The sequence below is a fragment of the Cygnus olor genome, chromosome 6 (genome assembly GCF_009769625.2).
Source record: "Cygnus olor isolate bCygOlo1 chromosome 6, bCygOlo1.pri.v2, whole genome shotgun sequence".
Taxonomy (NCBI): Eukaryota; Metazoa; Chordata; class Aves; order Anseriformes; family Anatidae; genus Cygnus; species Cygnus olor.
The window spans coordinates 12,903,682-13,013,998 of NC_049174.1; the positions used below are offsets into that span (position 1 = coordinate 12,903,682).

The 110,317-nt window shown below is 43.0% G+C and overlaps 4 protein-coding genes and 1 long non-coding RNA gene across 11 annotated transcripts; 2 read left to right on the top strand and 3 right to left on the bottom strand.

Annotated features, from left to right (window-relative positions):
- The first annotated feature begins 13,774 nt into the window (after positions 1 to 13,774).
- FZD5 (frizzled class receptor 5) lies at positions 13,775 to 15,821 on the top strand. The gene has a single exon (XM_040562303.1). The coding sequence runs from the start codon at positions 13,781 to 13,783 to the stop codon at positions 15,509 to 15,511; it is 1,731 nt and encodes a 576-aa protein (XP_040418237.1). The 5' UTR covers positions 13,775 to 13,780; the 3' UTR covers positions 15,512 to 15,821.
- Positions 15,822 to 21,240: 5,419 nt separating this feature from the next.
- On the bottom strand, positions 21,241 to 56,623 carry CCNYL1 (cyclin Y like 1). 3 transcript variants are annotated; one of them, XM_040562305.1, is made up of 10 exons: positions 56,316 to 56,623; positions 42,788 to 42,862; positions 40,649 to 40,683; positions 39,063 to 39,163; positions 37,577 to 37,612; positions 36,795 to 36,861; positions 33,246 to 33,365; positions 30,953 to 31,119; positions 25,803 to 25,965; positions 21,241 to 22,965 (listed from the first exon to the last, which is right to left on the bottom strand). In XM_040562305.1, the coding sequence occupies exons 1-10, from the start codon at positions 56,551 to 56,553 to the stop codon at positions 22,849 to 22,851; spliced, it is 1,119 nt and encodes a 372-aa protein (XP_040418239.1). In that variant the 5' UTR covers positions 56,554 to 56,623; the 3' UTR covers positions 21,241 to 22,848. The 3 variants fall into 3 exon arrangements, with proteins under 3 accessions (XP_040418239.1, XP_040418241.1, XP_040418242.1); XM_040562307.1 differs by having other exon boundaries at positions 36,795 to 36,846; positions 56,316 to 56,621; XM_040562308.1 differs by lacking the exon at positions 56,316 to 56,623 and adding an exon at positions 55,732 to 55,888.
- A 697-nt stretch (positions 56,624 to 57,320) lies between these two features.
- Positions 57,321 to 63,479, bottom strand: LOC121071884. Its single transcript, XR_005820837.1, has 3 exons — positions 63,195 to 63,479; positions 62,980 to 63,110; positions 57,321 to 58,478 (listed from the first exon to the last, which is right to left on the bottom strand). It is a non-coding gene; the product is annotated as an uncharacterized LOC121071884 (long non-coding RNA).
- On the top strand, positions 63,473 to 65,433 carry METTL21A (methyltransferase like 21A). Of its 2 annotated transcripts, none has more exons than XM_040560723.1 (3): positions 63,473 to 63,700; positions 63,849 to 63,960; positions 64,959 to 65,433. In XM_040560723.1, exons 1-3 carry the CDS (start codon positions 63,560 to 63,562, stop codon positions 65,354 to 65,356), a joined length of 651 nt encoding a protein of 216 aa, XP_040416657.1. In that variant the 5' UTR covers positions 63,473 to 63,559; the 3' UTR covers positions 65,357 to 65,433. The 2 variants fall into 2 exon arrangements, with proteins under 2 accessions (XP_040416657.1, XP_040416658.1); XM_040560724.1 differs by having other exon boundaries at positions 63,478 to 63,700; positions 64,895 to 65,164.
- Positions 65,434 to 69,801: 4,368 nt separating this feature from the next.
- Positions 69,802 to 109,798, bottom strand: CREB1 (cAMP responsive element binding protein 1). 4 transcript variants are annotated; one of them, XM_040560718.1, is made up of 9 exons: positions 109,336 to 109,728; positions 91,355 to 91,490; positions 90,221 to 90,342; positions 86,765 to 86,911; positions 84,671 to 84,771; positions 81,732 to 81,874; positions 80,081 to 80,263; positions 78,643 to 78,793; positions 69,802 to 76,346 (listed from the first exon to the last, which is right to left on the bottom strand). In XM_040560718.1, the coding sequence occupies exons 3-9, from the start codon at positions 90,332 to 90,334 to the stop codon at positions 76,202 to 76,204; spliced, it is 984 nt and encodes a 327-aa protein (XP_040416652.1). In that variant the 5' UTR covers positions 90,335 to 90,342; positions 91,355 to 91,490; positions 109,336 to 109,728; the 3' UTR covers positions 69,802 to 76,201. The 4 variants fall into 4 exon arrangements, with proteins under 4 accessions (XP_040416652.1, XP_040416653.1, XP_040416654.1 ...); XM_040560719.1 differs by lacking the exon at positions 91,355 to 91,490 and having other exon boundaries at positions 109,336 to 109,798; XM_040560720.1 differs by lacking the exons at positions 90,221 to 90,342; positions 91,355 to 91,490 and having other exon boundaries at positions 109,336 to 109,687.
- Between the last annotated feature and the right edge of the window lie 519 nt (positions 109,799 to 110,317).

A 110,317-nucleotide genomic window follows, 5' to 3' on the forward strand; every position in this document is an offset into this window, starting at 1 on the left:
TTCAATGTATGAACCCATCACTGAAATGTGTTGCTGAAAGTACATACCCCAGTAGCTGTCACAGACAACTTGGGGCTGGAGTTACAAAAATCATTGCTTTTGGTTTTGGTCAGGAGCTGAAGTGATGGGATTTTTCTCCCTGTTATACATTGTCATTACATGAGAGCTGTGCCCTCCAGTGAACTGCAACTCTGCCAGTAAAACCTTACATTGACAGCCCTGTTCTTAACCCCTTCATGCTCCTCCTCCCCGCAAAAGCCAAGCTTTTTGGGTAGTTCTGTTAACCTTCTGTTAGACTTTTGTGTTAATTTATCAACTAGCCATTAGCTCAGCAGGACACAGAAAATACCAGTCAGACTGTGAATTGGAGCGTGCCCTCCAGGTCCTGTGGGAAGCAGTAGCAAAACTGGTGTTTGCTTCTGATGCTGAGCAGTCGGAACAAATTGGCACCCACAGAGTATCTACCCACTTTGTTTTCTTCCTGATTGACACCCCTTATGCTGGTGGGACAGTCAGTGTCTTGTATCAGCATATGTGCTTGGGAATATTAGATCATAGACAAATCTCATAACCCCTTAGGTCTAACAGTGAGTGTTTTGGATTTTGTTCTTTGTGTTCTCTTTGCACATTAAATGCATTGCAGTGAGTTGAGTCAGGAATATTCATTGTCTCGTAAGGCCAAGTCCCATGAGTGGTTCATATCACCTGAACATGCCAACCAAGCTCCAGCTCTTCCCTGAAAGGTCAGGACACTTCTTTTTTAAAAAGCTACCCTTCTAGCTCTTAGACCAAAATTAACAGTATTTGATTTTATATAGGAAACTTGTTTTCTAAAAGGTGGCAGAACTAGAATACAGCCCTTCTTTGGGGAATAGGTGGCCGTGGTAAGTCCACACATTTAAGAAGCCTTGAGGATAGTCTTCGAATTAAATAAAATGGTACAAGCTCCTTGTCCAGAACTGTGCTCCAGGCTCAAGAAAATACTTTTTTTTTTCATTCATCTTTTCAAATTCCCATAATGTGTATGATACAATCCCAATTACAATACAACAATAGATCAACCCAAATGGAACTAGCTTCCTCCTTCTTTCTTTAGGGACAGAGAGGGGCCTTCCAGGTCTAAGGGTCACCAGAGCTTTTCAGTGAAAGGCATGCTGAGGGCAAACGAAAATATTCTGGGAGTGTGTGTGCATAGCTCTGGTCTTTTTAAAATAGTTCTTGTTTAACTAAATACTCTCCAAAGCAGTGGTTCCATCTAAAGGTCTGAGTATTACCACTGTGAGAAGGTGATGAAAAGCATCTCAGATAACCAGGTGTCATAAGTAAAACCAGACAAAGTCTCCAAGGCAAGTAGGAGTAAATTCCAACCATTTAAAGCATTGACAAATATAAACTTTGGCATTGAGGCTGCAAACATGCTAAAAAGCTGGTCCACTGTTCATAGTAAGTGACTCTTGATTTTCTATAATTGAGTCTGAGGTGTTAGCCTCAGATATTAAAAATGAAGTTGTGAAGTTCATCTGGAAAGCAAGGAAGTCAGATAAGAGCTTGTGTTAAGGGCTGGACTTTACATTGACTTGAAAGTTTCAGGTGTTTATCATATAGATACGATATGTAGAGGTGAACAGGAAGGAATTGTTAGTAATGCTAAACGTTGTTTAAATGTAAGAAAGTGCAAATTACTGATTCTGTGTAGGAAAATAATAGATGCAATCAGTGTGCATAGAACAGTTCAGTCCAAACGGTATTCATAGCATGAAAGGTTATAAATAAGTCTCAGCAGTGACTTACACTACAGGCAGGTACTTGAAATACAGTGATGAAGGCATGAAACAAGACATGTGTCTCTCTACTGACTTGTGCCTTGCCCTGCAAGTAATCCCAGTGATTTTTGTGAATCCCTTGCTCACAGACACCTGTGGAAGCAAGGTTAGGGTGGAAGAACTGAGACCTCAGCACCATTCTGTCAGCAGACATTGGCATGCAATTGCTCGGGACACTGGTGGATGTTGTTTATTGTGTACTTATTGCAAAATGTCCTGTTCCAGCTTGGACTCTGCACTTTTGAAGAGCATTCATCTCTGATTTAACGAACAACATGATCGATCCTTTAAGCAGATACAAGTTCTGCTGATTTAAATGAAAGCTGCAGTTTATAAAAGAACCAGAGCTGGGCTCTCAATGTTCAGAGACATGAGCTGTAGCAGTTTATAAAATTGGCAGATTCCTTGTAAAATGAAGTGACTGCACATGCATTCAGCACAGAGTTAACCCTGGGTGATAGCAGGTAAAAAAGGGTGAAAGTATAATAAAAGTATGAGTCTCTACTGCAGGTATTTACACAGTATTGACATTGTTAGCCATGCTTAGAGATTTATGTCAAGTGTTACTGCACTGTCATAAAATAATAAAGTACTTCTGTGAAGGGCTTCAGGCAAAGGGGAGGCAAAAAAGTCTCACTATGTAAGGCCCTTCTCCAGCTCCAGTGGTAATCCATGGGAATGTTTCCATAGCTGTCAGCAGAAGCTGCATGGAGGCCTGCTAGGGGAAGGTGAGCAGAAGTGGCATATTTGCTATGTTTAGAGCAGGTAACCAGGGTTTTTTTCTCAGGGAGGATATTACCACCACCCAGTTTCAGGAGGCAGCTAATGAGTCTGCCTTGCAGTCAGTGGAGACGAGGGTTCCTCCTGGAAGCAGGGATGTATCTGAACTAAATTATCTTTTCGTGTTTATAGAAGTGCTGACAAGGACCCACAAAAGCTGAAAGATGACATTTAAGAAAAATGCTGTGCTCAATGTGGCTGGGAGGCCAAAAGGGCAAGAAGAGTCCAGTGTTTCAGGGTTTCTGCACCATGCATCCTGGACTCAGCACACTTTCAGCTTTGGGCTCTTGCAGCTTCATTTCTCACACTAGGCTCACAGTAGGCATTCCCTCAACATTTTGGCTGCAGGACCAGATTTTGCAGCTGAACTCAGTGTTTATATGTAGTGGAAAACTGAAATGTCAGTGCCAATCAGTCAGAGCACTGGGGAGTTTGGATCCAGGCACGATGCCTGCCTGTCCTTGGGTCCGTATGTCCAGTTTGTATGCCCTACTCCAGTTTGTATGCCCTACTCATTGTCTCTGTCCTTCGTGAGGTTGTGGTACCATTTATTCTGCAAGCCATGCTGATACATGGGACCTGGTAGCCTTGCTGCAGAAAATTACTGCTGCAGAGAAGTATTGCTCGTCTACTAGGGGTGGATTCCTGGTTAGACGCTACTGCATGGGAAGGCGTTTTGCTGCCTCTTTCTAAATAAAGGAAATAATTCTTTTCCACCAAATCATTTAGCAGAATTGTTCCCCCCATAGCAGTCTCATAGCTGTCCTGCCAAGGGTTGGGAAAGCCTGCATCCTGACTCTGCTCTGGACAATGCTTCTCAAAAATGAGGCAGCTATTAAAAAAATAAACGTTTCTGTTGAAAAGGGAGCTTTCAGAGCCCTTCATAAACTTGCTTTCCATGCTGAGAACCAGAGTGCTGCACTGTTCTGTGGGACAGCTGGCACAGGCTGTTTGTAAAACATGGGTTGGTAGGTGTTGAGCCCTTCCACATCTGACCCCATGTGTCTCGCCTGGCTGAGCTAATTTTCTGCCTAGGCAACTAGATGAATGAGCTTTCCTCTCCATGACCATTACTTCTTGTCATGGCCTCTGTCAGAAGCCTGACACATGCCATTTCCTGTCCCAGATGGTGTCTCAAAAGCTCGTAAGTAGGGCTGAAATTTGTCTCTCATACATCAGTTATATCAGCCTCCAAACTCTAGGGCTGACCACACACTGGAGCAGCTCTGAAAGTGCTCACTCCATGGGCTCACCCCAGCTGAATCTGTGAGACTGGAGCTGGTCTTTCCTTAGAGTCCTGGAATGTGTCACTGTGGCAATAAATAGCCTCAGTCCCATGACACGTGGTGTCCCTTTCAGTCCTCCAGCTCTCAGCTCAGCTGGTGCCGAAGATGTGGCCCAGGTGCATTTCCTTACTCCCAACAATACTGTAGGTTCCCACTCCACAGGTCTGCCACACAGCCTGGCAGAGAATCATAGGACCTGTCCTTGCTTCCCACTGGCCGTGGGCAGCAGTGAGGGATTTTAAGCTCAGTTTGTTCAGAAGTGAACGCTCCCTCGCACATGTGCCCAGAGGAGAGGGCTGTGGCACCAGCATCCCCCTGGCTTTGTGTGTGATCTTTTCCCATGAATATCTCAGTGGTGTCCTCATCACATGAACACTTCAGCCTCTGGGATGGTGAGAAGGCCTCGGAGATTGAGAAGACCCTTTTAGTTTGTACATCTCTTGCTCTGCATAGCCACCCATTAAAATTATTAGCTTCACTTGTCTCCGTAGGAATTTGTGGGGGACCTTGGACCGAAGTGCTGGGGACTAGTAGGGGCGTGCATGCGGGAGAGGCAGAGAGCAGAGCGTGTCTCGCACTCCTGACACTCCTTCTCTTCTTTTTATTGACCCAGCTCACTGATTGGAAAAGACCCATGTCCCCTCCACGGCCCCCTCTTCCTCCCCGGCCGCACAATTGTCACCGCCAATTAGTGCATTGTTAGGGCACACAATGGCGCTGTGGCCACTGGAATGGGACGCTTTTGTGCGTCTCCAGTCGGCCGTAGGGGCAGTCAAGATTCATTTAGGGCCTTACACAACATGGACAGAAAATACTATCAGAAAAGCAAAAGGGGGAAAGAAAAAGAGAGAGGTAGCAAGAAGGGGGGGGGGGTGAAGTCTGCTATTCAGGGGTTAGCCCAGCCGCATGAAAGGCCCAAGAAGCAGTGCCACATTGAAGACGCCCCTTGGAACACAAAAAGGAACCAGGGCTTAATAGTAATTAGTGGGCAAACTGCAAAGAGCACCGTGGCTCTCCAGCGAACTGCTTACTGCCACCGCTTCCCCTTCCCCCTTCCCTGCGGATCCAGCCGGGAGGGGAACAGCTCAGGGATGGGAACTGGCCGTCCTCCTCTACCCACCACATTCTGGGGAGGCCCCAGCCAGCACTTCTTTGTGGCAGGTAAATCGAGTGTCATTCTCTAAAGCTCACAGCCAAATGCAGGAGGTGTTTTGCAGCCAGAGCAGGATGTAGGGTATGGTTTCAGAATCACAACTGTTTCAAGGACCTTTAAAGCAGCCCTGTTCCCTTTTGCTGCCTGGCACCAATGCACCTTGCAGCTGGGCTGCATTTGTCCACAGCCTGGTCCTCTTCCCCCAGCAGAGCCTCGGAGATCACCACTGTTCTTCTCATCTGTGTCCATTATTATCCTCTTTACTCGTAAAATAATAATCTGTATATGATTTTATGATATGTATATATATTTTTTTTCTAAAGAAAATCCATGGAAGAACGCTGCAGGACAGTGATTAGTTTATTGGCTGTTCTCAGCTAATGGATGTGCATATATATTTAGGCAAAGCAGCTATGTAGGCTTAGTAGCTATGAAGAATCTGTTCAGGCTGAGCACCAGACCTCACCCTCTCTTCTCCATGAAAGCCTGCACAGTGTGAACAACACCCGCATCCATCCTTTTCCCCTCATTTCTGTGCCAGATCTCAGTCACTGTAAGGTCTGCATTGGTTCAGAATTTCTTCAAGCACATTTTGGCCCAGCATGGCTTGGACTTGTCTTGGGTAGCTGCATTAGTGCACAGCTAAATACATTTAATCTCTACTTTTGTAGAGATCAGCTTGTTGCTGTTGTCATTCTCAGCTCATCCCCTGAACTGCTCGTGCTAGCTTTAGTCAAGAGCTTACACGCCTCACACTTAGCTGCATCTCAGGAATATTCCAAGTTAAAAGATCCATAAGGCAGGTTTGACCTCACATAAATATGCTTAAGTATTGAGGAGGAATTCAGGGCATCCTAGCCTAAATTGAGACACAAAATTAGGAATGATTCCTTTTATGTTCTAAAGAAAATGCATGGAGGAAAGCTGCAGGGCACAGTGCTTAGTTTAGCTAATGGCTGTGCATCTCATTTTTCCTTGGATGTAGGAGTGCTGGAGCAGGTTCTGATCTTGAGCACAACGTCACGCAACCCCATAAAACTTAGCTGTGCTCTTGTGGATGCAGCTCAGTATAAATTAGACAAGACACCAACCAACCAAGTTTAGCCGTCTCTACTGGAAATGTTCCCGAACTGCAGTGCATGAGGGTGATACGCACACATGTACAATTCTGGTCCACTGCTTTTCTTCACGTAGAGGCTGGAAATAACTTCCGGTTTCCTCTGTTATCTGCAGCAACTGCAGCTAACTGTCTTCTCACCTTGTCCTGCCCCTTGCTCAAGGGGAAATGTTTAGTCCTGGAGGGATGCAGCCAGGCAGGCCCTCTCTTCTCTCTAAGATACCCAAGCATGCCTGGGAAATGCAGCTGCTGCTTCAGTACCAGTCTTTTTTTTCCACAGGCTGGAAGCCATAGCTACTCTGTATGTCTATACCAAATCAGTTTGATTGTATCAAGACAGTGCAAACAGGATTCACAACCAAGACTCCCTGTCCATCCAAAATCCCATCACAGGTTTCACAGGAAGCTGAGGGTAGCACAGCAGGCATCAAGGACTTGGCTGGCATTGCTGGGATGGCTCCTGAAAGGCAAACATGATCGGGGAGCTCACAGTGTATGTGTCTCACAGATAGGGCTGGTTGAAGGCACTGTCTCACAATGCAGAACGTGTCTGTCTCACACCAGCCACAACACATCCTCACTCTGCTAATTAGCAACATCCCTGGCAGAGTCTCAGCTGAAAGGATTAAGCTGTCTTCTCACCTTGTCCTGCCCCTTCCTTGCCCAAGGGGGGATGTTTAGTCCTGGAGAGATGCAGCCAGGCAGGCCCAGGTAAGGAGGTGATCTCGTTCCCCTCCAGAATGCAATTCTTTCAGAAAGGGATTTTTGTCTCCAGGACAGTCTGTCCTGACCGAATGGACACCCAGCCTCACAGCCCTGTGGTGCGGTGCCGGAGGTTGTCAGCATAACGTGCTCTAGGGAAAGGGAAACAGAGAGCAGTGCCTGCAGCGGGAGCCAGAGTTGTCTTTTTCCAGCGTAGGCCCAAACAGCTGATTTCCCAGCTCTGTGTGGTAAATCACAGATTTTTTCTGTCTGTAAAAGCAGGAGAATTGTCTGTCCTTTCTCTTGTTTTTTGTTCCTTGTCAGCTCAGCCTGCAAGCTGCTTGTACTGCAGGTACATTGAGCACCTGGCACTGCAAGGGGCAAATAATGAAGTTGTGTGATGGAAGCTTGCACAGTAACTTCTCCGTGTGCACCCAGCGGGGTCCTGTCTGCCTCGTGGTGGCATAACTGCGGGGGGTCAGTGCCAGCCTGTGGCAGGCATGGACAAGGGCTCAGCCACTGCCTTGCCCCATATAGCAGAATAGTTAATTTCACCAGCGTAAGAGAAATACACACAGACAGACTGAATTTTGCTGCAGACACACAGACCTCTCCGAGCAAAAAGCTGAACCAAGCTACTCCACTGTTTTTATGCCATAAGGAAGGTGCTGGTCTGTGTGGACCAAACCCCGTCTTTGTAGATGTTGTGCTACCTTTTTTGTCAGGATGTCACTTACATAAAATCAGTTTGACTGCATCAGTTCAGTAAAAAAAGCCTGTAAGAGGACTAGACAACCTGGTCATCAAAGATTTTTGGCAACACTTTTACACCACTCGGGTAAGGATTTAAAATGTGTTGGCGCACTTTTTCGTATCACCAGTATATATCCCAAGCAGTACTGCACATTGCAGAGAGGTACAGGATTTAGATAACACATGCCTTTTTTTGCCCTGCAAATCTCTTGATGTGCTCCAATTCCATAACACTAGTCCCTGCTGAAGCTGTTGCTTTTTAAGATCAGCATCTGTGGATCACTTATGTTTGTTAATTCTTCCTATCTGCCTAATGCCTGAATATGAAGGTTGCTAGCAACATCCTTTCCAAAATCATTTTGACCCGTGTATTATGTTATCCTATGAATAACTCGTAGAAGGAAGTAATCAAAACGTGTATAGTTCCAGCTAGTGCTAATTGCCTTTTCATCTCGGTTTCAGTCTCTTTTTACTTCTGTCCTTAATAAATGTTGATTATGCAGGGATTTAAATCTGTATCTCAACATAATTTGGTTCATTCAATGTGAATGACATGACTCACTAAGCCTTAACTTCAGATATTCCTCCAGCCCTCTCTCAAGCACTTCAAGGATGTCAAAAGCACATACTGGGAATCCAAAGTGCCTGGTCTTTGCGAGAATGCCTAAAAGGTCAGAGAAAGGACATTGTTTCAGAAGGTCTCTGACCTTGGTGTTTACTCACTGATTTGTGGAAACCTGAAAACACAGCACATGTGTATTGCACACATGGTTTTATCCTTCTAGGGAACTACAGATGAGTGCACATACAGGATAAAATTTTCAAATGATACGTGATTTTGGTTGCCTCTAATCATGGGTGGCCAATATGGCACATCATGGAGGTGCCCAATCTTCAGAGGACAAGTGTGCAACAATTTCTGAAAATGCAGTCCAAGTGGATGAGGTGTTTGAAATGTATTCTGATGTATGACACTTCGTATTTTCATGAAAGGCCAGACTGAATTCACTCTTAACCGCAGCAGTTGCTACCGTACATTTTTCACCCATTCATAGATTTTTAAGGCCAGGAGAGACCACCCATATCCACAGGTGATCATACCAACAGCAGTTTCTTTGTAAAGGGACAGTTCTCTTGGAAACATTTCTGTTCTGACTTTCTTTGAAAGCGTGCAGGACCGCGCTGCCTCCTGGCTGAAGTCTGCCTCTTTCCCAGCAAGCTTTTGGCACCCCAGGATTTCCGTGTCCCCCGCTCCAGGATCTCCTCCAGTCCTGTCCTCACAAGGCCTCCCAGGCAGGGGCCTTTTAGACCTTTTCCATGTTGGGACAGGAAACCTCCTAGCTCTCCCTGATGCTGCAGGATTTCTCAGAAGTACGGGCAGCTTGCCCTATTTGGCACAAACTAGTGTGTTTTGCATTGTTTTTTAATGTTGGAATTTTCCACAAAACAGAAATTGCAAGTTTTAGCCAGCTTCAGTGCATGCTGCTTGAGCATTTTCTCTGGGGGATTTTCACCTTGGCCATTACAAACTTGTATTCCAGCTCTGAAGTATTTGCTACATTTTCAGCCACAGGTTCCTCCTATAACCTGTCCATCTCTTACAGATTAGAGAACTGATTAGTAATACTTTTGCCCCCAGAATAAAGGTCTGTAACTGTAATGGATTTTATTTAACTTTGAGTATAGAGCAAGCAAATAGAAAAGGGTTTTGAAGGTTGTGACCTGAGGCAGGGTACAGAAAGCATTATGCCAAAGCTGAACTGCTCTGAGCAGTTTCACACTGAAGGTATCTCACAGCAAAGGAGAGGGCAGGAAAATGAAACGTTCAAAGATGGCAATGATCAAAACAGCACTAGTCTGAAGATAAAGTAAGCAATAATTAGTCTATATTGTTACTTAACAAAAGCGTTTAATAACTCCCACATATGAGTTGAGGTTTTGTGTTACTCCTGTGGCCAGAGCTGAAGCTGGTGTAAGCCAGTGCTGATCTTTGCCGGGGGTGAAGCCCTGCTCCTGCTTGCCTGCCAGGGAGCAGCTCCTCAAATCTGCACCAGTGCTTAGGAGCCAGCATTTGCATGTTAGCGTGCCAGTCCCCAGCAGGCTACAGGACAGTGTTGACGGTCCCACCTCACATGCAAGTAGAGGGTTAGACGTGCCACAGTAGAAACCACACCTTCATGGCTGTTAAAGTCACCTTTGGTGGACATTCAGATCAGACAGGGCAAACTTCTGGTGGTCTGCAGGAAATGCACAGCTCTCAGCTGGGAAACAGCCTGAGCTGCTCAGACCACTAGAGGGGCCATTGCTGGCCTCTTGGTCAAGAAAAAAATCTCAGATTTCATGCTTCAGGGTTGCTCTTTTGGCGGCTTTCCTGAGAGCTTGATGCATTTATAGCTATAAGCATGCAAATGGTGTGCAGTCCAATCACCCTGCTTGGAAATTCCAGCAGAGCAGATTATTTAACTCTGAAAAAATACTTGGAGTAACTGCTTTGCAATATATAGAGCGGCGAGCATTTCAGAAACAGTCTAACTATGTATTTAAACAGTCATTACTGCCTTCTGGGTAAATAACACGTTTTTAAAATGGTCTCTATACACAATAGACACTAACACAATAAATCCTAATTGCTCTGAAGGACCCATTAGGCACTATGAGGTCAATAAATGGTAGAGGTTTTTTGAAAGTCACTCACCATGTTGTTACATACGGCACAATTTGAAAGTCCATAAATAAGTATTTGCCCAATGAAGAGTGAGGGCTTTGCCAGGGCCATACTAATTTATCATGTCAACTTCACTATGGGGACTGTTTTCTTTTCAAAGGCCAATGTTAAAAAAAAAGAAAAAAAATAAAGCAGGGCGGGGGGAGGGCAGAGGACGGTGCGATGTGTTTCAAAAAGTCTGTATCTGAGAAGTTTCAGGCGACAAGATGCCCCCCAGGAAAATCAAGCATAAAGTTCACTGCCTCTTCCTCTTCTTGGCATTGTGTGAAGCGCCGTGAGATTTGAAGAGCAGCGTGGTTGTGGTGCTGGAGGCTGGGCTGCAGGGTGGCAGGGACCTTTCCTTGCCCCCCCCAACCCTTTGAGCCATGGCCCCAGTCCTGCCTCTGCCTTCCGTGCGCCGTGGTGGTGGCACCTTGGGACAGGAACACCCCTTCTCTGCGCCAACCACGCCTCACAGACCCCGGTCCCAGTCCCTGTGGAGACCAACAGAAGCTAATCATGTGCTTCTTATGTGCTCACATAAATAATATTAAGTAATAGTTGACAAGTCCAGCAAGATGAGCTTCAAGTACAGCTGCTCTTGCCAATTTTACATTAATCTTCCTTTTCTGAAGTTTTGGTTGTGTTTTACAAACCAGAGCACTCACATCGGCTGTTGGTACAGTCTGTGTCACTGTTAAAAACCAGGTTTCGCATTAATTCACTCAGAAAGTGTCCAGTTCCATGTAGCTTTTTGAGTATGACTACAATTTGGCATGGGTTTGTTTTCTCACAGTATTTTACAATGTGTAATCGCACAGGTAGATATAAAAACAAACAGTAGTGATGCAGGTTAGGGTTTTCAAGTTTAGCAAGGCTCTCATGGTGAAAAGCATTCAAGTGATTTAAATCTGAATTCCTGTCCCCAGCCGACAGCTTTCAAATCATTTGAGCTCATGAGAAAATGCTGCCCCCCCCGCTGCTGCTGCGCTTCAGTAGGATTCAGGTGCCAGGGTCCTGCTGCACGTGCTGGCAGCAATTCTCCGCCTGCCCTGCCCGCTCTCAGGGCATCACCCTGCGCCTCTGCCTGCCAGGTCTCTCCAGCAGGCAGGGACTTTGGTCCCTTGTAGGACCCCCGCTCTGGGTTTGAGGCCAGCAGGTCGGTCTCGGTGCCAGGGCTTGCAGTGCTGGCAGCCCAAGGCCTTGTGTCTCAGGTGGGAGTGCAAAGGGGTGGAAGCCGACAGCCTTCCCTAAGCCGTGGTTATCAGGGGTCACTGCTAATTCGAGCAGCGCCTGAACTAGCACGGCCTCCAGCTGGGGTGAGTGACAGGCTGCCTGCCAGCACCAGGAGCCCCGAGTCACCTCCCTCCTGGCAGCCTGGGACTTGGCAGCAGCGCAGGCAAAACCGGGATTTGCTGCTCCAAGCAAGAGGGGTCGAGGGCTGGGGCCGGCTCGCGGGTCCTGCAGCAGAGCCGTGGTTCCAGCCCGGCTTGGGTACAGCGAGGTCGCTGCTTCTGGCTTTGTCCCTGCCCGCAGCCTGAGCTGAAAAGTTCTTTGCAGATGTCTGCTGGGTTCTCCAACAAGGGCAAGAGCAACAGCTGGTCTTTGCCAAGGAAGCTCGCTCAGCCCTTCCCTAAAGTGTTTTAAAAGTCACGGTACCCTTCACAAAAGTAGTTGGTAAACTGTGAATGCTGACAATACAGCAGGGAAAGAACCAAAAGCAGAAGTATTTACCACCTTCTTATTCTCTGTTCCTACCAGAAACCACTGCATCCCAGCTGGAAATGCACCAGTGAGTGAAAGGGGCGTCCATGAGGACATGCGCTGCCAGCCCCTGCCCCTGTCCTTCAGGCTGGAGCCATGAGCAGGGCCGGGCCAGGTTTCCGAGCAGACCTGTCTGGCATGGTGGAGCTTCATATAACCGCCTCTGCACAGGGATTAAAGGTAAAGCAATTTCCTAATAATTTGTAGAGTTTATTAACAATGGCAGAAAGGTCTTAGGGGTGAGAAACACTTTTTCTTTTGTCTCCAGGATTTGGCACGGTAGGTTTCGTGCAGGCGCAGCTTCTGTCACTAATGGTGCTGTATGCACGTACAGCACTGTACTCTCGCACCACACTGTAGAGATGAATAACAAGCCTATCAACTGTACTTGCACTTACACCATATTTAATCCTGTTCTGGTTGCTCTGCTACATATTCATAAAACCAAAAAGGAAACAGAAGCACAGAGCAAGCCAACAGATGTCTACCTGTCTCTTAATTGGATTTTATGTGTCCCCAGTGTAGCAAATGCAGCATTATTTACAGCCAGGCTCTGAGAATTAGATACATCTGGAGGAGAGGCAAAACCTCAACCAGGCTACAAGAGCTGGTAGATTAACTGAAATGAAGAGCTGCCCCATTTTCCCCTTCTTCTTATCTGCTCCCTTCCCCCCTACGTACCTGTTCCTCATTGTGTGTCAAATCAAACCAAGATATTGCCCAAGGGAATGATTATAGAAATGAAAAATACCAGCAAAAATGAGAATTTCTGCTCTTGCAGAGCTTCATCAGCATTTTCTAATTGTACAGCAATGATGATAATAAAAAGGCTGCCCTCTGCTCTCAGCTGTAATTTGGATAATCAACTGAAAGCCATAATGAAACTGTCTGTGATTGCTTTCTGCTGGGCTGCTAGTTCACAGAAACTCATTGTCGAGGGGAATTAAAAGTTATGACTCCTGCTACAGGGATATGCTATTGTGTTTCAGAGGAGCACGTGACTGGTAATGCTGTGCCGTACAGCTTCAGCGCTGGCAAAACTTGCAGCGTAAAGCGAAGTGGTACGGGGACTCACCACAGCTTTGGCTTGCCTTTTTTAAAAATAAAGTTGTTCAGCTTCAAGGTTGCCAGTGCCAATCGCTGCACACGCCAAGGCCGGGTGCACGTGTAGACACGGAGTGTTTCGGAGGCGGCAGTGAGGTGCGCGGCCTTAAAGTCGCTGAGGGCCTCGGCGTGTGGCAGCCGGGGCTGGCGCTGTGCCGGCCGGCGGCCACACCGCGTCCTGCCCGCGGGACGAGCGGCCGGGGAGAAGCCGCCCGGCGGGGGCTGCCCTGCCCCGCTGCCCCCGCCCGCCGCCCGCCGCCCGGCCCGAGCAGCACCGGCCGCCCCGCGGGCTGGGCTCGGGCGGCGGGGCCGGGGCCCGCCGGGGGGCGCTGCCGCGGCGGGGCGGGGGCGGCGGCGGGGCCGGGGGCGGCCCGGGGAGCCCGGCGGGGCGGGCCGGGGCGGGGCCGGGGCGGGGCCGGCGGCGCGGCGCGGCGCGGGGGCTCGCGGCCGCCCCAGAGCGCAGGTGGCGGCGGCGGCGGCGGCGGTCCCGGTCTCGGTCCCGCGGGGCCCCGCTCCCGGCCCCGCTCTCGGCGCGGCGGCGGCGGCAGGGGCAGGCGCCCGGGGCATGCGGCGGCGGTAGGGCGCGGGGCGGCGATGGGCGGCCGGGCTCTGCCGGCGCCGCTGCTGCTGGGGCTGCCGCTGCTGCTGGGGCTGCCGGCGGCGGGGCGCGCCGCTTCCAAGGGGCTGGTGTGCCAGGAGATCACGGTGCCGATGTGCAAGGGCATCGGCTACAACCTCACCTACATGCCCAACCAGTTCAACCACGACACGCAGGACGAGGCCGGGCTGGAGGTGCACCAGTTCTGGCCGCTGGTGGAGATCCAGTGCTCCCCGGACCTGCGCTTCTTCCTCTGCAGCATGTACACCCCCATCTGCCTGCCTGACTACACCAAGCCGCTGCCCCCCTGCCGCTCCGTCTGCGAGCGGGCCAAGGCCGGCTGCTCGCCCATCATGCAGCAGTACGGCTTTGCCTGGCCCGAGAGGATGAGCTGCGACAGCCTGCCGGTGCTGGGGGACACCGAGGTGCTCTGCATGGGCTACAACCACACGGAGGCCACCACCTTGCCGCCTTTCTTCGGGAAGCCCACGCGCCCGGCCAAAGACACAGCCAAAAACCTGACGCCGCTCGGTGGGCAGCGCCCCGCGGGGACGGAGTGTGGGCAGACTTGCAAGTGCAAAGCGCCGCTGATCCCCATCTCCAAGGAGTCCCATCCGCTGTACAACCGTGTAAGGACCGGGCAGGTGGCCAACTGCGCCATGCCCTGCTACCAGCCCTACTTCACCCAGGACGAGAAGACCTTCGCCACCTTCTGGATTGGCCTCTGGTCCATCCTCTGCTTCCTGTCCACCTCCACCACCGTGGCCACCTTCCTCATTGACATGGAGCGTTTCAAGTACCCCGAGCGCCCCATCATCTTCCTCTCTGCGTGCTACCTCTTTGTCTCTGTGGGCTACATCGTGCGGCTGGTGGCAGGGCATGCCAACGTGGCTTGCAATCCTGAGCACCACCACATCCACTACGAGACCACAGGCCCCGCGCTCTGCACTGTGGTCTTCCTTCTCCTCTACTTCTTTGGCATGGCCAGCTCCATCTGGTGGGTCATCCTGTCCCTCACCTGGTTCCTGGCTGCCGGCATGAAGTGGGGCAACGAGGCCATCGCTAGCTATGCGCAGTACTTCCACCTGGCCGCCTGGCTCATCCCCAGCGCCAAGTCCATAGCTGTGCTGGCACTCAGCTCTGTGGATGGTGATCCAGTGGCTGGGGTTTGCTATGTGGGCAACCAGAGCCTGGAGAACCTGCGGGGCTTCGTGCTGGCACCACTGGTGGTTTATCTGTTCACTGGCAGCCTCTTCCTGCTAGCCGGCTTCGTCTCGCTGTTCCGCATCCGCAGCGTGATCAAGCAGGGTGGCACCAAGACCGACAAGCTGGAGAAGCTGATGATCCGCATTGGCATCTTCACTGTACTCTACACCGTGCCTGCCACCATCGTCATCGCCTGCTACATCTATGAGCAGCACAACCGGGAGGCGTGGGAGCAGGCACAGAACTGCTCCTGCCCAGGGGACCCCCACCGCCCCAAGCCCGACTACGCTGTCTTCATGCTCAAGTACTTCATGTGCCTTGTGGTGGGCATCACCTCTGGCGTCTGGATCTGGTCTGGCAAAACGCTCGACTCTTGGAGGCGCTTCACAGCCCGCTGCTGCCGGCCCAGGAAGCCCGTGGGTGCTGCTGCATACGGCGAGGCCAGCCCGGCGCTGGCAGGCAGGACGGTGCTGCCCAGCATGGCCTCCTACCACAAGCAGGTCCCACTGTCCCATGTGTGACCGGAGGGAGCCTCGGTGATCCCAGCCACAGAGGGTTGCAAAGACCCCGTGCCGCAGAAGAGGGAGTGGTGGCACAGCCACCCCTGTGTCCCCAGCCCCGCCGCAGTGGAGCTGCCCAGGACCGAGTGCGTGTGCCCACGGGGCACGGAGCAGCCACAGCCCCGGGCAGGGGCAGGTGGCCCTGCGGCCTCAGGGCAGGTTGTGCTGGTACCAGGGCGCGGGGCAGAGCTGGAGCGGACAGGGCTGGCGGTGGCCCCTATGCCCAGGCGATGACTTGCACCGGCACTGAGCCACTTGCTGGAGCTGGCTGGGGGGGGGGGTGGGGGGTGGGGGGGGTGGGGGGGGTGCTGACCCCCACCCTGCTGCGCCTGCATCCCCGGGCACAGCTGTGTGTCATGGCAGAGAGGGCTGGGGGCCCCTGGTGCGGGGCTCGGGCAGCAGGATGGGAGCAGAGCTCCGTCCCAGGAGGAGAGGGAGGGAGGGCACTGCACAGGCTGGGGGCTACACAGGTGGTGGTAGAACAGGGCTCGGCAAGGACCTGCCACCTGGCCTCGAGGATGGGCAGGGACAGGGCCCGGCTTGCTGCCATGCAGCCAGGGGCAAGGTGACGCCAGGGTCCCTTTCCCTGCACGAGTGCGTGCCGGCTCCACGGGCAGGGCTGGTGCTGGGGCCACGCCGGCTCCGGTGCTGTGGGAAGGGTGGGCGCTGCTCCGCGCCTCTGTGTTGGGGCGAGCTTCTGGCATCTCCCTGGCACTGTGCAGGCTGCCTGGGCTGAGGCGGGGGCCCCAGCACTCTGCCTGCCCGCCCGGGCACGCAGCGCAGCGGCTGCGTGTGGCAGAGCCGGCCATGCTGGGGTGGATGCGTTTCTGAACCAGGTTGTACGTGCATGGGGGTTTGCCGAGGCAGACAGTCGTCTGTCTGTCTTGGGAAACAGCTGGGTCTTCTAGCAGCCAGACAGTTTCACGTCTTGCTGCTTTTTTGAAAGCTATATCTCTGTCAGAGACAGCACCAGGTTCAGGAGTTACCAGTTAATTTAGGAAAGCTCAGCAGAGCACTCATACTCCTTTCCCCCCAGCTCCACAAGCCTTTTTCGCTTCCCTGGTGTTTGGCAGGAGCAGGGCACTGACAGAAGCAGTGCGTGGCATTAAGCCACCGTGACGGCAGGGCTTCAATAAGCAGGACGCTGAGGGGCCCTGTGTCAACCTCACCGAACAGCGGCAAGGCTGGGGGAGCTCCAGTGGTAGCAGGGGATGAGAGGTGGCTGCAGCTGGCTTCAGCTCTCCTGTGAAAGTACCCCCAGGGATTGTTAATTCTTTTCCCCCTGCCCTGAACAGCGGTCATGTACGTAACCTCCCAGTGATTACTCGGGTTCTTTTTGCCCTCCTTCAAGCATGGCACTGTGACCCGGCCGCTTGAGCACGGGAAAAAAGCAGCCGGCTTTGCTCCTGTGGGACAGCATGGGTCTGAGGTTGTTCCTGACACCCTCGGACCACTTTGGTCAAGGAGGTTTCCGCCTCATTTTAAAACCAAAGCCCGGGAAGTGAGGGGCCACTCAAATGGCACATCTACTGATAAAGGCACTGCCAGGACACTGCGTGCGTGTCCCTGCGGCACTGCAGAGAGCAGCTGGTGGCACAGGGCTGGAGCACTCTGCGGAAACTTTTTAGATGCAGGTATCAGCACTCTTGCGACAGAGGGCTGGCTCGCTCCAGCGTGTTGCAGTACTTCAGCTTGGACAGAATTGCACCATGTTCTGTTACAAACTGTAAATAGTTGTATTATAGCCTGCTTTGTACATATAGGAGCCGTAGTGAACTTTGATACGGGTTTGGGACAGGTGTGTTCTCAGCAGCGGGGCAGGTCAGGTGCAGAGATGCTGTGGGTAGGCTCATGTTGTAATCCCAGGCATTAAATAATTCTAACCTGATCCAATCCACACCTCACTGGACTTGTCTCTTTCTATAGTGCCTTTTGTAGATACAGCTAAACACACACCATGCAATACAATGAACAAAAACATGTCAAAGGTTGTGTTTTGTTTTTTTAAAGTGTAACTGACTATGTAAATCTTTTTTTTTTTCTTAAGAGAAAAATTCAAGGTTAGCTGCAAACTGTTGCCTGTTGAAAAATGCAAGACTAATGGCAGGTTAATATAGTCAACTTGTATTTGAACCTGGCTTCTCAGCAACAAATTGCAGGCAGGAGGGAAGGAACATTGTCTTATGCCCTAAATGCTGTACATAATTTACATCTTGGTTTTGCATCTTCAGTTACTGATGTTGTTCAACTTTGTTAAAATACCTGTATTATATTTTGTGAAAAGCTGAAGAAATTTTATTCAAAGAGAAGTATAGAGATTAGTTATTTATGAGGAAAAAAAAAAAAAAAGTGTGTTGTTTTCTTTGCTTCTGGTAGACTGATAATTACCACAAAACCTTACTGTGGGGAAGGAGGAGGAGTGTGCCGGAGGGCTGTGTCGGTCTCCTATCAGCAGGGATCGTGTGGGACTTGTGAGGCAACTGCACTGGCACGGTGCAAGACTCACTTGCTAGGTGTGCTGAACCCCACGCAGCTCTGCCCTTGGCATGGGGCTGTCACACACCAGCAGTGCTGGAGTGGAGGCACCCATAAAGGTGCGGTGAGTCCCAACCCGGCAGCAGCAGCCCAGCTCTGCTCTGGGCCTCAGGGCTGCTGTGCTGGCAGCAGGTGCCCACAGCCTCACTGACAGTGTTTCCCTGACGGTCCAAGGTCACACCTCACCAGTGGCAGAGGGTTAACGATCAACTTTTATTGGTGTTCTGCAGTTTGCTCAGTATCAGTCCCTCACACCGCACTGAGATCAGGTGCTGAAGAGTTGCCCTTTGGTACATACCAGGCCAAACGGATGAGAGCTCTTAACCAAGTAGGATGTTGCGTGCTGATTTAAGTGCCCATGTTGCCATCTGCTGTACACTCTCCTGTGTTGGGAAGAGCACTCCATGAGGAGAGCAAGGGGTTAAGCTGGCTGCGCTGTGACTAATCGTGCAGGACTCTGCTATCTAGTTAGGTGTGTAGGCACACACGGGTCCCACCAGATAGGATCTCTTACCTGGAAGCAGCATTCCAGCGCCCAGCGATAAAACTGACGGAGAGCCGACAGCACAGGCTGACTCACCAGATTCTGCCCTGCTGGTGATCTGCTCCCCACCCTGCACTCAGGTACAGCCAGAACAGTCAGAGGCTGACTGAGCGAGGAGCTGAAGACACCCATCACCTGCCTCTGGAAATAACACCCCGGTGGCAGCAGTGTTACCACCTTCGCATCCCAGGAAGCCTCCATGTCCTCAGCTCTTCAGTAAATAGACGTTTGGCAGAGCTGCCATCCACTGCCACCTTGAGACAGTGTTTTCAAGCAAGGGAAGGGCCATTACTGCAGGCAGCTGTTCGTGAGCCACCTGCAGGACTCTGCTCCTGCATGGCAGCACACAGTCCACCCTGACAGTGCTGTGTCACACGTGCATGCTCCATGCCCCATTTGGAAAACTCAGGCTACCCTTGAGGCAGTCGCTGGCTTCCTTTGGAGCTGAACAGTGCAAATGCAGCAAAAGTTCACTTACTTCGTGGTATGGGGAATGACAGTATCTGACAGCATAGGGAGCATGTGTCCTCACAAATGAGGTTCTTATATCACAGGAGCAGTAGGCAACGTGGTGGTTTCTTCTAGAAATGCCTGTCCACAAAGGCGGCCTCAGACTTCTATGGCAAACAAACCTATGTTCAGCCATGTGCATTCCTTAGCTATTAAACTCGGGGGTGGGGGGTGGGGGTGTATTGGTACAGCAGTGCACTTATATTCACTTCTGTAGTGTCACACAGTGCATTTGGTGTGATTGCCTTTTTCCCAGAGAAGGTTATGGGAAAGTCAGGCCTAGGCAATGCTGCTGCACTATTGCACTGCAGGAAACAGCAGCTCAGGACAGGGCAGCAGCCCTCCCAGTGCTGAGCTTTGAACAGGGCAGGCTGCCCACACACGGCTGCCAGCCCCACTGCACAAGCTCTCACCTCAGTTGCTCTTGTGGCCTCTTCTGCTTGCTCAGGTTAGTCTTGATGCCTATATTCTTATCCAGAAGCAATGTTCTTGACGTTTATTCCATCCCTGAAGTGCCTGTCCTCTTAACTGCCAAACCCACACTGAAGTAGTTCTCATAAAATTCCCTTAGAAACAAAATACACAGTCTCCATACACAAAGGTAGAGGCCTGCTGAATCCCAAGGGCCAGATGTAGCCCAGGAACAGTGATTTGCTCCCCATATGGACAACAAACACACAATGCTCATATTATTCTTGATGGGCCATGATGTAGCTACTGTCTAAGCAAACTATTTTCCTACCATTTGAGGAGTACTACCCTGGAACTGAATGCAGCCAGAGGTTAGCTCACCACAGATTAAATGTTATTAAATATTATTCAGCTGCTGGGTAGCAAGAAACAAGCATTCCTGTCACAAGATATATCATTCCTGTAGCTGAACAGAGGGAGCAGAGGTAGGTAACATTCACTTTAATTCTACTATGATTCCAATTTTTATTTTGCCTTTGTAAGAACAGAACTGCCAACATACTAAGAATAGCGGAAGTTACAGGGTGTCTCCCCATGCCAGTTCAGCTCACAGCAGACCCACCTAAATAGAACTCTCTCTGAAACAGTATCACTGTTCTTCCCCTCAAATGTGCTCTGTTAGTTTTACTTCTTACTGGTTACTTAAGAAATGCTGTAGGTTTGTTTTCCAGGCTCTCTTTCAGGTAGACCAGAATGTTAAATGTTAAAGGGAAATGCTGTTCTCCCTCTCTTAAGAGGTCATGTTGTAGTTGAGCTCTATTTAGCATCTGCCGAACAGATCAAAATCCTATTGACTAAGTGCTCTGGGCTAAGCTACAAAAAACTGGAGCCAGTTAAGGCTCTAGACAAAATTAAGTTATGAGCAGCAGTCTCCTGGAAGACAGAACGCAGAAGCAGCTGTCAGCTTGAGTTGTCATTTACCTGCCAGCCAGATCAGCAGGAAGAGCCTTCATCTCCTTTCGCAAATAGGTAAAGGCCTGCCACGAGTCACTGCTGCGCACCTTGGAGCTGAATGGCTGTATCTGCAGAAACCATGTGCCAGCCCACAGTGAAGTGAATCCAGACTGACCTTACAAAGTTGAAGGCACCTGGCAGTGCTAAGGAAAGAAAAGCTCATTAGCAATTAGGTCACAAGTCAATCCAGGAGTTGGTCACTCGTAGCTTCCAATTTAGCACTCCTCAAGGGAGGCCTTAAAAACATAAAATCACCTCCAGACAGATTCGCCCTACTTAAAGGTCATTTATGTGCAAAGAAACTGTCAGTGATTAGTTACTGGAGCAGCCTGAGCCCAATTCCAAGTGGAAGCGACACAGGGGAATAGCTCGGCAGCTACATAAGGCTTCTGCCACTCCTTCAGCTGAAGCCGGCTGCCAGGGCCCTGCCCGATGCTGCAGACCGAGCAGCTCGAAGTTGCCAAATGACCTCTGCTGCCAGCTCCAGAGACGTTCACAAGTAACTGCAGTAAAATGAATGCAAGGTGCTGGTATGGCGAAAGGGGAAGGCCCTAATGCACACCACTGATTTCCACCCCCCTCTTTTTCCATAACTTGAAAGAAACTGCACAGCACCAAATACTTGTGAGGGGAATGAAATCAGACAACTGTACAGAAAACACAATTTACCTTTAACTTTAATTAAAATAGAGTTTATTAGCTTTTCTTTTAATACAAACATGAGAAAGGAAAACCACCTGAAGATGTAGCATTATTTTCAAAATTGAATTGTGATCAATACCTGAAGTGCCAAGTTCCATGGATTTGAGAGCCAGGGGCTGGCATATTTGCATACCACAAAAGACTTTATGCATCATTTTAACAGTTGAGTGCAGCCAAACTGATTATTGCACTCAGACACCCCCACTCTCAAAAGCGTATGGACTTGCTATTCAGTGTAAGTTTCTGGACCTTGGCTAGAAGAGGAAGTGCACAGAAACCATGCCATTTGGAGGGAGATCTGCTCCTAGGACAAACTGCCTAGAATCTATTTGGATCCAAGAAGGGAAGATATTACAAAGACTTGTAACAGGAAGAGTCTAATAATACTTATCCTGTTTAGAGTTCAGGTTCAGAGCCTGAAAGTGAGGTCCCATTCCAAAGTCTCAGAAGGAACAAAACCCAAGCCTCAAGAGCAGTTGCGCAAGATAAAATTCACTTTGGGGAAACAATTATCAGTTGAACACTTTTTTTTAATCTACCCTGTTAGGTAGTCTAGGATTCTCAAACTCATTACTGTCTCATTATGAATGTAAATCCCTCCCAAGAAACAAATACTCAAGGAGAGCCAGATGGATGCACAATATCAGCTTTAGGAACTCCACTGTATATAGCACAAGAGATCTGCAGTAGAACTCGAGAAGCAGTGCTGCACACATGCCATTCACCACTGGATTGCTACACTGTTTGGGATGGTGATGATGTTTCCAGACCAACTTTCTCATTCAATGCCTCAGAAAAATATACAGATTGCGTCTCTTCCGGAGCAATAATAAGTATTAGAAAATGAGAGAAGCACCATAATTCACAAGAAATGCAGCATGGACCCTATATATTTTAACAATACATAAAACCATCTCTCTGCCCCCAGTCTAAACATTCAAAGTCTTCTGACAATCTCTACTGGAGTGAAGTTGGTGCAGAGCTGGGATTCCTTCCTGCTGTGCAGCTTCTTGGTTACGAACAGATCACCAATAATAGCAGCTTTTAGTAGCCAAACCAGGGAAAAACCATCAACACATGTCTATGCTATTGTTTTCAGCTCCAGAGTGGCTTTATACTTTAAAGAGTCCCATGTTCTGTTTTGTTTTTGTTAACACTGCATTGACCTGAAATACAAATGCAGTGAGACTCTGGATAACAGGGGAGAGGAGAGAAGAACATTGTAACTATAGTCATGTCGTTAGTGTTTAAATTCTAAAATTTAAAACTACTTATTATTAAAAACCTCAAGAGTTCACAGCTATAGGCCTACATAGTAAGCAAACATCTGTGGGGAAAAGATGGAGACAAGTTTGTTTTTGCACCTCTGGATAAATTAAAAGGAGGAGAGAGTTGATTTGATAAAGGTCTTGTCTTTTGCACCAAGTATGCTCCTCAAGCTCTGGGCTCCCTTGGCTAATTTTACCCCTCCTCTCCTCCTTTTGCTGGAAGACACCATCACCGCTGGCTTGTGTGCATGGAGTGGTGGTATTCCTCCGACTGATATGGATGCTGGTTCATGGTGCTGCACCTTTCTCTCTCCTCAGGAGAGGATGGCATTAGAACGGCGGATACCAACTAAATTATCAGCACTGAAAGATCGTCTCATAGCAGCTTTTGACAAGTCTTTGTATTTATCTTCACACAGCCGGGAGATAGCCTGGGTATCATGTTCAGAAACAAAAAGAAAAGTACACATTAGAAAAACTGGAACATTTCAAGGAAGCTTTTACAAGTGTCATACCAACACAGCAGGCACCCTGTAGCTGTGACACTACTAGTTTTTTTTTTTTAAACCAAGAATGACAGTAAATAAGAACTACTTTGGAGGGAAAATATTAAGGGGGTCCCTTCCCATGCTAACAAGAATCCTATCCATCTGGAATTAAGACATTAAAAAGTTGAGTGGTTTCCATATCTGAGTATCTTAATTCATCTGCCAGTCTCATTACCTAATGGCAAACTTGGATTCATTTCAGACTTACAAGTTTGTGCAAGTTATGTACAGAAGTGCACCCAGTAGCTAGGTCTGGTGTTTAGGTTTTTAACAGCACAAAAATGCATATAGCAAAATTTTCTCATTTATGACAGAAAAGGCTCAAGCTAAAATGGTTTCTGCACTTCCTCAAGTACCTTGCCCTTGGCCACTCAGTGAAAAAGCTGTGTTAGGACCTCTAGTTTTGCCTTTACTTTCTCTACGCCTTCTTCCCCAAGCTGCTCTTCCCAAGAGCACTCACGTGATCAAGTCAAGAAGGGAGGGCAGCCCACTGCTCAATGGCACAGCAATAGCCATGGCACTAACACAGCTATTAAATATCAGCACGTGTGGACAACTTAATATTTAATGGCTTTTCCAGCCATTTACTGGCTTACCTCTGCTTTGCTATTTAGCTAGTCAAGCAGCTTTTATTCAGATGCAGCTTTTCTAGTATCAAGCCAAATTATTTCAATTCTAGTAACACAATTGTTCAGAAAATAATGTGTATCCTCCCCATAAAGTCTATTTCTGATTGAAGCTTTCAGACATGATCAATACAAACAAGTAAGGATACCAGTAATAAAAGGCTGAACTGAATTTCAGTCCTGAACATTTACTTCCATTAATTATTTACCACCTATCACCAGATGGACTTTCAGAGTCCTGCAATAAGCTACAAGCCTACACCTTCCCTTTAAGGCAGAACCCATTCAGCACAGCCAAGTGTTCTGGAAGTTCAAAAGGTGAAAAGCACTCTGAGCATGAATAAACTCTTAAGTGTATTTTAAAATAATTATTTACATTTATTTCTGCCGACCTTCTGGAGGCATGCATTTGGCTCAAGAGTGGCATTCTTTGAGACACTGGCTGTATGAGCTCCCAGTGCAAGACCAGACAGACTCTCCATCCTGTTCTAATGCTAGCACATCAATCATAAGGCAACCTGTGTTGACATATTTAGCCCCAGTCACCCACATGTTGTAAATCAGTTTTCAGTCCCTGGAATACTAATTCACGGCTCCATAAGGGCTCCTATCAGCTTCTCATGTGCTTCTAACAGAAAGGTAGAATTAAAAAGAAGTTTAGCAAATGGTTTAAATATTTATCACGTTTCAGAATTAGAAATCAAAATGCCCTATGTAGGTGTGTTATGGCAAACCACACACCATACTGAAAATTACTCTGGTTTTAAATACCAAGCTCCCAAACGCTAGCAAAGAAGAAACAAAACAGGCTCACAATCTGTAAATCATCCACTTATGCCATAGGCACTGAGCAGTTCAGTAAACAATTTCCTGTGGAATATGAACTGCCCTACAACCACATTTACAATTAGTGACAGTGTTAGCTTAAAGTGCAAGTAACAAGGGTGAGACAAAGCAGAAGAGCTGCATTGCTTAACTTTAAATAGAGGAATTTGTAGACATATCATACCTGTCATTCCAAAGGACCAGGAGGGATCACATTTATTCCCAAAGTTCAACCACTTTGGGATGAAATAAAAAAACTGGCACTTGGCAGAATTATTGGAGGTGGACAATAAAACAATATAAGCCAAGAATACCATAGCACACCCCTTTTTGAAAGGGGTTATGGTATCAGTGTACACAGGGCCTGCATTAATGCCTTTGTTGAAAGGTCAACAAAACAACATGCGCAGTCATCAATTAAACCTGTACAGATGAAAGGCTGCACTGATCCAACAAGAAATTTTGCCTGGGAACCCAGGTAGTTTAGATATTTTCAAAGTATCTTATATATATATATATTCACCAACAAGGAATAAAGTCTGACACTGCAAAAGGTCTTTAAAACAAGCCTTCATATGAAGGAATGCTGTGGGGACTTGCAGCAGGGCAGCCTTCTCCATTTAGCAAAAAGGGTCAGTAATCTATATTTATACTCCTCTGGACATGCTGAAGTATTCCTAAGAAGCAGCTATTCCAAAAGTTTGTCTTAAAGCAACATTTCTTTGAAAGTGTGAGGTTCTAAAGATTGCGAAAAGAAACATACTATTTCTGCAGCTGTCCCCCTAACAAATGGTTTATTAAACCATGAGAGCAGTAAGAGCACTCCCTCTAAATCTAAAAGCAGCTGTGCAGTGGGATGCAGTGGGAAACCTTCAGCTGGTAGTATTTAGAAAGGTCCAAGTGTGACTGTCTCTAGGTGCTTGGAATACTGACTGTGACCAGGGAAGGACAGACAATCCATTACATATGACACTAATCCTTTCAATCTTCAGTAGCCTAGCTGAACTATGGTTCCAAAAATCCATTTTATTTAGTGATCTGCTAGACTTCCATGATCTCTGTTCCCTTCCCTTCCTCAGAATACTAGTTTAGCCTAGGCATGGTTTTAAAAGCGCTAACTGTAGTTATAAAGGGGTTAAATTAGCCTGTAATACACTAATCTAAAAGCTTTTTAGTTTTTCTAACCGCCACTTAATATGATTAGCAACAGATGCTCTTACTACACACACACACCCACAGTCCCCTGCTCAGCCAACCTCAGACCATTACCTCCAGTTTCTGTGCTCTCTCTTTACTAAGAGGCTCCAGCAGAAAGCTCAGGTTATTGTCATCTGCTAGGGAGCGGAGATCAAAGTAGTATTTGGCGTAAACACTGGCAGGAACATTGATATTAAACTGCAGTAGCTCCAAGAAGTGTCTTTCCATCTCATTCCTAGGAGGCAGAAAACAAAGGAAAAAAAAGATTGTTTCAGCTGGCAGAAAATTCTGAAGAGACCTCAAGCTAGTTTTTAAAACCAGTAACTTTGAAATAGTCATTGAGAGGCCTGCATTATTAGTTTCAAGAGACAGTTCATTCACTGGTGCTCAAAACAAGGTGCAGCTTTTGAGTCCTGGCACCTTCAGCTAAGAGAGAAAGGTAGTGCCCTGTCGTGCACTCACTCGGCTGACCAGGAGGCTCATTCTTCGGAGTTCCATTAGTGCAGCTGTACAATTCATGCGCCATTCTCACTCTCTTGTACGGCCCCACACTATAGTGATCAGATGAAAGGAATGATGTATGCTGTTTATTAGCTCTGAAGAACTTGCAGACATTTTCACCAGGCTGATAACAGGAAGGGGGTTTATTGAAGTAGAGGCGGACTAACAAAAGGAGTAGGCAGATCACCACGGCAACAAATGGATCTATGAAGAGCTGCTGCTATTATCTCACAGAAAAAAGCCTCTTGAAGCAACATGGATTCATCTCCAATAAATAAATAAATAAGCAGCATTAGGTGGGAGAAGGAATTTTCTCCTCAATAGCATTAGGCAGGATAACAAAGTACTGTGTCAAAGGGCACTGTCCAGTTTTTACTCACTCGTCTATTTTCACTGGGCAAAATATTTGGAGGAAAGTGGGAAAAGAGCTGTGACACAAAAAAGGCTGTTTCAGCTACTGTACTGTGGTCAAGTAAATCAGAGATGTTCTACAGAAGAAAAACTTTTTTTTTTTTAAATAAACAAATCAACCTGGGCGAACAGGGTGGTACCCAAACCAAGCAATTCAGTTCAACACTAAGTCACAGCGACTGTTCCTACTGGTAACAGACCTTTATCTATAGGATGTAGCAACTGTGTAAGTCAAGTGTAAATACACTGGGAGATACGTTGCACAAATTCAGTGCCAAGGCTGTTCTTGCTTTTTGGGAGCTTTTAAAATTGATGTTTTACCTGTCAGGGAAGAAATAAATGAAGGAATCATCCAGGTTGCGTCCTGTATTGGATGGTGGGTCTCAATATCAATAGCAGCTTTGTGCTTGTTTTTAGCACAGTGGACTTGAGCACCATTGAACCTAGTGCCAAAATTAATTTCCTGTTCATATGGTCATAAGCCTATAGAAATGTAAATCAGATAATGTTTTGATGATCAGCTGATCAGAGCTTGATTTACCCTGTGAATAAATGCTCTTCACTGCCCCTTTTGTACTCACTACACTAATACATTGTAATTGTATAAAAATACAATTCTTCATTGGATTAACAAGACTATTAATAGTGGTTTAAAACCTGGGAAAGCATAATGCCCATGTGTTTTCTGTGCCTTATTTACAAATATATGTAGCCGAAAGAATGAACAGCATGTGTCCCCTTAACAAGTAATCACAGCAAGATCAGCAGCTGCACAGTTAATTTTTCAGTGATTATGGATTCACTCTCATCAAAGCAAGCAAGTTTTGACAAAGGATGACTTCCAAATATCAGTTTAATTTCCTTTGATTTTTTCCATTAGAAGTAAGCAAGCAAAACCAAAACAAGCCAAACCAAAAACAACAACAACAAAAAAAAAACTAACAAACAAAAAACACTACAACCAAAAAGACATTTTAAGTTAAAAACAAACAAAAACTTTGCTTTGGTCAAAGGAGAAATGGCTTGTGGTAGGAAAAAAAGAAGATGAGCACTTTATCTATCTTGAGTGGAAGGAAGCTAAGGCAAATTAATTCATCTGTGACTCACGAGGCCAGCAGCACACATTCTTTAGCAAATCACAGAATCATGAATGGTTTTGGTTGAAAGGTACCTTAAAGATCATCCAATTCCAGTCCCACTGCCATGGGCAGGGACACCTCCTACCAGACCAAGTTGCCCAAAGCCCCATCCAGCCTGGCCTTGAATGCTTTCAGGGATGGGGCATCCACAGCTTCTCTGGGCAACCTGCGCCAGTGCCTCACCACCCTTTGAGTGAAGAATTTCTTTGTAACGTCTAATCTAAATCTCTCCTCTTTTAGTTTAAAACCATTCCCCCTTGCCCAATCACTCCACTCCCTGACAAAGCATCTTCCTCCAGCTTTCCTGTAGGCCCCCTTTAGGTACTAGAAGGCCGCTGCTATAAGGTCTGATTGAAAGCTTCTTTTCTGTTGGGGCTGAACATCCCCAGCTCCCTCAGCCTGTCTCCATACGAGAGGTGCTCCAGCCCTCTGATGATCCTTGTGGCCCTCCTCTGGACTCATTCCAATATGTCCCTGTCCTTGTGCTGAAGGCCTCAGAGCTGAATGCAGGGCTCCAGATCTGCTCTCACGAGAGCAAACTTTAATACCCACGTAGTTTCTCTGACAGCCACACAGCTTGCTGCTAGCAGAGTTGTGAGATGAGGCTGCAGAACGAGTGCCTTTAAGCAGCAAGGGGTGTTTGGTGAGGATGAGCTGCACCTACCCTGCCTTTAGAAGAGGTGTCTGCCTATGGTCCCATGGCTTGTGTGTATGTACAGATGTGTACATACACAGACACACATGCATGCAAGTTGGTTGACCTGAAACTGATATAAATCCTTTTGCCAGTTTCAGACTGGTGTAAATCACAGGCTTGACTTGCAGTGGCTAAACAAGAGTATGCATTAAGTTAGTAAGATCATTCTAGATATTTCAAGCAAAGAGGAAAATTCACAGATAAAACTTGATACCAGTCCCTGTAAACAGACCTTTACTGCAACAGGAATGACCCACCTAGTAGAGTCTACAAGTGACCTGTAATTCAGGAGCTGCTGGGGCTTGGGGCGATTCTCCCACCGCCACACACACACCCCTGACAGCATCATCAACCACCTCCAACATTAGAATGCAACCATGCCTGAAATCTTCTGCCAACTTTTCTCTCAGAAATGCTTGTACTCAAAATAACTACTGCTCACCATCAGGTGGCTAGTTTAAAGAAGGTAGTGTTATAAGCTTAAGACTCAGTTTTGCTGACTAGTCTAAGCACTTTTCCAAGGTCCTGATTGTGGTGATGTTGCCCAATCCAGGAGCAGTGAACTCTGCCCAGCTGCATCAGCACAGAGCCTAGTTGGACACCCCTGGCCACTATCAGAAAGGGGTTGTACAGTTTCTGCCCATACCTAAATTCAAAGGTATGAATCATTTCAAATGAGATTACAAAATTCCCATCTTCAAATTGGGGAGGAAAAAAAAAGCCTAAGTTCTGTCTCTTTTTTTCCCCTAGCACCATCACTGCTTTGAAAATGTAAGTACTGAGAATTTCAGGAGACCCAGCACTGGCTATAGAGAATAAGCATCCTGCTTGTTACAGATATTTTCAGTGCTATCAATTTGATTTGTCCCAAATAGGGCTAGAAGAAGGGACATCAAAAAGAGCAAGATGTATACTCCAGCACTCCTAGCATCGCTGACCCCACTTCAGCCATCTCAGAGTTATTTGCAGCAATGCTTCAAGTATGTTCCTCAGATAGATGAGCACTCTGATCCAGGTTGAGTGAAGATGTACATGGTATAAAATCACTAATTATGCTTTCCAGAAAGCAGGCTGGCACAGCCCTGCTTTTGGAGACAAAGAACTCTCAGGCAAGGGGTATGAATAAAACAAGATACTACGTTTGCTGTTGATACTTGCAAAACAAAATAATTTGAAACACAAGAACTGTTTTGTTGAAGAAAACTCCCCTATTTTTAGATATTTCCTACCCTCCTCCCCCCAAAAAAGCAACAAAACTGGATATTCCTCCTACTAAAGGAATTTATCCTAGATAGATATTTACTTACGGTATTTTAAACATTAGCTCTATGCTGAATCTAGGGAAGAAAGCTTTGGACGAGAACAGAGTATCTAACTTAAGTAGCCTACCAGTGCTGCGTACGAACTGCTACCACCTTAGTCTTCTCTTGTACTAGAACTGAATTTACTACATAGGCCTGGACACAGTCACAGCACAACAGCACGATGAAACTCAAAAATGGACGGAGCATTTCACAAAGTTTATTAAAGCCAGAAAGCGTGATATTAAGCTAGTTTTCTAGGATTTCTACCACCACAATAAAGAAAATGCAGGAGGAGGTTGGCTAGAAGAATTAAAAGTGTTGACATCTCAAAGCTCTCAGAGAGAGCTTCACAAGAAGGAATTTAACAAAATCTTATGGGCCAAATCCACTCCACATAAACACACCTCCAGCCTGTAGTGTGGGCCCACAGCCACAAGAATGAACATCCTCTGAAACTGCAGGGCTTAAAGCTGAATACGGCAGGAAAAGAGAGTGGATTCAAAATTTTTGAAAAAATGATTCAGTATCTGAGACAAGAACATATACAAGAAACTATACAAGAAACAGCTTTACATAAACAAGGAGTAGTAAGACTGAGAAATTTGTTCTCAGCAATGTGATCAAGTTTATGAATTCACCCAAAGAGGAAGACCTGTAGCAGCAGCTGGATGCAACACATGCAACCATAGATACCAACAGAAACGACACCTGTCTGCCACCTTGAAATACTTAAATGTTTGCTCCTACATCTAGCCAATGCTTACGTCACAAGTGACAACTTACCTTGCAATTTTTCAAATTCTAAAACAGAAAACGCAAGGAACAAGTTTAGTTCTAACATTTTTTTTTTTTTTTCCAAAAAGACTATCGGTAAGAATAAAAATAGGGCACTTTAAAGTTACACCAATGCAAAGCAGCCAGTCCCATGGCTCACCACTGGAGGAAAAAGGTTAAAAGAAAACTAATTTTGAAGTTACTCAGCCTAGTAGTCAGAAATAATAAAACAGATTTGTCTCAAAGTAAGGTTAATCCAAGTTTCCTAGGTTAAAAAAGGGAATGAGGCCTGACACCAGTTATGCATCATAGCACCAGAGAGACATTTTTTCAGTAAGGCATGATCACAAAAATTACCATTCTGAAAGCACAGATTAGTCAAACCTTGCAACTTACATGTCCTCAACAGTAATGTCCTTCAATATTTGGCAATAATCCACATTCCAAACAGCCTGATCATCCCAGACTTTAGAAGCCAGCAGAATAGCTCCTAAGACTATCCTCTTCCAGTTACTAGGGCAGATGTCAATCTCTGCATAGGTTAAAAGCCTTTCCAAATAAACCTATAAAAAAAAAGTTTTACATGTGTAATTAAGATCTAGAGCTGAGTTCTGACTAGCATGCTTGACTGATCAAATACACAAGTATATTTTATCCCATTACAAATGAGTGTATAAAAGTAAGTATTGGTGGGTAACTACTTACACTTTAGAATCCCAGCTTTCAAGAGTTACAAGTTCGTTTCTTTATTTATTGAAAAAATGTGGACTGGACCACCAAGGTATAAAATAAAGATACTGAAGAATCAGTTCTGAGCAGCGAGTACTGCTGTTATAGTGAAACACTACTAAGAGTTCTTTCAGTCAGTCACTGACAGGGCCCATTAGGGCCTACCTGGGATAGTAAATCAACGCCACTCTAGCCGTTATCATGGTTAAGGTTCAGCACTCGCAGCTTAACAGGAAGTACTAAAACCTGCAGTGTGATCTATAGTCATTGGACAAAGATGCATTAATTGATAACTCTCCACAACGAAAGACATCATAGTACTATTTTTACTTCATCCTCTAAGGAACAGACTTAATTCCTTCACATACAACGTCATCCTCCACTTTCATCTACATCACCAACTGCTAGATAGTGAGATATCCAAGTTCAAAGGTATGTTAACGTATTTTACTCATTGTTCCCATGCAATCTCAAATTAGCCCAAAGATATTGGAGCAATGCCTTCCTTAGAAGTTTTCTACTATTTAACACTCCTGTAATGGTCTATGTACTAAATAACCAGCACTTTGAAATTTGAATATTACATTATATATAATAATATATATATATACACACACACACACTATAATTTGAATATAGATTGTTTTTGATGTTGCATTCCCTAAACCTGGTGGGTGCAGGAAGCTGTTGTATAGGTCCTATGACAGGGTCAATACCTATTACCAGGGTCTCCTTATGCTTTCTTCCCATCCTTTGCTTGTAGCCTTCAAGCGGACTAAAAGTGTTCCTATAATAACAGAGCCATCTAGTGGTAAAGTCCACTTTACAAAACAACTCTATTTTTTGTTAAATATTTCAGCTGGCTAGATTGCCTGGGGTTATTTATCATCTTATTCTGTCAAATTGTTTGTATATCTTTGGAAAAGCAAAAACCTCAAACTACTCTCAGAGTTTCAATAGCTCTAACTATATAGCCCTTTTAATTAGCTTATTTACTTAATAAAGAGTCCTTCAAGCTGAGTCTACTTAGTTGTCACATTGTCTTTTGGTGACGGTTCTTTTCTGTTCTCCTTTCAAATTGTTTAGCAGTCAGAAGCCACAATGAAGACTGAAGCCTAGTATGCAACAAAGTGCAGAGTTTAAGAGATCTTCTAATGCTGTGATTATATAGGTTGTGTTTTTTTTTTCCCTTTACGTACTTATATGTATACACCTGCATGTGTGTGCACGTGTATTCACGCATGTATACATGCGGACAAACATAAATGTGTGCGCATAAAGAAAATCATCACTATCATCATTTTTCTTAATCCCATCTCTCTTTTGGAAAGCAAACACCTGTAGTGAAATTACTTTCTTTTACAAGTATTCTTAAGTTCCAAGTATGTCCACATCACCTGGGCAAAAAGGTCCAAAAAAAAAAAAAAAAAGAGAAAAAGGGGGCAGATAGAGAGGTGGCAATGACTGAAGGACATAATAATGAGAAAGTTCATCTTATGGAATTCCTGCGGTATTGATCCTTAACCCCTTAGGGCGTGTTATTTGTGCACTGTTCTTGTTAATATGAAGTCAAATCTCCTGCTCCTGCCTCCATACCACTGAAATAAAAGATGTCTTTGCATCTGATCTTGGTATACCCTGCTGTTTATATTATCCCATTTTATCTGCCCTTTTCAAGCTTCTTCACTGAGTTATGTATTATGAAATAAACAAATGTTTGATTGGACAAGTAATTAAGCATTACATATTTATAAACAGGAAAGGTAAGTTCCTTTTAAGTTAACCACTTCTGTGACTACTTAGAAATCTTTCCCAATGAACTCGTTTGTATAGTGTCTTCATAATTAACATGGTTTCTTGAGGTACTGTAACTATTTAAATCGTGGTTCAGCCCAGTTCACTCACTGACAGGACAAAAGTATTCTAAAAGCTTTAATTTCAGTAATCAGGCATCTCTTACCAATGTCACTATTGCACATTCAGCTGTCAGTTGTGCAGCACTGAAAAGTGTCCGAACAAACCGGTAGATGTGCTTGTGATCAGGGTCATGCTTGTAGTAGTCATCTGGAACTTCTTCCCGCTGAAATAAAGTCCTTTGAATTACTGAAAGTTTGTTTTACAAACTGTAAAGAACAGCCACACACAGTTATTTCTTCTCACCAAGTAGAAGCTTATACAACCACGCTCATGTCACAAAGAGCTAGAAAAAGATCATATATTGAAAGAAATACATAGACTTGCAATAATATGAGTGTTACAATCAAAGCAAACAAAACAAAAAAAACAGCAATAGCTTTAGCTGATAAGATCTATGTTGTCAACACTTTTTTTAATCTGTAAGACTAACGGGAAAGAACATGAACTAGTGTCATTATTACAGGAGCTTACTATTGTACATGGAACTTTTTTACAGACTAAAAAAAGGTTAAAAAGAAAACCCTGAAGGTTTCTCCCAGTAAGAAAATCACAGGTGTATACACACGAGGGAAACACTGCCTTTTCAAAAAGCAAGATTAAGTTCACAAGATTCCCCTTCCAGCTGAGGAAAAGCTTAGGAACACATTTCAATAATTCCATCACAGGCAGAACTGTATGGTAGCTTACATTGTCTTCAGACTTGTTCTTGAGAAATTTCAGAAAGACAAAGCTAATGAACAGCTAGATTTAACTGCAACACGATGCTAAGTGGTTTCTAAACACAGCAGAGAAGAAAAGCTTATAAGTAATTAAGTCTGTGAAAACAATCCTAAAACGAGTGTTGAAGGACTCCAACTTTGCACATTTATTCTGCAAGACTGGTACCTGTAGTCCAAATTAGATGTATAGTGCAATACAGAACCAGGTGAGAACAGGACAGCTGCTTTATGTTATACAAGTAGTCATAAGCAAAGAAGCAAGTATTTTCATGTGGCTTTGTAGTTTAAAATAGCCAGGTAACAGTGTTAAGTAAAACGAAGAGGTAAGTTAGTGTTATAATGTCTACACAATCTTCTAATACACCACTAACCAACATTATGAATAACATGGGCAGAATCCCCCTTGCATAGTTTCCTGTGTGGCTGAGGCTGAGCTCAAGTTCACATGTATTAAAACTTTTTGCTCCTATCATTTGTCTATAGAACCAACAACCAGCATAGAGGCTTTTTGTCAGGGAGCAAAGAGATAGAAAGACATGCTATCCATATAACTGAGCATTACTCTGAAAAACTAACCAGCATGCAGCAATAGATCCTGGCACTACCATTGGGGCTTACTATTCACAAAAACATACAGTTGACCACAGACAAGTTCTCACGGACAGAAGAGAACCACAAGTGTTCAGCGCATATTTCCCTCTTTTGCCTCTGAGAGGATCCAAAGTGGTGCAATAAATTGTCTGCTCTCTCTCCCTTCACCAGCAAAGAGAAAGAGGCAACAAGTAGACAAGATCTCATAAGCCAGTGCTTAAGTAGTAAGAAGATTCTTTTTCCTACATCCAGCCAAACTTCTAAGCCAATTCAAAGGGTCTGCACTATTAAAAAAAAAAACAAGGATCTCACAAGAACACTAGTTCTCTCCAATGGGAATGTACTTGCAAGTATAGCCTTTAATTTACTCATACAGAAGTACCTATTCCCAGCTACACTCACAGTTCAGTAACTTGCATCTGTGCTCTTCTGCATTACCTTTCTGCTGGGGATGTTAAGGTCCTCCCAAATGAAGGATGCAACATGCTAAATAGTCAAGGAAATACTAGAAGCAAGTAGTTCCAAAGAACAAAGCTGTTCCTGAGCAACACCAGGTTCCCCAAAATAAAGATTTCTGAGGTGGGATCACAACAGTCAATTAGTGATCTTATACCTAAAAACTTGTGAAAAAAAGAGACAAGTGAAGATGATAGTAGAATTGACTGAAACGCAAAAGCACCATGCAGAATAGCAAATGGAGCCATCCAGAACCTGTCAGTATGTGCAGTACAAAACCACATGGAAACATGTTTTTGCTGACTGGAACCGAGGAGGAAAAGTCTAAGACCAGTATTAGTGATTGAGCCCCGTGATGCTGGTAACTTGCAGTTTGTTACTTTTGTAATGAAGGACAAGAGAGCCTGGACAGTTATCTGGATTTGGACTTCCTTGTAACTGAATCTTTAGAGGACAAGATGTGCAAAAATTTCTTCCAGTTAATCTTTAAAGGAACTGTAGATACTAGGCCCCAAACCCTATTGCTGAAGGCATTAAGAAGTAATTTATATCTTTCCCCTCAAAAGTATGACATAGAGCCTTTACACTACATTTCTGTGTACTGCACTAGGATAGAAGAAACCTTTAAGTGTTCCCTAAAGGATGCAATGATTTTCCTCTATTCCTACTCACTAATTAGGAGGTGAGCTATACAAGCGGATCAAAAGATGTCAGATTGCTAAAAAAAGAAAAATTGTCTGATGAAGTGGATGGAGTTCATCTTACATAGATAATTCTCAATACGAATCAACTGATTGAGGCACTTAAAACAGTTTTGGACCAGATATTTCTCTTGAAGTGCCACATTTCATACAAGAAATCTATATAGCTCTTCTCTGAAATTCATTATTTTGATTGAGTCAAGAGTTATGTTTATTAAAGTATACAATTCCCAGCACAATGGGTCCTGTTTATGGATGAACCTCTACCAAAACTTTAAACATTTAATTTTATTTTTTAAACAACTGATTGTTAACAAGCCAAAATATGTGAGCTAAATTAAGCTGCATTCACTCTGCTAAGTCACAGAGCAAACTGAATTTTTAAAGACACTACAGCTTTGCTAAATTTATTTCAGGTGAGAGAAAATAGAGTAAGCAGTTCTATAGGACAGTCAAAGCTAGTAGTGCTCAAACTGGACATGAAAAGCACACACACCAGTCTTGAGCTAGCCTGTACTATGAGGTTTTGCATCTTAAAGATTGTCTAAAGAGGTATACCAGAACCGTTTGTGTTGGAATCACATACTGAATGCTCCTAGATGTTAGTGTGAGCAGCATTAAACATACTGGCTTTAAATTTTTGCCTTTTAAGATGAGAATTACTGTCTCCTACTTTGTGTGATGCTTCATGCATTAAATACTCCTGTTCACAACCTTAAAAGGTTAGGCACATACCTACTATGTCTTCCCAAATAAATTGTTAAGACTTAACTAAAGTAGTGTTAAAAGAGGAAAAAGAAAGGAGTCAGACAAGACAGCTCTGATATGAAATATATATGAATCAGCATGTGCTTGCTTTATGTAAACAGATTCAGATAATGCAGAGAAAACCAAACATATATTGTAATATTCAGAAAGACTAGTTTCTGTTCATGATCTCGCTGATATCAGAAATCCAGCAGACACCATCTGCACTGTATTTTATGTATAAAGGTATAACTTAACATCAATTTGTTTCTGACCTGGTGCTAAGACATTTTTTTTTATATAAGTTCTATAGATCAAGATTTTTCAAAAAAATGTATATTAATACACATTCAGAGGATCAAAAAAAGCTACACTTACTGTGAGAGGATGAGATTTTTCATCAAAAATATCCAATGATCTGTCTGAATCTCTACAAAGTAAAAATCTGTTTTAACAACGAGACTTAATTGGTAATGCTATGCTCCACTGAAAAGTATTATTCATTAAAGAATAAAGGAACATATTTTGTAGTTCATCTTTTCCTAGAACAATGCATAAAGTTATACTGCATTTTTGCAAAGCATTTAATGGTAAGATCTTACAACTGAATATTTAACAAGCTAAACAGTGAATAGTTATCCATGTTCTCACCAGCAAGTCAAATTGAATTTCCACATACAGAAGCCATAGTTCATATTATGCTTAGTACACTTCTCCTTTAAAATGTGAAACCATGTCATTGATTAGCATTATTTCAAAAAAGACAGCTGCAATTTTGAAGCATATGCTGTAATTAGCTATAATGGCAAGGGTTATTTGTACATGGGACAGTGTGTTCCTTCACATATCAAAACTAATCTGTACCTCTGTATTCAGAAAAAGCTAACCCAAGTCCCAAGGCTGATGCGTGGTGAGTTAAGTGTATTTTCCTCACTCCCTCTGTTTTGACTTTTTATGCTTTGTTTGAAGCATGTGTCATTGGATAGGTGTATTATGGACCTTTCCATATCAGCTCAAAAAGGGGTACAAAGAGAAAGCAGATACATCATGAAGTTACCAGATTTTTTCAACTCTTATAACTAGCTGTTACTGAAATGACCAAGACCATATCCCCGGCTCAAAAAAAATAAAAAAAGGAAGAAAGAAAAGAGCACACTCACCTGTTCTTTATGTGGTAGAATATTGCTAATGTTACACTAAAAAAAAAAAGGAGAAAGAAAAATACAGTTTTAACAAAGCATACTGTAGCATATTCTGTGCAGATTATTCTGCTGCAAAAGTTGTTGTTCAGGGCAAAATGTTCAGAACCCGTTATCTATGAGCATCCTCCCACATTCCTGAATACCCGTTACCCCATTTCTGATCCTTACCTGCCTGAAGAGAAACTAGCCAAATCAGATTTGCTAGCCAAGCTACTTTTACATTTGATGTAGAGATATTTGTGCCTTGAAAGAAATATTATGCTGGATTTTAAACACATACCTTCATTGCCTGATTAGGTGACATTTATTGAAAATGTGGACTATTCATAACTAAAATATGACATGTTCTATTTGATGTTGCATATAATCTGCTTATGTTTCAACTTTGTATCTCTGGCTGTCTAATTTAGGATGTATTTTTTAAAAATAGCAAAATAAAGAATGCCAGTGTTGACACATCTACTCATCAGTGTTGACACATTTACTGCAACCAAATTTCAGATATTCACAGTGACAACAGGAATACTGCTGTCACAGGAAATCATCATGGACAAGCACTGATCTATTGCCAACTGTACACCACTTCAAAACTGCATGAACACTATCTTTTACATTTGTTCTTCTTTACAAAAAGATAAATAAAATGCTAGATACCATTGTTTGAAACCTAATTTGAAAGCAAAAAATCATCTTAGATATTTCCAAAGTCTACTAAACTGTTAAGACAGTAAAGCTTTCTGGGCCTGAAGCTGTTGTACCTTCCTTTCCCTTCAAGCACTTCTCATCTGGAATAGTCTATGTGAAAAGAACTGTCTCTGTGTTATCCAGAACAACAGCTAAAACAGCCATTTCCACTGGAGAACCAAGACAACTAAATAATTGTCAAACTCACCCATCTAAAGTAAGGAATATACCAGGAAAAAGTAGGCATTAGAACTAAAACCAAGGCCAGCAACATACTTTTATCCACGACTAGAGGGCAGACTAATACCACCGGGAAGCAGCAAACAGTTGTACAAACTTTTCCTGAAACTCCATACAAAACACATTTCAAGTTTTCCCAGATCTGCAGTTTATTGATTTGGCTTTCAATTCGAAGACTCTGAACTCACCCCAATGCACACTTTTAAAATCAAAATGCTTACACATTTCAACACTGGTTCAGTTTCTCAAGTGTATGACAACTACTCTGAAATACAATACATTAGCTCTGTAACAAAAGGAAAAAAATAAAGGGAAAGGAAAAAAAGAAAAAAGAAAGTCCACTTCAGCAGTCATATAATTAACTAGACCTCTACACCTCTTCCATGACCAACTTGAATAAGCAATGCCATGCTCCCATCATTGAAGTGTGTGACTACCTTTGGAACAGACACCACCACAAAAATCCCAAATAAACTTTGCAGTGTTACTAAGCCCGTTATTGATAACGAATGGCTCTTACCACTTTATTGTGCTTCTAAGATTAGGTTGACTGACCGTGCTGTCATCTATAAATATTGTTGAGCATGAGCTATATTTTTTTGTAAGCTGTCCTGGAGAAACCTTTGGAAGGAGGAAAAGAAAACAGGAAATAAAATCAAAAAGATTGATTCTGTAAGCTTTGGTTTACCACAGTGAATACCGGCTTTATAGCTAAAGTAGCTACTGAGAGGAGGTCTTTGTAGATGATTGCTCCTGGTGTGTAAGCTACCTCGTAGCCATCAAGTTGCTCAGAATAAGCCTTTGCGCAAAAGTGGCTTATAAGCCATCCCTTGTAATATACATATTTTTAGATGAGCAATTTTCAGCAGAATTAGCTGCAGCTAAAGCAGCCAAGTCCTCTGATTTTCTCAGTTCTTTCACTCCATTCTTGCCAGATATGGTCTCAGTCTTTCCCTTATAATATTTTCTTAGATTTTTTTTTTTATATCCATCATCATTTTCTCCCTTCCTTTACGCCATATCTTACACCTTTACATTTTCTGGTTATCCAATATCTCTCCCTGTATAAACAGTTTTGCTTTTAGAGTTTTATTATATTTTAGAAAAAAGTAAACCTCTCCCTAACATTTGCTCTTCAGTCATGTCTTTGTTAGCATCTGAAATCTGGAAATAAACGACTGTTCTATTTTGTCACCTGTCTTAATGCTGTAGGTTTTATACTTTAGAAATTTTCCTATCTTATTGTAATGCTAACTCAGGCTTCCCTGAGCGTTTTTAGAGAATTCCTTGAACTCAGATATATCATCATAACCGAGAGAAGAGTTTTAATCTAGCAATTCAAGATGCATTAGTTTCTGCGACCATATTTTTAAAAGCCATGTCTAAAACTACCCCCAAAAACAATCCAATCACAGTTCACCTTGGTGCTGGCAGACTAAAGCTGGTATTATAAGGAGGGAGGGATGGACAACCCCATAACTGTATTAAATACAACACATTTGAAATATTATCTTACTAGTAACTTATCAGTAGACACTTCTGCTAGGCATCATTTTTAAACTTTTAGTATGTTCCATTACTAGTCAAATTATTTTTATCCACTTATTAATAAAAAATAAAAGATGAAATGTTGTAAGTCACATCAAAGAAAAATATCTAATATGTGCAGAAGCAGCTTAGAGCATATTTTCAAATTTTAAAACTTATTATTTGTTCATGCTGATGATACTGTTTGTTCATCATTTTTTTTATGCTGAATGTTTGTTACAATAAGCCTTACAGTGATGTTCAAACAGTAAGTTGTTTAAGACTTGTCATCTCAGCTGAGAAATTAATCCAGTTTTATTTCTGTTTTAAATACCAACATAGGCAGTTTGACTTGCATTTTATTATTTACTGTTTTGAAACGCTTAAGACTGATAGAAGAGAAAGCCATTATTATTCTTTTGTCATCAGCCACTCTATGCTCTGTAATACTACACCTGCTTATTTTTTTTAAAGATGGGCAAAGATAATTCATTTTTATCTTGCTAAGAATGACTTAGAATGTATGCAGGGCCGTACACATAGAACTACCACAGTTGTTTCTCTAAGAATTTTACTTACATGGTTGATGTGGTTACTCTTCCTCTTCTCTCTCACTAGAAAAATGGAGAAAGAATGTGAACTTTTCTAAAATAGAATCCTGATTTACATTCAATCAAGTCATTCTATTTACCTAGTCTTCTGAAATATATGAGCATTAGAAGTTTCTAATTTGACTGTTAGGTCTCCAGAGAAGTAAATTTTGAGCAAAAATGCAAAGTTTTATCAACCTAGCAAACTACGTACTACTTCCAGCTTTCCACATGTACGTTGCGGAACAACTACTACCCATCACACTAACAGGAAAACGTCTCAGCATTGAATAGATGTTAGTCACTAAGAAAAGCTGGGTGATTTTAAGATAGTTTGAATAGATAATGTCTAATATCAAACAGCAACCACTTAGCAAAGAGAAGTAAAACCACCGCATATCCTATTTGCCAAAGACACACAAGAAGGAACTGAGGTGCCTTATATACATGTTCTCTCTCCTCCCATTAGACAGCAAAAGGTAAAAAGTTATTTCACTGCACAGAAGATGCTGGCGCAAACTACAAGTAGGTGTTTATCAGGTAACTGCAACCATTTTATTTAATCACCTTAGACCGTGTCAGACTTAAATAAATAAATGAAAATGTCAAGGGTTAGCTCCCAGCTGTAACAACAGCAGTGAAACAAAACAGTGCTGTTAGATGACAGCAAAGAGTTGCACATATGTAGCTTTAAAAGTGAAACAACCTATACAAATGTGACCAGCCTGGACAGGTAACTGTACCTCCTGCTCCAACCTTTTGACCTTAAATCGTTACCACTTGTAAGAAGGACACATTCTCTTACACATTTCAAAAAAAAAAAATAAAAAAATGAAGAGAATGTCCAAATTTAGTCTGTTTTTTAAAAATTAAAAAAAAACCTCACGATTATGATAACATCTCAGTGAGAGAGAACTTAAGGATATTAATTCTACTGATCCTATGGAAGTTTAACTAAAGAAGATCCAGTGAAATTAGAAAATCAACAAGGACATTCATGTAGTTTGAAAGTTAAAGACTACACAATGAAACCACACTACAATGTTCAAGAGCTACATCAACTTGTAGCTGCAACTTAAACAGAGCTTGCCTATAAGGAGCCTGAAATTTGCAGGTCAGATCCTTTTGTCTGTTTGAAGGCTGATATTAGAGACCTCTAGAAAAGAGGCCTAAATTTCCTTGGTATCATCTTTTCTGGTGAATCACGCTACTGCTTGTTTCCACTGCTCAGAGATTATCTGAACATTGTGAAGTTGATATAACTGACAATTTTACTACTTGCAATAACAGTATCAGCAGGACTGCAAATGACAGACCTGTCAAAACAATACTACTTTTCTGTGGCAAAGCTATGCCAAGGTAGAAGACACACTGTAGCTTTCCATCAACCCAAGCATAACACTAGCTTAGGAAAATGCTTCAAACAAGAACCAACTATAAAACAGTACAGAAGCATTCTTAAACTAGTATCTTAAACTCCTCTTCAGTTGCAACTTCAAATTTTAATACTGTAAAAAATATTTTTTATTTATGCAATATGAAAATGCCTCTACTTTTTAACATAGCTACAGTACAGTAGCTATAAATAGCTATAGTAATTGTTCAAAATTGGCTTTCTGATTTAAATAAAGAATCTGCGAAGAAACTGGAAATCCCAATACATCCATGTTATTAAAAACAGTAATCAAGAATAATTATGCTATGGAAACTATTCAAACAGTTTAAAACAACATATTCAAAAGTAACTGATGAAGACTGATGGTTTAGGTTTACTATTCCTTACAGATTTATTTTTTTTTTAAATTTTTAAGAAGTCTTTGGGTCAAAAAAAACCCCCACAAAACTACTTCTTGAAGCTTGAGTTACATTAGTGAAATGATAAAGCCTTGCTCCCTCAGATTACTGGAATCCAGCTTCTGAAATCTCCTGCTATTTGAAATAACAAGTGTTTTTAAGTGTTAGGTAAATAGCCTATGAACACATTTCTGTGTAAAAATCTAAGTTACTAAGCCTATGCTTTGAAAGAATTAAATTAATTCAGGTATTCTTGAGGTGTATAAGTAAAATAGGCATTTTTTTTTTTTTTTCAGTTTTCCTCCCCACTTTAATTGGAAAGAACTTAGCTTACCATCTGTTTGAGACTTGCTAAGGAAAATTGTGCTTGCTCTGGGATGATCAGATGGATTAGATTCCAATGCTAAATCTGAAAGAGAAAGGACAAAAAAAGGAAGACCGTCAATAGAAGATGATGATTACCGCAGATTCCCACCCAGCCTTAAAATGTTCAAGCATGGTGATAGAATCAAGATTAGAAACGCATAGAACAGGTTCTCTAAAGCAAAATCTCTCTTTTGCCAAGACAGATAAAAATCTGTCATCTTCCTTTTTACTGGGAAAAAAATGCAGACTTATTTATACTGCCATGCAACTCTGAAGCAGCTTACAGTTCCCATCAAAACAAACTCTGGAAAGGTAGACCCCAGAAACCAATATATACCTTCAGAAGTCAGTATACAGCCCAGCATGTTAGGACAGCTTGATGTGGAGCCTGTGCTCAGTAGATAGCAGAAAACCAGAACTTTATAAAGATCTTAAGTTAAAAAATAAATAAATAAAATAAAGGACACTACAGACTTTACTTTCACTCTATTCTTTGTGTATCCAATATGTCAGTAAACAATCTTTGTGGTCCTATACATGAGCTTAAGTAGAGTGCTGCTAAATATCAAAACACGTGTCTAACACTATTCTTTTCTTTTGGACTTTCAAGTAAAACTCTGCACAGCTAATATATAGTTACAGAAAAACAAAGTGGTTGCTTTAATCCTTTACTACAGCGATGGCATCAGATGAGGATATATTACTCCCTTAGATTAAGATGGAAGGATCACTAAGAAAGTTTGGACTGATGAAACTGTAAACATCATAATGAATTTTTTACCATTGACAGCAAAAGCAGCTGCTTGAGGAAGTCACAAACACACCAACTTCTGTGAGCACATCAATAGAACCATCTTGCTAATGCTATGATCCTGTACATCCCAGAAGGACCAAACTCTCAGCAATTTACATTCTGGTCTCCATGTGTGCTATTTATGCCATGCTAACCATAAAAGCAAGCAAGCTCACAAACTTGCACATTAGTGTTTCGAGGCAGTATGCCAATACTTTAAGGGTGTCACGACTGCAAAGTCATCTACTAATCACCATCAACTTTTCATGAAAAAAAAAAACAACTTAAGAGCTTTTTATGCACTGAGCCAACAGAGCTCTGATTAAACAGTAGTCAAAGTATGCACAAACTCTCTTGGTGCTGGAAGTCTCAGCTACGTGAATGTTTTGTGCTACTGCACCTAGCCCACAGCACAGCCACAGCCCTCATGCGTCAGCAAGTGAACGTCACTGTCAAAGTGCGTGTATGCCCGAGACTTCTCGTTCCAGATCCCCATTGGTACGCAACATCAGTATCTAGGCCTGGATATTTTCCAAGTACTTGGCTTACATCACTGATCTTAGTCCAACAGTGTTGTTCTGACACTGGTCCAGGAAGCAGACCACTGTAATTTTGAATTTCTACTGTACAAATAGGGTAACCAATGTGTACTACGGAATAGGATGATTTTTCAGCCAGGAATTTCCCCCTCTCAAAAAAGGCCACAGTCAGCTATGAAAGCAGATCCTCTTGAGCAGGGTTGAAAAGCAAAACAGTATTTCTATTTCCACTTTACTGTGCTCATTCCTGGCATTCAATTAACAGAGGCATGTATTTAATCACGTAGTTAAAATGTAAGAAGCCCTGGTTTAGAAATCCTAGAACAGAATTTACCTTACCATTTACACCTCAAGTACCAGTGGTACATACTTGATTCTCTGAAAAAAAATCCAGCATACAATGGTATACCACACCAGCACATTTTAACTACTACTTATAATATTGCAACAAATAGTTTAACTCATTTAAAACTTGTCCACAATGTTGTAACACTTTTAAAATCACTTAAAAGGCAATATGGACAAACTCTAGTTTCTAATGTTAGCATTCTATTAAAAAGGGAAAAAAAAAAAAAGACTGACACAAACCAAGGAATTCACTAATAATAGCAAATTTTAAACAACTTTTGGGATTTGAGAAAGGAGTTATTCAGGAATGGAAGTATTTTACTAGACTACCAAATGACCAAAGTGTCATCAACAGATGGAACAGGACTGCAAAATGCAGAATTAAAATACAGATGATTACATTATTTTTAAGTTTTGACACAAACAGAGAAAATCATTCAGAAATTATTTATTTACAATTTAGCAGCAACTTTTAGAGAACCAGAGTAAGTCAGGTTAGAACAGACCTCAGAAGGTCTCCAGCCCACTCTCTTGCTCACAGCAGTGTCAGCTCTGAGGCACAAGTAGGCTGCTTAGGGCTTTACCCAGCTGAGCCTTCAAAACCTCCAAGGGTTGGAAGGCTGCACAGTCTCTCAGGGCAACTTGTTCCAATGCCCAGCTGTCCTCGTGGGAAAAAGTGTTTCCTTGTGCCCAGTTGGAACCTCTCATTTCAACTTAGATCCCTTGCTGTCTCATATTCCGGCCACACACCACTGGAAAGAGCCTGACTGCGTCACCCCAGTGACTTCCCTGTAGGTACTGACAAGCTCCTATGAGGTGCGCCTGCAAGGTTTGGCCCTCTTTCCTTCAGGCTAAAGAAGCCCAGCTCCCTCAGTTTCTCTTCACCTGTCAAGTGCTCCAGGCCCCTGAGGGGGATTAATGCCTACAGGGCCATGGGACTCGCTACTGAATGGTGCAGAAGAGCATCTGGGGACTGTACACAAGACTTAAGTGATATTTAGGAGAAAAACTGAAGGCTGGGAAAGGGAGAGAGCAAGGTAGACTGGGGAGGAACAAGCACAGGAAAACAGAGAGAAAAAGGGATGAAAGTTGCAGTGACTTGTAAACAGACTGCTGGTCAACATACTTTCTCTGGCCAGGCATGGTGCCTGATCACTGCAGCCTGTCCTGTCTGCGCAGGTCTGAGCACCAGCAACTGGAGCAGGTCTGCATGCCTCGGGGTTCATGTGTCCAGGTGTCAGCAACTGGGGAGACCTGGGATCCAGGTACTGGGCAGACTGCGTGTCTAACACCGGGTGCTGGAGGGACCCATACAGTATATATGCATCTTTCCTGCTAATGGGCTTTCATCCTGATCAGCCACAGAGGTGAACAGGATGAGGCCTCTGATGCTGTTTATGCCTGTATGTTGTGTTTGCTGCCTGCACTGAGCTGTACGGCCAGCTGCATATGCGCTGTGCACATGTGCCTTTTGGGAAGCCTTGTAGGAACCTACAGCTGCAGCAGCTTCCCCGCTACCAGGCTACTGAACATGGTAACTCCTAACACAACTGCATTTCTCCTTCCTCAATTCCATAAGGTTCCTGTTGTCCTCCAGCCTACTCAGGTCCCTCTGAATAAGCAGCCTCCAGCATATTGACTGTTGCTCGGTAGGGTGTCACCTGCCATTTGGGTGTACTCCAGTCTCCTCCAGGTCATTGATAAATGTTACAGAGGACAGTGTTTTTTTTTCAGGAAAGAGACAGTAAGAGTTAAATAGCACCCATCCTCTTTCACCCCACAGAAAAATACAGTTAAAACGCTGATTTCCCTGAGGTCTGGATTCACTTTGAAATGACATTTCTTGATAAAGCTTTCTTCTTGTGCTTTGCCAGTCCTTACATCCATCCTTCTTAGATTTTAGAAGTCAGGTCTAAGGCAAAAAAACACTACAAGAAAAACACCTGCAAATATAACCAATTTTCACCCTGCACAAGAAGGGTCTATGACAGGCGGCACTGTAGGATGTATCAAGGGACAGCATATTGACACCGTCACACAAGGAAAGTGTGCCTTCCTGAACCTAAGCAGCCACACATGTGAAGAGAGGAACAGCAGTGAAAGGAAAGTAGACTGCACTGGTTCCAGTTCCACAGTGGTTCTGCTGGGCACAGGATGCTTTCTGCTGGACAACGTTAGGTGTATCAGCGCGCACAGCACACCAAACCCACAACATCATACAACCAGATAGTTATGGTACTAATGAACTCCAGAACACGCTGTGCAGTTCCTGGTACAACACACTATAATGTGATCTGGACCAACTGTAACCAGGCTTCTTAAACCAAAATAATGTGACATTAACAGAAACAGCACAGCTGATCTGTCTTGCATGAGACTGTGAAGAGAGAGAGATGCATTTTGTAGACTGCCTGCCCGTAGCTTCCCCCTTCTATGCAGCCAGAGAATTTTAACCCTCCTTGCTTTACTGTTCTCCCTGGACAATGCTTTTCTCCAAGCAATGGAAAAATTGTCACATGGTTTGCTCTTCCCAAACTGCCCGTTTTGCTCATGAAACACCAAAAAGGAACGGCAATACGATTGATAAAGGAAACATAAGGCAAGAGGCAAACAAGGATGTGAGAAGAGGCAAAATGCAACAGGAAACACAGCAAAAGAAAAGCCAAAGAGATTAATCCACCTGCAACCAATTTGACTCACATCCAACCATAACTCCTAATACTTCATCTTGGTAGCACTTAAAAATCCCAAACCAAGATACCTAGCTTGAAAATAAGGATAAGTCTTGTTTAGGAGCTGCATCATAAGACATATGACAGAACACTCAGGCTTCACAGGTAGCTAACTGAAAATAGAAGGGGAAGAGTGGCATGCCATGGGATGAATAGAAATAAGTGGAAATTAAAGCATGCAGAAACAGGAATGACAGAAGTGACAGAAGCAACAGGATGATGCTAAAAGGCAAGAAAAAACTCCAAAACACTGTTTTAATGGCTACCAACTCATCAGAAGTCAAACATTTTCCATCAGAACCTCACACTTCGTGACACCGAGGTAAGAAGGGAAGATTCCCACCAGACATGCAGTCTGTGGGAGTGGCACAGAAATGTTGCCCTCCACCTCTCCAAAAACTGCATATCAAAAGTAGCCTTTCCCCCAGCTTCAGGGTACTACCAGCCCTGTCAGATCAACCCCTCTCTCTCCAATTAGAGCCCAGAGAAGCCAGAACTCTCTTCCCTCTCTCACCATCCTCGTTTTAAAAGATCACTGCAGTTTGCTTGCCCTCCAGACAATCTCAGCTACCCCTACTACTGCACACAGATAAGGACATACAGCTCCCCCAGATCACATTGCTTGTGAGAGGAAACCTCCGTTTTTAGCTCAAGTTCTTATGTCCTTTCCTTGACATGAAATCTGCATGAAGATTTTACTCATCTATGTCACATAAGAATGCGTGTGGGTTTTAGGAATTTATAAAGCTAACTACTAGTCTACTGTCTTACACACCTCCACAGGTGATTTCTAACTATGAAGAGCACATTTTACATACTGCATCATGTTACTTACATTATCTCCTGAATAAAGCTGACAATCAAAGATGTCACTGTTACTAAGTAGCAGCCCTTCAAAGATTTCACTACTTTTGGACACTAAAATATTGTATTTCCTGTGACAGTTTTATCCCCATCCTCTGCTTCACTAGACAGCAATAACATTTTGATAGAGCACATATTTAAAGCATTAAATCATAAAACCATCTCTGCTGTAAATTGAGTTTCTTCCCTTGCTCAGTGGGTTGCTAGTTTTGATTAACGGTTGAGCTTCCCTTATTTCATCACCTAACAGTGCATAAAATATGGGAGTTACTTAACTCACAATAAAGATTTACGAATTAAACCAAATCAGACCAACAAATTTGCCCATCCATTTCACATAGCCTGTTATTCCTAACAATAACTTCACATAAAGTAATTTGTCCTTTAAAATTATGTTACTCTATTCCCAACAATTTACCTACCAAATTATAATTCTGGTTTCTAAATCCAACCTGCTTTGTTTACTCTGCACCAACCACACAGAACATGCCATAGAACCAAGCACACAAAGGTTGCTTCCATTTGCCTTCTCCTGTTATGTCCTCAGTGACACACAGCTTAATCTATCTTTTCAACTTTCCACAGGTGGCTTCTTTCCCAGATTTGGGCAGAATTAAAGCATTTTCATCTCGTTTATTCATCTTCAAGAAAATCTCTCTCCTCCATAACAGGAGGTACTCAAAATATAATAAACCTCACTGTTTTAGTAACTAAACAAGCAAATTTGAATACATAAAGGACTAGATTTGTGGTGTAACAGTGCTTTTAAGCACAACCAGCTCTAAGACAGGAAATCTATTTTGAGGGAAAATCTTGGTGAGGACATAATCTTAACTAATACTTTCCTATACACAGGTCCTTTAAAAACACTCCTAACTCTCTACTGCCCAGAGGAAACCAACTATTTATTTAAGAAAAGCAACCAAAAACAACCTACACAGTTGGTGTTTGTTCACAGAGTGACAGAGTGGTTGAGGTTGGCAGGGACCTCTTGAGGTCGGCTAGTCCAGCTCTCCTCCCCTACAGCTACAGCAGGCTGCCCAGGCCCAAGCCCATCAGGTTTTGAAAAGCTCCACAGATGCAGACTTCACAGCTCCTCTGGGCAACAGGTTCCAGAGGCTGACCACCCCTGTTGTTAGTTGCTTATTTCTAAGGATCATGACTTTTGCATTTCTTAAACTGCAGGAGGATCCACACTGCTTTGGCCAGCCCCTGCAGCCAACTCCAGCACGATCCTATTACACTGGTCACAGGCCCTGTCAGGGAAACATGGTAAGAGATCTATTCCACTGCACACAGTACCTACTGCTTCTGGACTCAAGGAAATTAGGCTTCCATGTTGTGTACCTGCAAGTGTTACAATCACGTGCACACATTTTAACTAGGCAGAGCAGAAGGATGCCAGGAGCACCCAAAATTCCACGGTGAAGACAGGACCAGTGAGAAGGAAGGAAACTACCTGTCTGTAGGAGTGTATATTGGAAGTAGAAGGAAAACAGTAGTTCACAAGTAAAATCTTAAAAGTAGCTAACATTTTGTTAGAAAGGCGTTTCTGGACTACATCCAATGTAGATCCACTAACAAAGCCAAGGAAAAAGAACTACTTCCACGCTGCCCACTTCTCACTGCCCATATAGACTTTTACATGGATCACAATTCACTACCATGATAAGATAGTGAAAAAAAAATTAGAGCTGTGGAGTTCTGCTCTAAGTCAAAATTTTTCTACACATTAAAACAATAAAATTTTCTACACATTACACATTGAAGCAAGATCAACCAAACTTTCACTCATAAATCCATGCCAATAAGTTTAAGGAAAGCTTTCCCTGCACCAACATTTTGCATGCACGCTGCCTTCCTTCTCAAAAGACATGGCTCAAAAAGGAAATCAGATGAGTATCAGAAATCCCTGTATCACCTAGTGTCTACAGGCAACACAACTATGACGCGCTGTACTGCGTGTTAGGTGTCTCATGCCAGTCCATCAGGTGGCACGTAACGTTTTTTTCTCCTCTTCAAACTGCTGACATGGATGCATTAATTCAAGCTTCACATGAAGTCTGGGCTTTTATTAAAGTTAACAGGGTTTCATCACATCTTTTGTGCCATTTTAGGCACAAGCTCAAACACAGTCACTCTTTACAGTGGCTTTGTGGATTCTCAGCTTACCTCCATTTTGTTCAATAAAAGAACAATAACTATCTGTATACAAAACGTGTCCAATGGTTTTAGAGTAAAGCTTTTTTTGGCTTTGAAAGAAACTGGCATTCAGCAGTTTATTATCCAAGTCTGACATGATTGATGACAAGCCAGTGTTACTTTTCACACTGTAAAACAACAACAACAAAAAAAAAATCAAAACCCAACTATGTTTGATTACTGTAATGACTGAAGATCGTTTCGGAATTCCACAGGCAAAGCTGTGCTATACACACACAGTTCATCAGGCACTGCCGAATGCTATCAGGTTGATAGTGGGATTTTTGTATCAGCTGTGGAAGTAACCCTGACACCTGCATCACCTGCAAGTGGGATTTTCAGTTTTATTCATCTGGCTTCACTACCCATTTGAAAAAACAGCAGAACTATTTAAGCACAGTTGTATCTTCTTTCATCCCTTCAAGTGGAAACAATTCAAAGTTCTCTTCTGAAAACATGATTTTCATAGCAAGTGAAGTAAGAGTGCACATTTGAACTCTAACTGTAACAAAGACAAAACAGTAAGATTTAGAAGTCTCAAGATTAGTTTGTTTCAAGGATCTGCAGATCCAAGGTCTTGGTTCTTAATGTTTGGTAGTGCTTTCCTCCTACCACTCTCAGTAATTTCCTCCTTCTTCCTACATGTGGAAGATGATTGTTGGAAGCCTTAATTTAATGTGTGATATGAATTTGGGAGGAGTCATTTTTTGCTTTTTGTTGGCTCATGCAAGAGTTAGTTCCCCTGTTAGTCACCGTCTCAGTACAAGCTCAGCACACTGAGCACACTGGAGAGAACAGATACTTCTAGCTACAAAACTTCTGGTGCTCTACAGCATCTACCCCAACAGGTAGGAGGAAAAACAGCAAGTCTCATAAAGAAAGCCAGAAGAGGAGAGGATCCTAGAGATAAGTTACATGGAAACATAGTAATTTGAAAAAAAAAAAAAAAAAAGTTGACATGAAAATGAATTCAGTTTCCTTAACTCCGTAAGTTTCATTGAAACCCTCACATATTCCCCATTTTATGGGAATCTGAGTTATAATAGCTGCTGTACTGTAAGTCTGAAGAAAGACACCAAAACAAACCTGTTTCCCTCCACATATGCTTCCTGTATATGCATTCCGTATCAGTGATTCTTAAAAACCTAAGGCTTACATAAACTTGCTAGTTACAGAAATCTACGAGATTTGGTGGAGACAGAGGAGACAGACAGCATAGACTGCTTAGCCATCAGCAATATCCACCCATAACAACAGAAATACAGACATGATAGTATGGCAATGTTTTCTTCTATTCCCAAATGTATAGGGCAATTTCAGCACACTGCTTCTGAAGGACTTGCCAATCCCATCACTCCCACTATGTGCACTTTTCAGGTCATTTCATAAGGCATTAGGCATCTTAAGCCAACAAGGTGAAAGGTGTTTCAGGCTCGTAAGAGAGTCAATTCTTTCTCATTTGTCAATACCCCACACTATTTGTAACTGCTGCAAATACCTAGTTAATTCCTATCAGCGGTAGGAAAGGGATGTTGATATTTGTTGGGAAAGGAGAGAGAGTTACATAGAAGTCTCAGTTTATATGGGGAAAATGGGAGCAGGAATAACAGGGACAAATATATCTACTGGCTTCCATCCCCAGTTTCATATGAATCTAAGCACACAACTGAACAGAGCCACAAGAGACAACACAAGATGGTTAAGTCTCTGATGCCAGCAGTTTTCAGCACAGGAAGAAGCTGATTCCTTGCATCAAAGTGTTCTTTTTTTTTAAAAAAAAAAAAAAGAGAAAAACAACCTTAGTAACAATTAAAGCAGGATTTTTTAAAAAACCAACATCTATATGCTTTAAGCAAGCTGACATTATATAAGAGATGAACACACGAACAGAACTTACACCTTCTGCAAGGAGGTTTACAGACAACTTATTGGTGAAATCAAATCACAGATAATCAATATATTCAAATCTCTCTTCATCTCCAGCACTGTTTAGTAAGACTGGCATGTAGGCAACTTGAAGCTTGCCCCTTTCAGTGCAGCACAGCTTCTGGAGAGCCAGAGGTAGTTTAAAAAAAAACAAAGGAAAAGCAAGTTCATGGGTGCTTGTAAGAGTTATGCTAGGCACTAGTCTGAGCCTGTTCAGGTAAATCTCACTTTATTCTCTATTAACTCTCCTCTCAAATGCCCCCTTATATTTGTTTTCCCATCTAGCCTCCAGGCAATTATCTTGTCCCACTCAGCACCTCTCCTGATCCCATTTGCTTTTCCCTCTCATTCCTGATCCTCTTTTCCCTTCATTCTCCAGCCCCCAGCTCTTCAGGGGAAGTTACCGCATGATTGTGTCCCAACAGATCAGTAGGTCAGCAATCCTCCACTTGGTTCATGGAATCAGGCATGCCCCTGATCAAACTGCTGCACTCAGCAAACAGCAGTGCTGAAATGAGATAATATTTTCAAGTACAAATGAGAAAAGCCTGCCAAGTGAGGCCTTCTTCTAGCTTTATCAAAGAATTAAAGAATTTATGAAAAACTAGATCTATGTTTAAACACAGGAATCTGGCAAGAAAACGTCAACTGCATGAAGTTCTCCACAAAATAACCAGAAAAAAAACACAGGAAAAAATAATAAATCCCTAAAATAAAGGTTATCAGACACTTGTTTGGAAAAAAACAGTAATCAGCACAACACAACCCAAACACAACGTTAAGATCAAAGAGCTGCTGATTGTAAAACTAAGCAGCAAAGCCTTCTTGGTCAACTCCAACTGCTTTGGACTGCTGCTTGCACACAGAAGGAATGAACACTTAATGCTTGGCTGAACAATCAACTAGCAGCTTTAGCTTTTGCTTTTAGCTTTTGATATCGAACATTAACAGAAGGCATGAACCTATTTAGAAGAAACTATCAGTTTTCCAAATTGTGTTTGTTCCATTTACTTAATGCAGCTTGGCTTAGAGTATCAAACCATAAATGCAGGCTTATTTCTCATTCAGAAAAAAATCTGCACGGAATAGGTTATAGCTCAGGATCTTGATAACAATAAAATACAAAGTCATCCTTTAAATTCTCTTAGCAGCGGAACCAACAGTCTATTCCCATTTGAATCAACTTTTGTTGAAGCATTACATTTTCAGTTTCACAGTATGTTTTATCTCCCTCCCACTTACCCTTCCTTTTTTGTCTCATATAAATACCACCTCATAACCTTTCTTGTTTAATTCTGCTTTGACATAGACAATCTAAGCAGTTCTGACTGGAAACCTTCTGGAGCCGGCTGACCACCATAAACCCTACTCCATCCCCTGAGGAGTACTTTGGATAAGCATTCTATTTCCAATTTTTGACAGCAGTTACTTCTATATTTTTAGCAATGAGACGTAACTTAAGTATTTCAGATTTATACACTGTATTTACTTACTGTATTTCACACAGTATATTTGTCCTTTTCTTCCCCAAAAGGAATGTCCATAAAGTAATGCTTATGAAATACAATGCCTGTTAAGCAGTAAGCTGGAGAAGCATCAGAATAATCCCCATTTAAGAGTGCAGACCTGTGAGGACCACGTTCCACTTACTCCAAAAAAATGAGACAAAACAATACCAAAAAAATAAAACCAAAACTCAGCTGGTAAATTCTGCATTCCTGATAACCAACACATTCAATTCTAGCAAAACAAGCGGAAAAGGATTCAGAGATTTAGGAACAACAAACTTTAAAGACAGACATTTAAGGAATTAAGTCTCCATGACATTTGGATGCAAGTTTTCTGATATATTTAGCTGTGCTCTTAGAAACTCCTAGAACTGTGCATCACGAAACAGAAATAGTCAAGATTATATTGATTTCTTTTCCCCTGTAGCTTTTTATTTTTCTCCAAAGGATACAACAAAAGGCCAGTTAGCTGGTTCTGAGGCTTCTTTTACTACAAAACTGGCTTATCTTAGCTAACCATCATATTATACACTAAAAAAAAATTATGGAAGTAATATTATCCCTCAAATTAAACTGCTGGACTACCTACCGCAACAGCAACAAACTCATGTTCTGTAGTAGCCAGCAGCACAGAAACGTGTAGGCTGCCTGCACGGTTTGGTATGCTGACAGCTTTTATATCCTAGAGTTAAGAGGGATAAGCATAGGTACCTGCTATGTGTAAGTGCTGCGTTTACAGATTTAACATTTTCATAGAAGGTCTTAAACAGATAGCAGTATCGCTGACAAATTCATTACAATGTCTGTTTTGTAACACTTCATTTCAGACTCTTCACAAATAACGTTTTATGTAATGAAGTTGATTACTTAATTCTATTTGGTTAGCGCTTTAATATGTTCAAATCACAGACACGAGATACTTTATATCTAACGGTCAACAAACAGAATTGTATTTTCGTAAACATATCAAACTCTGATACTTTTTACAGCCCTAAACAGTCACATCACTCAGAAAACTGTGGACAAACAGCATTCATCACTTGCAGCAAGATCTACTTCTGAGACCATGCAGTTGGGAACCTCACACCACAGTAAAAGTGATCTTTAAAACCATCTAACACACAAACTATCAGTGCTAAATTTAGGATTACCTCCATCCTCAAAATCAAAGTTCCCATAGCCACAAAACTAAAGTTTGCGATGAACAGCCACTACCTTATTCCTGGCCTATACACTTTTACTCATGTCTGCAAATTAAAGTAAATAAATAAATTAGTACTTCTCTACTTCGAGGCCAATTCTGACATTTGGATGAGATCAAAATTAAGCCTAATTATTTAGCACTGCTGACATGATCACATCACATCAATCAAATACAACGCTTATTCCTGAGCAGACTTATTTAGCTTAGGCATTTTTGCTTGGCTTATTAGAACATTTAGAGAGTTTAGTTCCTTCTCATTTAATGAGCATGGAAGAGTTCAGACGTTTCTGCAATATCTTCTCGCAAGAATAAAGTTTTATTTCTCCTAAACGGCAAATAAAATTTCTTCTGCTGTATTGCACAGCTGTCTCAAAGGAGACCTAGGGAGCTGACTGTTCCATCTCATTTCTGTAACAGCTGCACCATACAGGGCTGTGCAGAACCACGCAAGTTTAATAACTCCATTTCTGAAGGTTTCCTCACCGTTATGCAGCCAGTTTCTCTGCCACCACCAAAAACTTGTTAACAAGCTCAATATGAGCACGGAGGGCCAGTAATGATTGTTATTGTATGCACCCTACACTAAAGATGTCAGGCTATTTATTTTTCCAGCTGAATATATTTCACGTAGGTGTGGTTATAATTACAAAGAGGAATAGCAAAGCACTTAATTAGAGAAAGTTTTGAATACCATGAGCTCTTCCACTATGCCGTATGCCTGCAGAACCACGTGAGCTGACAGGCAGACAGGAGCACCCCTAACCTGTTGTCTCAGTAACTCTGCCACAGCACAAACCTGCAAGCACGTCTGAAGAGGAGTTATGCTGGGGAGCGAGCCCTTGCGACACCCGCACTCCAGGTCTGATCGGAAGGGATCTGCATGGCAACACTTCGCTTTTAGCTGAAGGAGAGCAGGCTGAGGGCACGGAGGGTGGCATGAGGAGGAACCTCGCTGCCAGGCAGCTCCGGCTGAGCAGCCCACCCCGCAGGGCTGGGCTCCGAGCTCCCGGTGATGTCAGGCACACAGCGCCGTGCTCGCCGTGCCCTCGCTCCCCACACACCCTCTTCCTTCCTCCCGCCCGGCACAGCCTGGGAACGCCGCAGCTCCCGCCGAGCACGGCGCTGGAGGCCGGCCTCCCCCCGCGGCCGGGGGCGCCTCGCCGGCGGCCGGGCCGGGCCGGGCCGTGCCCCGGGGGCGCCGGGCGGACAGGGAGGGAGGGCCCCGAGCGCCGAGCCCCGGGCGGAGGCGTTGCGGCGGGGCAGCCCCGGGGCGCGGTGACAGCGCGGGGGGCCGGGGGAGCACGGCCGGGACAAAGCGGCCCCCTCCCGGCTCCCTCCCACACCCCCCCGCCCCGGGCACCGGCCCGCGCCGCCGCTCACCATCCGGGAACTCCCGGTCGCTGATGTGCTGGAGGTGGGGGCCGCCGCCGCCGGGATCCGAGTCCCCCGAGTCGGCCTCCGCCGCCGCCGCCGAGCCGCCGCCGCCCGCCGCCGCCTGGTACGCGTCCGCCCAGCGGTCGGGCCCCGCCGCTGCCCCGCCGCCGCCGCCGCCGCCGCGGGCCCGGCCGAGCTTGGGGCTGGCGTCCGGCGACACACAGCAGGTGACGGTGTTGCCCATGGGGCTCCGAGCTCCCCCGCCGGGCCCCGGCTGCGCGGCTGCCGGGATGGGGCGGGGGGAGCCGAGGCGCCGGGCTGGGGAGGGACGGGCGGCAGGAGGAGGGACCGGCGGGGCGGGGACGGCGGGGCGGGGCGGGGCTCAGCGCCTCAGCGCCGGTCGCGCGCGGCCGTTGGGGCGGGCGGGGCCGCGCGCGCGAGCCCCCCCCGCCACCGCCCCCTGAGCGCGGCCACCAACGGCCCTCGCGCGAGCGGCCGCCTGCCCCCGGCACGGGGAGGGGAGAGGGGCGGGGGGGGGGCGGCCCCGCCTCGCTCCCGCCCAATCGGCCGCCGCGTGACGGCGCCCCGCCAATGGGCGCGGGAGTCGTCACCGGGCCGGCGCCGCGCCCTTCCTGGCCCCCTCTCCCCCGCCCCCCGGCCAACCCCCGCCCCCCCCCCCCCCCCCCGCCCCCGGCCCCGCCCCGCGAGCACGCGTGCCGCCGGCGCATGATGGCGGCCGGGGCTGCCCGCAGGGCCTTTGAGCCCTTAGCGGCGCGGGTAATTCTCTGCAGGGTGCACAACGAACGAGGGCTGCCGGGCCTGGCAGCACACGCATCAGCCCTACCAGCTGTGTCGCGGCTCGTGGGCTCACAGCTCTGTCCCCTTCCTGGCCCGTCGGCTCCCCACCCGGGAGCCGCTGCCTGCCTGTGTCCAAAGGACGGCCCCATCTCCCAGACAGGTCTTCACATTTCCTGCCTCAGGCCTTCCCTACAAGGATGGCTTGGCGGTAGATTGGTGTGGTGCGTTTTTATTTAACTTCTCGGAAAGCTCAGCGCTTGAGGTCACAGCCGCGTAGCTCTCTAGCCCCTTGATTCACCACGCACAGCCATGCCTCCCTTCACCCGTGAGGAGCTTTGTCCTTGAAAGGAGACACCTGAAGCCACCGCTACCAGCTCCTGTCTGCATAACGACCCTTGAGAAACTCCAAAATCTGCAGGCTTGCTTTTGCCCACACAAACTGCAGCGAGCCCTGAGAGTCTCCTGAAGAGACTGCGAGGAAACTGCAGGATTTTCCTTCAGCCATCCAGCTTCGCGCTCAGCATCAGTCCCAGAAACGGAGACCAGCTCTTTGCAAAAGCTTGGTTGTGCTTCACAGGGCCAATAAGTTTAAATCCTTGCAATTGTGCTCTTATCTTCACCTTGATATAGTGCTGCGTATGCTTTTCCAAGGCTGTGTCTCCTCGTCTGTGGGGAGGTAACACCAGCTTTGCGACGTGTTTTCATCCATTTATCCCTTCTTAGAAAGTGTCTCGGCTGCAGAGAAGGGGTGCGTTCTGATCTGACTCTCAAGCAGTCTGTGGATAACTTGGAGAAGGGCCACGACATTGTCTTTTCCTGGAAACATAGCTGCAGGAAGAATGAATCACCAGGTTGAACCTGTATAACCAACTGAAAACAAAAGCTCAGGCTTCTGTGTCTCACTGTTGCAAATAATGGGGGGAAAAATAGGCATCCTGTTTTGAAATCCACTACCAGCTGACAGGACAAAAATATTGCAGGCATGATTGTCTTCTGAAGCTGACACGTAACATAAGACCATGGCCATTTAAGGGAAAAAAAAAGAAGCAAAACAGTAGTTAGGGAAATAGATCCAATGCTTCCTTGAGGACTTGAATAAAAAGTAACTGGCGAGGTTGTTCAGAATACACAGGGTGGGTTTTTAGTAGCCCTAAATTTTCGGTTTTAAAATCACCTCCTGGAGTATTCTTGGCTAGCATGTATTCACCACTACCCAGCTAGCCGGGGCTGGGAGGCTGTGCTTTGTAGCATAAAGACAGACTGCAGCACCAGTGTCATTGATTAAATTCGTACTTTTGTCTCTGCAGCAATCCAAGATGTCATTACAGGCAGTGCAGGGGTTTCTTTCCTAGCGTGCGAACATCTGGGTCACTGCAGTGATACCAATAGAACAAACATCCGGGAGTGAACGTTTTTTGACCTGAGCTTTTCTTTTCTGATCCTACCGTTATTTTGTCTTAAGAAAAAATAAAATTAGCTTTGTAGTTATCAAAGGCTAAGGAGAACAAATTGCAGCTGGTAGAGTTAATGGAGACTTCAATACCTGAAAAGAGAATTTGAGATGTGCTGAAGTCAAGAGCAAAGCCTACAAAGCTTTACTTTGTGTGCTGCTGGGCAGAGAGCTGATCGAACAACTATTTTGATGAGCCAAGCGTTAGAAGTAGCTGTTACTGCAGGTCATGTATACAGTTTTCCTACCAGGAAAAGGAAAACGCTTTCCAGTATTTTAACACAAACATTAACATGGATGTGTGACTTAATTCAGAAGAGGCAAATTGCATGAGTAAGCCCTGCAGTAAGTTTGTTTAGGGTAAACTTCTAAAGGTTTAATTCCACCCTGGGCCACCAAAGCCTGGAAAGAGGCCCGCAGAAACCCTTCCTGCAAGGTCTAAGGTACATGAAATTGCTTAGACTTGACTGTTGCTTTTCTCCATTGTCTGAAGGATTTTGGTTCTAAACAGTGGAGAAAAGCTGCTAGTATCATCACGAATTAAACAAACAAACAAACAAACCCCACATTTTTCTTAAACTTGGTTTCTGCTTGGTTTAAAAAGAGTAACCATTGCATTGAGGCAAATGCTCCTGCATCTCTATGAATGTCTAGTGGCTGTTTGCCTATATATAGACAAATACTGGTTTTAAATTGTTTTTAATTAGTTGTTGTTAACTACTTTTAAATACAGTACACTGCTTGCACTGTAATTTCCCCTCCAATTACATAACACTGCACCTATAGAACTCATCAGAAATTTGGGGACCTAAAATTAAGCCTTTAGATCCGTATTCAGACTCGACAAAAGGGTATTTTTTGCAGCATTTTCCCTGCCCTAGCATCCCACATTCCAGCCACACGTCAGCCCGGTGTGTGGCCATCAGCCGGCTGCAATAAGCACAGAAGCTGCAGGAGGAGGAGGGCACCGGAGGGCCCAGTGCTGCCCAAAAGCCACCCGTGTGCACACTGATGGCCACTCACACGTCACTCATGCTCCGGTGGGTGAGGCGTGCTCCTGTCACACGGCCCAACACGTGGCATCCTATGGCCTGGAAGTCTGGCTAGCAGAGACCTGCATGAGGCTGCAGATCTGTGAGCATCCACAAGCACATTTGTAAGAGGAGGTTTCCAGCAAATGAAGTGCAGTTGTTGCTTATGGAAAGGAAGATCTGGCTCATTTTGCTTTTTGTTGCTTAATTAAAACTTCAGAATAATGTCAGCTTTCAGAACTGCAAGGCATTTGAGAGATCAGTCACATAATTCCACTAAAAGCTAAGTGATTTTTCTGTAGCAAGAGATTTTAATAAACATGGTGATTATGTCTGACAGTTTATCAAGATGTGAGGTTTAAGGCGTGAATGCAATACTACGGATGGGAACTATTCCTTCTTCAGAGGCCCCAGAAACTTCCTGCATTTCAGCTCATTTGCTTATGAAATACATCTTTGTATTTTTTCTCATTACTTCCATTGTTTAATGTAACTCTTTGTATAAAGAAAATGACAGTGGATGATACCTTACATTATTTTGATATTTAACATTTTTCAGTGATCTTGCTGAACCAGCAAGTTATAATGTCTACAGATAACCTGTCAGTTTCTGCAGAAACTTTAAGTTTTCAGTTTTAATTCACCCTGTTGGTTTCAAAGATGATCCAGATCAGTTCAAGTTGAGGCTGTCTTAACTCTGTAACTGCAAGCAGTGATGAGCCAAATTAATCTCTGGTTTACTCCCTTTTCATTTAACAAAAAGCAGTTCACCACCCCATCTATCTCAGTGGTGTAGAGAATCTGGAAGCTCCTGGTGAAGATTTAAATGTAAAAGTTGTTAACCATTTCACTGCTAGTCATTTGAATGGCCACTTATGGTGACAGTTAAGGAGAAAGACCACTTTCTTTTGCGAGTTTTCCTCCGTGCCTTGTGTTTGCTAGTTTTCGTTGGCTGATGAAAGTTCTTAGCAAAATAGACATTTGTCAAAACTTTCCTTCAAAGACAGCTTTTGTTTTTCAGTGGAATGACAACCAGACATAGATGATATTTATTTAGAAAGGAGAGGATTAGACATGTATGACCAGAAGTTTCCACACAAATAGTTACTGCTAGCCTTTTGTACAACAGAACCATTTGGGATAAGGCGTTGCTGTCAAAGGGTTATCAACAACACAGGTTTCCAGATACAGAGTTAAAAAAAAATAGATTGCTTCTATTTATACCTGCCTTTGCCTTGGTAACCAGAGACTGTGAGATGGATGCAGTATTTTCCCCACATTGGGGATGGTAATGTGGTACATGCAGTGTCTGCAGAGCCATCACAAGAACTGTTGCATTCACTTCTAAGGGAGGATTTTAAATATTGAGCAGTAAAGAGAAAATTTCAATAAGGGAGGTATATTAGTATGGCTTCAAAATAATTTGCGCTCGTTTCCAACTCATCTACTTGATTCTTTGATCTTCTGAGTATTACAAGGACCGCTGCTCTTAAACGCTTTTTTAAATTACCCAAAGCAGCTTATTGGCATCTGAGGTAGCACGATTTACTTACAGTTGGACACATTATGCCTTTGTTCTATTAAGTAGTTGAGTGAGATAAGAACGGACTTAAATCAGTGTTTCTTTTTCCTTTAACTCACCCTTGCTTTCCATAAAATGAGCTGTTTCCTACTTTGAAAGTTTATCTGCTGCAGGGTGGGAAAAAACACATCTCTTTCTCTGCCACTATAATACTTGGGTATTGTAACTTAGGAAATAGATTTGTAGAGGGAAAAAGTTTAATTTAAGGCTCTTTCTGAGCTTTTAGTGCACTTGATTGCCTTTTAATAGCTTCACTATCCAGTTCTAATCTGGAAAGTAATTCCTGACCTTCTGTCTAAGGCTCATGGAAGTCAGTGCCAAAGAAACATTAGCAGGGAAGAAGGGAAAATACTTCTGGGAACCAGAGCAGGATTGCTAGAGAACCTGCTGATCTCCAAAGATATTCAGGGATATTTGTCTTACAAAAACACATTCTTGAGAAAAAAAACATTCACTACCTTATTGTCTTTGAGAACAGACGTGTACATTTTCATGTACAGCCTCCTTTCACTCTAGTTACTATTTGGCCAGATTCTAGGTCTTCCAAAATACCGCAGGGGAAGAAAACTGCTGGGGGTGGGGTGGGGGAAGGAGGCGATGAGGAGCACTGGAGCCCTGCTGCACACATCCACATCTCCTAGGCTGGAGATCCCAAGGCTGGCATGTGATTTAGGAGGTGGAGGAAAAAGATGCATGCCATTTGGGAGTTTCCCTCCATTTGCTTGATGGTGTAGTTTAAGCACAGTGTAAGTAAGTGAATCAAAAACTCATCCAAGCAGAGTTCTTATTTCAAGTGTAATCATTCTCATAGCTTTTCCCACATTGCCTATATAAATAATTAAAAAAAAAAATCGAGATAATAGCACAAGGAACTTCAAACTCTGAAAAGCAGAAGCAGTGGCAAAGGACCAGCACTTTAGGACATAAAACCACAGTAAGCTGAATCATCGCACCTGCTCTGGCATGCTTATGAGAAGAAGTATGAGTTGCCATAAGACAAGTATGAACTGGTTTTGGGCAAATGAAATACTGGTTTTCATTCCCCTACAGTAGCAGAACCCTAAAAACAAGCTTTGGTTCCTGCTACCCCCGCGCAGCCTGTAATGCTCTTCCACAAAGGTGTTCATGAATCTTGAGCCATTCAGTCGAAATCAACGTCTTTCACATGTAACCACATTTGCTTTCGTCTGCCAGCCAGATTCACTGCTTCCTGTGGGAAAGTGGTTTTTTTTTTTTTTTTTTTTTTTTTTTTTTTTTTTTTTTTTTTTTTCTGGAGCTGGTTATGCTCCCCAACTTTGAGGGCTGGCCTAACCCTTCTTTCTGGTGGTGACACAAAGAGCTGCTGAGCCACACAACAACTGGAGATGGACACAGGGAAGCCATGCTTCTCCGCGGCCCCACTCCCCCAGGCATTTTTCTTGCAGCCCTCTGCACACAAGGTCTGGCTCCTTGCAGGGGCTGAGGAACATGTCTGGAGCTCCTGTGCCTGTGGGTGGAATACCTGCAGCACTGCTTCTGGAGAGCTGGAGTGCAAGTGCTGCCAGGATGATTCCCCAGTCCTCCCATGGCCTTTAGCAGGCTTTGGAGCAAGTTCAAGTAACTGGGTATGAAGACAGACAAAGGAGAGGAGCACTGTGTTGTTTTGCCAAACAAGATTAAACGGAGCCAAAGGTGAAGAGAAACCCATGCACAAACAAGGCAGCAGGAGTGTGAGCACCACACTCCCACTTGAGAGCAACTCTGGCTTTACTGCCATGGTCAATATTCTGGCCAGATGCACAAAAGGAGATGTGTTTCTGAGATCGTTACCTGGTTGTTGAAGGACTGCTTCCAGGTTGGTGATGAGTACTTGCGGGGGCCATGTTCACAGAGCTGGCAGTGGGGGATGAGGCTGGGAGTCTGGACAAATCTGTTTCCTTTATGGCAACTACCTCAAAACCCTGAAACAGAAGAAGTAAGCTGAAGCCACAGAGAGGCAACAGTGGCAGCAGACAGTGCCTCACAGAGCATTTGGCATCTCTTACCTTTTTGTATAGCACCTAGGAGTCAAAAGAGAAGCCCACCAGCCTCCTCACTCCCAAGCAAACTGGTACCACTTAGATGCTCACTGGGGTCCCCCCCGCCTCTTTCTTTCGTGTTTTCCATTTCCGCCCTCATTTTTTTTTTCCTTTTTTCTTTCCCTCCCTTCCCGCCCATTGTGGGACTCCTACACCCAGCCCCGAGCCCGCTGCTGGCGCTCCGAGCCCCGCCACCAGGCCGCGCCCCGCCTCAGGCGCCCGAGGCCTGCGACGGGGGAGCGGCGGCGGCGGCGGGAGGCCGGGCCGGGAGCGGGGCTCTCGCTGAGGCCTTCCCCCGGCGCCTTCCCGGTGCCCCGCGGGAGGCCGCCGGGATGGCGCTGGTGCCCTACGCGGAGGGCTGGGGCCTGCAGGGCCTGCGCAGCCCGTGGGCCACGTACCGCTTCGCGGGGCGCACCGTGCGCCTGCGGCAGGACTGGCAGCGGCTCGGCGTGGCGGCCGTGGTGTGGGACGCGGTAGGTACGGGCCGGGCGGCGCTGCTCTGCCAGAGCTGATACGCCTGGCTCTTCCCATAACCTTCTCCCTTTGTGTAAATCAGAAATGCAGTGATTCAGTGTGACTGAAATGAGCCCTGTGCTTGATCGGCCTTGTCTCCTGGCTTAGGCTGTCGTCCTGTGCACGTATTTGGAAATGGGAAGCGTCGATCTCAGAGATCGGTCTGTGATTGAGCTGGGAGCTGGAACCGGATTGCTGGGAATAGTGGCCACGCTGTTGGGTAAGGGTTCATTTGTTTGCTTTAAGGAATTTACAACTGTAGTAAAACTGCCACTTTTACATCTACATGCCCGGTACAGAAGTTAATACCAAAGCCACCTATGTGAACTGGGATTTATCCTACCTGAGTCATCTTCCTTTCTTGTTAGACTTCAGAGCCTGTTGCATTATTTATTGTGGCGATGGTGCCACTGCAGTTTACTTTATGGTGGGACCCTTGACGCCTGTTACCATGGTAGTCAGCTCCGCAGCACTGAGTTCTGCAGCTGTCTTCCCCCAGGGAGCGAGAGCTGTACTTGCTGTCTTCCACTTGTCCTAAAATGCAGCACGGATGAAGCTACAGACAGAAATCACTCTGTGCTTGTATGAGCCTTGTTAGCCTGTCTTGCAAACAGGGAAACCAAGGTCCGGAGAAATGATTTACCTGGGATCCGTGGCTGAGGCAAGGACTGGGTACTATGTTAAATTTGTGCTAACTGTCCCAGACTATCTTTGTAATTCAAAGCTCTAGTGACTGTGGAAGGTGCTGATTGAAATAATAAAAACAGTGGCATGACTACATTTTGTCAAACTGCTAAATCTCACAGGGATAAATTTCATCTGACCTGTGAAATATGTTTTCTAGCTGCCTGTCTTCAACAGAACAAGTAAGGAATCAGAGCAGGTTAATTGTAGCAATCACTTTAACTTTGTTGTCACCTATGGAAAGGCAGAAAGTAACTACTTTCATGCACTGAGAAAAAGCTCCAGAACACTTTCTTTGTTTAATCCGACAGCCTTCGTGTGAAAAATACTCTATATTCTTAAGTGACTGATGAAGAATAGGATGTGTAGAGACAGCGGGCTTTCTGCTTGTTTTGTTCTTTTGTTTTTAATCAAACAGCTTAGGGGAATTAATAGCGTTTAACAGGAACTAAGGAGGCTGTTTGGCTTAGAGCATTGTATTCCAAATGCTGTGTTTACAGACATTAACCTGAGACAAACTCTTGTACCACCTAGGTGCTCGTGTTACCATCACAGACAGGGAAGCAGCACTGGAGTTCCTGGAGTCAAACGTACAGGCTAACTTACCTTCTGAACTCCATCCAAGAGCTGTGGTGAAGGAACTGACGTGGGGAAAAGACCTAGGTAACTTCCCTCCAGGAGCGTTTGACTTCGTCTTGGGTGCAGACATCATTTATCTGGAAGAAACTTTTGGGGAACTGCTTCAGACATTAGAGCATCTATGCTCAGAGCAAACTGTGATTCTTCTTTCCTGTCGTATCCGCTATGAACGGGATAACAACTTCTTGAAGATGCTGAAAGGCCATTTCTCTGTATATGAGGTCCACTATGATTCCAGTAAGGACATTCATATCTACAAAGCACAGAGGCACAGTCACAAGGATGACTTTTGACTCTATACTTTGTTAATAAGCCACCGATCCTGTTCAAACCTCTCCTAGTTTCTATTAAATACAATTGTTCCTAAGCATATAATTGCAGAGGTTGTGTTATTTCACCATCTTCTTCCGCTTGGTCTGACACAGCAAGGATTGTACTTACCTTCTGCTTGTTGAATTTCTGCTTCATTCCTTAATAACAAATATATAAGGTCTTCCACTGACTATCAAATGTAATTTCTGAAGCTGATTTAAGCTGCAGAAGTCTCCATGCGTGAAAAATGTCATAAAAGGACCTGTTGTTTAAAATCAAATGACACTTAACTTCTGTGGGAAACTTAGATTGGGGATTAGAATAGATAAAGTGGGATTTTTCCTCCTTATAATTTCAGCTTTAGAAAAGTAAAGTAATATGGAAGAAATATAAACTAAGACTGCAGCTCCAAATGCTTAACTCTTCAAACCTTCTGCACCTTTAAAGTTGCAGTAAAAGAAGCCATTCAAAAGGCAAAACCAACAAAAGCAGATGCTATAAAGTTACTCTATTGCTGCCACTGCTGAACTGAAGAGGCGCAGGGAAACAAGGGGTGGGTCAGTAGAGGGGAAGGATCAACACTGCAGAGTAAGCCAACTTGGAAATTAGAGGTGATTATATCTGACTTGCGAGTGTGGACGAGGTACTGAAGGTACAGGCCTGCGGTACTGAAGCAGTCCTGGTTCCTGGGTTGTCCCTAACAATCTAACTGTCCCTCACACGGATCAAGGCTCCTCTGAGCAGATAGAAACATGTGTGTGCCAGCAGGGCAAGTAAAACAAGGAGACTCAAACTGCTTTTTAAATACCAGTCCTTGACTCTCAGAGTACCACTTTTTACTTTCTACCTCAATTTGTTTTATGGGTCACTGTCTCTGAGAGCAGTTATTTAGGAGAGGAAAATGCTGCTGTAAAATCTTTATAGTTGGGGGGAATGTGTTCTACTACCGGGGAGCTTGAGGCTTGAGACATCTAGATTTTGGCATGCTTCTGGTACACAGATACTGTTTTAAGTAACTGATTTTTTATCTTAAGCTTTTGGAAATACCCGTGTGTTTATCCCATAAACCTACATGATAGGTGCAGCTTGGAATCTGAATCACACCACGAGCAGATTTCCATCTCTTTCTAATGGTGGAAGCAGGAAACTAGTGAAAGCAGTGGCCTAGAATTTTTTTTTCCTTTTTCTTCAGGTTCATGCATGTCTTTGGCACTGACAACAGCAAAAGGCAGCAGCTGCTTTGGGCCATGGATGTAACAAGCTCTTTATCTCCTCTGCTTCTATCAAACTTCCCAACTGGAAAAGGTGCAGAGGGTCTGTGGTCCAGAAATGACAGGTAGACTGTAATCTGGAAATGACACATTTGTCATTACAGCTCCGATCAATGAGGCCCAAAGGTCTTGTTTCATCACTGGAGAGTCTGTCAGCTGTTTTCAGCTGAAGTTTTTGAAGTGCTTGGCTCTGAACTCAGCCTGAGGGTGGATGTTTTGTAAAACACTTGCTTACAATGGTCTGTTTAGAAGCCACATGGTGTCACTAAAACAGTACTTACACAGCTTGCTGGGAATCTGCAGTCTGAAACCAGAGTTTAAGTCCTTTGAGGGAAGGAGGACAGCAGCTTTAATTAAAAACAGAACACAGAATGAGTTTTGATGTGCCAGACATAGCATTTTCTGTCCTATCAACTGAGTGAACAATGTTTGGGAAAAAAATTACAAGCCCTCCCCATTCTGTTTCTGTATAGTTTCTGGAATGTGACTAAGTTCTCACCACTCCTCTTCCTTTTCCTCCCCGCCGGTGCTTCCTTCTCTCTTAGCTTGCCTGTCTGTGGTCACTGCATATTTTAGCTTCCCCTGGGGCTGGAGCTGGCAGAAAGCGGAGGGCTGGTTCTTGTGCCTGGGTGTGCACGTGACTTGGCCCATGGGGAAGATCTGCTACCTAGCCATGCTCAGCTCTCGCAAAAGGCTGCAGCTTGCACTGTTGCCTTAGTAGGAACCTGCTTAAAAAGCCTAAACAGCACAGAAGAAAGCCTAGTGTAACAACCTATGTGCTGTTAAGAAGGGGGTTTTGCTCCAGGCCTTGCTTTGACAGTAGGTCTGCATTTTTAAAACTAATCAGTTTCACTGTATCACTTCCTAATGTTTAGCAGCTCACAGCATGTTTTCCTAGAGCTGCTGTTACAACCTGTAGCTTCTGAGAGCAGGAATGTGGCAGAAGAGACCATGCCTGACTTCTGCAGTGCTGCTGTTGCACAGGAGCTCTGCAAAGCCAAGGGAGTATGTTCGAAGGCACTGCTGAAGAAATGCTGCTGCTCATAAGTAAATACCTGTGGAGCACAGCACGAGACAGATGCTGGCAGTTCAGGCGAGTGCCTTGCCCTGAGCTGCAGAGCAGAGATTTTGGTGGCCCCTCCCCACCCAGTGAGCTCCAAGTACAAAGTGGCACCCCCTGAAGGGGACACCTTGTCTTCTGACCACCACTGGCGTGCAGGCACTCCTTTAGATTCAGGAGATGAGACCCAAATCTAGGCAGACCAAACAGAGCTTGCCTCCTCTTCCTCCCATAGCAGTCCCTTGATGCCTGCAGACCCTCTTTTTGCATTGGGTGAGGCCGACAACCTACGGCAGGGCAGAACAGGACAATGTCTTCTTAGGTGCCCTCTGCCCCTTCACAACAGAAGGAAGTAAAGCACGTGAGTTGATGCAGCAATACAAGGGCAGGGATCCCCTTTGCCAGTGTTAACTAGCAATCTGAGGAAAGGCGAGCTGTGGGGTGAGCCAGGAGAGAGAATGAAAAAGGGAGGATAGGAATACTGCTGCTAGGCCGCCACCGCAAGCACGTCAGTTCTGGTTGCTTTTTAAGCTACAGTGTTCAGTGGCAGGCACCACCTGTGAGAACAACTCATCTGAAACCTACGTCCCACTCCTGTTCGGTAGTGCTCACACCCTTCTTCACTAGCCAGTGAGCAGTGCCTTCTGCTGTCCCAAGCCAGGCTACAGCGTTTTTATATTCCCATTACACATAGCTTCAGGCAAATGCTGGGTGTGAACCACACCAGACATGTAGGACAGAAGTAGGACAGGTGTAACTGCCCAGTGAGCAAGCACTGAGAGCACCTCTCTGCAAGGACACCTGCAAGCCTGAGGTGGAAGCAAACTCTGGTGTCCTGACCGATCAGTCCCAGGTGAGCTTCTGATGCAGAACAAGATGATGCACATTAATGCTTCAGCAGCTGTACGGCATTTATGCTAACACCCTGCCCAAGCACCTTCTGTCACTATGTTCATCCTAGAACTAGAGAAATTGTCATGATTCTCTTTTGGGTGGTTCCACTACATCAGTCCTGTTTTGTGACACGATGTGAACTCACCTGGAGGGAGGACCTGTTTGTGCATCAGTCCGTGAGTAGTGAGGCAGTGCATAAATAGCCTCGCAAGAGAAAAAATACTCACCCCAGGGAGAGGATCCAAGGCACAGGAAAGTGATTGGATAGATGTGAACGTGATGTGAATTTCTGCAGTCATTCCTGAAACATGTCATGCTGTGAGAAAACAAACTTTTCTGAAATGTCATTGCAAAACTGAAGTGGTATTCAATTAATATAAAGACATAGACTATGATATTCAACTCTGTTTTACGGACAAAGAGCTTCGAGGTGCAGTATCACAAGAATCAGCTTTACCAGATGACCTACTGACTGCAGAGGGACCTGCATTGCCTAATTCTTTCAGTGTGAAATTCAAGACAAACTGCATTTTTATCTTATGGACTAATCCCTGTTTGATTCTCCTTCGTTACTGAGATGTGGATTTTGTGAACAAGTATAGGAATGACTTTATGCAAATGCTTAGTTGTGAAAACTACAAAATCCCAGCCATAATGAGCTGACCTTTCTTCTTTCCCTTAATTTCACTAGAGGTGTGTTTGCATCAGTACCGAATTTGTTCTTCTGGCTTTTATCCCAGTGTTTTGATCCAGCCTTGCAGATTACATAATCAAGTTACAATTTTTGCAATGCTTGCTGCCTTCTGTTCTGTTCTTAAAATCAGTAGTACATGGCTTACAGGAATGCTTAAAAGTGGGAAAGACAGCATATTTAAACTGTGAAAAGAAAAAAAATCTTTCACACATTATTAAACAACAGAACTAATTGCCACCAGAACAGATACAAGAAAGCAGGTTTAAAAATAAGTATCAGAAGTGGAAGAGAAACTGTTATTCAGGATTTAACCTCTCATTAATTCAATTTAATTAAGATTTAAAAAGCCTTCTATTTGGGAAAATTATCTCATGAATACTTACAGCAGGCCACAGATCATGAGAAGACACCATCATTGGATTAAAACATGCCTTTTCACATATTTCTTTCTAGTTTTGCCCCTAAATTAGTGTAAACGGATCATCCTGTCCAAAAAAGAGACTTTTTAGAGTTTTTAAAAGCATGTTTATGTGACTGCACATAAATGTTTGTGTAAAAAGGGAGTTATGACAGTTTATACCACAAAGGTTACAGTAAGAAAAAGCACTTCTTTATGACAATAATTCACAAATTCACAAGAATCACTTTAATATACAAAGCAATTACTACCATTCTGAAACACAAAGCAGCTAATATGTACATAGTGTTAATAAAATGCATTATAACCCAGTACATTTTTTAAAAACACAGATAAAGCACAAAAAAAAAAGTAAAAAAAAAAAAACACAACAGGGATGTTTCTAAATTTGGGGGAAAATGTAAATAAGAACTTATTTTCCTCCAACAATGGATTTTCATTTAGTCTTTTAACTTCCACAGGTACGTGGGAGTCAAGCTCAAATACCCTGTTCTGTGCTGACATGGTTTGGGTAAAGAATCAGAAATGCAGATGAGGTGAACTTGCTCTTTCCAGCTTACATTACAAAGGGAGAATAACCACCCTCGCTCTGGAAGCTTCCCTAAAAAACACTGTTCCAAAACAATTTCAAATTATAAATCCAGACTACAAGTAACTCGTTTTTGAAATGAACAACCAACCTGTGGACAAGTCGGTGGAGGGGTTGGCTGCCAACTAGCACCTCTTCTTGCCCTGTTCCCCATCCCATCCCTAGAAGTCCATATAAGCAGCACAGCGTCAAATCTCATACAAACTCGCAGTTCTAGAACTTTTTAAACTTCATGTTTTAATATAAATAAACGTCATTACACACACAAAAAATGGAGTGGCACCTGGATAAAACACAACTTGTAAAGAGCATCCAAACATCCTCAGTTCTTAACAGCGGCCATTTCCAGGTAACTGACTGGCTCAAGGCCTGCCTTCCCCTTGGTCTCACACTCGGCTATCCCCTAATTTAGAGAAATACATAGTTGAGGCCGAGACTCAATGAACTGACTGCTCCCAAGTCGTGAGTACAGTAAACGGTCAGCTTATGGAACTGCACTAACCGTGGATCACTACGGCCGATCCCTGGCCCTTCCCCTGCCAGCACCCAGCTCCTGATGACAGCTGGCTTTTCATCCTTGCTGCTGGTGAAAGTGAGACCTAAACTCACCATTGAGCACCACAAGTCAAAAACTACACTTGCAGCACCACAACAGGTCAACGTCTTCAATTTGTGCTACACAAACTAGCCTGAGCAAATCTCTTTGCAGGCCAAAGCTTAAATACATGTAAAAAATACATTCCAAGGCAAAACACTTGAAATGCAATCCCCCCTTCACCAACTGGATCTGGTCCCTTTTTCTGAAAGATGCACAGATTTAAGCCATATCCATCCACAGACCCGAACCTGTCGCAAGCACACAGCAGATAGGATTTCAGCACCCTATTTCTCTTTAACAGTCCAGCTCCTCCCAGAGTGACTGAGCTTCATGATACATTCAGGTTTCTGCAAAATCACTGTCTTTTACGAATAGCTCAGGAAAACGAGTTCCCAGGCACAGTACATGAGAACCACGAATGTACCGTATGCTTTTAAAACCTGCTTATGGTGACAGATTTTAGGATTGTAGCTAATTGTCATTGTTCCTGCAAAAGGAAGTTAGTTGTGCTTTTTTTCTTTTAAAGCAGGGTGACACACTATCAGTACATCTTTAATTCCTGGTGCCAAAGAATTGTAATTTTGATTTTGATTTATTTTCTTAGAATGCAGCTTTTAAAATTTGCAGCCACATTTCATATTAAGAGGAATAAAGTGACTGAGAAAGAATTTAGCTTTCTTTCCAAATTAATTTACCTTTCTCACCTGGGGTCACTGAAGTAGTTCTAATCTGTCTAAAAATAATTTAATAGCCATCCTATACCTACTGCTATGACACCATACACTTGATTCTTTCCAGTCTTCAGTAGTGCCAGCTCAGATCTGCCATTTTGAAGCAATGCCTGCTGGAAGCCAGGTGCTAATCAGCAAGTTAAATTGGTGAAAGAGTCAACTGTTGTGGGGAGAGGAGTGAGTTGTGTGCAGGTGGCAGGATTACAGCAATTGTGCCAGGGAGCTTCTCAAGCAAACCCAATTTCTCTCTCTTTTTTTTTTTTGTTCTGCTTTGTGTTTTTTTTTTTTTTTAAAAAAAAGTGCACATTTTAATTAAACATTTACAAAGAATACCGTATAACAAAAATAAATACATGACCTTTTGGTTAGATCATTGGCAAATGTGACATCAGTAACCAGCTTCAGGGTAAAAAAAAGACAATAAAAACAGGGTCTTAGGAAACCAATGAAATCCCCTATGATCTGTCACAGATTTGCAACCACTGATAACAAACTTTCTTTGATGGGGCGACTAGTCTTTAACCCACAAAAAAGCACTGGCTATCTGTCTAAAATTAAAAAAAAAAAAAGCAGAGGCCAGTTTTCACTAATAGATGACTACTTGCAGCTGCTGTTTACTGGAAGCCCGGATTTAAAAAACAAAACAAAACAAAACTGTAGTACAAATTTAGATCAGAAACTATTAGGGCTGTTTTTCCTTATTAAATCTAACTTTTTTTTTTTTCCTGAGCCTCTTAATGATTCCAAACACCCCACCAGTTTTCTGATCAATGTAAAGTACCAGAGAAGACAGTGGTCTGCAACAAACATGAACTATACAAGAGCCAGAACCTATAGGTGTCTGTACAGTCCTGACAACGACAGGCTAAAATTGTGCTTTCAGATACAAGCAATGGTGCCGGCAACTATCTGATGCACTGGTGAAATCACTGCTTAAATAAAAATGCACAGACACTACCCCAGGAGGAAAACAGAAGTCTTACCAGTGGTTCCTTTCAAAAACAACACCTTAACAACCTTTCCAATTGATCTGCCTTTGATATATAGCTGCCAAAGAGAAAAAGCACAAAAGTGAGTTATTCTGCAGGGTGACAGTTGTTGTAAAACAACTGTTTATATCATTTCAAAAATCTCCATCAAAAAATAAAAAATAAAAACAAACCAACTCACAAAAATCATGAAAGATGAAATAAAACTCTTGAAAATGGATAACTGAGAAACAGCACAAAACAAATCAGTAATAAGCGCTAGAATAATGCAGCCCAGAACTACTGGGGCAGGGGAAGCTTTCACACACGCGCACACATCCACACACACTCAGACACACAGAGAAGTAAAAATTTTTTCTGACCTCCATATACTATAATACTCAGCATTCCTGACTTAAAAGCTCTCAGAGCTGTAGATTATATACTGTGTGTATATATATATATATGTACATATATTATACATATGTATTTTCCAAGAATATCTAAATTAAAAGAGCACCTCTGACAATATCTTAACTGCCTGACTGGTGCTGTTGTTTTGCAAAATAATGACATTACAAAAATTATATTTCAAATCAATTCTTGTTTATTATGAACATAATGGATCTAGCCCTTTCTAACCCTCTCTTCAGGTAAAACAGGCTATCAATTCTTGAAAACTCACAACCGTGAGATATAAAACTAACCTTCCCTCCCCCCTGCCAGCATAATTGCTGTTCTACTTCCAAATGGCCTTAGTTTATAGAAGCTGATTACCCCAACCTCACTACTTGGTAAGTAACACATGAATGAATGCCTGTATCGTATCCTTTCCCTTTTTGGGTCGCTATGAGTAGTAAAGTATGTATGGGTAACCCTAGCCAGCCTTGTACTTGGCCTAATACATTTTTTTATCAATATCATTTAAAATTTCCATTAAAGAAATTCAAGTCCCTAAATCCTCAGTGCAGCATAAATAAAAATAAAGATTCTTGCAAATCCCTACGTACTTTAAAATAATGTTCTTTTTCTCAATGAAATGCTAGTTGCTAATGCAGTCTACACTAATAACACGATAGACTACTCACAGACCACGCACAGACAAACTGGTAATGCAGTTCTCCTCTCACTGCCTCACAAATTTGCTTCAACTGAAGAACCATGTCCAGGAACTGCTTTAGGCTCCCCTGTCCATTCAGCTGCCAGGCTTTGTGCTGCGTGACTACCAGTGAGTGCTCATGACCTGCTAGGAACAGCTCCCAGATCTCAGCTAGCCTCATGCAGGTTCAGTACAAAACCTCAAGCTTTTGCAGACAGATGGTTCTGCAAAAGAAAAAGCCTTCATGTAGGAATGTACATCTTTTTCATGTTCCTCAAAGCTGGAGAAACCATCCCATGTAACTGTGTAAATTAGGCCATCATAAAGTTAAATATTTTACAAGAATTACTCCTGCATTATCAACAGTCTACTTCTACCGCTAGTTCTGAAGAACTGGTAACCGTCATACATGCAGTATTCTCTGTCTTTAAGAATCAAACAACTGTTAGAAAAGCACTGCTGAGAATTTAGGGTCTTCTTTAAATTTGCATTGCTAAACTCATAAATTCATTTTCCATTAAATAAAAACATGAAAATCAATTCTCCATGACAGATAAAAATAGACCATTTATAAACCCCCTCAAAACTTAAGTTGAAAATGAATTCTTTCATAATTCTGATACTTATTTTCTCTTATTTGAAATACAAACAATTTGAAATTATTGATAACTCTAGATTTAACAATAATGCTACAAGTTTAACCCTGCTCCTTTTAAAGTCTCTTGGAAACTGAATGCCCTCTCAAATGAGAAAACTAGAACTTTTAATACTGCTTAGCTGTTTGAGACTCAACTATCAAGAGTCTTGCAAAAGTTCTTCTTACGTCACATTGATTGTATAACCTTTTAGAAGCTCATGTTTGAAATTTATCTTAAAAACAGATAGAGCAAATGGGAAAAAAATATTAGCTAATACTTTGCTAGGCAAGGCATTAGTACAGATCAGAGTCTTATTCATATGTCTCTATACATAAAAGTTGGACCAAAGGCCCAAAGTAAACATACTCCATCAAATGACCCAAGTTGATAAATGAAGAGACTGGCTTCAGAGGGCCAGTAAACAAACTGAGCATGATTCTTTTTGACACACAGTGGAAGTCCTAACGCTGCGTAGTTATTTTTAACATGATCTACCTTTTTAACAATGTGAATCTGGGAAAGATCATGTTTCCTCAGTACACACAAAAAGTTTGATTTTGCAAATGTCTGAGGCACACAAGTAATTTTACTTACATGAATAAACTACTTGGTAAATCTGACCCTTTGCATGAAAAAATCCTCTGAATAAATTAAGAATTTGTTTAGCCTGGGAAAGTTCAAATAATATTGTCTCTTGCGAAGCAGAAGCCAGCTGGAATATTCATGTTTGAAGTTCTCTTCGATATTTGAGGTTGTCCTCATAGTTACCATACTGCAATTTAATTTACGGGTGGAAAGCAGCCTCAAATTTGAAAAATAATCTAGCAAACCAGGACAATGTTTCCATTAAGTACAATAATTTCCATTACATAAGATAGTGGTAGGGAAACAGAAATACCTGATCGCTTGAGAGGACTTGGGACTAACCATCAGAGAATATGTATGTGGAGTTGGCCATGCTTCAACTGCTTAGTTGTTCTGCATACACATAGGTAGTGCTTTCGTGCGTTACCCTTGCTTACTACACATCTGTTTTCAAAACGTCACTATTGTACCTTTTTAATTCTGAATTCCTTCCCCATCTAAATATCATTTGCCAACTAATAACCTATGAAGCTGGTGTTTTCTTTCTGTGCATTCAAAATGCTGAACACACTTGCACACATATGCTGCAAGAAGCAACAACTGACCAGTGAAGCTCATTTCAATCCATTTGTTTCTGTGGAATGGAGTTTTCACTAGTCCAGGAGGGACTACTAACGCAGATTACACATCAGAACCCCTCCTGCACTAGTTTAAAGTAGGTGTGTTAGCTCCACACACACAACGTGACTGTGAAGTACCTTTCATTTGGTGTGCCACTTAGACGTGTATTTTTATAGTTTAAAATGAGTATGTGAAACCAATTCGGCAACCGCTGCTTCTTCATCGCACCACATGTGCTCCATGTATGCCGGCCCACAGCTCTCTGGGCCAAGAGGCTGGGGTAGTTCTGTCTCTAAGGCAATGGAAAGAACTCAGCACAAATTCTTGAAATCATTACAAAAGGACCCTCCCCCACAGTAACTTCCCAAATGACCACTGCTATTCCTTGAAGAGGATGGGGAGATGAGAAAGGAGCCTGTTCTTCACGCTGAGATTATTTGACGATGAAAATAATCTTGTAGGGGGAGAACTGGAGGCAAGTATTTGAACATTCACAGTTTGATGCAAAGCACAGATGAAGTATATTCTGTAGTTGCTTCAGGCAGTTTTGCGCATAGAAAAAAAGAAATGTTTAGAAAATAAAAAGTTTACTTTGTCTCTCTGGGTATAGCCAGAACCAGTCTCTATCCCACCTGGACAAGTGAAAATGGGAATCCAAAATTAATCTGATTTGTGGCAGTAAAGGTCCTTAAGTGCTTTTAACTCCTCAATCAGTGTCTTGTTTTGGTTTTCAAGCACAGCCACTCGATTTTCTAGACATTTCACATACTCCTTTTTCTTCCTGCGACATTCACGTGCTGCCTCTCTGCAAAGCAAAAAAGGACATTCAAATTCAGAACAATTACTAGCAGACACCAGCTACTTAACTGTTCAGGTCAAACCTTAAACTAGTACTGTCATTTTTACAATATGCAGGTACTGTAAGAAACACTCACAAATTAGGAAAAAAGGCTGACTTCATAACAATTTCTCAAGATCCAAGGTTTGTTTCAATCCTAGTACGTTAGGCTCTCTTCCTGCATCATGGCTTGTCAAAGCAGTATACTATAGATACATGTAACATATGTGCTTGTTTGCCCTGAATCGCTAGGTGCAAAGCACAGCAGCTTCAAAAGGAGAGTGAGTGTTCCTTCATCGTAAATACTGCATAGATTGGTGATAACATCAGTGTTCTGGGAAATGAGAGGACAAAATTGAACCCAGTTCTTCCACTCACTAGGTAAGTAGTAACTGTACTACAAGGTAAAAAACGAGCATCTGTTCCAGGATCTATCTGGTATGACAACTCTAAAATCAACTTTTGAAATTCAGCTCTGCAAATGAGCCAGGTTGAAAAAAAATCAACCCTGAAAGGACTCAGGTATCCATTTCCTACTCCTACAAGCAGAGTTTCATATGCTTGTAGCACTTCAGTGGGTCACGTGGAACATTTATATTTTAAAGTCATTTTGTACTATTACTTGTTTCACCAATAGATTAACTACTACTACATCACGAAAGAGTTGTGCCTCCCAGTGGTGAGCTACAAAGTTGTCTCCTTGGGTGACAACTTTTTCTTTCTGTGACTTTGTGCCAGCTTGGGCTGTGTATTAAGCCACTTTGAGTCTGTGTACATTAGTCTTTCATTATGAACAGCTAGAGTTACAGTAATTTACACAACAGCTTTTAAAATGTAAAATTTGCACACAGAAAAATTTCACAATAATATCTATGAATATTTATGCTATAATCCTTCAATAAGTACCACCTCCCCATATACGCCCTCTACATCCTTTTACCCTGCTTCCCTGTGGAGCCCAGATTTGCAAATACCTATTAAGTAGGCAGGCTAAAAGCACCACAAGCAACATGATACTGTTGCAAAAGCTGTCCATTTAACTCAAATGGAGATAATTTTCCACTGTTGTTCTTGGCTTTTCCAAACAGCAAAGCTGTCTTTTCCTGGAGTACAATTTCTGACTCAGTGAAGGGATTCAGAATGCTAAATAATTTTTTCTCAAATGCAGAGCTTGAATGGGTGAACAATGACATCTACTATTTACTGATATCCAAAAAATATGTAAAAAGGGGAGACAGGTGAGATTGTGTAAAAGAAAAAAAAATTTAAAAAGTGAACTCTTGGTGAACTCTTGTTCTTCAGCACTATTTACCTCTTCTTTCAAACCACCCAAACAAGCAATGGGTCTGCTCAGACTTTCTGTTGTGTTCACAGCTTAACAACCTACAGGAGATAAATGCAACTGTGTAACATAACAGAATGAGGGACCAAGTCAACAGCACTTCCTGGGGCTTTCCCTCCACAGAGGGGAGGGAAGCAGGGCACTTTCCCCCTCTCAGGGTGTAACATACAGGCTCAAATCTGTGGCCTGTGGAGGGAGCTCAAGCCTGGTGTGATGATGGGTCAGCTAAGGCCCACCACTCTCCTCTCTCACAGCAGGTACTCTTAAGGAGCATCATGCCTGACTTCCCTCTGCAGTTCCATTTCTTGGCAGCCTCCACGAAGCCCCACCTAAGGAGGCTTGGTGGGTCCTCCTCCCCACACACTAACTCCTATGGGTCAAGTCTTCTCTCTCTCAGCCCCTCTGCTGCCAATACTGACTCCACAAAGCATAGCTGCTCATTTAACCTCCCCTTGAGTCTTTCTGCCTCTGGAGAATAAAACCCAAAGGGCAAGTAGCTAAAGAGAACAAGTGAGACATGAAAGAAAACGCTCATGAAGAGAGTGAGTCAGCCAGTAGCAAAGATAATGCATGCAGGAGGCTAAGCTATAGATTCCAGGAAAGAAAACTACATGAATGTATTAACTTTAAAAAATCAACTCACCTCAGTGTTCATGACAACACACCTGCAATCAAACAACTCTCTCACCACTGACTTTTCTCCTTATGGCAACAAACAAAGGGAAGGAGTAATTGACCCACCTCACAGAGTAAGTCTGACACCATTACTTAAGGTTTCATAATCAATGCATGGCACTAGTAGATGCGTTTCTTTGCTTTGCATCTTTTAAATGACTGAGAAAGATCAGGATTCTTACAGCTTCATACTCTAGTTCTATGCAGAGCTGATCAGGAAAAAAAAAAGGATCTAAAGGTACATGCCTGTTCTTCATTAGACGCACTTCTCTCTTCCGTGCAGCCTCTTCTGCTGGCTGGGTTGGAAGTGCTGGAGATGATGCCATGACTACTCCTGGTGCAATGGTGCTGGTAGGGGCGGTGCGAATCTGGTAGGTCTGCACATCTCCTGAGGCAGCTGAAAGATGAAAAACACAGGTGACCATATCAGTTTGGTGACAGCACTGTTAATCGTGGAACACACAGTCATCTATCTAACCATACATTTTGAGCTACAATACAGGATGGATGACCATCATCTGTGTGTGTCATCATTGCCATCTCAGTCTTAGTTTATTAAACGTATGCAAGGTTTGGCCATTCCATTCTTCACTTGTGCTTGGTAACTTGATTTGTCTGCTGCATTGCTGTACTTCTTCTTCCCTTAGTACATTTCTTTTATTTCTCTGATTTTGGGCAGTTTTAGCATTGGCAAGAAAATGAAGGATGCTAAATAGTATTTCTAGCTGTGCTCCAAATTTCTACCTGCAAAAGGAGAAACTATGTTTGTAAGTATCTGGGGCAGAAAGAAGGGTACAGAAATGTAGCATTTACTCCAACAAGAGAGACAGTGCAAATTAGGCACACAAGTCCACCACTTCTCTAGAATGAAAAACGTCTTGGGTTTCTTTGTTTGTTTTAATCCAGGAGTGTGTATACTTGCCTGAGTATAAAAAATACTATACCACCTAACAAGATCGCACTTGGTTAAGAACACAAACAACAGAAAATTAATGCAACAATAGTATTTTCTCAGCTATGTATTTTCATTGGTGTCTGGAGACCTCTCCACTGGATAACCTTCAAATTACCTGCTTTACAATCATAAAGGCAGGGATACAATTTTCTGTTATTTATAATAAATATTTTTCTTAATACTCTCCCCTTAATTTTCAAAAAAAAAACCAAAACACGTATTTTAATAAAAAAGAGAAACTTGGTCTAAGACTGAAGTAGCTCTGCTCTAAGTGGAGGTCTTGACCAAATGACCTAGGGCACTTTTCTGAAGTATTCTATGATTCTAAGACTTGATGATTAAATATTTGGTGACTAGCTACAAACCCACAACAGAAAGGAATTATGACTTCCACTTGTAAAGGGAGAAAACTTACTAATCATTTTTTGCAGAACATGTAACACAAATCATGTAGACAGAATGCAGGAAATACTGCATGGAAAACCAAAAATGAATATATCATTTTAAGAAGTAAACCCCAAATATCTATAAATGTATTGATCTGAAGTGAAAGGCTCCAAGAAAATGTGACAAACAGCTTTGTCCAGAATTTTTTTTAATTATTTTGGAGACTGATTCTGTATCAAAGTTGTTAGTTCTGTTTCCTGACACATTTGAGGGAGTTAGGTTGGCAACTTATATCCACGTGAAGAATTGTTATACAGAATGACTGGCTGTGAAGTATCTCACCTTGTACAACGACTTGGTTGCTGGGTACAAGTATCTGTTGTCCATCTGTGGTCTGTGCATACTGTAAAATGGTGGTGCCAGGTTGGGTTGCAGCTGCGTTGGTCATAGTCAATGTCTGAAGACCTTGTACGCCATCTGTGCCATTGTTAGACAACTGTATCGCTCCTCCTTGCGTAATAGCAACTGAAGATGAAGCAATGGGATACAGTATTTAAGACATTAATGTACTCATTAACTTATAGTAATAAACCTAGATACAAAAGACTACTGGTTCAAGTTAAATCCTCTGAACCCTTATACACCTTCAAATCAGATACATGACTTTAATGTACATTTAAAGAAATCATACTTTGACAGTAAGCTTTTAATTTTTCATGAGACTCATATTTTGGGGGAGACAAAAACCACAGCTTAAAACACAAATTAGTTACTCTAACAACATCACACAGAGGAGCTACAATCCTCCCCTAGGGAATACTTCTTATTTATTAGTTAGTATTTTCTTCTTGGTTGGTTTAGGTTTTTTTCCTTGCCTTTTTCTTCTCATCTGAAATTCCTCGCCTCTTCCATGCTTTACTCCCTTCCGTCTCCTCTGCTGCTACTGCTATCCATCTTGTGTTTCACTTTCTTCTTGCTTTGGCACTTTTTTCTTCTGATTGTATCTCCTCCCCTTGTCTACAACTTCCTCAGCACCTTCCTAGCAGTGTTTTCACTCATACAGGTCCAGTTTCACACATTATTTTCTTTCCTTCATGCAGTCTTTGTTTTTGTTTTTCCTTTCCCTCAATCCTGTCATTCAGGTGCACTGAGACATCACTTCTCATTCCTACTTCCACAGAATTTCACTGTGTTCCTATATACAGACATACCAAAATCTCAGGTATCTACATGACCAGGTAGTTTTTACAGTTATGGTAAGAAAGCAGAGTTAACCACATCAGTTTCAATAAAGTTAGGCAGTGTATAATTGGCTAAGGAGTAAACAGAGATACAACATTTTAAAGAGATTTTAAGAGAAAGATATGAACTGAGAGTTCTTTCTCCCTCTTGTACATTTAATACTGAATTTGTTTGTGCGAAACAGTATGTGAATTCTAGCTTTACTGCTGTGTCCTCAACCCTTTAAGTCAAAGGACTGTATCTATAAAGGACTGTATCTATAAAATCTAATGAATAAAGACATTGAAAACACACAGAAACTTTGATTTACTACATGTTTTAAATAAGGTTGCTGAAGTCCTTATTTTTTCAGGACTTTCTAAAAACTCAATGGCAGACTAGTGTTTTTTCTATTAAGTAGGCAACAATTTGGTCAGCTGGGATTAATAATCTGCCAGAAAAAAAGGAAACTTCTGAATTACCTCATCTGGTTCCTGAAGCTAAAAAGTTTATAACAGCATTACGGTTAACTCATATTTTGCCTCAGGGCACAATAGCTGCACTAGCTGGCAAGCAGTCCCAGAATGTTCACTGAACGTTTTGAATATTTACAAGAGCAATGTGTTTAAAGGGCATGGTCATCCAACAGTCAAATTAAAGTAATCTTATTTTCACCTCCTGCTTTGTCCTAGCCCAAACAATTATATAAATGATAGTTCTTCATCTTCTCATCCCCACTTACTAGCACCACCGAGAAATTCAGACTACATACTGTACTGCCCACTGCTGGTTTGGTAAATGGGAGTTGGCACCGTAACAGTGGCGATGGCAGGTGCTGCTGTTTCCTCTTCAGACTTTTCTTCTTCGATCCTTGGCACTCCTGGGGCGTCTGAAGACAAGTCATTCAAAATTTTTCTGGCAAAGACAGTGTGTTGTAGAGATTTTAATAAAAAGTGGGAGAAAAAAAGTATTTTTGATACGTAATTCTGAGGAAAACTGCGAAGTGCAGTGAGCCAGCAAGGTAAATACGGAAAGAAAAATCCAGACTAACTTCAAACTCTCATTGGAGAAGACTGTTCAAAGTGCCATGTGCAGATGGGCAAGGGAGCCAGCAAAGAACAGTGCAGGTACTTCTCAACCCAAGAGACAACTATTGCAACCTTCCCTTTTTCTTAAAAACATGTTTCGGTCTCATGCATTTTTACTTGTTTCCTGCTTTTACCAACGAAAGATTTGAAGAAAGCAGAGTATGCAAAAACCTATCTCCTCATTTACATCAGGGTGAACTGCTTCATTTCAGAGACCATAAAGGCCTCAGCCAGAGAGCCAAAAATAAAGGAAGTTAGCAGAAATGCCTGTAAAGAGCAACCAGCTTACAACTGAACAGCTTCCTGGGAGACAATGCTGACTGTTTGAGTGGAGTCACGCAATTATGTTTACAGTGAGGTAAAAACCCTGCCTGGGAAAGCTTTGAGATCAGCATTGGTAAAAAAAAAAAACAAAACAGTTTGTTAATTACATCTATGGATTAATTATCCAAAGACCAAACAGCTAAAACATCACAGCTACAGGTCCTATTGACTGCGACTGTAAGACTGACCATAGCAATTGCAATTTGCATTATTTAGTATAAGCACTGTCCCTCAGAGAGGACCATCAAGCCCTTTTTAGTGCTGGCACATTCTACTATGCCACTGCAAAATGCTACTTAGGTGAAAGGGAACATTTTTTGTAATTCTCCTCATATATTTTCCTGTGAACTCTCTCAACAACACAAAGAGTGATGAAGAAAACACAACTGTAGATCCCAAGCTCCAAGACAACAGTCATTGCTTAAATAAGGCTCCTAAGGCTTTGGGAACTAGAACATCTGTATATATAGCTATCTGGGGAGACTGGTCACTCTGCTAAGCAACTTGACAAACAGAGCTTTGCTGTTACTATTTCAGCTCTGCAGGCATGCAGGAACCCCAGCATTGCACAAGCACTCCACTGTGCCAAGCACCACTTGGACAAATAACAAATTCCTGTCCAGAGAGTTTGCAATCTAGGTGTTAGACCAGAAAATTAAGTGGACAAAACAGATTAAAAATATGAAGAGAGCAGGCAGGATGAGGAAGAACAAAGTCCAAGAAGCTCAAAATAGAAAAGAAGAAATTAGAGCTCACCCAATTTTAAACTCATGCCAGATATGATTTGATAGTTAAACTCTATCTTTGCATTCTTAAAGATGGATTTAAAGTAGAAGGTAAGGTGACAGCTATACAAATATACAAGATATGAACTGACATGGAGAACACACGATGTATGTCAGTACCAGGATCAAAGTGGAGTTTCTGAGGAAGAGGTACAGCTCTTCAGTTCTGTGAACTTATCTGTATCAATCTTGTCTCTAGGGCCATTCACAACACCTTGGATAAAGCCAATGGGAAGTCACCAAATACAGCTGTAGTTTGGATCAACCTTTCAGGCTGAGCCTGGCCCAGAGGCTGAGCTGTGTATACAAGCTTTACAATCACTAAGTTTTGCAGAGTTACCAGGATCTGATTTGAAGGACAGAGGCTGTGGTGTGGCATCAGTGCAGGCATGGGAGTACAATCCAAATGAGAAGTTAGCATGCACAAGTCCCCTCTTTTCAGTTTTGCTGTTTGTTTATTTAGCTCTGTTGTCTCATGATATTCAGCTACTCTTCCATATATAGTAAAAGTGTTTTACTGCAGAAGCAGACTGCAAGGAAGTCTGTGACAGCATTAATGTTAGCAACACTGCTCCTCACAAATGAGAATATTTTCCCAGATATATTATGGCTAGGGATATTCAGCAGTGATTTTCACTATCTTCAGCAGGACAGCCTTGAAGGCTCCTAGAGAATGTAGAAAATAATCTGCAAGTGCTAAAAAAAACCCCACGCATATGGGTGAGATACACTCAGACTAGAGTCTGGCTTATATTTCTAAGGCTACGTTCATAATGAAAAAAAAGGAGCAGATGAATTTTCTGAAGCAGCAGGAATCCACAGGTCACTTAAAAACTGCTGAACTCTGCAGCTATTCTTTGAAACTATTTAGCATGTTTTAAGTATGAAAAGTGAGATTTAGTACAGCCAGAAAAAGCTGTGCATGGGCTTAATTAATAAAGTAACATATACTAGATGTCTATCACTCCATTAAACACATCCTGACTTCTCAAACTTTAAATATAACTTTTAATTTAAACATAATTTTGTTCAAACAGAAATTCTCTCTGAGCCACAGAACACTCCATGTTCATTGAAAGTTACATGGGAGAAGGGAATTAAGTTTGATGGCTGCTAGCATTTCAAAACAGTGAAAAACAGTAGAATCGATTTTATGCACACTACAGATTATACAGAAGCCACTTTCTTGCAAAGTTTCAGAGTATTTTGTGTGTTACGTAACAATGCAATAAATTTATTTTTAAGACACCTAGCACAGTGAAACCTCAATGTTTCACAAATTTTGCAATCAGCTTATTCTCAGCTCATTTCTGTCTTCATTGAGTGTAACAGCTGAGGTTTCTTCCCTCTCATATGTGTTTATCTCTTTACATCCTATTACAGAGGAAGACGTTGCAGAAGAGAGATTTTGGTAAAATGGTAAATCTGAAAATAACTACTGAATCCCACCATTTGACTCCCCATGTGAAGAACACATCCATAAAGCAAAATGCTTCTGCTTTTGACCTCCATACCTGTAGGACGGTCGTCTGGAAAGAATTTCTCTCCGTTTCTGTGAATCTGTGACACTGTCCACTGATTCCTGTGAATCTTCACTTTCTGCTATAGTGGAGATCTGAAAATAAGAACAGCAATCAAATTTAACACAACACTGCCAATGTCTGTATTTTAATCAATTGTTGATATGTGAAAAGCACTAAAATGCAAGTATTAAAGAGAACTATTACCCAGGCAATGAACGTAAAGGGCAGGCTGTTTGTTAACAGATATAGTGAAGAATGACCAGAGCCAGGTATCTACCCATGAGATAGCCAGGTATCTACCATGTCCCTTAGAATTAAAAAACCCCAATAAGAAAATACAAACAGTAATCCCATATACTTTTTTTCCTTTTCAAGAAAGACCCTGTTTCCATCCATTTTAAGTGAACAAAAAAGGTAGTCAGATTTAGGGAGAGAAAAACTGAAAACGAATTAAGATAAAAAGCAGAAAGGTTAGGAAACAAAAGAGCAAAATATTGAAATTGAGAAACATTAATTTATAAATCACTGTAGGGATATATTACAAAAAGACTACCTTTTCTTCTGGGAAATTGTCAGGAAAATTTTGTAACTAAAGATGCTACAAAATAATGCAGTGATACAATTCTGAAAATCTGTGCTACAAAAATTACAAAAATTTATGAAGGAAATCTGGATTGTTTGTATCAATCGTAGTTCCACAATTTTAAATTCAAAGTGTGTCAAAAATATAAAAAATCTCTAGTATATAAACACAAAGACTGGTTTCCAAATGGCTATACTCGTGTTACAAATATACAAAAGCTAAATGACAGTGAATGCCAAAATGCCTAAGTGAACATAGCTCACAGCCTGACACTTCAAGCACTGTATGGAAGATACCTCAAGGCTCAAAAAGCTTGCTGGCTCCCAAATCTCACAGTCAGCGGACAGAGGGCCTGGATGGGTCCAAGGCTGATTGTGAACTACTAGGCTTTGACTATCGCAGAATTCCACACACATTCTTGTTTTGCACTGAGCCAGGTGAATTCCAACCATGCTTTCATTGTCAGTCTCTTATCTTCCACCCCTGGGCTAATAACCTGTGCACTTATCTGAAAATTGCTTGTCTCCAATAGATTAAAACTCTAAAGTTCTGACTCCAGCAGCTGAAGAGGGTAGAGCCTGCCAGAAACTCATCATTCAAGCTGACAAGGAGTACACAAAGATTACTATCAGAATGGCCTAGTTTTAAATTATGCATGCTTTATTATTTCTACAAAGAATACCCAGCCAGATATCTGTATCAAATAATTACGTCTACCTTTTAAAATTAACCTTTTTTTTCTGAGCTCAATGTACTAATAACTAAGAAATGATGTACAGTCCTTGTCCTGTGTAGCTACCATACTCTAACCAATTTCTGTGTTCGGTAACACTGGACTTGAAGTGGTTCCAAAGGAAAATGAAGAAAAGGGGCTATGGGTTTTAAGATTTCAGACTACTTTTCTCCTAAGTCTTCAAGCTGTCTCTTCATTCATATTGCATTATCTTTCTTGCTTTACAGAAGAAAGACAACATTCAACAGGTAAGTTAAAAAATTATTTTTATGAGGAGACTAATAAGTATATTTTAAAGACCATTAACATACAGGTGTGTTTTCTAAACCAATGCAAACATTTTCTAAGCAGCAAAGACTCTAATCCCAGAATATCAGCTTTACTAACGATTAACAGGTTACATTATAAGAAAAATTGCTTTTGCTCAGGATAATATGAACTCTTAGTCATACTCTTACTGTAGGAAAATACAGTGGAGAGAATAGAGAAATACTGTAAGAAAAGAGAAATACTGTAAGAAAAAACATTAAGCTGTTAAACTCACCAACAGAGTTCTAGAGGGAAATGATACTCAGTGATGTATGAAAGTGAAAAGTGGTTATAACAGAACAGAAAATAGTCACAGTGTAGCAAATAATGTACAGATTTTGCCTTTAAGTTTACAGAAGTGAAAACACAATCCAGGACACGAGCCTACCAAGAAACCAGTGAACTGGCAGAACTATTCAGAAGGCACAATTAATGTATTAGGAAGTTCTTCAGAAAGTACCTGAACTGTCTGGACCTGTGGAGACTGAATAACTGATGGCTGGGCAGCCTGAATTACTCCATGCACTTGAACCGTCTGCCCATTGGGCAGCTGAACTAAGGTCACCGTGGGTGCAGAAGACGTTGCGTGAGCTGCTGGCATAGATACCTGCAAAGAAGAGACAGTGAGCATAAATTAAGTTATTGCAAAATATTTTTTCATGATCAGGAACACTTTCTGGTGAAAGAAGTACGTCTCTTCTAGACACCAGCTAGATTACCCAAATGTTTCAGTGTAACACAAAAACCTCTGAATTGCCTATGCCCAACATCTGACATACTTTACAAATTAATCTAATGCAGAATTTCTGTAGGCTTAAAACATCACTTGTAAAAACACTGACAAGAATGAGAAAAACACAACTGCCTCTATTCTGAGGTAACCTAATAAAAACATATTATTAACCTTCACTTACTTCAGTTACACACTGCTAGGAATTGGGTGTACTCCTACAGACACTGTTGAGTCAAAGGCAGAAACATATGGGAGTGGAGCTATTTTTGTTTTCACTCAAGAAAATGCAAAGTTATTTGCCAGATGTAAGAAGTTAGAATTTTTAGGGAGTTGTATCTTTCAGACTTACTGGAGACTAAACCACGCGGAGCAGCTGGCAGAGTCCAATCAAATAAAGAAAACTGACCATGTGTTCAGACAGAAAAAACACGAGTCTGAAGAACAAACCGTTTGTAGGCAATTATTTTGATCCAGCGTAATGAGTCAACACAACTTCTAGTCTTAGAGTTATTTTATTTCTATGAGGAAAAATGGCCCAAGTCTTAAAACCTCAGTCTCTAAACGCAACTTCTCATGTAAAGCAAAGCCCCCCAGGCACAGTGGCTATGCCAGCAGCTAACCGCTGCTGTGGGTGTCCCCGTCATAGGAGCTCCGGCCCCAGGGACAGCGGTACCCAAAGAGCTGTTCAAGCCATGCGGGGAAGTCCTGCTTCTTTGCTGTGGCAGGTGACAAGAACCACGATGGTCGACTGACGGGCCATGCACTGGGGTTGCTCTGCAGCTGGGCAAATGCTGGTGCTCAGCCCCAAGCTGGTGACACGATGCACATGGCCGTGCCTGGGGCTCCTTGGCTCCTGACTCACCATCGTAGCCCTCAGAAAGGACTCACAGGCAGCAGCCAGCTGAGGGGTCATTCACTAGGCAGCCTGCTCGTGGGCACCGAACGAAATAAGTCTTCCTATGTGTAATGGCATTTTCAAGAAATTCGATCCATTTAGCTCCAATGAGAGAAGGGGTTGGACTTCTGTCCCACCTAATCCCAGAGAGTGGTGTATATGGACTGCAGAAGTAAATCCTCTGCTGTCCTCATGGACACGTGGTTCTCAAAACGCTGCAACAGCTGACCGCTGAATTTCCATAAACATTCATCATTTACAAAGAAATCTTGCTCAACAACAAAATTAAGGGGAATTACATGTAGACCTCTCTCCTCCACAGCTGTCCCTTCCTAAACCACAATCTGTGTTTGCCTTTCCCTTCCTTTTTCCTGAAAATGGCTGGGGTGTTACGTGGCGGTACTTAACTCACATCTGAAAGAAATTGGGACTGAGATTAGCATGAACTCTCCTCTGGCAAATCGTACTCCTTCACCAAGCGACCTTTTTTAATACTGCGTGCCTGACTGAACAGTCCTTGGCAATGACAGCAAAGCTGATCAACTGGAGGCTACTCTGCGGTTGAATGAAGCCAACAGCAGAATGCAACTTCCGCAGATGTCTCTGACTCATACCTTGTGGAACTGGAACAGTTTCCTTTTGACTCTGAAAACTACCCTGAACTCGCTAAAAATGCAACGCTTAAACTAAGCTTACAAAGTGGGTGATCTTACAAGAGATAATGAAAGAATTAAATTGACATAATTAATTATTCAGATTTGCCTAAGCCTCTGAGGGCACTCCCTAATGCCAAACACTGCCGCATCACATATTAAAAATATCACACTAACATAACACTGCTGATCAGAACAAGACAAGGAATTATGTTTAGACTGTTCAGTCACCTCCAAAAGGAATATGAAGTCTGGGAAATAGCCAAGGTGCAAATAATACAGTAAATGACAATAGGGGAAATTAGGGAAAATATCACATATTTGCTTATAGTTTGCATGGGTTTTAACCATAGCTGTATAGCTTCTTCTTACTCAGAAAAAATTCTCATTCAAGTGCCAGGGTAATTTTGCCTGAGTAAAGTGCATTCAATCCACTACATACCTGTAAATTTAGCTACCTGGAGGGTAGTATGTCAACACACAAATTTAAAACATGCTTGCTTCTCTAGACCATATGTTAATGCATACAAAGTGAGAAGCAGTTTACTGGTTTTGCAAGAGAAATAGACGACTTCCACTTAGTTGACTCTTAAGTGTTATTCACACCACCTACATCCTCTGCCTAAGTTAGACAGTGAGAAAACTGCCCAAAGAGGCAAGCTGGTGCAGGGCAGCTGGTGGCCTGAAAACTCACACTACAGGTCACTGAACAAAAATCACCCTGCTCATTTCAACAGCTCTGATCTCTGGACTAACACTTGAATGGAAGTGTACTATCTCTACTTTACTAAAAGGTATAAAGAGTTCTTAAAGACATTAATCATTTATAAAATTTAAGCAATTCAACACTTGTGCCACTTAAAATACATTAAATTCCCCAAACTGTGTGAACTAAAAAACCTGTCAGTTCTTTACAGACTGCAAAATTTTAGTTTTAAAATGAAATGGTTGTGATAGAGCTGAACAGACTCTGTACTCGTTTACACAATGGAGTTGCTTCTGCCAGCCATCAGTGTATCCAAGAATGACCCCAGGTTCCAAAATTAGAGATGTAGCTGGGATTGCATAATTTCTTGTCTCTCCAAAATAAATTTGGGATAATAAAAGATCTACTATCTCTCTGAGCAGCAAATAATTCTGTGAAATTCAATAGGATAACATGAGCTGTCAGATGCCAGGTTGTTCCATTTGTTCATAATGTTTATGGTATTCATCTTAGATTTTGAGTTTATTTCCTTCAGAATTAACCTGATTGCTATAGACAAGATTCTAACAGAAAAAACAACAGCAGAATAATCCAGTCAATATAAAAAAGACAATAAACTTTATGTTTAAAAAAAAAAAACTTTCAGTGGTACGGTTGTGGTAAAGAATGCTAGAAAACTTTTAATTAATTATTCTGTTAAAATTGCACAGTTTATATACACACAGTTCTTCAGAACTAACAGCCTTGTGTGATGTGAAGTTAAAAATCTCTACTGCTATAAAATTCTGAAGACAAACATTAAAGGAACTATACATCGCACCTCTTTCAGAATCGTATCAATAGGACCTTCTCTCAGGCCCATAAGCAGACATTATCCCTCTTAAAAAATTACCCAATAGGTAAAACTATTATACCATATCATTTTATACCTGGGCTAACGTTGCAATCTGTGGTTGTGCCTGTACTGTCATCTGTTGGGTTTCTGCCTCTGTAACGGCTGCATCTCCACTCTGCTGGTTCTCTGCTCCAGATTCCATGGTCATTTAGTTACCTACAATCACAATATTTGTCATAAGTCTGTGTTGGTATGCAGTTCCATTACGCTTGGTGGATCTGGTAGCAATCACTGCAGCTGAATTCCCACTACTACATATTTGTTTCATTTGCATATTAAAATGTTGCCAAACTATTAGCATTCAGGCAAAGTTTTGCATGCCATGTGTCTGCCTCAGGTTTATTTTTCTGTGTGTAATGTTTTTGAAAAACTGGTCCAGCCTCCTCCAAAAATGAGATCAGAAAAAATGTGTTTTGCTCATGTTAAAAAAATTGCTTGAGCAATTGTACTATGATGATCTAGTACCTCCATAATTTGGAACAGTGACCCACAGTTTGTCAGGAAGCCCCAGTGCCAAGGTAAAAATATGCCATAATTAAGTATTAAAAGCACTCCCTGTTCAGCCCTCCCTCTCCCCCGAGACTGCCTTCTGCAGATAACCAACAGCAATTGTTTCTGTGTTGGGTACTTAGCTTTCAGTCTTCCATCTGAGCTAAACACGCAACATCTCCATACAAATTCTTTCCACAACCAGACTGTGTATAGGCCTATCTATGCCACAGGGACTTAGTCTTCTCTACTCTGCAGTTTTAAGATCATATACCTAAAGATAGAAGGCATTTCTACATGAACCTTATTGCAAATAATTATTTTTATAGTAAGAGGTACACGGTATTGTTATGACCTCAGTTTTGTATCTTACACATTTCGTGACAAACTTTTATTTTTAAGCAATAACTGAGTAAGTCTAGATCACCAGAAAACACAACTCTATAAAAAGAGGTTGCATAACTTCCAAACACCAGCATGTAGGCAGAGTGCAATGAATGCTAAATTCTGCACTGATCTGTGAGAATTAGTTTTCAGTTCTTCTTTAAATACTGATATGAAAGTATTTAATATCTAACAAAGAACTTCAAAATACAAGGAAATCTTCCCAACAGGGATACGGCAATACAATAGTAAATATACAGAACTCCAAATACCAAATAAGAGGAATGGCCATTACCTCCACAGCCACAATACCAATGCTGTGTACCGCTCTGTGCTGCCCAGTTACTCAGGCTTCTCTCTACCCAGCAGCACCACACCTCTCCAGAGCTGGAGCAAAACCACCAGTAGAGCATTTCTGCTTTCGGAAGGGCCTGGAGGCAGAGGATGCTCAGATCAGTAGGAAGGTGGGAAGAAGGAGAAATCCCCCTCTCCCTCCTGAACTTTACTGGCCCTCTGAGAAAAAGACTGAGAAGAGTCAATATAGATGGTGGTACCATGACCACATTTGAGATATTGCATTTTAAACACAAAGTCAGGGAAACGTACATTTCAATGCAAACTATGCTTCAATGTTACAGCAAAGAGAATAAATACTCCTTGGAGATGTGTTGCCTAAAGCAGTAGGGTCACACTTCAAATCCCAGTATAATAAGAAATTTCCATCTCGTGGTAAATGACTGCTAATCAAGATAAAACAGCATTTCAAAGTAGTAACTGCATCTAACATAAGAAGGCAAATCAATGTATATAAACCCAAATCTGTATATTTACTACTGAACGTGACTGTTCAAACAAGCTTTTGTGTGTGTGTGAAAGCACTGAAATGTGTAAATACCAAATATTTAGTTACAACATCAGTTTATAAACTGTTAGGAAGTGAAAAGAAGCAAATAATTAAAGCTGATTTTCCTTAAAAACAAAAAAAAGAAAAATTACAAATTTTTGGAAAAAGAAAATTGAATTCTCCCAAGCATCTGGAATTTTTCCAGAATTTCCTGAATTTTGTTCTGCCTCTCCCTTATCATGATTTTATGTTCCACAAAAAACAGACATTAGTCTGACAAATGCTCACAGATGAATAATACTCTACTTATAACTATATACTTGCAAACCGGCAACGAAGTAAATTCATTGTAAACTCACTTAATTTTAAGTAATCTATATATTACTTTTTATAAGAATGTCAAGATTAGCCTGTGCCCCTGCAGATATTATAAACCCATTCTCTTCTATAATACCAAGTCTCTGCCATGCTGCACTTCATCTGCCAGAAAGCACAAATGAAAACCCCTGCACTATTACTATTAATAACACACATTACCAAACACTTCTTAATTATGTTATTAGAGACACCAGTTTAAGTGGTTTTCTCTAACACGAGTTTTAATAGTTTTAGTTCTCCCAACTTTTTTGAGTATCGTATGTTTTCAAAAGTGCAAACTACAAAACAGAGTACTGCAGGTTTCCCTTTGATTTTTATCATTTTTAAGGAGGTGTCCAGTTTGATCATTTTTTTGTGTGTGTATCAGCCAGTTTGCCAAGGTAAACACAGCAACAAACTTCTCCCAGTTCCTGTGTATGTATCATGGTCACACCAGCCAAAGGTCTACCTAAACAGACCAAAGGAAGAATTTACAATCTTCTCACACATTATTAAGCAAAGGACCTCTGGTTTTACAAGCTTGGTTTCTATACTTGCATCATCTTTTGCATTTATCAGTGTAAGTATTAGCTGTTTAAGGTGCTCCCTCCTCTACAACACCAACATTTTGGAAATCAAATTCTTAACCCAACTTGCAAACACCTAAAAGGAACCTTCTCCTAATGTCCAGTAAGCACCAAGCAATGCAGGAAGCTGCCTGCAAGATTTGCATCTTGACACATGCAGTTTAAGCAAGTTTTTAGGGTGACTTGCAGGGTTTTTTAGACAAGCTCCGAGTGTTGGGTTATTTGCAGGTTCTAAGTAATCCTGAAATTGGTTCAATTTACTATGCACTTCCACCTCACAGCATTTGTATTTTAATGTCTTAATTAGTGCCTTTTATAATAACTTGTGAGAAAAAGAAGGAATTATATTTGTGAGCATTACGGCAACATATTCCAGATACACTGACTACTACATTGTCTCGTGTTTGCTTTAACAGCACAGTATTACAAGATTGCCAAGATACACAAGACAAGGCACTTAGAACATAAAAGCTTATTAAAAAGTACAGATTGTTGTATAAAGCATGACTCGTTTTAGAAGTGTTCTTTAAAAAATATTTTTTAAATTTGTCCATCTAAAAGAAATTACCAAGTCTTTACATGATGCAGGTATCAGTTTATTAATTATGTGGTTGTGTGTAAGACTATCATGGCTAAAATTAAGGTTAGTAATTCCTATTAGTTCTTGCAATTCACAGCTGCAGTTCACAACTGCTCCGTTTCCAGGCTGCTTCCCATCTTGTCAAAAAAAACCTCACATTCCCACTTTGAGAAAAAATTAGTAATTGGTGTACTGCATTTTGACCTAAGCATTCCTAAAGAAACTAAATGATGAAAAAGAAAAAAAAAAGTTAGCTGTAACAAGCAGAGTTGAAAAAGACAGGAATCTGCTTGCCCAAAACACTCCAAGTATGAACTCGGAACATGGGTTCAAAAAGCTGATGAGACTACTTGCTGAGATATAGTTTAACTCAACACTTTAATTTAATAGATAAATTTCTTTATTAGTTCAAAAGAACTAGTACTTTTTGCCATACTTAATAATGAGCTGAAATTTCAGAGGTGAACAGCAAAACATGCAGCTGACACAGCAATTTGTTTTAAACAAGTCAGGACCAGGAGAAAGAAGTTTAGCAGAAGCTAACTGTACTAGGCAAAGTTACAACATGACAGCATAAGACGGATGATGTCAAACAGAAACAGTTGCAGAATGCACGGGAAATTCTTAACTACATACACTGCAGAATAATCCAAATAAACCTGTCTCATTCATAGCATAAGCCTGGGAAAGGGGTCTGGACACTACTGCAGCTAGTTCACCTCAGATTTCTGCTTAACATGCACCTATGACAAGAAAAGCTGAAAATTTAGAATGCTAGAAAAATAGTTAAATGTTAGAACAGTAATAAGATACAGGGTAGCCCTTACAAGTTCTATTTTTATAGATGGACCCTATACATCAGCTGGATTACAGTGCAGGTCCATCTAAAAAATGGATTTTGTGGAATTTGGGTGTTCAGAGTAAGCAAGCATTTGGGGAATGAAAACCTGTTGAAATGTTCGTTGTCTGAATGTAAAATAGTGAAGCTGAAAGGTGGCAAATTTTAAAGTATAAAAATAAAAATATTAAAATACTTTAAAAAGATGAAAATTGGTACTTCATGTACTGCACAAAAAGGCCATGGATGCTGCTGCTGATAAGCATTTTATCAGAATTCAAACAAGGGTTAGACATGCAGAAGGACAACAAGAATATCCAGAATTAAAGAGGTCCCTTCCAACTCAGGATGTTTTATGGTTCTTCCATACAAAAAAATGTGCAGAGCTGAAAGGAAGATAATATCTCATGAGTCGGGCTTTAAATCAATTTCTAATCCTTAAAAAAATATCAAAAATAAAAATAAGGGTTTTCATGAGGGAGGCAGATTATGTCACATGTAATTCTTGCAGTTTCCAGTACAGTCTTGCGGTACTTTCTTATCTTCAGTATCTTAGAGACTGGATGCTGAATAAGGTGCTCTGCAGCTAACAGTAACTCCCATATTCTCTGTTAATTAAAGTGAGTACCAATGCTGTGTATTCACAGCATGAGTACAGCCACCTCCCTTACCATCTCCCTTAGAGCCAAGAAGATATAACTGTCTTCTCACAGCTTTTATAGCTTCTTCATTCCACAGTACTCACCTATGGATAGCTATTTGGTCTCCCTGTTATATTTTGTTTTCTGACTCTTTATATATCTCCTATCTGAAATAATATCCCTAGAAAGTCCAGCATCTCACCCAATTGTGATGGTCCACTCCCAGGTGTCCCCCTCCCTCTTTTTACCAGAGGCCTCTTTTTACTCACTCACACGCACCACAGAGCTTTCCTGTTCTGCAAAGACAGCTTGTTATCGTGCAAGACCAGAGTGGGGAAAAAAGTTGGAGATCCCTTCCCAACCACCACCACTACATCCAAGAAGCAAAATACCTTGCTGTGGCTGCTACAGCAGATACAACCTTTCATATGCAAGGAGGGTCTGGAGTGCCCCAAAGCTCTGAGGCAATATGGATCAGTCTACACCTGAGACTCAGTGCCACAGCCTGCTCATCAACAGGCACAGCCATTACTTGTAACTTACCACGTCACACTCTGTGCAACTTTGAAAGGTCTCTTTCTCCTCCACAACTAGGTGATGGGTTCTGGTTTTACTTTATTAAAGTACCCACCCAGATTTTGAAGCCTCCATGACAGCCTCCAACACCAGCACGGAGCAGCGGCCCAACAAACCCAAGCCTGTTGAGCCCGACATGGGCCACATCTAGTCACACATTCACCCAGACATCACCTGCAAAGGCCACCGCTATGGCCACACTCTTCCTGGCCCAGTTCAACACCCAGCCGCTGAGATGCTCGTGGCAGTGCAGGGCCGGGGCAGTGTAGGGGCTGAAGGAAGGGAGAGCGCCTCCTCCAGTGGAAGTACCCCATGTTCCCCCTTACAGCCTAACAGCAACAGCTGCTCAGTGTCCGTTCTGATGATTTTCTGTTGATTCCTCTAGGCCTGTGCTTTCTGTTTCACCATAATGCGCTTAGGGCCCAGGAAGTGCTTGTGTTGAAAAAGATCCATTTGGCTAACTCCTGCATTAGAGAAGTCACTGTTCCCAAATGGACAACAAGTAGATCAGTCTGTTTTTCCTTTGATTCTCAAGTCTGAGGAGCCCCAAGAGGAAGAAGGGAAGATCTCAGCATATTCAACAGCCCTCAACAGTCCCATTCAGCTACCGCGTATCAGATAAAAATTTGTTAAAGGCTCACAAGGAAGCCTCTTAGATGGAGGAGTGAGAAAGGCCTACTCTACAGACGTGAGGCTACCAAGAAATTCTCCAACAAAAGGGAACATGGCTTGGGTCAGGTAACTTGCAAGGAAGTTGTGAAACAGAGTGAGACTGAGGTTCTTTAAAATACATTTGTAAGCAAAAATTGGAATAACACCTCTCCTCAAAAATATCTTTAAAATGCAGTAGCTACAAATAGAGAGGTCTACATGTATTAAATGGAATAAACTGTTCCACAAAGCACTTTCACATATATCACCTATAGCTTCTTGTTCTGAATGTGAGTTTTGCCCCCTTCTGCATACCTTTCATTTTATTATCTTTGGCATGAGACGGATTCAAGGATGTTCAGACAAGAAAATAAATATGGTAACAGCTTTTGTTTCATGGCAATTTAACATCAGTGTCAGGCAGCTACACGAACATTGTGTATACACCAATCTTGACTTCACTGGCTGTTCTGAGTTTTGGAAAGCTTCTCCAAAGCGAGCACGTCAAGTCTGTTCCTCAAGCAGTGCTCATTACAGACTGTATTTCAATTTATTCATAGCAGGCATACCAGCACCATTGTTCAGAAAGCAAATAACAGCTCCACAGTCTACAGTTCCAGGAATTCAACTCACTCAGTATTTACTACATGTGGCCCTATAAAGCCAAAGATCCACCATGAAAGCACTAAAAAGGTCATCAAACATGGCTCTTGTGTGCTATTATTTGTTTTCACCTTTTCAGTGTAATTACTGAGGACATTCACTTCAAATCTGTAAACATTTCTACTATTACCTCGCAGCGTGGCAGCCCTTTCAGCTACGGCTGAGCAGCTGCTCTATGAATTCCATTCAATCTCTGCCAGACTGAAAATGTTCAGAGAAAAATAATTTTATTTACAGCTAACACATGGGACTTCAAATAACTAGCAATAAATGTTCAACAGGACAAGACAGGCCCATAATTATCTCTGTCACTAATGACTACAATGAGTTGGCACAGGAATTGCAATTTTTACCAGAGTTTCACAGTCATCCTAAACTGCCACTGTTCTCAAGTATTTGCTCATGCCTTGCTCTGTCCTTTAGGTGACAGAAGACTGTGCGCTATGCTGTGAACACAACTTAGTTTGCTTATTGTTCTTAAAAGTACCTTTTACCACTCCTCTGAACCTGTTCACTACACAGCCAATCGACGATTATGCCGGCTTCTGGAAAGGGCAGCGTAAGGGCCATGCAAACCAACTGGAAGTGTGAGTACAAGAATGGCCTCAATAACCACCTCTGTTGAAAATGCCAAAAATGGAGAAGATTCCCCAGATATTTGCATTCAAGTACAGCATTCTGCCTTGCAAACTGAAGAATAAAAAGCTGGAAAGGTTCTTCTTATCACTGAAGATAAATATTTGATCTTGAACTTAGAAGAAAAACTGAACCTCACTTTAAAGAGTTGTCACACAAAGTGGAATCAGACCATCAGCTGAAAGTAATACCCACAGTCCCACTTCTGTCTACATAAATATGATATTGAGAAATGTCTCTGAACACTCTGCTTACTGAATATAAACTGTAGTAGCCAAAGCAAGTGAGCTGAACAATGTAGTATTTTCATACAGATCACTGAAAAATGCAACCAGGGAACTTGGTTATTACGCATAACAAACATTCTTGTCTCGTAACTTTTCTAGTAGAACTTCTAATGCACATGTAGCTGCACTTTCAAAGTCAGTGTAAACTTCTCATACTTAACGGATTTAGGTACCTAAATGATGGCAGTATCGGAACAAATTATTTGGTTTGCATGCTCAATCTCCCTCTTACTAGTGAAAAAGCTGTCTCAGGGTTTAAAACAAAGGCGGGAGATCTAAAATCTGAATTCATATGTACAAAGTAGAGCACTCAAATCAGCCATCAATTTTTTTGTTTTCTGTTAGCGTAACACAATAAAGCTGACATTTACCAGGCAGAGGTGAACCAATATGCACATGTGCAGTGTGTGAATGAATGATGTTTTAGCATTCTTCAGTGCTGGATTTTCCTCGTCTGACTCTACACTCTTGGCATTGTATTAGTATCCAGTGTTTCTGCCTTCAAGCTTGCTAAAAGGATCAGAGACTCTGACAGTAATTAACTGCTTTATTGTATCATGAATTCTGTGAACAAATACAAGAGCATCCAGCAAGCACCTATACACATTCATAATTAATCTATACCACCTTTTCCTGCTCATTATAGCATCACCAAGGGACCTAACTGAATTATAACCTTTCCCTTAAAGAATAGGAATTGGGTGCTAAAGGTAAGGGTGAATCCTCCTGCCCATCTTAAAAAAAAAAGCCAACATATTTTAATGTAACTGATAATATAGTTTCTATTTAAGCTACAAACCTCACCTAATAGTTGGGATGGATCTTGTGTGAATACACCACTTTTGCCAAGGAGCCCTCTAGAAGTGGAGGGCAGGAGATGAGAGCAAGCCTAAGACATTAACAATGAAAAGAAAACAAATGCCTTGCCACTGTCTTACCCCTTCACATTCAGAAATTCTCCCCCAAAACTGTCAGACTTTACTTAAACAAAACGTCAAAACAAATTCAAGACAGGTTATAAAGTCATTTGCCAGCTATTATTATCACTATTGAAGACAGAATCCTTAAATATATTCTATTTATAAATGTTCTGTCCACATACTGAATGCACATAGGGTATGAAAAGAGTAATTCATATGCTTTATGCCTGTGATCTTTATCATAAGACAGAAATATGATAAATATTTATGAATACCTTTAGCAAATATGTGAGAAAACAGAGATTTTTAAGGATGACCTAGGCAGCATACACAATCTATTCACAAAGACTTCAGGAGAACTTGCATGTTTCTAAGAATTCAGCAAATCTTGTAGTTCTGATACGTTTCTTGTTAACGTTATCTATAAAGTGCATTTACATAGAAACTGATGGCACTTTACTACAGCTTACCATCTTTTCTCTGAGATCACTTCTGGAATATAATAAGCACCTACTTTTCAACCTATACTGGTTTCTTGTAATTCCTACTAGCTGTAGAAAGAAGTTTTCCTCTCACAAAAATCAAAACGTAAAAATATCAAAGTATAGGGCTCTTTTCTCCATATGTCTACTGTAAGTAATGTGTCTTATTTTGCAATGTGTAGCTGTTGCTAAATCAAAAATTATCAAAACGATACATCTGAACAGTATGATTTGTATGCAGACATCTTTAATACAACACAAGACACAAGCATCAAATGATTTTTGCGACGGCCCTTGGGAGCCAAAGGTCCCACTTAATATATCATGAACTCGGGAAGCAAGCTCGTAGCAATTGGTATGGGCCTAGAGAACTAATAATAAGCACAACTGCTCGTGACCATGTTTAATTTCTTTCTGAACTGTGGGTGGAAAACTGAGGAGTAAATAGTCCCTGAGATCTGAACTTGACCTATCAACATGACTGACTGTAGCAACGACATCAGACACTTTTTTGCACTTTTTAGTGCTAAACTGTAACCACTCACTAGCTTGATGGCAGTTTTTAATAAAAAAGGAAGACACCTGTGTTAACATGACTGTTTTTTTTTACTTTTGTTTTTGTTTTGTGACTCCCAAGGTAGCCTCTGTGATGCTACTAGATGCTTCAGTTTACTAAACGTGCTCACTTCTGCAAACAGGAGGTACCTCACAGAGGGTGGGGACTGCATCTGCTGAGTCCATGGCAAAAAATTGCTGGAAATGAACCAACAACAATCTCAAAATCATGTGGTGTATTAATGCAGCCTGAACCCAAGTAACGTGAGTACAACAGTAAGTAAACATCTCTGTTCTGCTAATGAGGCCCTGTGCCTGAGCTGGTACACCATACCGCTTAGCAGGCATTACTAGCTTGGGCTCAGCACCACACAAAAGCAGCTGCATGACTCCTGCCTTGAGGAAGTAGGTTGTACCTGGCTGGCACTGAGTAACTCAGAAACCATGCTCTGGTGACACTCAGCAACACAGAGATGCCCAGTAATTTATCCTGCCATGCTGGTCAGCAGGAGGCAGAATGTTTTGGTCACCTCCTTTCATAATAAACACTGGCATGTGGTGCTCCAGGAGAGGAGCTACAACAATCCAGAATGACAGAAAGGAAAGCTAATTCTGCAGGCAGACAGAAACCTCCTTCCTCCCCAGTGAGAGGGAAAAAATGGGAGGTGGTGTTAGACAGAGAAACTGCGTCCATACCAGTGATGCAAGTAGTATTTGCAGCAGAAAATGATGCAAAGCTAGCAAGGTTAAGACCCATCTAAGAAGGTGCACGTGTTCCTTTTTTTCCACGGTGTAGATCTGGAAGGGCTTGAAATTTCCTCTTGACCTGGCACAGTCATTCAAATGGATCATATCTGTTTTCCTCCATATGCACTTCTGTGTCTTACGGCCTTTAACTGCCCCACCAGTCATTCTGGCAGAGCAAGGCACACTTTGCTGCAGGACATATTTGAAAACATTTTGATGTGTTGCAAGGATCTTTGTCCATGTGCCAAGCAACCTTTAAACATCCCAGTTCAGAGGCACCAGCTGAAGGAACCGTGGCAATCCCAAACATGCAGCAGTGTGGAACTCTGCAGGGAGACACTACGCACATTTGTGTTCAGTGCACAGCTGTCTCTGCAGTAGGGAAACTACTAAACTTGTTCTCAGCAAACAATTACTGCAGCAACGACTGGCTGCTCAACAGAGTACTCTCTTAGAAAATGTGAATTCGGACAATGATGTCATGGGGTCAGCACAAGGGTATTTAATAATAGTACTTCCTGCATGGGCTTTGCTCTAAAATATGCAGAAGACATTCACATATTCTGGATCACTGGGTCCACTAACAAATACTTAAGTGGACACCTATGGCTACTTTGAAATTACATAAAGATCATCCATCTCTCTTTTGGTGCTCGGAGCAGATCAGGCATGACACACTAAAAATAAAAAAAATAAAATAAAAATAGATCATTACACAGAGTCACACCAGTCTGGCTAACCAGAGTGCTCCAAGCCCAAAGGCCAAGAGTGCAACACAGAAGTAATCTTGCAGCTGTAGCAGAGAAAGGAATCGTCTCACTACAGGTGTTTCCTTAAATGTAATAATTTAAATTACATACCAGGTATGATTTAAGGAAGCATATGTAGGAATGTGACAAAGACAGATATCCATAGAAACACATGTTTATTATTACCTGAAATCTTTCACTTCCTCAGCTCATTTTCAGTGAGCTTCACAGCTCATTTTCAGTGTCTGGGTTAACTTTATCATACAAAAATATTAATATACACTTACCAGAATAGTGTACTTTAAGACTGGACTGAAGCTTCTTAGAGATTACAGTGATTAAAGATGACATTCTAACATAACATAAATTTAACTTTATATTAAGAAACTTTATCTACTGGAAAGTCCCACAAATTCAGGGGACTTTCCCATGAATCAAGTAAAAGTTTCCTTTCCCATCCTATAATGATGGGGGGCAACTGTCAGCTCTTTATTTGGTCACTTAAAACATTAAATTAGACACCTGAATTTCATCATCCACTTGTGTTTTTCATGTAAAAATGAAATAAAAAGCCTGAGGTTTAAATACTAGGTCACCTCAGCAAAACACTGCAAATCGAAAAGGGTCAGATGTTGGAAATTCCAAGGTGACAGACTGTATCTTTTTTCTTATCATTCTTCTTTCTCAGAGAACTATCAATCAGTTAAGAAATTGAGGGCCAAATAGGGAGGTTTAGGTATTATCAACATGTAATTAAACTTGACAAGAAAATTTTATATAGTAATTTGTGTCTGTGCTGAGACTCTGTCTGTTGACAAGAATGGACGGCTCCATTCCAAATGTTTGTAACCCACTTGTGAATGTCAGTAGCTAAAGGATTAATGTGTTAAAAATGCTACTTCAGATATTTACGCTTCAAGTTTTATAAGCGTAAACTATTAAAAAATATATTGTTAATTCTAATCGTTGCTTGGATCATGTGGCACTTCTAGAGTTCAACCCACAGTAAAAGAACACAAAGTTCTATAACTTGGAAATACCAGGAAGCCTTGTTTAAAAAACACCACCACTTTTAATGAATTCAGAAAGAAAACACAACAAAATGTATGTTTCAGACCGATGTCTTCACTGTTTTATTAACAGATTATCATTAGAACTGGTCATCTGAAAATAAGACTGAATTATTTATACAAAGCTCATAATTACCAGATATAAAGTCAAACGTCTGAAACAAATTCAAAATAACCTTTATCTGCAGAAGCAACATATTTTTTGTTGTAATAGCTTTGTTTCTTTCTTAACAGACAGTATAGACTCATCTTTGCTTTAATGCTCTACAGTGAAAGCCTTTGAATTTTCTCTAATTGAAGTGTTACGGTAGAACATGCCCAGGTATGCACAAGAAAAACAGCGCTTCCTTACAAACCTTGTCCTTGTCCAGCTTCTGAATGCTTCCTATTCACAAAATTTATTGCAACATTAAAACGGAAAGATTTGGGGCTTAAGCCACCGCTCAGACTTGAAAATACGTTAAATCCTAAAATTGTTCTGGCTTTCCTAGTTATACTGAAATCATTGTTAGTCAATTGGTCAATTAGCACTCGTCTTGAAGGAATAGAAGACACCTTATCTTGCTTAATGTACCAAAATTACATCTATGACATACCCTCTCCCTAAAAAACAACTGAACTTAAACCATGACCAAATATTGTAGCAATGTTATCAACTCAGTGGATTCTGGTTTATTTTCTATGTATTTTATATTTGCATGGACAGTGCAGGAAAATTTAAAATGAGAAGGATCTTTCCCGTGCCTGCCAGGCAGATATGCTCTGCATAAGTATCATCTCCATAACCAAGAATAATTTATCTTGGTTCTCAGATACTTAAGCAGAGTTAAGAACTGCATTACCTGTGGGCAACGCAGCTCTCTTGCTGGAACAGAGATCTGACTTGCTGGTAACTCTGAAATGCAGAACAATGACTCTGAATAAGCAACGGGGGGAGCCGTCGATGAAGCAAAAAGGGCCAGTGAAAGAAAGAGAATCTGTGCCTTACATTCGTACACAAAAGTGCATTAGCACACAAAAGAAATCTCTATTTTGCTTTCTGCAACTATGGTCTTACAAGCATTTCCGATGGTAGCACTGCCAGCTCCAGCTCTGCTTTCCTCCTTATTTGTTTTCATTTCCACCCTTAGAGCTGTCTGTGAGGCTGTGCAGTAAAGGGGGCTGGGGAACCAATTTGGACTGCAAACAGACCAGAAAACACAAAATATCTTCAACATGGACCTGTTCTCTGATCCAATTCACCTCACATCGCAAGCAGCTGTACCAGTACTAGTGGCATGGGAGCAGCAACAGAGAAGGTGAAAGCAGAGCCTGCTCTTGCTGAAGCCTCACCCACCAATGGAAGTAAAGGAGATCAGATCATGGACACAGGTGTCTTAAGACTGTAGGAAATGAACAGACATGCTGAAGAAAACATATATTCTGTAATTTGAGTATTACTGTTTTGCTGATGACTCTCCTTATGAGTGGGAGGCTAAAACTAGGCTGATTAGTTCTTGTGTAGTCTACACAAGCTCGCTGAGGACTGGGCAGAGCGCCACGCTTTTCAAACAGCTCCATCTCCAACAAAGCAGTTGTTTGCAGCAGGTAACATGCCTCCTCCTCCACCCAGCTCAGAATATTATGCACTAGTTATATAATCCACATTAACCTCTTACTACAGCTTTCATGCTAGTAGTTTCAGCCACAATTGTTACTTTTAAAATCAGGAGGAGAGGCCAAAGCATTTATCTGCAGTGACAGTGAAACTGCAGCCAGCTCACTGCCCAGGTGCCTTGGGACGGATGGCAGGATTTACACTGAGGTGTCGGACCTGAACCCCTTCTGGAGTTTCGTCTTTCAAATCAGGGTTGGTTAAAACTATCCTGTGTAATGCTGATCCAATGTTCTGAGAAGACTAACGCCTACCTTTGCTGAGGAGTAGCTAGTTCAACCACACAGCTTCACAAGGCTTTCAAAAGAGAGAAACTCTCCTCTCAGTTTCTATTTAATTTCAACTGAAACACTTACTGTGATACAGCTTTCCTAGCTGCAAAGGCAAACGGACGTGGCTCTGATCGCCATGGGCAGAGCCGACTCCTCCTTCTGCCACTAGAAACAAGGATGTGCTGCAGCTCCCTGAGATGGGCACAGCGACCCAGCTCTCTGCTGCTGAAGGGAGAAAGTTGTGTGCCTCCTTCCTCTTTCTGTGCTCTCACTGCGAATTTGTACCAGAGCTGGTGCTAGCAGGATCTCCATCACCAACTGATACAGCTCGCTCATGCAACAGAAAACTAACCTGCCAAGAGTACAGCTTTCCCCCGGGTTAGTGATTTGAACCGGCTCGTTAAGCTGTACAGTCAGCACTACAGCCAACAGAAGGGACGGATGCACACCACACAACCAGCAGCAGGAGAAAGGGAAGGAGTACGATGTCTGTCTCGAGAGCCACATACAGTTCTATCAGCTCAGAGGAAAACAGAGAAACAGACTGCTGCTGCTGCTATGCTGTGGTGTTACCACACACTGCCCTTTTTCACATCTTCCCTCCCTTGCTATTGCCCAGAATTTTCCTATCAGCACAAAAGAGAAAAATTTGGTTGAGTTTCATGAAGAGGGGCAGGGGTCCTACTTTTATAGTAATGCCCCAGGCTTTTATTAAGAGAAAGCTCTCTGCAGTCTACAAAGGCTTAAATTTACAAACCCTGTGCATATTCCAAGGCACTTGGAGGAGCGGACAGGCACCAGCAGAGTTTGAGGCAGGGCCAGCTATACAGAGCCAGAGGAAGAGTCATCAGAGAAAGGCAAGAAAATGATGTTTCTCACCTATTATTCTACAGGGTATAGAAGATCAGCTGGATGGGAAGAGATTTCACATTCAGCCCTAGGAAAGGTGCAGGGGAAAACAAAATTGGATTGCTCTTTGAACAGCAGTAGAGAATGAGAGAAGACTTAGGGTAGCATCTACCAGAAAAACACATGCAATACTGGAGCCGAAATGTGACAGGAGGTTGTAGAGTCGCTGGAGAAATGATTAAGATCACAGCAAGGCGCTGCAGAGGACAGAGACAGAAGGGTAGAAGATGGAACAGACGAACAACAAAGCACGTGAGAACAGGACTGAGGAAGTGAGCACAACAGTTGTTAACGCACACAAGCAAATAGGTAGTGCATCAAACAGTATGTGGACATGGTACTAAAGTTTAGGAACAGTTGCTGCTCATGTTCATTGATGTACTCATCTAACACACACAAAAACTGAAACTTAGCTAAATGACCCAGTGCTGCAGCAAAAAGAACAGCATCCATGTGATCCAATTTGGTTATGAACACGGCCGTAATTTAAAAGCCTTATGCAGGCTGCATTTTCTCGTTTAGCAGCGCTGCCGTTCAGGCTGCCCCTATCTTCCTGCTCATTGCAGTCTCGTCCCTTCCCCTGATCATGCTGGCACCACTACTGTGCAGCAAGCAGGGAAGGGAACGGGCCGGGGAAAATTAATCCAGCCCCCCAAGGCTCACTTCCTCAGCCAGTTTTACCATGTAGCGACCCAAACGTTTGTGACAGGGCAGTGGAGAAGACTGAACAAATCACCAGATGTGGAGGTGCTTAAGCCAATATTACTGTCCAAAAAATGTACGTGGAACCATGGTTTCGGTCTGTGAGGCAGTAGGCAAACTTCGGACATCCCTGGATTTCTCAGGCTACCCTACTGTACTGCTCCTTGTTCCCCAGGTGAGTCTCTGCTCAAGAAAAGAACCTGCTAAGTTTAGAAAGCTATCTCAAAAAGTTTCTGCCAGAAGAGGAAAACACAACCCAGACTTACAGTTCCTCCAAACTGGAGAGACAAGTTTTACAGATAAACCCCACTGACCAACCAAGCTGTCACTGGAACAACGCTTAGAGGATCAGAGAGAGATTTTTACACATCGCTTAAACTCTCTCCTCCAAAAAGTGTGAAAACCTCAAGGGGAGACATCTTTGTTTCATTTTCCTGCCAGAAGGTAGCTTTAAAATAGTTCATTGTAAGGCTTTCTGCAGCTTTATCTAAAGTAGCTGGTGTTGTCTAGTCTGAGAGACCAAACCGACACGTCATGAAATCCAGAAGAGCAATTGGCAGGACTCTTATATCTTCGGAACTATTTTTACATCTTTCTCCTAATGGTCTCAGATTTATGATAAAGATCAGGTCTGAAAACACTCTCAAGAGAAAAGAGGTATGCTTATTATCTTAAGGGGTAAAAAAAAATCCCCGTACTATGCATTTGGCTCACTGTGATACTACATAAAAAAAATCCATATTGTTTTAAAATCACATGTATGTAAATTCATATATATAAATAATTAAATAATATAAATACTAATATAAGTAAATATATAAATAATCAAATAATATAAATAATTTACATGCATACATACAGGAACACACTTCTTTCAAACCCTTTACCCCCTCCCATTAGGACACTCTTCCACCACCTGCAGTTTTTTATTCCCTCCACTTCTCACAAGATTCTCTAAACCTAGCGCTGCCAGAAAAAAAAGACAGCAGCAGCATGAAATGAGAAAATCCTCGTCTGTTTGCAAATGCTGTTTTACCTGGCAAACCTAAAAGAGCAACTAGACCCAGCCACATGTTCGTCTATCTCCTGCACAACAGTGCACAAGGCTGTTTCAGAAACATGCAAGAATGGAAGGTGTTGTGCTTGTTCTCACTCACCTTTGTAACTGCAGCACTATCAAGCGACTCAAAAGTTTTGAAAAATAGACCAGGTGTCAGTGCCTTAATGCTGGCAGAAATGCAAAGAAAATTGCTAACCACAGAGCGGTCAGGTTCTTATAATCACCATGAAGTGTCACCACACGGACTGCAGATGAGGCAACACCGTTTTTGATTTAGAGAAAAATCACAGCATTGCCACGAAACTTCAGCTGTACGCAGGCAGAGCAGCAGAGAGCTCCAGCCGAATTCAGCGGGGTTGTTTCTGTTGATGAGCGTTACTGTCATTTTCCATGAAACTAACTTTAGATTACATGCAGAACGCTAGCAAGGCCTTCTCGCTGCAAAAAAGCCTTGAGACCTGTGGCATGAGTAACTGATCTCCACTTGCTTACAGAGATCCTAAAATAGAGGTGAAGTGTGAATATCCCATTTGTTTCACAAGGGTGTCAACAGAAATTCCTCACGAGGGCCTTGTCTACTATCAAAATCTGCACCTACAGAGCTGTAGCGGCACATAGGCAAGAGGCTGTTCACTTCTTACCGCAGAGGAATGCAGTAAGATGAACTACTACAGAATATTTTATATTTGATATCAGGTCCAGCAATAGCTACACGGGTGCAAGCTTCCAGGACACGGACAGATTGATGACTTGACAGTCTAAATTAGATGTTTCTAAATTTTCTTGATCGACAGACCACTCTCCCCTTTCAAACCATTTTTTTTCCACCCAGGAAAGTAAGCACCCTTATCACCAAAGGTGGGGGAGGAGGGGAATAATATAAATCAGATACAGACAACTTGTGGCAGACCCAGATATAAAGCTGGGAGTAGTCATTTTAATATTTATGCTCTATCGATGGAATTAAAAATTATTATACTCTTCTTTTCTACATTTAAATATTTGATTTTAGGTCACCTGGAAGTGATGCTTAGCAAACACACAACCACTTGCCTGCTCCCTTTTCCCTCTGATGCGTGAGGATAGAAAGCTCACGAGGAAATGCAGGTGTATGTGTTAGAAAATATGGATCATACAGTCCTCTATGCTATTATGAAACAGAATGTTTTGGGGATAAATAAGGTGTTGTGTCTCTAAAGCTACAGAAAAACGACATGCAAGGATTTAATGACACGTTTCTGTATTTAAAAAGTGCATATTTCAGCAAACCGAGAATGAATGAAATACACCAGCCACTACGCTTTGTTTAATCGCTATTAACAGCTACGTTGCTCCGTGAAGTCCACAGGCGTCTACTAATCAATTACAACTTTAGAAACCCTCTTTGCGTGTTGGCATTACGGAGAGTGATGTAGAGTACCTTTGGCCTTCATTTCAAAAAAAGTGAGGGACAGAAAAGAGCAATTCACGCAGAGTGGACAGGCCTATCTACACGCAGGAATCACCGCTATTCATCTTGAATAAAAACTTATTTTGGTGGCTTATACTTTAATGTGAAAAACTACATTTGCTGATAATGGGGAATTCCTGTATTTCAAGGAGTGCTTGGTGGTTACAACAGCTTTGAAAAGGGTTCTCCAGTACTCCTAAATACGTCTCTGGTCCTTTATTTAATAGGCAGGAAATTTGTTTCTAACCCCAGAAAAAAATTTGTTGTTGTTGTTGTTGTCGTTTTTTTTTTGTAACAGGTGTTGCTTCAGAAGCATTTCAGTATTTAAGAGAGAGAGTTAAAAAAAATAGGTTAAAAAAAAAAAAAAAAGGATGTTTTGGGGGAAAAAAAGTCGCATGACCTAAAAAACCAAAAAATCCGTGCATGTATTTGAGAGGTGTAAGCACCTGCGGCTGAAAGCACCTTTGAAAAGGGATGCGATTGCCACGTCATTCGCGCTCGTTGCTGCCCAAGAGCTGCGGCCCCCCAGGCTGGGCGCGGGGGTGCCGCCCGGGGAAGGAAGGTCCGTGTGCCGGCGGCAGAGCGCGGAGCCGGCCCCGCAGCTGCGGCCCCCGGAGGCCGGGTCCGGCCGGCGCGGCGTGGACGGGCGGCGTGCGCTGACATCCGCGCAGGGGTCACATCCTGCTGGCCGGGCGGCGCCGGGACGGAGCCTGCGGAGAGCTGCGGCGAGCCGAGCCCCGCCGCCGGGGCCGGGGCCGGGGCCGGGGCCGGGGCCGGGGCCGAGCCGAGCGCCGCCGCTGGCTGCCGCCGGAGCGGCCTCCGCCCGGCCGTGTCGGCCGGCGGCGGGGCCGTCTCCCATCCGCCATTATCCTTTGTTCGCGGCGGGGCCGGTGCGGGGCTCGGCTCCATCTTTAGCGCGGGCGCCCCTCCCGCGGGCGCCGCGGGGCCGGGCCCCCGCGTCCGTGCTGCCGGCCGCGGGGCCCCGCCGGGCTGCGGCTCCTTCCCTCCCCCCCGCCCCTGCTCGCTGGGCGCCGTCCTCCTCTTACCGGTTACCAGGCTGCTCCGTCACTGCTTTCGTTCGCGCCCGGGCTCTCGCCGCAGTTTTATTCTCTCCCCCACGTAACACACCGCGTCAAACTACACCTCCGCCGCGTCACTCGCGCACACACAGGCGCTCCCAGCCCGGCGACAGGCAGGCAGCGGCCGACTGAGGAGCGCCAGCCAGGGAGCAAGCGCCGAGCGCGCCGCGGCCCGCACGGAAACCGCCGAGCGCTCACGGAAACCGCCGAGCGCGCGGCGGGCGGCGGGAACGGCCGAGCGCGCCGCCGGCCCCCGCGGAAAGAGCCGAGCGGCCGCGGAAACGAACGAAGCGCCCCGGAGGGGGAGGCGGAAAGAGCCGAGCGGCCGCGGGAAGGCGCGAACGGCGCTTCCGCCCCGGGCGCCCGGCGCGCAGCGGCGCCGCGGGGCGCGGAAACCCGCGGGCGGGCGGGGGGGCGGCCGCACCGCCCCAAGCGGGAGCACGGCGGGGGCGCGGGGACGCCCCCGCACCTCACACCGCCCGGCCCCGGGGCCCGGCCCGCCCCGCCGGCTGCCCCCCGGCACAAAATGGCGGCGGGCCGGGGGCGCACACGGGGCTGGGGGCTGCGGGGCCCGGCCCCAAGAGGGAACGAAGCGGTGGGGCGGCGCCGGGCCCCCGAGGCTGCTTGCGCCCAGGGGAGCCGGCACGGGGCGTTGTGGCCCCTCGGGGTGGACACGCGTGGGCCTTGTGGGCGCCGGGTGGGCAGAGGTCCGCGGGGGGCTCTCCGGGAGCCGGTGGGCGAGGCCGCGCTGGGAAGGGTCCCGAGGAGTCCGTGACACCCCGGAGCAGGAGGGGCTGCCTGGGGCACCGCCAGCACGGCCCGCTCGGGGTTACGGGAGCAGGGGGGGCGTCCCTCATCCCCCCGCGGGGTGAAACAACTTCAACAACAACTCCTAAAGCCCCCCCCCCCCCCCCGGCTCCGCGGAAAGCGCTTCGTGTTCCGCAAAGCC

Bases quoted from the DNA above. Each gene is read 5' to 3' on its own strand.
- METTL21A (XM_040560723.1), top strand. From the start codon at position 63,560: ATGGCGCTGGTGCCCTACGCGGAGGGCTGGGGCCTGCAGGGCCTGCGC. The intron at 63,701-63,848 runs GTAGGTACGGGC...CTCCTGGCTTAG, and splicing joins CGGCCGTGGTGTGGGACGCG to GCTGTCGTCCTGTGCACGTA. The intron at 63,961-64,958 runs GTAAGGGTTCAT...TGTACCACCTAG, and splicing joins AATAGTGGCCACGCTGTTGG to GTGCTCGTGTTACCATCACA.
- FZD5 (XM_040562303.1), top strand. From the start codon at position 13,781: ATGGGCGGCCGGGCTCTGCCGGCGCCGCTGCTGCTGGGGCTGCCGCTG.
- CCNYL1 (XM_040562305.1), bottom strand. From the start codon at position 56,553: ATGGGCAACACCGTCACCTGCTGTGTGTCGCCGGACGCCAGCCCCAAG. The intron at 36,862-37,576 runs GTGAGTGTGCTC...TTGTTAAAACAG, and splicing joins TTCTACCACATAAAGAACAG to ATTTTTACTTTGTAGAGATT. The intron at 22,966-25,802 runs GTAATGGTCTGA...CATGATACCCAG, and splicing joins AGAGAGCACAGAAACTGGAG to GCTATCTCCCGGCTGTGTGA.
- CREB1 (XM_040560719.1), bottom strand. From the start codon at position 90,334: ATGACCATGGAATCTGGAGCAGAGAACCAGCAGAGTGGAGATGCAGCC. The intron at 86,912-90,220 runs GTATAAAATGAT...TCTTCTTTGCAG, and splicing joins AGATTGCAACGTTAGCCCAG to GTATCTATGCCAGCAGCTCA. The intron at 81,875-84,670 runs GTATGGAGGTCA...TGTCTTTGCCAG, and splicing joins TCCAGACGACCGTCCTACAG to AAAAATTTTGAATGACTTGT.